The 122,500-nt window shown below is 44.2% G+C and overlaps 2 protein-coding genes and 1 long non-coding RNA gene across 6 annotated transcripts; 2 read left to right on the plus strand and 1 right to left on the minus strand.

Moving 5' to 3' along the window:
* The first annotated feature begins 30,513 nt into the window (after positions 1-30,513).
* Positions 30,514-97,470, plus strand: LOC143299955 (organic cation transporter protein-like). Of its 4 annotated transcripts, XM_076613501.1 has the most exons (13): positions 30,514-30,624; positions 50,076-50,229; positions 56,640-56,845; positions 57,363-57,541; positions 66,272-66,375; positions 68,637-68,791; positions 70,987-71,155; positions 81,126-81,344; positions 85,663-85,871; positions 86,015-86,032; positions 88,767-88,948; positions 90,499-90,650; positions 91,248-97,470. In XM_076613501.1, exons 2-13 carry the CDS (start codon positions 50,087-50,089, stop codon positions 91,369-91,371), a joined length of 1,860 nt encoding a protein of 619 aa, XP_076469616.1. In that variant the 5' UTR covers positions 30,514-30,624; positions 50,076-50,086; the 3' UTR covers positions 91,372-97,470. The 4 variants fall into 4 exon arrangements, 1 of the variants encoding a protein (XP_076469616.1); XR_013057585.1 differs by lacking the exons at positions 86,015-86,032; positions 91,248-97,470 and having other exon boundaries at positions 85,663-85,890; positions 90,499-90,639; XR_013057586.1 differs by lacking the exons at positions 86,015-86,032; positions 91,248-97,470 and having other exon boundaries at positions 30,563-30,652; positions 85,663-85,890; positions 90,499-90,639.
* A 9,393-nt stretch (positions 97,471-106,863) lies between these two features.
* Positions 106,864-119,378, plus strand: LOC143299359 (protein lifeguard 4-like). The gene is made up of 8 exons (XM_076612497.1): positions 106,864-106,942; positions 107,107-107,245; positions 109,685-109,793; positions 110,344-110,449; positions 112,725-112,758; positions 113,843-113,960; positions 114,411-114,456; positions 115,616-119,378. Exons 2-8 carry the CDS (start codon positions 107,131-107,133, stop codon positions 115,814-115,816), a joined length of 729 nt encoding a protein of 242 aa, XP_076468612.1. The 5' UTR covers positions 106,864-106,942; positions 107,107-107,130; the 3' UTR covers positions 115,817-119,378.
* Positions 116,745-120,869, minus strand: LOC143299360 (uncharacterized). The gene is made up of 2 exons (XR_013057519.1): positions 117,826-120,869; positions 116,745-117,760 (listed from the first exon to the last, which is right to left on the minus strand). It is a non-coding gene; the product is annotated as an uncharacterized LOC143299360 (long non-coding RNA).
* Between the last annotated feature and the right edge of the window lie 1,631 nt (positions 120,870-122,500).

Consider the following 122,500-nt stretch of genomic DNA (forward strand, 5'->3'; position numbering starts at 1 on the left):
CCTGGGGACACATTGCTGATTGATTCCGTGCCAATACACCGATTGATTATGTGTCAGTTCATCGATATCTGACAGTCAGGTGAACATGGTCACTGGTATTGAATACAGAGGAGGTCAGCGGCGGTGTGACTTTCACTGGCGGTCAGAACACTTCCATGTTGTCAGTGCCAGAACAGCTTCGTGTTGTTGTCAGTGCCAGAACAATGACCAGCTCCTGGCTTCCTGGGGAGAGAAGGGCTGTCACCCCACCCACCAGGTCTGTACCCCGATCAATGCCCTCTGCTGCGCTCTGCCTCTGGCCCTGCTGGCCCCTGACACAGAAAGCCTCTCTCACCAATCAGCCACAGGTGAGCAGCCACCCGTCCTCTGCTTCAAAACACGTGTTTCCAGATTTCTCGGTTCAACTTTCTTGCAAGGCAAGCCAATGCTGGGCAAGGGCAAGGCAAGGGGTGGTACGGCAAGGCGAGGCAAGGCGAGGCATGGCAAAGGAAGGCGAGGAAAGGAAAGGCATGGCAAGCCAATACGAGGCAAGGCAAGGGGTGGTACGGCACGGCAATGCAAGGCAAGGCAAAGGAAGGCGAGGAAAGGAAAGGCAAGGCGAGGGATGGAAAGGCGAGGCGAGGAAAGGAAAGGCAAGGCGAGGAAAGGAAAGGCAAGGCGAGGAAAGGAAAGGCGAGGCGAGGAAAGGAGAGGCGAGGAAAGGAAAGGCGAGGCGAGGAAAGGAAAGGCAAGGCGAGGCAAGGCAAGGGATGGCAAGGTGAAGCGAGGCATGGCAAAGGCAAGGCGAGGCAAGAAATTAAGTTTATTTTTTACACCCCTCGGAGGCAATGACAGAATATACTCGTGCATGTTCTGACAAAACCATAGACATGAAACCATCTCTCAGCACGATTTCCTTTTTTTGTCGACTACTGGTTTGTGGTATCCTGGCTCTAGTCCTTCGAATGAGACGGCAATCCGAAGTCCCGTGTGCAGCATGCCCTCAATGGAGTAAGAGAACTCACTGCAACAAAGAAGGTTTTGTCCCTTACAAAAAACTTTTTTGAAGAATCTACTTTGAGAGTGAAACAGATATACCTGCAGACAGAAAAAGATATCATACAGAGTATGGGTGATAGTAAAACATATATTCTTGCAGACAGATAATTATAATAAAATATGGGTAATAGTAAAACATATATACTTGTAGAGAAATAAGATATGCAATATGGGTGATAGTAACACATATATAAGATTAATAATAATAAAAATAATGATAATAATAATGTACATTTATATAGCGCCCTTTCTCACTAAGAGCTCAGGGCGTTTTAAATGAAAGAAAAATTTACAAATTTCATAAATCATTCATAGCCACTCTTTCTCAAACCCCTCCCCCCACCTCCCCCCCGTCCTCCCCCCTTGCCCCCTCCACCACCCTCCCCTCCTTCCCTCCCACACACACACACACACACACACACACATTCCCTTTCCCACTCCTCATACATGTATCCAAAGTGAGCTGACATGGGTGGCGTTGGAGAGCAAGGAAGCTGAGCGCATATAGATAGGTGTTAACAAGATGAGTTTTTGGTGATGAGCGAAAAGCAGAAATAGAATCAGATGCACGGATATGATGAGGAAGGTTGTTCCAGATTGTGAGGAGCAGCAAAGAAGAAAGAACGTTCACCATAGGTTCTTGTATTGACACGAGGAAGTTTCAAAAGGTAACAGTCAAAGGAAGAGCGGAGATTTCTTGCGGTCGTATAAACACCGACAAGGTCAAAGATATGTAGGTCCTGCGGAGTGGAAAGCAGAATAGCAGAGATACACAACTTTGTATTTAATTCCCCCTTCAATGGGGAGCCAATGTAGAGTGTGCAGGTGCGGAGAAATGTGATCAGTGCGTGGGACTCTGAGAGTCAGACGGGCAGCATTGTTTCGAAGTTTTTGAATTCGCTGAAGATTATGTGGACAGCCCATGAGAAGAGAATTACAATAGTCGATTCGTGATAGCACAAAAGCAGAATTAAGATTTTTAGTAGTTTCAACATAAAGGTACTGACGGATAGAGCTGATGCGACGAAGTTCACAATTGACTATGCGTATCAGATTTACAACCTAAGAATGCATGCTGAGGATTGAGTCAAGAATGACTCCAAGGTTCCTTGCTGATTTAGAAAACTGAACTGTGGCATCACCAACCACAATAGAGGCAGGAAAAGAAGTGGATGTGGACATTCTTGCAGAGGAAATGATCATAGCTTCAGTTTTGTTATCATTCAACTTTAGTTTGTTGAATGTCATCCAGGATTTAACATCAAGAATACAATCCTGCATTGACAGAATCAGACTGTGTATTTGGTTTGGTTCTGCAGACTCTTGATACTGTGTCAGACAGTGCCTTTGTTGACTCAACCCGACATCCATACTGACACTGTGTCAGTGTCTTTGTTGACTCAACCCGACATCCATACTGATACTGTGTCAGTGTCTTTGTTGACTCAACCCGACATCCATACTGACACTGTGTCAGTGTCTTTGTTGACTCAGCCCGACATCCATACTGACACTGTGTCAGTGTCTTTGTTGACTCAACCCGACATCCATACTGACACTGTGTCAGTGCCTTTGTTGACTCAACCCGACATCCATACTGATACTGTGTCAGTGTCTTTGTTGACTCAGCCCGACATCCATACTGATACTGTGTCAGTGTCTTTGTTGACTCAACCCGACATCCATACTGATACTGTGTCAGACAGTGTCTTTGTTGACTCAACCCGACATCCATACTGACACTGTGTCAGTGTCTTTGTTGACTCAACCCGACATCCATACTGATACTGTGTCAGACGGCGTCTTTGTTGACTCAGCCCGACATCCATACTGATACTGTGTCAGACAGTGTCTTTGTTGACTCAACCCGACATCCATACTGATACTGTGTCAGTGTCTTTGGTGACTCAACCCGACATCCATACTGATACTGTGTCAGTGTCTTTGTTGACTCAACCCGACATCCATACTGATACTGTGTCAGACAGTATCTTTGGTGACTCAACCCGACATCCATACTGATACTGTGTCAGTGTCTTTGTTGACTCAACCCGACATCCATACTGATACTGTGTCAGACAGTGTCTTTGGTGACTCAACCCGACATCCATACTGATACTGTGTCAGTGTCTTTGTTGACTCAGACCGACATCCATACTGATACTGTGTCAGTGTCTTTGTTGACTCAACCCGACATCCATACTGATACTGTGTCAGACAGTGTCTTTGGTGACTCAACCCGACATCCATACTGATACTGTGTCAGTGTCTTTGGTGACTCAGACCGACATCCATACTGATACTGTGTCAGACAGTGTCTTTGGTGACTCAGACCGACATCCATACTGATACTGTGTCAGACACTGTCTGTTTTAATGTTTTATGTTCAGGTAAGTGCTTGAAAGCAACATTTTCAGTCGATGATGGGATTGAACACTTTACTTTGAATAAATGATGATGGGATTGAACACTTTACTTGGAATAAATGATGATGGGATTGAACACTTTACTTGGAATAAATGATGATGGGATTGAACACTTTACTTGGAATAAATGATGATGGGATTGAACACTTGGAATAAAAGATGATGGGATTGAACACTTGGAATAAATGATGATGGGATTGAACACTTTACTTGGAATAAATGATGATGGGATTGAACACTTTACTTGGAATAAATGATGATGGGATTGAACACTTTACTTGGAATAAATGATGATGGGATTGAACACTTGGAATAAATGATGATGGGATTGAACACTTTACTTGGAATAAATGATGATGGGATTGAACACTTTACTTTGAATAAATGATGATGGGATTGAACACTTTACTTGGAATAAATGATGATGGGATTGAACACTTGGAATAAATGATGATGGGATTGAACACTTTACTTGGAATAAATGATGATGGGATTGAACACTTGGAATAAATGATGATGGGATTGAACACTTGGAATAAATGATGATGGGATTGAACACTTGGAATAAATGATGATGGGATTGTACACTTTACTTGGAATAAATGATGATGGGATTGTACACTTTACTTGGAATAAATGATGATGGGATTGTACACTTTACTTGGAATAAATGATGATGCTGGAAGTGAGAAAGGTCGATCACTGATAAACGACACTGGATCTTCAGTTGTCCAATCGTTTACGTTTTACTTTGAAATATTTTTTTCTTTATGGCAATGATGTCTTCTGTGTGTGTGTGTGTGTGTGTGTGTGTGTGTGTGTGTATTTATCGGCACAGCTAAAAAAAAAAGTCTTCATATCCAAAGCTGTTTCTGTAGAAACGTTGGGAAACATAACATTCTGAAGATGAAAGGTGGACGTATCTATCTATCTATCTATCTATCTATCAGTGTCTGTCTAGGGCCATTTACATGTCGGTCTGTCTCTGTCCGTTTATCTATCTGCCTGTCATCTTCACCACAAAAGAAATCTTAAAAACAGCTGCAACAATGCACGGCACAAGACGTCAGCAGACTAAAGACGTAAGATTCCCGTGTCCTGACCAGCAGACTGGCAACTTTGCGTCAGAACTGACGTGGACCACAGGAAGAGAGGAGATGATGGGGGTGTGGGGTGGTTGGAAGGGGGGTGGCCTGAGGCAGGGAGGAGGGAGAGAAGATGCGGGGAAAGTTTAAACAGACAGAAATATCTTTCTTCTGCAGAGAAATTAATTAGTGAAACAGCTCCAAAGGCGGCGGGGCCTTTTCACAGGGCTTCAAGCTGATTACCGTCATGGCTGACTGAGGGCGGAAGGAAGGGGATGGCGTGACGTGACCAGCCCGCGTGCGCACGTGCAGAGAGCGAATGGACATCTTTCATGGCCTTTCCTGTGCTGCCGCTAGCTCGCCAAAGTAAACGGAATCAATGGAACAACGGGCTGAGCTCAGATTAAACAAAAACATCAAAAGGAAAAGGGGGGATGGTATGAAAACGGAACACAGGAAGCCTCCCAGTTAAAAGCAACGATAACTATTACTGTCGGGGAATGGTGGTGGTCTGGAAGTTTTTCTCCCCGGTCTATTTATGGGATAGGACAAAACGGTAATCCTGGTCACGTTTTCTTTCACGAGGAAACAAAAACCATGTTTGGTTACATTTTATTACAAACAAGTAATCAAAAAAGATGTTTGAAGTTTTCCTGACTGAACCCTGTTGTACCATAATGTTGGCTGCCTCGCATGACTGAGAAATTAGTGTTGGATTCCTGGGGACTTTTTGTGCAGTCTGGTTGACAGAGGACTGGATTGTTTTGGTGATTTAGTTTTGAACTCGCCGGCAGTCCTCGCCTGCTGGGTCTCGGCAAACAACGAGAAACGGACTGGCCGACTGGGGGGGACATTTGGGTCAACTGTTAGAAACGCAAGGAGGTAGGGGTCAGTTAGTGCCAGAGGTTTCCTCCCCACCCCCTCCCTCCGCATGTGTTGCAGTTCAGCAGACTTTATCAGGAAGTGTTCTTCGTATTTATACGAGATGTCGCCAGGTTTCGGTCGGTAGATATACTTCTTGCTCTGTTGAAAGGTGGGGTCTGACCTCGCCCGGGACTTGGTCTGCTTTTGATTTGTCTTGGGCATGTCCTGAGCTGTCATTTGTTTTGTTGTATTAACTGCGCTTGATGTTTGAGTTTTGATCTCCAATTACTTGTTTGTTTGTTGTTGTTGTTGTTTTGTGTGTGTCTGTCTGTCTGTGTGTGGAGGGGATTTTTTTTTTTTTTTTTTTGAATGATGAACTGTTAGAGTGACTTTGGTGTTGAATCTGATGGCACTTTGACTTGACTTGACTTTGGTTTGTCTTGATTTTGATTTAACGTCGTTTTGACGTGACGTTCGCTTGGTTTGTCTTGGTTTTGACTTGAGGGGAGTTAACCGTGAACACTGACTTGAGGGGAGTTGAGGGGAGTTAACCGTGAATACTAACTTGATTTTGACTCGAGGGAAGTTACAACAACACTGACTACATTTTGAGTCGATGTGAAATTAACGTGAACACTCACTTGATTTTCACTTAAGGGGAGTTAAGCACGAACACTGACTACATTTTGACTCAAGGTGAAATAAACGTGAACACTGACTTGATTTTGACATGAGAGAAGTGAAACATTAACACTGCCAATCATGACTTTGACTTCAGGAGAGAAGTGAAACATTAACGCTGCCAATCATGACTTTGACTTCAGGAGAGAAGTGAAACATTAACACTGCCATCCATGACTTTGACTTAAGGAGAGAAGTGAAACATTAACACTGCCAATCATGACTCTGACTTCAGGAGAGAAGTGAAACATTAACACTGCCATCCATGACTTTGACTTCAGGAGAGAAGTGAAACATTAACACTGCCAATCATGACTTTGACTTCAGGAGGGGAGTGAAACATTAACACTGCCATCCATGACTTTGACTTCAGGAGGGGAGTGAAACATTAACACTGCCATCCATGACTTTGACTTCAGGAGGGGAGTGAAACATTAACACTGCCATCCATGACTTTGACGTAAGGAGGGGAGTGAAACATTAACACTGCCATCCATGACTTTGACGTAAGGATGGGAGTGAAACATTAACACTGCCATCCATGACTTTGACGTAAGGATGGGAGTGAAACATTAACACTGCCATCCATGACTTTGACGTAAGGATGGGAGTGAAACATTAACACTGCCATCCATGACTTTGACGTAAGGATGGGAGTGAAACATTAACACTGCCATCCATGACTTTGACGTAAGGAGGGGAGTGAAACATTAACACTGCCATCCATGACTTTGACGTAAGGAGGGAAGTGAAACATTAACACTGCCATCCATGACTTTGACGTAAGGAGGGAAGTGAAACATTAACACTGCCATCCATGACTTTGACGTAAGGAGGGGAGTGAAACATTAACACTGCCATCCATGACTTTGACGTAAGGAGGCAAGTTTAACGTGGCCACTGGCATGATTTTGGCTGGAGGTGAAACGATCGTGGCGTCATTGCCTTCCATTGACTTTGACTGAAGATGACGTTGCTGTCACGTGATGCAGGACAGGCGGAGAGAGACAGCGGCAATCATCACGGCGGGGAGCATGACGGGGCGGGGCGGGGTCTGCTGCAGCAGGGGGCTGCTGGTCGTGCTGACCGTGTGTCTGTGGGGCCGGGGTTCCAGTCTGCAAGGTAACCTGTTGTACGTGCTCTGTCTGCTTGTGGGCGTGTCTGTGTGTGGGGTGTGTGTGTGTGTGTGTGTGTGTGTGTGTGATGTTTGGTGCGTATTCATTTTTTTCTGACTGTTTGCATGTCTGTCTCTCTCGTTTATCTCTGTATCCGTATCTGTATTTTCATCTCTCTCTCCCTCACACACACACACTCACACACACACACACACACACACACACACTTAAACGATTGGAAATATGCAATGCATATCATTAGAAGTTATGCATTATTCAAGATGTAGTTGTTGGGGTTTTTATGTACTTATGTGCATTTGTATCAGTATGACTTAGATGTTTGGCATTGTTGGCATTGTTGTGTTCGCTGTATCCCCTTCATGAGGGGCCGTCATCTTTACTGAATACATTATCCCCCTTTCCCCCTCCCCCTCCCCCTCTGTCTCACTCTCTCCCATATATTCTTTTTCTTTCCTTTTCGTCGCTTGTTGTGGCATTGGTTGTATCCCCGTTCACTTTAGAACTATAAAACGCTATTTGCCAATAAAACTCTGTGTGTGTGTGTGTGTGTGTGTGTGTGTGTGTGTGTGTGTGTTAAGTGCACACAAGGCTTAGTCTACATGCAGAGTGCCGCGAGAATATATATATATAACAGGTAAGAAAAACTAGGAGGTGCGTTCAGTGTTGGTTAAAAGTACCTGTGATGAATACCCTGAATGAAGCTGCCACACAGGCTCAGTCTACAGAGTGCTGTGAAAATCAGGAAAGGGAGGTAAGAAGTGTGCATGGAGAGAGAGAATGAACTGAGTGAATCTGCTTTTGGATCTGTGTCGTGGCTGAATGTCGGCGTCGAAAGTTTCAGATTGTTTCCGCACAGTTCGTGAGAAAACGGCTGATTGTTGGTGGCAAAATATGAACTGATAATGATAATAATGAGAAGAATAAAAAATCTAAACACACGTATACCCTTGTGTTTGGCTTATCAAAAGATCACATAAATCATAGTTACATTCCCAATTTACTTTGACATATCTATGAACACTTCATGTATTATCAACACTTTGCATGAACCCAAGACACATGTACATGTTTGAGCAGATCTGAAGAGGTCACAAAAAATTGCATTGACATCACCAAAGAATCAGAATAACTTTTGTTATCTAAGCAAAAGAAATCAAGTGTGGTGTAGTATGCGATGCATACAGATTGTAAGCATGGTATGCATGAAAGATTACACAAAATAATTGATTATAGTAAATCACCACACCACACGGAACAGTTAAAGAAGTGATCCATGAATTCATTTTCGTCCGCCAAACAACGAACAGTTTCAGAAATTACGTCCCTTGGTAAAACATTCTGAAAAAATAAACACGATAATCTAAACTAGAAAAACAACAACATATTTTATTTTCCTTTCTAGAAGAAATAGGAAGACAAAAACAAACGGAACGTTAACCGTAGAACACAGACTTTTGTGACGAAAACTGTCAGTCCGCAAGAATTTATTTTTACAAATGAGTAAAATTACTGTGAGTTCATTTTTTGTGTGGATTCATTATGTGTCTGTTCCAGTCTGTGACATAAAGTTAAGGGTGACAGTTATTTAGAAATTCGAGAAATCAATTTACTAGAAATTGATTATGGATGTCAATTTCATTTCAAAGACCAGGTATTTTTTGTTTCTGTAACCTGTGGGTTAATTGTGTAATTCATCTGTACAAATAACCCCATTTGCAGTATCCATGCAAAATTCGTCATAAAATGGGCACAGTGCATGACTCTTGTAAGGAGTGATAAACGAATGAATGAACACAACTTCATAACCCCAACATCTAAATCACAAAACCCTTGTTTTTAACTTTATTTCACCTTTTTTCTGCAAACCAGGTCTCCGACAGAAACCTGCTCTGTGTTGTGAGTGCTGCCATGATGCATTGACAGCGTTCCTGAAGTAACGCTGGGGATCGTTGAGATCTGCACGGTTAGCAGATTGTAAGCATAAAATCCATGAGCGCTCAGGAGTCAGCTGCAGTGAAAGCATTCACGAGATATACTGTTGTGTAATCGGCCTCTTGTTTCCGGGACTGACACAAACTAAAAGTGCATCTGTGAGTCACTTCGGTTCCAGTTTTGACCCTGAGCCACTGACCTGTATGTAAACGTGCCTCAGTGCCCTGACCCCAGTCTGCACGAAATCCATTTTTGACTCACTTGTGTATAAAATTTGAGTCTATGTTATATAACCTGGTGTTTGGTTGTATGAGTGTGTGTGTCCGTGGTAAACTTCAACATTGCCATTTTCTCTAGAAATACTTTGTCTGCCAATACCAAATTTGCCTTAAAAATAGTAGGAAAAAATCTTCACACTCATACCAGTAATAGGTTGTAAGTCTCCCGAATTTAGCCGTCTTTCCGAATTATTAACAATTTATTTCGTTAATGTTCGTTCCGCATTCTGAAAACCGCTGTTACCCCTTTGCAGCTTCCTGACTGTCTGATGAGAATACGCCATGACCTCGTTTTTCTTGTTCGCAATTAAAAGCAAAGAAATACACATTCTGGACAGAACACATACAGTGACACTAACTACATTATTGATGTGTTTATTGCATATGAATATTCTAAAGTGGACACTGAATTAACTAGAATGAACAGAAAAGAAATTTTGAATCAACCGTTTCACTGCCTCGTCTACACGGCACTGGTCAGTGCAGATCTTGACGAAACATGTTGAAAAGCCTGACGCGATGGCAACGTCTCCTTTACCGCCGAGTTAAAAGAATTTCTTACATAATCATTGACGTGTTTACTGCATATGAATGTTTTAAAGTGAATACTGAATTAACTAGAATGACTAGAAAAAAGAAATTGAATGGAAGGTGTCTTTCAGTGAGTTGAAAGACAAAGCTTGTCGATCACGGATCTCTGCAGATCTACAAAAACGGACATATATTGCAGTGTTTTTGCGGCGATGGGAACGTCTCCTTTACCTCGGACTTGAAAGAATTTTTTTTTAATGCCCGAGATATACCAAAATAACATGATTTAAAACCGCGAAGAACGCCGCTGTCAATTCATTCCACTAAAAGAACATGCTAAATAATAATTTTTGAACGTCAACATTGAAACCGCGTTAGCGCAGTGGGTAAACCACTCGTTATTGATCCAAACATCCGTGGTTTGAATCTGCATTAAGCCCTTTTTTTTTCTTTGTTTGCTAAGCTGTATATAATTATAACGAATAGAGAACACATTTCAACAAACTTTTTTTGTTTTTAAGTGTGTATCACAAGTGAGTCTTGAAGGACTTCATTTCAGTTTCCTTTGTGAACCAGGACTCCAGCAGAACCATGCGCTGTGTTGTGAGTACAGTGTTCGAGCTAATCAGCCAGACGGTCAGAGACAGATGATCCATAGTCTTCGTCCCTGATAAACGACTGAAGCTGCCATATCCGCCGGAAAACGTCATTTGTCCCCTTATTCTCCCCCTTTTTGTGTGTATTCTCGGCGTGATTTTTGGGTGGGATTATCAGTATCGGTATCGTTACAACTAGCTGTGCTAGTTTCGTTGTTTTAGACGTTTACCGCCTTCAGACTGAGGCGTTTGGGGCGTATCTCTTTTACGTCTTTGTTTTCCAGTCGATTAATTCTTTATTGCTAAATTCTGGACTGTGTCCAGTACTATAGACAGTGTGTCTGGGAAAGGGGTTTGCGTCGGTGATGCTACTTCTGGACTGTGTCCAGTACTATAGACAGTGTGTCTGGGGAAGGGGTGTGCATCGGTGATGCTACTTTACCTGCCATCAGTGGCGGGTTTTCAGTGTGGGCCAGTGGCCATCACAGTAAATATGTACCACTTGTGCTTCCGTTGTGTATAATGCGAGGAGGAAGATGGTAGAATGGTTAGAACGCTTGTCTGCTGTACAGTGTCCCTGACGGTCTGGGTTCCATTCCCACTCTCGCCCTTTCTCCCAAGTTTGACAAGAAAACCAAACAGCATCTAGTCATTGAAATGAGGCGATAAACAGAGGTCCCTCGTGCAGCACTCACATGGCACACTGAAAAAGATCCCACGGCAACAAAAGTGTTGTCCTATGGCAAACTTATGTAAAAGAAATCCACTCCAACAGGTACAAATACATAAGCATGCACTCAAGGCCTGACAAGCGCGTTGGGTTATGCTGCTGTCAGGCATCTGCCTGTCAGATGTGGTGTAGCGTGTATGGATTTGTCCGGACGCAGTGACACCTCTTTCAGAAACCGAAATTGAAAAATAGAAATGTAATGTGCTGAGGAGAGGATTTGGCGTGGGGGTGTAGAAAGGTTAGCCCATAACGACCACTACCCTGCCTTTTCCGACAGCTTGATCAACCCGTAGGATATTCAGCAGTTAGGGGGCGGGGGGTCGATTTGGACTGGTCACAAAATTAACTCACTCAGTACGGCCAGTCCTCTCTTCTCCTCTACACAAACTCCTCGGATGTCCAGTGGGTGTCTGAATGACCCAACCTTTAGCTTCCGTCATAAGAATTGTGGTATTCTTTGTCAACATTCACCTCTTCAGTATAAGATCCTTCCTCTTGCAATATTTTGATGATGGCAATTGGAGTGAAACGCTGTTAACGTCGTCTCTTTCGCCGTTCGTATGGAGAGAGTGGGATCACTTGAGAGTAGCCCAGAATGATCCCAGGGTAAAATCCAGGAGGGAGCTAGATTCAAGTCTGTGACACCGGCACGGAATGTGGGCACACAGAGCTCAGGAACTGTGACGCCCAGCTTCTGTTCGGTTCTGTTGGTCGTGACACCGCCTGAAAATCACCACCCCCACCACCACGCCCAGTGCTGCTGACGTCATTGTCATAGACTTGTACAGAACTCCTGGACACACTCACACACACACACACACACACACACACACACACACCAATTTGTATAAACACTAACAAAATGATGAGACACATTACACTGAAAAATACACTTTAAGAAACAGGGCCGAGATCGCAACGGGTTTGTTTGTTTTTTGTTTTCTTGTTTTGTTTTGTTTTGTTTTGTTATGTTTTGTTTTTGTTTTTTAACCTTGCTCTTTCATCTAAACAAAACGCTCATGAATATAGTCCACTTCTGGTGATTATTAATGATTTTAATTCAGTTTTTGTTTGTTTGTTTTTGTTGGGGTTTTTTTTGTTGTTGTTGGTTGTTTTTTTGTTTTGTTTTTTTGTTTGTTTGGGTTTGTTGTTTGTTTGTTTTGTTTTGTTGTTTGTTTGTTTTTTTGGTTTTGTTTTTTGTTTGTTTGTTTGTTGTTGTTTGTTGTTGTTGTTTTTGTTGTTTGTTTTGTTTTTCTCGGGGTAAAGAGTCTGACGAGAAAGACCAAAGCCAGACAGATCAGCGTCCAACTTCACATTGCCCGTATTAGCATTGATTTTTTCTACTATTTATTCTTCAATAATTATATTAAATTTTGACTTAAGTGTATTGATCATATTTGTTTTGCCATCTTTTCCAGGTGGCTTCTTTTCCTTCTTTCAACAACACCCTTTCACTGTGTTTCCGATTACTGCTTCTGTGACTAGTTATCTGAGACAGGTGTGGACAGCAGAAGTACTGGACCTGAAATAAGTCCCCCGGGGTCTTTGAGGGATAAGATTTGTTTTGATTTCCCACACTAAAAAAGCGTGTTGTAAACACACAATTTTGGAAAATTAACAGAAAAAGGTTTTGGGGTTGATTAATCCGGGGCATGGGGCTGCACTGAACAAAAATGAATGCATAAATAAACCACCCTGGGTTACCTCCAAGGGGAGGGGGCGAGGTGTTTCTGGGCCGACGACTCCAGCAGAGTCCACACGGGGCTGCTGGGAGTGGTGTCCAAACGCTGCTGACACCCAGTGCAGTGTGGGTGTGTCTTGTCTGACACTGACAGCACTGTGGGTGTGTCTTGTCTGACACTGACAGCACTGTGGGTGTGTCTTGTCTGACACTGACAGCACTGTGGGTGTGTCTTGTCTGACACTGACAGCACTGTGGGTGTGTCTTGTCTGACGCTGACAGCACTGTGGGTGTGTCTTGTCTGACACTGACAGCACTGTGGGTGTGTCTTGCCTGACGCTGACAGCACTGTGGGTGTGTCTTGTCTGACACTGACAGCACTGTGGGTGTGGCTTGTTTGACACTGACAGCACTGTGGGTGTGTCTTGTCTGACGCTGACAGCACTGTGGGTGTGTCTTGTCTGATGCTGACAGCACTGTGGGTGTGGCTTGTTTGACACTGACAGCACTGTGGGTGTGTCTTGTCTGACACTGACAGCACTGTGGGTGTGTCTTGTCTGACACTGACAGCACTGTGGGTGTGTCTTGTCTGACACTGGCAGCACTGTGGGTGTGGCTTGTTTGACACTGACAGCACTGTGGGTGTGTCTTGCCTGACACTGACAGCACTGTGGGTGTGTCTTGTCTGACACTGACAGCACTGTGGGTGTGGCTTGTCTGACACTGACAGCACTGTGGGTGTGTCTTGTCTGACACTGACAGCACTGTGGGTGTGGCTTGTCTGACACTGACAGCACTGTGGGTGTGGCTTGTCTGACACTGACAGCACTGTGGGTGTGTCTTGTCTGATCCATAGTGCTGCTCATTTGTTGTGCTGTTTTAGGGGGAAATTGGCAGAATGGTTAAGACGCTCAGCAACCAATATAGAGAATCCGTGAGGGTGTGGGTTCAAATCCCGCTCTCGTCCTTTCTCCCACGTTTGACTGGAAAATCAAACTGAGTGTGTAGTCATTGGGATGAGACGTCCCGTGTGCAGCACGCACCTGGCGCAATGAAACCGAAAGAACCCATGGCAACAAGAGTGTTGTCTTCTGGCAAAATTCTCTGGAATGAATCCACTCTGGTAGGTACACAGATATATGAACATGCACTCAAGGACTAAGCACGTTGGGCTTTGCTGCTGGTCAGGCATCTGCCTAGCGAAAGTTGTGTGGCGTATATGGTTTTGTCCGAACGCAATGACGCCTCCTTGAGAAATTGACTCTGAACTGAAACTGTGCTGTTTCAGCCATGGTGGTGAAGGCGGAGGAGGGCGGTGGGAACCAGACCCAGTCCAGTGCGGACCTGGTGCAGCAGTCACGCTCCACGGCCCGCAGCCCTCACCACCCTGCTGCCCCCTCCTCCTCCTCCTCCTCCTCCCCTCCCAGCCACGCCGTCCCGGAACAGCATTTTGCCGACCTCCAGGGGCCCAGGTTGACAGAGGCCGCCGAGCAGGGTCAGACAGGTGTGTCCGAGTGGCCGGCGGGTTGGCCTCACCTGGTGATGGGGCCCGGGGAGCGGCCCGATGACCACAACATGCACCCCCTCGTGGCACCGGCCGATGAGGTAGACAGTCTGGTGGGTGACGTCATAAGGCCCACGGATTACGTCACCAAGGGCCTCACGCCGGTGGGCAGTGACGGAGAAAAACGACGACACCTGGATCATCAGAATTTTCACTTTGGGCTGGGCAAGAGGAGTTTAGATCGTCAGAACTTTCACTTCGGGTTAGGGAAACGGAGTTTAGATCGCCAGAACTTTCACTTCGGGTTAGGGAAGCGGGGTTTAGATCGTCAGAACTTTCACTTCGGGTTAGGGAAGCGGGGTTTAGATCGTCAAAACTTTCACTTCGGGTTAGGTAAACGGAGGTTAGATCGTCAGAACTTTCACTTCGGGTTAGGGAAGCGGGGTTTAGATCGTCAAAACTTTCACTTCGGGTTAGGGAAGCGGGGTTTAGATCGTCAAAACTTTCACTTCGGGTTAGGGAAGCGGGGTTTAGATCGTCAGAACTTTCACTTCGGGTTAGGGAAGCGGGGTTTAGATCGTCAAAACTTTCATTTCGGGTTGGGCAAGAGGAGGTTAGATCGTCAAAACTTTCACTTCGGGTTAGGTAAGCGGGGACTGGATTCTCAGAACTTTCACTTCGGATTGGGAAAACGGAGGTTAGATGGTCAGAACTTTCACTTCGGATTGGGAAAACGGAGGTTAGATGGTCAGAACTTTCACTTCGGATTGGGCAAGCGTGGTTTGGATCGTCAGAACTTTCACTTCGGGTTGGGTAAACGGAGGTTAGATGGTCAGAATTCCAAAGGAGGGCTTGGCAGGCGAAGTATCGACCGATACAACTTCAACTTCGGTCTGGGCAAGCGGCAGGAGGAGGACTTTGTCAAGACGAAGATGGATGACGACTTCAGATCTGGTTTTGCTAAAAGGCTAGATCGCAGTAATTTCAATTTTGGCTTGGGCAAGAGGAATATAGATCGAAGCCGTTTCAGTTTTGGCTTGGGCAAAAGGAAAATGGACAGCAACAATTTCGGCTTCGGGCTGGGCAAGAGGGACGAGGATGCCGACAGTTTCAGCCCGGGTCAAGGCAAAGAGCCGCTTGGTGACGCCACGAGGCGCAGGTTTGGGCAGGACGAAATGAGGTTGGACAACAGACAGCCCTACGTGGATCTGAGCAAGGAAGGAATGTCTTCGGAACCTGCAAGTGTCTGGTCAGGAGAGGAGGGACGTCTGCGTCCAAACCTTGTGAGGACAGCGGGGACTCCAGATCTTCAGTGGTCCTGGAGAGAGCAGCCAGAAGCCACGTACCCAGAGACCCTGCTCAGCTCAGCTGCTGCTCAGCTTGCTTTCTTTCTGCCTCCTGCACAGCTGAGCCAAACAGTTCCCTCCCTTGACCCCAGTGGGCGGAGGGCAGTGGGTGTGGAGGAGTGGGTCACCGCTGGGGGAGTCGTGGCCCTCCCAGTCCCACTATGACGACCAGAGCCCGCCATTGTTCACCCCGGGGCCCTCGCTGGACTCTGAGGAGGGGTTGTCTGACCCTGACGAGTCACGTGATCTGCAGTGAGACTCTCGTCGCCGGAAACCCCTCCACCCTGAACGTTTTTCTTTCTGTTTTGTTGTCCACAAACTGTGAACGTTGTAGTCCTGCGTTCCGCTGAGGACAGACGTGACCATAACATCCGATGCATGTTTTGAAACTGAACTATCGCAGTGTCACAGAGAGCAAGTGCTCCATCTCCAGCCAATCGGACAGCTGTTCCAGGACTGACTGGTGGGGTCTCCGCTAGATCAACACAGCGTCTTTCCCAGACCCTTGGTTGCCATGGAGACCCGGTAGGAGTCCCGCTGGCAGAGGAGGGGTAGCTGGCAGCTGCACAGCATACCAGGTCCGTCACCCCTCAGTGACTGCAGTCAGCACAGAAGGCAGACTCCCTCCAGGGTTCCTTGCTTTACATTTCTTTCCCTCCTCTGTTGTCTCACTGTGTTCTGCCTCCTTACCGTTTCAAGGACGCTTTCAGGACTTTTGATTTTTTCAGTTTCTGTTCTGGAACATTACGGCTTTCCTTTCATTTCGTCAAAATATTTGGCAATTTCCTTTCGTTGTTGAAACTTGTAATGCAGTGTTTTCTGTACAATGTTGTTCTTTTCCCTGTTATGATTATGTTTTATCTATTCTGTATGATAAAGGTCACAGCAGTTTTTGTCCTCCAGTATCATCGACCCATTATACTCTGTGTCGACATGCCAGACTGCTAGCACGTGGAACCCGAGGATAAATTCAGCTACATACTGTCATATTTTCAGAAGCGCAACCACCATATATTTCAGAGTAATGCCATGAACTCTCATAACGAAGCCTTGGAAATGTTGAAAACCAAGCCCTGCATATTCGTCTTTAAGAAATAGCATCGTGGGCGAATTGTTAAGTGAACCAACTTTTTCCCAAGACAAAACTCACGAAAATACACATACGCAAGCTCATGCCATGTCTCTTTTCATGGACAAATCCTTAAAAGGACCCAGAAACACGTCTTTGAACATTATGAATAACAAACATGTTGTTACAGAAATCAGAATGTATTCAATGCTTCAGTTCAGAAGCACCCCCACGAAGATAACGAAAGACTCTCAGGAATATATTCTGGAAAACTACAATGACTATGAACAATGGGCAAAAAAGAGAGAACAAAAGAACAGAAACGAGGGGAAAAAACACCAAAAAGAGAGAGAAACTTTCGTTTTAAATGGTTAGAGGGTGAGAGGCCTGTGACGTGAAGAATGTTCTTAACTCACTCAGTACGGCCAGTCCTCTCTTCTCCTCTACACAGACCCCTCGGATGTCCAGTGGGTGTCTCAATGACCCAACCTTTAGCTTCTGTCGTCAGAATTGTGGTATTCTTTGTCAACATTCACCTCTTCTGTATAAGAGCCTTCCGCTTGTAATAGTTTGATGGTGGTAATTGGGGTAAAACGCTGTTAACGTCGTCTCTTTCGCCGTTCGTATGGAGAGAGTTAAAATAAAGACAGACACGCACGGCAGTCTTCATGTTCTGGTAGCTGTTCCAGCTGAAACACTGAAGCTGAAAAGCCTGCACTTTGACAGCAAACCCCTCAACATGACGCCACGTTTCCTGCGGTCCGCAGCAAGTGGAGGGTTGGCCCGACCAGGAAGCGAACATCCTCAGGTTCGAGTTCCATATACTGATCGGGAGATTCACTCCCCCGTCCACTGGACCGTGTGTGGTGGTCAGGGTGCTGGCCATTCAGATGAAACGAGAAACCGACATTCCATGTGGAGAACCTATGGCAACAAATGGGTTGTCACTGGTAAAATATTGTAGAATTATCCACTTTGATAGTAAATCAAATACGCTTGCAGACAGAAGAAAGAAAAAAATGGGTGGCCCTCTCTCCCCAGGGATGCTGTCTCCCCAGGGACGCTGTCTCCCTGTCTCCCCAGGGACGCTGTCTCCCCAGGGACGCTGTCTCCCCAGGGAAAGCGGTCCGAATTTAACACAGAGAAAATTGTTGTGACATAATATAATACAATTTTTTCCAGAGGGGTGGGGGTGCATGCAGGGTATATTCTTGTTTCCATAACCCACCGAACACTGACATGGATGCGCTTCTGCATGTGTATACACACGAAGGGGGTTCAGGCAGTAGCAGGCCTGTACATCTGGTGACCTGAGAGATGGAGAAAATCTCCACCCTCTACTAACCACCAGGCGCCTTGACTGGGCTTTGAACTCGGACCCCTCAGATTGGAAGCCCAACGCTTTAACCACTCGGCTGTTGCGCCAGTCTGTGCAATACAATACAGTACAATGCAATACAGTATAGTATAATACAATACAATACAGTATAATGCAATACAATATAGTATGATATACAGTACAATACAGCACAATGCAATACAGTATAGTATGATACACAATACAATACAGCATAACACAAACAATACAGTGTAATACCATACTTGGCTTTAACCACTCGGTTGTTGCGTCCGCGTATACAATACAGTACAGTATAATACAATACAGTACAGTATAATACAATATAATACAATACAGTACAGTATAATACAATACAATACAATACAGTACAGTATAATACAATATAATACAATACAGTACAGTACAGCATAATACAATACAATACAGTACAGTATAATACAATACAATACAGTACAGTATAATACAATACAGTACAGTATAATACAATACAGTACAGTATAATACAATACAATACAGTACAGCATAATACAATACAATACAATATAGTATAATACAATACACTACAAGAAGACACGAGAGAGTGGGTGTGCAGTGGGCAATGTCAGCACAGCTCTCAGCCTCTGACACTGAACGTTGAACGTGTCGCAAAACCAGGGCGTGTCCCCTCCACTGAACGGCACCCGCCAAGCTCTGGCCCCTCCTCCCCCACCTCCCACGTGTCAGTTATTGCGAAGGCAACCTGCGAATGTCTGGTTTTCTCGAAACCATTCTCGGTTTGCGTTGCGATTCGTTTAGTTTAGTTTAGTTTAGGTTCCGTCACAGGGAGACAACCCTCATTTAGTGTTCCGAAACATGGAGACAATCGTTTTTTGCGTTCGTTGGCTAAAAAGGAGACTTTACACCCTTTATCAATATGCGTTAGTTTATGATTGTGCTTGAACTGCCGAAAATAACTCAGCTGAACTCATTCCATGTTTGAAGCGAGTCCTCTGTCGCCAGCAGGGAATTTCCTTTCTCTTCTCCACCAGGACTTCACGGGTGGCCTGATAGCTGACCCTGTTCTGCAGCAAATGGAAAGATGATAGGTGTGCTGAGTGCCGCATGCAGCCTCTGGCAAAGAGTGTAATGTAGAAGAGGAATGGGTTTTTAGTTCACTGCAGTCTTCGCGTGATTCCAAGACTGCAGAACTACACCTCCTAGAGGCTTGAGTGTCGCCCGGGGGGAAGAGTGATGGACATTTGGATCAGAAATAAACGATGTAACATTGTGATTCAGAGTATTGTGAACACAAGTGTTTGTGAACTGTTACAAGAAAATACAGCACTATACAACTTTGATATAGCATTATAATTCTTTTTTTTTTAAATCGAGATAACAGAATTTCAAATGCATCACACAAGTATTTGAAAGGGTACAGTGGAAGCTTCCCAGTGCATTCCAGGCTTATAATGGTGGTGCCTTGGGCGTCCGGGTGACTGGCCTTTTTTTTCTTCTTTTTTTTGTTTTTTGTAAAATCACTTTTGAAACCTTGGTGATCGACTTGGATGTAGCTTTGCCCGCACCCCACACAACTGACAGAAGTCAGACACACACATAGCACAAGTCTGCAGGTTTCTGTTTCGTGAAGATCGCTACCCATTCTATTCACCCCTCCGCTTTTTCTGGTCTTTTCCCATCGATAGGTTATTTCCCCGTGGGTTGGTTTTCCTCACTGAACACTTCCCCCGTATTGACATTTCTTGAAAATGATGTATTTGTTTCTTCTGAAACGATCTGTTTTTTGTCTTCAATGACCGCATTATTAGTCTTCATTATTTTGTTGATGATGGCATTTTTTTCATAATTTCCCCTCAACCTCGACTTTTTTTTCTTCTTCTTTTTTTTTTTTTTTTTAATAAATTTTTGTTGTTTTTGTTGTTGTTTTTTGTTTTGTTTTTTTGTTGTTTTTTTGGGTTTTTTGGTTTTTGTTTTTTGTTTTGGTTTGGGTGTGGTTTTTTTTTTTTTTGTTGGTTTTTTTGTTGTTTTTTGTTGTTGTTTTTTGGGTTTTTGTTGTTGTTGCTTACGATCCCTTACCTCATTGATGATTTCTATGGTACCTCTCCTTATGGATGTCAACAGAATGGTCGTCGTTTAAAAATAACACTATTGTTATTATTATTATTATCATATTATGAAAGTACACGATAATGTTATTGAAATGTTTTATTTATGAATTCATATTTTGGTTTTTGTGGGAACTGTTTAGAGCGGTTCCACAAAACCAACGCGGACCCTGGAAACATAGTCACTGACTGGGTTTCGTCAAGTGTCAGTTTGTGCCATATTGTTATTGTGCCATTGCTGCTGCTCAACTGTAAAACAAACAACTTAGCTTGCTTCAAAAAACAAATGGGGGTGGTGGAGGTGAAACAAATGCACAACAGGCGTGTGGCCTACAGGTAACGCGTCCGCCTAGGAAGTGAGAGAATCTGAGCGCGCTGGTTCGAATCACGGCTCAGCCGCCGATATTTTCTCCCCCTCCACTAGACCTTGAGTGGTGGTCTGGACGCTAGTCATTCGGATGAGACGATAAACCGAGGTCCCGTATGCAGCATGCACTTAGTGCACGAAAAAGAACCCACGGCAACAAAAGGGTTGTTCCTGGCAAAATTCTGTGGAAAAATCCACTTTGATAGGAAAAACAAATAAAACTGCACGCAGGAAGAAAAAAGAGAAAAAAATGGGTGGCGCTGTAGTGTAGCGACGCGCTCTCCCTGGGGACAGCAGCCCGAATTTCACACAGAGAAATCTGTTGTGATAAAAAGAAATACAAATACAAATCCAAAATCAGTCCTGGAGGGGACAGTTTATTAATCAACACAAACACAGAAGGGCATTCGTCCGGCTCCCTTTCCACACACGAGTAATAGATATCCTTGACATGTGTTAGCACTCGCTGAATATCAAAGAACGCTAATATTGTTCATTTTGAAAACAGACACACAGACAAAGACACATGCACGCGCGCGCGCACACACACACACAGACGGAGAGAGAGAGAGAGAGAGAGAGAGAAACAAGAAATAAGATACATTATTTTACTGGGGGAAAAAAAGAACCCCCCCCCCCACACACACACACACACCCACACACCGCTCGCCCCACTCCCCCCCGCCCTACTCCCCCCCCCCCCACACACACACACACACTGAAACAAGAAATAGAATACATTATTTTACTTGGGGGGGGGGGGGAGGAAACACACCCACCAACCCCCACTCAACCTCCCCTATCCTGAACTCCACCATACTCTACATGCCCCCCCCCCACCCCGCCCCCACTCCCCCCACACACACCTCCCCTATCCCGAACTCCACCATACTCTACATGCCCCCCCCCCCACCCCGCCCCCACTCCCCCCACACACACCTCCCCTATCCTGAACTCCACCATACTCTACATGCCCCCCCCCCACCCCGCCCCCACTCCCCCCACACACCTCCCCTATCCTGAACTTCACCATACTCTACATGCCCCCCCCCCACCCCGCCCCCACTCCCCCCACACACCTCCCCTATCCTGAACTCCACCATACTCTACATGCCCCCCCCACCCCGCCCCCACTCCCCCCACACACACCTCCCCTATCCTGAACTCCACCATACTCTACATGCCCCCCCCACCCCGCCCCCACTCCCCCCACACACACCTCCCCTATCCCGAACTCCACCATACTCTACAAGCCCCCCCCCCCCACCCCGCCCCCACTCCCCCCACACACACCTCCCCTATCCTGAACTCCACCATACTCTACATGCCCCCCCCCCCCCCCGCCCCCACTCCCCCCACACACACGCACCTCACCCCCACCCACCCCCACCCCCACACACGCACACACTGAAACAAGAAATGGAATACATTATTTTACTGGAGAGAGAGAGAGAGAAAAGGAAACACACCCACCCACCCACACGAACAACCAAGGTCATTTGTCTTTCCTTGATATAGTTTATTTTCCCCATTTCAGAAAACAAATTGTCTTGCGTGATTATGCAATTTAATTAAAACAAGATCAAGCGTACGAAGCTGGTGGTTGGAGGATCGGGGGGTGGGGGGAGAGGCTGTGGTGTTAGGGGACTGCACGCAGATGAGCACGTTTTACGTAGTTCGGGGCCAGGGAGTGAATACATGCATATGTTGTTTGGTTCCCCAGTGCTAACACCCTCTCCCTCACTCTTTCCTGGAGTCCAACGTGCTGGATGCTATAACGCATGTAGCTGTTGATCTGGGCCTGTTAAGAACGATGTCTGTATACAGTACTGCGAACGGGACGTGACTTGTTCCAGCCGGTTGTGTTGATGATGACGCATACATTAGATTGTTGACGTCACGGCTGTGATGTGCCAGGTGGCGCGACAAGCAAAGGAACCAATAAAATCGGCACACGTGACCTGTGACCTTGCCCCGTGTGTGCGTGTCCTTCAGTTGTGTTTGCGACTGGACTGAACCGGTTCTGGAAGTGCGCTGAGCGAGCGGTACTCTGGGTGTTTTTTTCTCTTCTTCTGTTTCTGTCTGTCTCTGTCTGTCTGTCTCTTTCTGTCTTCTTTTCTATACCTCTCTGCCTTTCCGTCTGTCTGTGTCTGCATCTGTCTCAGTCTCATGTCTCTCTGTGTCTGTCTGTCTGTCTGCTTGTCTCTGTCTCTCTCTGTCTCTCTGTCTCTCTCTGTCTCTCTCTCTTCTCCTTCTTCTCTCTCTCTCTCTCTCTCTCTCTCTCTCTCTCTCTGTCACTGTCTCCTTCCACTAAGTGTGTGTTTGTGTGCATGTTATTATGCGTGCCAGTGCGTGTACCAACATGTGTATTGTGTATGGTGAGAGAGAGAGTAGCCACCATACGGAACGAAAACAAACAACGTAAAAAATGAAACAGGCATTGACCTTGAGAAATGGTGTGAGCTATTGAGCGTGCGTCTTGGAAGAACGGGATAATCTTCATCTTCTTTTTCTTCTTCTCCTCAACTCGGTGAAGTCCCATGTGCGCGGCACACAGAACTGTTCACCAGATTCTTCCACGTCTGTTGGTTGTGGGTCAAAGCCAGAGTATCTGTACATGGTTTTCCTGCTGTCTGCAGTGTTGTGAGTCCATCGTTTTGTTGTTGTTTTTTCTCCTTTTTTTAACTTTTTTTCTTTTTCTCTATTTTTCTGCCTTTCCCTCAGTAGTTCCTTGGAGAATTGTTTTTCAGTTGCAACGCTGTAAGATGTTGCTACGTGGCCATAGCAGCGTAGCTTTCTTTTCTTTACTGATGTCAGCAGGTCTTCATAAAGGAAACATAGCAAAAGAAAAGAGAAATGCTTCTCAGTCCACAAGCAGTCATCCACAACTCCCGACACGTTCTGGAACAAAAACCGTGACACTCTTATCGCCATTACTTTTGCATGACCAAAAGTGTAACACTGGTCACAATAGAAGTGGACACGGTTAAGTGTAACAGTCAGGTGCAACACGACACGGTAAAGTGTAACAGGTGCAACACGACACGGTAAAGTGTAACAGTCAGGTGCAACACGACACGGTAAAGTGTAACAGTCAGGTGCAACACGACACGGTAAAGTGTAACAGTCAGGTGCAACACGACACGGTAAAGTGTAACAGTCAGGTGCAACACGACACGGTAAAGTGTAACAGGTGCAACACGACACGGTAAAGTGTAACAGTCAGGTGCAACACGACACGGTAAAGTGTAACAGTCAGGTGCAACACGACAGGGTAACGTGTAACAGTCAGGTGCAACACGACACGGTAAAGTGTAACAGGTGCAACACGACACGGTAAAGTGTAGGTGCAACACGACACGGTAAAGTGTAACAGTCAGGTGCAACACGACACGGTAAAGTGTAACAGTCAGGTGCAACACGACAGGGTAACGTGTAACAGGTGCAACACGACACGGTAAAGTGTAAGTCAGGTGCAACACGACACGGGTAAAGTGTAACAGTCAGGTGCAACACGACACGGTAAAGTGTAACAGGTGCAACACGACACGGTAACGTGTAACAGTCAGGTGCAACATGACACGGTAAAGTGTAACAGTCAGGTGCAACATGACACGGTAAAGTGTAACAGTCAGGTGCAACACTACACGGTAAAGTGTAACACCAGAGTGTAAGACTCGTCACATTTTCGGTTTCTCAAAAAGTCGTCACGGCGTTCGGACAAATCCATATACGCCACACCAAAAGCGTAACACTGGTGACAAAGCAGGGAATGAACATAAACTACGAACCTGTTCAAAGGAGATTTCAAACTTGAAAAATGCTAAGTAATTCTCCCAGAGATTTTGGCCACGTGTATCTTAAAACCAGAGAAGGATCAAAACAGTGAGAATTGAATGCTTCAGGAGACTCCTTGGCATCTCCTTTACCGGGTACATGAATGAAGAAATCAGGAAAACCATCAGACAGCACTTGGCCGATATGAAGACCTACGGACCACAGTGAAATAAAAGAAAGGAAAATGAGATGGTATGGCCACGCGACAAGATCCGACGGGCTTTCCAAGAGCATCCTTCAGGGAACAGTGCAGGGGGGACTCTCTAAGACCATCCTTCAGAGAACAGTGCAGGGGGGACTCTCCAAGACCATCTTTCAGGGAACAGTGCAGGGGGGACTCTCTAAGACCATCCTTCAGGGAACAGTGCAGGGGGGACTCTCCAAGACCACCCTCAGGGAACAGTGCAAGGGGGACTCTCCAGACCATCTTCAGGGAACAGTGCAGGGGGGACTCTCTAAGACCATCTTTCAGGGAACAGTGCAAGGGGGACTCTCTAAGACCATCTTTCAGGGAACAGTGCAGGGGGGACTCTCTAAGACCATCCTTCAGGGAACAGTGCAGGGGGGACTCTCTAAGACCATCTTTCAGGGAACAGTGCAGGGGGGACTCTCCAGGACCATCTTTCAGGGAACAGTGCAAGGGGGACTCTCCAGGACCATCTTTCAGGGAACAGTGCAGGGGGGACTCTCCAAGATCATCTTTCAGGGAACAGTGCAGGGGACAAGGATCGTCTCCATAGAAGCGGGCAGACAGCATCACGGAGTGGACAGAGAGGAGCTTTGCCGGAACTCAGGCCCTGTCCCACGACCAAACCAGGATGATGGTGATGTTCAACACCAGGATGATGGTGATGTTCAACAGCAGGATGATGGTGATGTTCAGCAGTACAGCGGCCCCACGACCAAACCAGGATGATGGTGATGTTCAACAGTACAGTGCCCCACGACCAAACCAGGATGATGGTGATGTTCAACAGTACAGTGCCCCACGACCAAACCAGGATGATGGTGATGTTCAACAGTACAGCGCCCCACGACCAAACCAAGATGATGGTGATGTTCAACAGTACAGCGCCCCACGACCAAACCAGGATGATGGTGATGTTCAACAGTACAGTGCCCCCACGACCAAACCAGGATGATGGTGATGTTCAACAGTACAGTGCCCCACGACCAAACCAAGATGATGGTGATGTTCAACAGTACAGCGCCCCACGACCAAACCAGGATGATGGTGATGTTCAACAGTACAGTGCTCCCACGACCAAACCAGGATGATGCTGATGTTCAACAGTACAGTGCCCCACGACCAAACCAAGATGATGGTGATGTTCAACAGTACAGTGCCCCACGACCAAACCAGGATGATGGTGATGTTCAGCAGTACAGTGCCCCACGACCAAACCAGGATGATGGTGATGTTCAGCAGTACAGTGCCCCACGACCAAACCAGGATGATGGTGATGTTCAGCAGTACAGTGCCCCACGACCAAACCAGGATGATGGTGATGTTCAACAGTACAGTGCCCCACGACCAAACCAGGATGATGGTGATGTTCAGCAGTACAGTGCCCCACGACCAAACCAGGATGATGGTGATGTTCAACAGTACAGTGCCCCACGACCAAACCAAGTTTCGGGACCAGTGACAGTGACATTAGAATATAGAGATCTGAATCATAGACTGCCTACACAGACAGGACGATTGTATAGTTCTGAAAGACATGAAAGATTGTGTTCGAAACAGTTGAATGATCTTGGTGACGAGTTTCATAAAAATATATTTCGATGCTCGTGTCTGTGTGTGTGTGTATGTGTGTGTGCGTGTGAGTGAGATTATATAAAGCAGTTGCTGAAGCCATACTACAACCGAAATCGAAGCACCAATAAGCTCTCTGGATTATTTATGACAAATAATGACAACTTTGTTGAAGCTAGCCAGGTTTGTGAAATTTGTCATGCAAAATGACTGAAATAATACTTCTCCCCTCGGCTGAATTCCCATACACACTGTCCCAGTTAATGTGAATGCAGTGTGTGCCTTTTTAAAACGCCTTCTCCGTTCAGATAATAACTGAAATCTGTGCGTTATTTCATGTATGTGTATGTTCATGATGTACTGCGTGATCATGTCACTTGACTGTCGCCTTCATTCATTGTCTTCTTGTTCTTTTCGGTTCGGTTTTCTTTCCATGTGCCTCCATTGTTTTGTTTTGTCAGTGTTTTTCTTGTTGTTGTTGTATTGGGAGGGGGGGGGGGTGTTGTCTTTTTTTTCTAAATCTTGATCTTTTGGCGTTGAACTGGATCTGGTTTACACCAGCCCAGAGATAAACACCATGTTTACTCTAAGACACAGCACGCCCCTCGTGGTATCATGCGGTGTGATAGTGGGCCAACGTAGCAGTCCATAACCGATGGTTACCACGTAGGTTTGCAGAGAACTAATCAACCTCGCAGATGTTTATCATGCATGACTTCAGATAACTTCTATTTTTGTTGAAGTGCGCGGTAAAACCGAAATAATGTCCTGCATTGTCCGCGCACGTGTGTGTGTGTGTGTGCGCGCGCGCGCGTCCGCCGACTGTGTGTATGTGTGTGTGTGCTTGTATGTATGTGTGTGTGTGCGCGCGCGCGCTTGCACGTGTGTGTGTGTGTGTGTGTGTGTGTGTGTGTGTTTTTTTGTTGTTTTTTTGTTTTGTTTTGTTTTGTTTTTTGTTTTTTGATTAAAGAGAAGGGACATGGTCCTTTATGAAGGGCTGGTGAGTAAGCGTATTGCAAAAAAGATTGCAAGGCATGTATTTTGTGATTCAAGAGAACAGCACAATACAACCAATAATCAGGTTCAATGAACAGCACAATACAACCAATAATCAGGTACAAGAGAACAGCACAATACAACCAATAATCAGGTACAAGAGAACAGCACAATACAACCAATAATCGGGTACAAGAGAACAGCACAATACAACCAATAATCAGGTACAAGAGAACAGCACAATACAACCAATAATCAGGTACAAGAGAACAGCACAATACAACCAATAATCAGGTACAATGAACAGCACAATACAACCAATAATCAGGTTCAATGAACAGCACAATACAACCAATAATCAGGTACAATGAACAGCACAATACAACCAATAATCAGGTACAAGAGAACAGCACAATACAACCAATAATCAGGTACAATGAACAGCACAATACAACCAATAATCAGGTACAAGAGAACAGCACAATACAACCAATAATCAGGTACAAGAGAACAGCACAATACAACCAATAATCAGATTCAATGAACAGCACAATACAACCAATAATCAGGTTCAATGAACAGCACAATACAACCAATAATCAGGTATACTACCAATAATCAGGTTCAATGAACAGCACAATACAACCAATAATCAGGTACAAGAGAACAGCACAATACAACCAATAATCAGGTACAAGAGAACAGCACAATACAACCAATAATCAGGTACAAGAGAACAGCACAATACAACCAATAATCAGGTACAAGAGAACAGCACAATACAACCAATAATCAGGTTCAGCTAACTGACAGAACGTTTAAGGCTGTGTACAAATAAACTGCAAACTGTTGGACTCGTTCATCTCGACGTGACGTCATGAGCAAGATTCAAACAGAGAAGGCTGACAGTGATATTTCTGGGGTATCAAACTGTTTCTAAGATCCCTTCACTTTGGACAACAAAACACGAAATGTAATTCATTTTCTTCTGCATTTATGCATTGTAATGGACATAGGTAAGATCGCGATCATCAGGCTGTCTGTCACGGAAATGACGAACAGCAATATATGACAGCGCAAACCTATATCTTGTCATGATATATCTTAAATGTTCGGACAAAATCGTGGAGAAGTAAGCTGGGGAACAGTGCAAGGAATTGCTCTGATAATACACATAGATCTATCACTTTCTTGCACTGAGCGTTCCAGGAAGAGAATGACGATAGTTATGGATGTTTTTGTTTCTTTCAAAAGTGTTTTTTTTTTCAAGCAGGAAAGTGTTTGTCGATTGTCACAAACAAGTGACACTGGGATAATCTTGTAAGACTTCGTCTGAGAGTTAGTGGCCTTAAAAACTGCAAGAGATGTTTTTTGGCTGATGACGCAAATGTTAATTGTCCATCGTGTGAATATGGATTGGAAGAGGACGTTCATTTTTTTGCGTCATTGTACTGCTTACAAAGACATTAGAAAGAACTGATAAAAACTGATCTCGTTCTCTGGTGTTGCTGATCAAAGCAGAAAGAACTGATAAAAACTGATCCCGTTGTCTGCTGTTGCTGATCAAAGCAGAAAGAACTGATAAAAACTGATCCTGTTGTCTGGTGTTGCTGATCAAAGCAGAAAGAACTGATAAAAACTGATCCCGTTGTCTGCTGTTGCTGATCAAAGCAGAGCAGCAAACATTCTTCCGTGTGGTGATGAAAATGTGCTGGAGTCAGCGAGATTCATTGCAAGAGCAATGCAATTAAGAAAAATGTGTGTGTGTGTGTGTGCGCGCGCGCGCGCACGCGCGCGCGCGTGTGTGTGTATGTGTGTGCGTGTATGTGTGTGTGCGTGCGTGCGTGCGTGTGTGTGTGTGGCATTGGCAGCAAAGGACAGAAGCGAACAAAGTGTAACACTGTGACAAAGGTCAGCAGTCAACAATGTGTAACAGAGAACAGAAGTGAATAGTGTCTTACAAAGGACAGAAGCGAACACAATCTGACGAACGACGGAGGGCATAAGTGAACGATGTGTGACGCATTGATTATCGTTGGTGATGTGGGGTTTTTTTTTGTTTTGTTTTTTTAGCGTGGACCGAGGGAACGTGGGTGAACAAGCGCTTGTAACGTTGTTGTAAGCAACTTTTTCACATTATTTTGTGCTGTGTTCCAACCGATGGCTTTAAACTACGTTTACACGGGATGCAACTAACTTGCAACTAAATTCAAATTTTGGTTGCAAGGCTGGTACATGCGACTAGACGGTCTCCGCAGGATGCAACCGGCGGCGACTTTCGTGCAACTAACTAGGCTCCTCCCCTGTCTCCACCGGTTGCAACACACACGAGAAACCACGCTGCGAGCGTCTGCCAAGCCAGACAGAAAAATCCGTGACACGCGTGCCGCTTGCGTCATCAATTTCCTGTTGGAAACCGGCTGAGACGAGCGGCAAGCTGTGGCAACCGGCGGCGACCGTTTTTTCGCAGTTTAGTTGCAAGGCCCTCAAAAAATTATCGGTCTTGGAGTGGAAATAAAATGAGCCTTGCGACCAAACATGCAACCAAAAATCGGGAAAATCCGTTGGTTTCTGAGACCGGCAGTGACGGACCACAACCGGGGGCAACCAGTCTCCACCAGTCTCCGCCGGTTTCAAAGAGTTAGTTGCAAATTGGTTGCAAGTCAGTTGCATCCCGTGTAAACGAAGCTTTAACAAGTGGCAGGTGATCAGCCCTGAAAGGCCATGGGTTATTCTTCAGTGCACGAAATGCATGCTGCTCACGGGACCTCGGTTTATCATCTGATCCGAATGACCAGACGCTCAGTTTGATTTTCCAGTCAAACTTGGGAGAAAGGGCGAGAGCGGATTTGAACACCAGACCCTCTCGAACTCTGTATCGGCAGATGAGCATCTTAACCATTCTGCCACCCTCCTTACTTTCTCTCCAACTGCTTTGAAATCAGAACTGAAGTGTATTCGGTCCTGGACTGGGTCGTTTTGGTTGGCTGGTCTGGAAAAAGGAAAAGTAGGACAGAGGACAAAAGCGAACAGGAGTGGAGCACTAATGACTAAGGTCGGCTGACACTGTGGGGAGGGGGGGGAGGAGGGAGGGGAAGGGTGCGGGTGGTGTGGAGGCGGGGCCAAAGGGGACAGGGGGGGGGGGTGAGGGGGGAGAGGTTCGGGACGGGGAGGAGGACAGGGGAGAGCAGCCTATGAAAGGGCGGTGACTCTTCAGCAGCACCAGAAGTGCCGTGGTTTGGGGCTCCATCACTTCACCCCGCTGTTCCTGTCAGAACACTGTTCCGCTTTATCTGTCACCACCAGGTGAACACTGTCTGTCTGTCACCACCAGGTGAACACTGTCTGTCTGTCACCACCAGGTGAACACTGTCTGTCTGTCACCACCAGGTGAACACTGTCTGGCTCTCGCTGCTTTTCTCTCCTCTGTCTGACTTTCTGTCTGTCTGTGTATGTCCCTGTCTGTCTGTCTGACTTTCTGTCTGTCTGTGTATGTCCCTGTCTGTCTGTCTGACTTTCTGTCTGTCTGTGTATGTCCCTGTCTGTCTGTCTGACTTTCTGTCTGTCTGTGTATGTCCCTGTCTGTCGGTCTGTCTGTCTGTCTGACTTCCTATCTGTCTGTGTATGTCCCTGTCTGTCTGTCTATCTGACTTTCTGTCTGTCTGTGTATGTCCCTGTCTGTCTGTCTATCTGACTTTCTGTCTGTCTGTGTATGTCCCTGTCTGTCGGTCTGTCTGTCTATCTGACTTTCTGTCTGTCTATGTCCCTGTCTGTCTGTCTGTCTGTCTGACTTTCTGTCTGTCTATGTCCCTGTCTGTCTGTCTGTCTGTCTGACTTTCTGTCTGTCTGTGTATGTCCCTGTCTGTCTGTCTGTGGTGGTTTTAAGGACAAAAATAATCTGCCTTCTTTCAAGACAGTTTACCATAGGTATTCATTTGAAAAAAAAAATTTTTTTTAATAGATCATGTTTTGGGCATATATTTTATACTCTCTCTCTCTCTCTCTCTCTCTCTCTCGTCTCTCTCGACTCGTAATGAAACACCTGATCGTTCGAAAGTATGTGTATGTGTATCTTCTTTCAAAAAAGCTGTCTACGGGTACTTATCTGAAAGAAAGTTTGAATAAATCATGGTTTTCTATGCATTTTGGCATATATGTTTAATTTTTGACTCACTTGTGTAAACAAAGTGAGTCTATGTTTTAACCCGGTGTTCGATTGTCTGTGTGTGTCTGTGTGTCCGTGGTAAACTTTAACATTGACATTTTCTCTGCAAATACTTTGTCAGTTGACACCAAACTTGGCATAAAAATAGGAAAAATTCAGTTCTTTCCAGTCATCCTGTTTAAAACAATATTGCACATCTGGGATGGGCATAAAAAATAAAAAAGAAGCCAAATTATATGCAAACTGAATTTACTGTTATAATTATATTTTTTTTATTCTCTAAACTTGGCATTTTGATCTGATATTCTGACACAACAACATGAGCAGTCATTTTTATCATTTTTTTGTTCAAACAGGAACTTCTTTTGCTAAGCATGGCAGTTATATTTATTTTGCATGTCTTTGGTGCAGATGGTAAAAAAGGGAAATTAATCTAATTAATGCTAGGGGGCTTAATTTGCATTAAACTGATCTTTCTCATCTTAAACATTACATTTTGAAATTATACTCAATACATAAAAAGCTTGTGTGTTTTACTCTCAGTGTACAGGGCTTTCACTATGTTCATTCGCCCAAGTGGTCGTTTTCGGAAAATACTAAAATCAATACGACGAGTGAACTTTATAGATCTGTTGGCTGAGCCCTGAAGGTCATGGGCAAAAATCAATTGCGTACACATATTTATACATATTCAAAGCGCGTGCCCATATTCTTCGAGAACGCGAACGACGCCATTTTGTTTCAAGTTGTTGACCTGCCCGTTCAATCCTATATTCAATCGACAATACACGATAACATGTGATGGAAAGTTGGAGAAGAAGACCGTTAAATATTTATTCAGAGAAAGATTTGTGAACGCCTCATCACTTACTGGATTATGACCCAAACTGCCATAAAAATATCCACAGAATCAGTCGGATTTCACAGTTAAAAATAATAAACCATGCGAGTTAATACCCTTGAATTGATGAAACGTAAAAATTTCCAGTCTTGACTTTTCTCAAAATGAAGTCCTTTTCACTTCATACGACGTTTAGAAGTACTTGTACTTGGCTCTACATGTTATTAGTTTAACAAAATACTCAATTTTCATATCAACTTTATAACTATAAAACTAGAATGAACATTAAAGAGAAATTGAATCGACCGTGTCAACCGGGTGTAACTAAACTTGTACATCTATCCAGATCCAGAGAAAACGGCTAAATGTTGCAGTGTGATTGCGGCGATAGCTACGTCTCCTTTACCGCGGACTTAAAAAGAATTTTCAATTGCCCTTAAAGATTTTTTGAATGCCCAAGATACACCAGAATAATATGATTTAAACAGCGTTCTCACTGCGAATACCGCAATCGATTTATCGCCCTTTAAAAAAGCATGTTTAAATGTTATGTTTTTGCACGTCAGCTAGGAGCCCCAATAGTGTAATAGGTAAGACAGTTTCTCCTCACCCGAACACGCGGGGTTCGAATCTGCCGTTAGGACTTTCTTTTTCTTTTTCTTTCAACCCGAAGCTTTATGATAACAAATACAGAACACGTTTTAACGCCGATTAGATTTTTTTAAAAGTGTATCACAAGTGAGTCTTGAAGGCCTTGCCACTCTTGTTTTTATAGAGATTATATTTAAAAAAAAAAAAAAAAAAAGATAACCTTTTCGGTTAATGTTTGAAAAGGTTTTCTATTCATTTTGGCATATATGTTTAATTTTTTTGTTTTAATATAGAGATTATGTTTTTAAAAAAAACAAAAAAACTACAACTAATCTTTTGGTTAATGTTTGAATAGGTTTTCTATGCATTTTGGCATATATGTTTATTTTTTTTTAATATAGAGATTATGTTTAAAAAAAAATTCTTTTTAAACTAATCTTCTGGTTAATGTTTGAATAAATCATGGTTTTGTATGCATTTTGGCTTCTTTCTTTTGGGGGCTGGATGTTTTAAAGAGAACATTTTCCCGGCCTGTCTATTACCGTCATTAATAGAGAATAAGTCTTTTCTTGTCTCTTTCAGAGTGAAGCCTATAATCATTTGAAACATTTCCTTTAACAGCCTTTCCTCTTTCAAGATTGCTCGCCGCGGGAATTTATTTGAAGATGTTCGGACAGATCATGTGTGTGTGTCCTTTCGGCATATATTTTGATTGAAAGGTAGTAGTGCCCCTCCGCCCCCCCTCTCTCTCTCCCTCTCTCTCTCTTTCTCTCTCTCTCTCCCTCTCTCTGTCAGTGTATGTCTGTACCTGCATCCATGCACTGCCACACTGCCCCAGTCACCCCGGCAGTGTGCGCATTTCTTCACCTCCAATCCTCTCACTGACGGAGTATGTCAACTTGAATGCGCAGTATACTTTTATACATTCAGTATAATTCATCGCTCCACTTTTTGCTGCTCTGTCTGCTTTGGTCGTTATAAAGGAACCCAGGAGGGGGCGGGGTGGGGGGGGGGTGCAGGGGGGTGACAGGAGCAATAGTGCGTGTCGGTCCGTATTTTTATTGCAATGCGGCGACTTGAAACACGAGAAAGTAGGTGGCAGATTGGTAAAGACGCTTATCTTCCAACAGTATCCGTGTCGAGGGTCCGTCTGAGTTCGAATCCCAGTCTCACCCTGTCTCCCACGCTTGACAGGAAATTCAAAATGAACGTCCTGCCGTTCGGGTGAGGCGATAAACCGAGGTCCCGTGGACAGCACGCGCCTGAGAACATACGTGGTGTCTTGTGGCAAATTTCAGTCGTGTAGAAGGCAGGAACACACACACATATATATATATATATATATATACATGCACCAAAGGCGTAGGGTTATGCTGCTGGTCAAGAATCTGTGTAGAAGATGTGGTCTCGCGTATATGGAGTTGTCCGAACGTAGTGACGCCTCCTTGAGTAAGTGATGGTGAAGGTAACGGGAAGCAGAACGGCGGCCCGGGTCGCACCCCTTGAGAAAACAGATCACTGACTGGCAGTGGCTGTGGACGCCGAATAGATGGTGTCATCACTGTTTGCCTATCACTACATGCCAAGGAATTGTGCCTATCATTACATGCACATGAATTGTGTCTATCACTAAATACACATGAATTGTACCTATCACTACGTTGGTGATGCCCATAAATTGTGCCTATCACCACATGCCTATGAATCGTGCCTATCACCACATGCCCATGAATCGCGCCTATCACCACATTGGTGATTCCCATGAATCAAATGAGATGGCTTTTTCCTCTCAAGCCATGTTCTGGGTTGATAATAGGGCTGGCGGACTTTGTTATGTGTTAATTGCCACTCACTATCCCGGACACCGGCCAGTCCAGTTGCAGTTTTTTTAAATTTTTACCTTGACTATGATCAAATAGAATAGTCAATCAAGCTGAACCTTTTTTTCTAATTTTTTTTTCGTTGAGTTGGAATGAGTGCGTGGAGTGTTTTGAGTTGTGTAGTGTTTGTAATGAGTGTGAAGACTGGTGGGGATGGTATGAGTTGTGTAGTGTTTGTAATGAGTGTGAAGACTGGTGGGGATGGTATGAGTTGTGTAGTGTTTGTAATGAGTGTGAAGAGTGGTGGGGATGGTATGAGTTGTGTAGTGTTTGTAATGAGTGTGAAGAGTGGTGGGGATGGTATGAGTTGTGTAGTGTTTGTAATGAGTGTGAAGACTGGTGGGGATGGTATGAGTTGTGTAGTGTTTGTAATGAGTGTGAAGAGTGGTGGGGATGGTATGAGTTGTGTAGTGTTTGTAATGAGTGTGAAGAGTGGTGGGGATGGTATGAGTTGTGTAGTGTTTGTAATGAGTGTGAAGAGTGGTGGGGATGGTATGAGTTGTGTAGTGTTTGTAATGAGTGTGAAGAGTGGTGGGGATGGTATGAGTTGTGTAGTGTTTGTAATGAGTGTGAAGACTGGTGGGGATGGTATGAGTTGTGTAGTGTTTGTAATGAGTGTCAAGAGTGGTGGGGATGGTATGAGTTGTGTAGTGTTTGTAATGAGTGTGAAGAGTGGTGGGGATGGTATGAGTTGTGTAGTGTTTGTAATGAGTGTGAAGACTGGTGGGGATGGTATGAGTTGTGTAGTGTTTGTAATGAGTGTCAAGAGTGGTGGGGATGGTATGAGTTGTGTAGTGTTTGTAATGAGTGTGAAGACTGGTGGGGATGGTATGAGTTGTGTAGTGTTTGTAATGAGTGTGAAGAGTGGTGGGGATGGTATGAGTTGTGTAGTGTTTGTAATGAGTGTGAAGACTGGTGGGGATGGTATGAGTTGTGTAGTGTTTGTAATGAGTGTGAAGAGTGGTGGGGATGGTATGAGTTGTGTAGTGTTTGTAATGAGTGTGAAGAGTGGTGGGGATGGTATGAGTTGTGTAGTGTTTGTAATGAGTGTGAAGACTGGTGGGGATGGTATGAGTTGTGTAGTGTTTGTAATGAGTGTCAAGAGTGGTGGGGATGGTATGAGTTGTGTAGTGTTTGTAATGAGTGTGAAGAGTGGTGGGGATGGTATGAGTTGTGTAGTGTTTGTAATGAGTGTGAAGACTGGTGGGGATGGTATGAGTTGTGTAGTGTTTGTAATGAGTGTCAAGAGTGGTGGGGATGGTATGAGTTGTGTAGTGTTTGTAATGAGTGTGAAGAGTGGTGGGGATGGTATGAGTTGTGTAGTGTTTGTAATGAGTGTGAAGACTGGTGGGGATGGTATGAGTTGTGTGGTATTTGTAATGAGTGTGAAGAGTGGTGGGGATGGTATGAGTTGTGTAGTGTTTGTAATGAGTGTGAAGAGTGGTGGGGATGGTATGAGTTGTGTAGTGTTTGTAATGAGTGTGAAGAGTGGTGGGGATGGTATGAGTTGTGTAGTGTTTGTAATGAGTGTGAAGACTGGTGGGGATGGTATGAGTTGTGTAGTGTGGGGAGTGTGGATGTTTTGAACTGTGTGGTGTTTTTGTCTGGGTTTTTGTGTTGTTAGTTTGTAATGAATGCGTCTGATATCTGTCTGCCTGTTTGTCATGAAACTTGTGAACGTGTGCAAAGAAAGTTTCTGGGACATGCTGTCATATACAGTTTTTTGATGCACCGTCATTCTTTTTATGGTATGTCGGCATTACAAAAGGGTTGCAATAAAAAGAAATATATATGCTTGGGAGTTAATGTTCGCCTTTTTGTCATCTGAATGCAATAAAAAGAGACACGTTGGAATCTGCATAACCCGCACATATTTTTTACCATCACTTTTATTACCTAATGTGAGTGTTAACACACAACAAAAGGTGTGTTGGCACACAACAAAAGGTGTATTGACACACAACAAAAGGTGTATTGACACACAACAAAAGGTGTGTTGGCACACAACAAAAGGTGTGTTGACACACAACAAAAGGTGTGGTGACACACAACAAAAGGTGTATTGACACACAACAAAAGGTGTGGTGACACACAACAAAAGGTGTATTGACACACAACAAAAGGTGTGGTGACACACAACAAAAGGTGTGGTGACACACAACAAAAGGTGTGCACAACAAAAGGTGTATTGACACACAACAAAAGGTGTGGTGACACACAACAAAAGGTGTGCACAACAAAAGGTGTATTGACACACAACAAAAGGTGTGGTGACACACAACAAAAGGTGTGGTGACACAAAACAAAAGGTGTATTGACACAACAAAAGGTGTGGTGACACAAAACAAAAGGTGTGGTGACACACAACAAAAGGTGTGCACAACAAAAGGTGTATTGACACACAACAAAAGGTGTGTTGACACACAACAAAAGGTGTATTGGCACACAACAAAAGGTGTATTGAACACAACAAAAGGTGTGGTGACACACAACAAAAGGTGTATTGACACACAACAAAAGGTGTATTGACACACAACAAAAGGTGTGGTGACACAAAACAAAAGGTGTATTGAACACAACAAAAGGTGTATTGACACACAACAAAAGGTGTATTGACACACAACAAAAGGTGTATTGACACACAACAAAAGGTGTGGTGACACAAAACAAAAGGTGTGGTGACACAAAACAAAAGGTGTATTGACACAACAAAAGGTGTGGTGACACAAAACAAAAGGTGTATTGACACACAACAAAAGGTGTGGTGACACACAACAAAAGGTGTATTGACACACAACAAAAGGTGTATTGACACACAACAAAAGGTGTGTTGACACACAACAAAAGGTGTATTGAACACAACAAAAGGTGTATTGACACAAAACAACAGGTGTGGTGACACAAAACAAAAGGTGTATTGACACACAACAAAAGGTGTATTGAACACAACAAAAGGTGTGGTGACACACAACAAAAGGTGTGGTGACACACAACAAAAGGTGTATTGACACACAACAAAAGGTGTGGTGACACAAAACAAAAGGTGTATTGACACACAACAAAAGGTGTGGTGACACACAACAAAAGGTGTGGTGACACACAACAAAAGGTGTATTGACACACAACAAAAGGTGTATTGACACACAACAAAAGGTGTGTTGACACACAACAAAAGGTGTATTGACACACAACAAAAGGTGTGGTGACACACAACAAAAGGTGTGGTGACACACAACAAAAGGTGTATTGACACACAACAAAAGGTGTGGTGACACAAAACAAAAGGTGTATTGACACACAACAAAAGGTGTGGTGACACAAAACAAAAGGTGTGGTGACACACAACAAAAGGTGTATTGAACACAACAAAAGGTGTATTGACACACAACAAAAGGTGTGGTGACACACAACAAAAGGTGTATTGACACACAACAAAAGGTGTATTGACACACAACAAAAGGTGTGGTGACACACAACAAAAGGTGTATTGACACACAACAAAAGGTGTATTGACACACAACAAAAGGTGTGGTGACACACAACAAAAGGTGTATTGACACACAACAAAAGGTGTGTTGACACACAACAAAAGGTGTATTGACACACAACAAAAGGTGTGTTGACACACAACAAAAGGTGTATTGACACACAACAAAAGGTGTGTTGACACACAACAAAAGGTGTGTTGACACACAACAAAAGGTGTATTGAACACAACAAAAGGTGTGGTGACACAAAACAAAAGGTGTATTGACACACAACAAAAGGTGTATTGACACACAACAAAAGGTGTGTTGACACACAACAAAAGGTGTGTTGACAAACAACAACAGGTGTGGTGACACACAACAAAAGGTGTGTTGACACACAACAAAAGGTGTATTGACACACAACAAAAGGTGTGTTGACACACAACAAAAGGTGTGGTGACACACAACAAAAGGTGTATTGACACACAACAAAAGGTGTGTTGACACACAACAAAAGGTGTGTTGACACACAACAAAAGGTGTGTTGACACACAACAAAAGGTGTATTGAACACAACAAAAGGTGTGTTGACACACAACAAAAGGTGTATTGAACACAACAAAAGGTGTATTGACACACAACAAAAGGTGTATTGAACACAACAAAAGGTGTATTGACACAACAAAAGGTGTGTTGACACACAACAAAAGGTGTATTGAACACAACAAAAGGTGTGTTGACACACAACAAAAGGTGTATTGACTCACAACAAAAGGTGTATTGACACACAACAAAAGGTGTGGTGACACACAACAAAAGGTGTATTGACACACAACAAAAGGTGTATTGACACACAACAAAAGGTGTGGTGACACACAACAAAAGGTGTGTTGACACACAACAAAAGGTGTATTGACACACAACAAAAGGTGTGGTGACACACAACAAAAGGTGTGCACAACAAAATGTGTGTTGACACACAACAAAAGGTGTGCACAACAAAAGGAGCCGATTAATAACCCTTTGTTTCGGTTGTTTGTGTGTCTGTGTCTCTGTATGTATGTGTGTGCGTACCCCAGTGTCTGTAATCCATTCTGTGTTGTTTGCGTGTGAGTGAGTGAGTGAGTGTCTGTGTGTCAGTGTCTGAGTGTGTTTTTCATATGAGAGAGAGAGACAGAGAGAGAAGGAGAGAGAGAGAGGGGGGGGTGAGGGGGACGGGAGGAAGAAGTCGAACAACTCCCTATTTGTCTTGTCGAGGTAAGAGGTAGAGGTGTAGGGGCGAGACGCTTCTCATTGACTTTGGCCTTACCACGTCACAGCCCGTATAGAATGGGGTAACAAACTATCATTGCAGCGTCAAATAATAGATTGAAGGATTGAATAGATTGAATGGAAGAGAAGGAGAGAGACACAGAGAGAAAAAGAAGCTTCAGACGCTTTTCATTGACTTTGGCCTTACCACGTCACAGCCCATGTAATGAAAGGCTAGCAAATTATCATTGCAGCGTCAAATGGATTGAATGGAAGAGAGGTAAAGAGACAGACAGAGAAAGAGAGAGAGAACGAAAGAACGAACGAACGAAATCATATTTTTCCAGTGTATTAAGTATAATGACAAGAATGCTTTTTTCCACCCAGCCGTGGGGTACAAAACTGAATAAAGAAAGAAAGAAAAAGAAACACACAAGCATAAATAGAGAACATTCATACCAGAAGTGAGGAAAAGAGAGGGGCGGAGAGGAGAGAGAGTGAAGAAGAAAAGATGACATGAGAGTGAGAGAGAGAGATAGACAGACAGACAGACAGACTGATAAATCGACAGAGGAGAGAGAGGGGGGTGTGGAGGCGGGAGGTCAAAAGTTACATTTACAAAGTTAAATTACAATACATATCAAATGGAACGGAAGAACAATAATACAGCAATGTACACACAAGTATGAGATTCATGAAAGAAAATGTGGGTAATATGGGAGGAGAGAGGCATATGTTATAACTGTTAATAACACCATAAACAATACAGGGAATGGATTTATATGAATTACAGTGACATGAGAGTGAGAGAGACACAGTTTTTGCCCAAGATAATGGGGATATTATTTTTGCACAGCAAAGAGAGAGAGGGGGAGGGAGAGAGAGAGGAGAGAGAGAGAGAGACGCTTCAGACGCTTTTCATTGACTTTGGCCTTACCACATCACAGCCCATATGTAATGGGGTAACAAATTAGTGGAGCTTCAAATGGATTGAATGGAAGAAGGAGAAAGAGAGACAGACAGACAGAGAGAGAGACAGACAGAGATGGGGAGAGGGGTAGTGAAGGCAACAGCAATGTGCAGTTTCAACCGAAACAGATGGTACAGTGTCCACCTCATTGATGCCTGAATTTTACACCACCCGTAGGCTACCTCGACCGAAATTTAGCTTGCAGACGAACGGCAGTGAATTTCATGTTTTTATGGACATATATCTTCATTCACCCTCTTCTGTTGTTCAAACAGAAGCGGCATGGTCATTCCACAACATGTTATTGTTACATGTTTGAGACTTCTAGCTTTTGGACATTTGTCTGTTCTGTGATAATGTGTCAGATATATCTGCATCGTCTGTCCTGTGATAATGTGTTAGATATATCTGTAAGTGAAAGTGTGTGTGTGTGTGTGTGTGTGTGTGTGTGTGTGTGTGTGTGTGTGTGTGTGTGTGTGTGAAAATTACTGATTTAAGTTTTGTTTAAAAAATAAACAAAAAACCATAACAATATAACATAATTATTTCTAATGAAAAACTAACAACTATAACAGCAAACCAACTGGACTATTAACAAGGAGTTGAAAAAGTCATACATTAGCAATGGACTGCTGAAGATCGTCAACACTGAAGATGATTTCAGTTCAGGGATTTGAGACTTTAACATAGCGCAAGTTGGTATATGATCGGCTGTTATGTGAGCACCACAGATGCAAGAAACATTACTGACATATTTTGTCCGAAAACAATTCATTTTCCATCTGCAGATTAGAGAAATGATTTGCCTCTTATGAAAATCATTATGGTAATGTTTTCCCATGAAACTATACATTTTCTTTATGTTCTTATGTAACTCCGAGTTACCGGTGTGTTTTTCTTCAAACTGAAATTTTGACCATTGGACTTTTTCTACCATGGTGTAACATTACTGTAGTGAAAGCGAAATATTTAAATCTAACTCCTTCGTGGAGCTTCTAGTAAGAGTTCGTGAATCAAATGGTTAATTTCAATAATGAGTTCATACCTAACCGTTTCTTTTATAAGTTCAATAGCGTGAAGAACTGATTTAGAATCAACACAAAATAGAATTTGAAATATAGTTTTCGGAAAGGATATCATGAAATTTAACGCCATTAGAATTGCTATGAGTTCAGCTGTGAAGATGGATTTATTCTCTCCCAGTTGAAAATAGTTTTGAAAGTTAAGGTCAGGAATAACGAAAGCAGCACCAGCTCTATCATTTACAACAGAGCCGCCTGTAAAAATCTTTAGATGATTAAGGTATTTCCCTTTCAAATGGATTCGTACATGCGATGTAAGTAAATTTATGTTGTCATCTTTGGTCAGATCAGTGTGATCGATATCAAATTGCGCTCTTTGAAGTTCCCATACAGGTGTAGGTGATACTGCAGACCTTTCAGCAAAATGTAGGGTTTTATTCACGCCGGAATTTGTTAAAATATTTGACGTGTATGTTCCCAGTGTGGTATGAGAGGATATAGATCTAGCTCTCTTTGGAAAATCGCGGTCGGATTTGAGATTTATTTCCGATTCCAAATCATTTTCGTCCGTTAAACTTCTCAAGACAAATTTGCAACACGCAAGTTCCCTTTGATCCTCTAATGGTAATACTCCCGCTGCACTGTACGTTTTCTTACTGGAAGCATGGACTGGTAAGCCAAGTGCCAGTTTATATGCTCTGCAGTCTATGCTTTGAATTTTTTTCAATAAATATTTCGGTGCACTGAAGTATACTTCTTGTGCATATATAAGTTTTGACCGAACAAGTGATGTGCAAAGGTGTAGAAGAATGAATATGTCCTGGCTCCATGGTTGTTTGCATAGTATTTTCAAGAAGTTTAATGTTTTCCTGGCCTTTGTTAAAATGTAATCGATATGATGATACCAAGTTAATTTTGATGTAAGGTGTACTCCAAGGAATTTAACTACTTTTTTATATTCCAGGGTGTTATCGTAAATCTTAAAGGAAGGCAATGTTGTTGGATTTGATCCATTATTAAAAAGCATCAAGTGTGTTTTTTCGGTTGATATTTGTAGACCATTCTCGCTCATATAATTTGCTACTGTGTTTAATTCATTTTGATATAGCTTTTTTGTGTAATTCATATATCGGGCAGGCGTATTCTTTTTGATTGTAACTTTCATCCACATGCATATATCGTCAGCGTATTGAACCATTACAACATTCTTTGTTAGTTTTTTTGGTAGATCATTCATTAGAATGTTGAACAATATTGGAGCAATTACAGAGCCCTGAGGAATACCTGTCTGCAATGTTCGTGTAGATGAATACGTATTCCCTATTTTAGCCTGAATTTTTCTGTTTTCTAGGAAGTCTTTTATAAAGTTATACATATGTCCCGATAATCCAATCGTCTTCAGTTTTAACATTAGACGTGAATGCCACACTTGGTCATAGGCTTTAGTAATGTCGAAAAAAGTTGCAAGCAAACATTTTCGTCTCGCAAATTGGTGCTTAACCTGAGTGGTTAATTTTACTAAATGATCAATTGTGGATCTTCTTTTTTTTTTAAACCAGCTTGATTTACAGGGATGACATGATTCTTTTCACAGTAGTATACGAGTCTATTTAATATTATTTTTTTTCTAGCAACTTACAGACATGAGAGGTGAGTGCTATAGGTCTGTAACTGCCAATGTGTGTTTTTGGTTTGCCTTGTTTGTGGATTGGAACTATTATTGATTCCTTCCAGATTTTAGGGAGAACATCAGTGTCCCAACATCGTTTGAATATATTAAGAAGAATATTCATCCATTTATCTGGTAGATGCTTAATCATTTCATTAGAAATTGGAAAATTCTATCCAGGATGCAATCCCAAAGTACAACTCCAAAAAAGCAGATTGGGTCACTTTCGCAAATATTTTAAATGATCTAGATCTAACAGTATCTACCGAAGATAATATTGACAATATATACAACAAATTTTGCAACAATATTCTAAATGCTGCCAATGAATCTATTCCTAAAATGAATACATGCAGTGTTAAAAACCGTAATCACTTAGGCAGTGTATGGTGGACTACAGACTGTGACGGAGCAGTCAATGAGAAAAAGCATACATTTAGAATATATAGAAGAAAAGCATCGACTCAGAACCACAAGGCTATGAACCACACCAAATTAAAAAGTAATAGAGTAATAGAACAAGCCAAGAAACATACTGGACAACATTTTGTAACACCGAAGTCCCAGACTATAAAGATACTAAAAAAAGTGTGGGATCAATTAAATATCATGAAGAATGGGATAAAACTTCCAGAATATCCTGTCACTTTAGGAAACAACAAATTCCCTTCGAGGTCAGAAAAAGCTGAAGCATTTGTCAACTTGTTTTCTAAAGTAAGCAGACTAGATGGACTACCACAGGTACATAAAAGAACTCAGAGAAAAAGAAGAAAAATCTGAAATTTATAACGATCCTGCTCCTGATAATCAACACTATGTTAATGCTCCTCTAACACACCAAGAAATGAAAGATGCAGTCTATTCCATTTCAAATAAGAAAACTTCGGTAGGAATAAGCTCGTGTGTGTGTGTGTGTGTGTGTGTGTGGAAAACTGCAACACGTGTTAACAGCAGACCAACATGTTATACTACACACGCATGTTAGCACTGAGTATAGTCGTCCGCGTTGTGTTGGTCAAGTGTGTGGTTAAGCCTGGCTTGCATGAGTGAGTGAGTTTCAGTTTCAGTAGCTCAAGGAGGCGTCACTGCGTTCGGACAAATCCATATACGCTACACCACATCTGCCAAGCAGATGCCTGACCAGCAGCGTAACCCAACGCGCTTAGTCAGGCCTTGAGTGAGTGAATTACAGGGCGTGTTCGGTGAAGGCTGGTCGGGGGGAAAGAAAGATTAAGGCGGCCTATCCAGATGTATTATTCGAGCGTGCAAAACTGGACAGACCCGTGGACATGTTCGCCTGCATTTATTTCGTTTGGTTGTTTGTGTGTTGTGGAGCGAGGGGGAAGGGGGTGCAGGGTAATCAGGTGTGTGTGTGTGTGTGTGTGTGTGTGTGTGTGTGTGTAGGGGTGGGGAGGGAGGTGGGGGTGGGGGGTTAGGGGTGGGGGCTCATGTACGTTTATGTGTATTTGATTGTGCTTTCGTATCTGTGAAACTGCATGTTTGTTGCATATCTGTTATGCATGTGTGTGTGTGTGTGTGTGTGTGTGTGTGTGTGTGTGTGTGTGTGTGTGTGTGTGTGTGTGTGTGTGTGTGTGTGTTACAATTATTTGCTTATTGATCATCATTGTTGTCCTTTTTTTTTCTTTTTTCTTTTTTTTGTACGCTTAGAGTTGACTTCATCAAGATTTTGCGCCTTATAAATATTATAGTTATTACTAGTATCTTAATTTATTTATCTGTTATTTTTATTTATTTATTTATTTTTATTTTATTTTATTATTTTATTTTGTTTCATTTTATTTATTTATCATTATTATTATTATTATTCAATTTATTTTTCTCAAGGCCTGACTAAGCGCGTTGGGTTACGCTGCTGGTCAGGCATCTGCTTGGCAGATGTGGTGTAGCGTATATGGATTTGACCGAACGCAGTGACGCCTCCTTGAGCTACTGATACTGATACTGATATGTGTCTCGCACCCAGCAGGGTAGAAAGCTCTCTGTTTCCACATCTGCTCAGCGGTGCAGTATTTAATCGTGGTGTAGAACACTGGCGATACTTGGCTGTGTTCATGTTTGGCTTCTTCTCTTCAACTGGATTCTTTAATAATATCTGCATCACTAAATGTTCAACTTTTTGCTAGCTCTCCCAATCATTGTATTGAGCATTGAATTATTACTAGTTTATTGTTCAGTGTACTATATATATATATATATATATATATATATATATATATATATATATATATATATATATATATATACACGTGGAGTGATGGCCTAGAGGAAACGCGCCCGCATAGGAAGCGAGAGAATCTGTGCGCGCTGGCTCGAATCACGGCTCAGCCGCTGATATTTTCTCCCCCTCCACTAGACCTTGTCTGGTGGTCTGGCCGCTAGTCATTCGGATGAGACGATAAGCCGAGGTCCCGTGTGCACCATGCACTTAGCGCACGTTAAAGAACCCACGGCAACAAAAAGGTTGTTCCTGGCAAAATTCTGTAGAAAAATCCACTTCGATAGGAAAAACAAATAAAACTGCACGTAGGAAAAAATACAAAAAAAAGGGTGGCACTGTAGTGTAGCGACGTGCTCTCCCTGGGGACAGCAGCCCGAATTTCATACAGAGAAATTTGTTGTGATAAAAAGAAATACAAAAAACTCTCTCTCTCTCTCTCTCTCTCTCTCTCTATATATATATATATATATATATATATATATATATATTATATTATATTATATTATATCAGAGTGGATTTTTTCTGTATAATTTTGCCAGAGAACAACATTCTCATTGCCATGGGTTCTTTTTCGGTGCGCCAAGTGCGTGCTGCACACGGGACCTCGGTTTATTGTCTGATCCGAATGACTAGACGCTCAGCTGGATTTTCCAGTCAAGCATGGGAGACAGGGCGACAGACTCAGCGTGTTGGCAGATGAGCGCCTCAACCATTCTGCCGCATTCCTTCCTTTATGTTGCCACTACCAAAACCATCTATGTAATAATAATGTATTGTTTCATATACTGATGTTATTACTGCAATAGTGCTTCCGGTATATATGAGAGTGGCATAGTGTTATAGTGTAGTAAGCCAAGCTTGGTCCTCCATAGCATGTGTGTGTGTGTGGTATTCCGTTGTGAAGACCACAAGATAATGTTGCATTAATCAGTGATGGTTAACTCTCTCCATACGAACGGCGAAAGAGACGACGTTAACAGCGTTTCACCCCAGTTACCATCATCAAAATATTGCAAGCGGAAGGCTCTTATACTGAAGAGGTGAATGTTGACAAAGAATACTACAATTCTGACGACGGAAGCTAAAGGTTGGGTCATTCAGACACCCACTGGACATCCGAGGGGTCTGTGTAGAGGAGAAGAGAGGACTGGCCGTACTGAGTGAGTTAAAATCCGCTCTGGCGCTTCGCGAGGGAGCACCCACTGTGGTGAACGCTGTGTGATACTTGTGCTGTTTTTTATGTCAATGCCCCATTTTACATGTTGTAAAGTTTCGTTGGGATTTGTCAAGGTGTAACGACAGCTGTCATGGATTTGTTTGAACTGTTGGTGCTTGTGGTTCAGTCAGGGAGCGTGTGCAATGTTTTTGTGATGTGCCATTCTTACAACAATGACGGCGAGCAAGGTGCAGGTACCGGATATTTGAAATATTCTCAGGACTGTTTACTGCATTTAGGGACTGCCGCTCACATTTTACTCGCAGCTTTAAAGTTTCCCCCTGAGATCAAGATGACAGACAATGACAAGTGAGCCCCGGGAAGGTCAGCTTCTGGCAAGGAGCCCGAGGGAACAGGAGATCCGCCTGAAGAGGACACAGGGTGGAATCTCCAATCAGCAAATGGCATGTGTGCTGGTCAACACAACACTCTGCCATTTGTGGAGGTGGAGCCTGTCATTGTGTTTGGGTTGTGCTGGTGCTGGTAGGACTGGTGCTGGTAGGGCTGGGGCTGGTAGGACTGGGGCTGGTAGGACTGGTGCTGGTAGGGCTGGGGCTGGGGCTGGTAGGACTGGGGCTGGTGCTGGTAGGACTGGGGCTGGTGCTGGTAGGACTGGTGCTGGTAGGGCTGGGGCTGGTGCTGGTAGGACTGGTGCTGGTAGGACTGGGGCTAGTAGGACTGGTCCTGGTAGGACTGGGGCTGGTGCTGGTAGGACTGGGGCTGGTAGGACTGGTAGGGCTGGGGCTGGTAGGACTGGGGCTGGTAGGACTGGGGCTGGTAGGACTGGGCTGGTAGGACTGGGGCTGGTAGGACTGGGGCTGGTAGGACTGGGGCTGGTGCTGGTAGGACTGGGGCTGGTGCTGGTAGGACTGGTGCTGGTAGGACTGGGGCTGGTAGGACTGGGGCTGGTGCTGGTAGGACTGGGGCTGGTGCTGGTAGGACTGGTGCTGGTAGGACTGGGGCTGGTAGGACTGGTGCTGGTAGGACTGGGGCTGGTGCTGGTAGGACTGGGGCTGGTGCTGGTAGGACTGGGGCTGGTAGGACTGGGGCTGGTGCTGGTAGGACTGGGGCTGGTGCTGGTAGGACTGGGGCTGGTAGGACTGGTGCTGGTAGGACTGGGGCTGGTGCTGGTAGGACTGGGGCTGGTAGGACTGGGGCTGGTAGGACTGGGGCTGGTAGGACTGGTGCTGGTAGGACTGGGGCTGGTGCTGGTAGGACTGGGGCTGGTGCTGGTAGGACTGGGGCTGGTAGGACTGGGGCTGGTGCTGGTAGGACTGGTGCTGGTAGGACTGGGGCTGGTAGGACTGGGGCTGGTAGGACTGGGGCTGGTGCTGGTAGGACTGGGGCTGGTAGGACTGGTGCTGGTAGGACTGGGGCTGGGGCTGGTAGGACTGGGGCTGGTAGGACTGGTGCTGGTAGGGCTGGTGCTGGGGCTGGTAGGACTGGGGCTGGTGCTGGTAGGGCTGGGGCTGGTAGGACTGGTGCTGGTAGGACTGGGGCTGGCTGGTTGTCAGGTGTAGTGCGGGAGACTGGAGACTGGCCACTCCCTCTGCTGCACAGGCATCGTGCATGGCGACGAACCCTCAGGAAGTGGAGATCCTCGGATCAGTGTTCTGCACCCTCTTTCGTGTGGTCGATTGGAGAGGTGGGGCGAGGAATCTCCGGACGGAACTGTCTCTCTCATTGGCTGGATATACTGGAGCACTGGCTGGGATGTTAGTGTCAGGGATGTTTTCTGCGTGTACTACAGCGAGTCCTGAATCAGTCCTAATCTTATTTATGTCAATGCCACTGTCAGTGATATCTTCGATGGTGACATCACGTAACTGCAAAGTGGTCACAGGTAAGAGTGACAGAGCGGTGTCTAACCTGTTTATGTCTTGGCTGAGTCCAGTCTTGCAGTGTCCATACAAAAGTCTTGTCACCTCTGTAATACACGGAAACTTGCACGCCACCCACTTGTTTCCCTGGATCAGAACGGTACCAGTGGTGCAGTTCAGGGTGGCTGTGATGAGTTTCCGGGGGCCGTAATTTATTTGGAGTTTGGTTCTGAAAAGATTTGATGGAATATAATTCTATTCTATTTTTTACTAAGTTGGGTGAAATGTTTGAGTTCTTCATTGTCGTTTGTCTGGTCTAACCAGTTGAAGAAAAAACCTTGCCAACTTCCTATATCAATATTTTAATTTTTTTATGAAAAACAGCACGAATAGTTGGAATGAGACGTGGTGGGGTGGTGCATGTTACTTGTTTTGGGTCTGTTTTTGTTGCATAACTGGTACCCATTCAAGACTGGCACCTGCAGCCGCTATTTATAGATGACATGGTGACTCGCACTTCCGGTTCTGTCATTGGTTCCCACGCCTCAGTGAACGAGCTTGGGCAAGTGGCACAGGTCAACGTCCTCTCCTGCTGCACGGCCGACAAAACTCCTCTTGTTTATCTGAGCCGCTAGCATCCGGGGTCGACAGCCAGACATTCCCACAGCGCACAGCACTTGCCGGCACATCAGGTTTCGCGGAACTTCTGTCCCCGCGCACTGCCTTCTTTGTTCAGTGTCAGCACAGGGCGATCATTAACTTCACTGATCACCTCCACCCCACTGTCATCGTCCTTTCACAGCCTCAACACATTTCCCACACTGCTGATGGAAGTTCAAATTATCTGAAGTAGAAATCTTGAAGAGAGAGATTCAAGTTTCAAGATGGTTTATTCAATTAAGGCCATAGCCCCATATGAATAAGGGGTAATAACAGAGTTTCACATGTGTCATTCCAGTTGGTCATATAAACAACGCAACGTCTTTCACAACAAACTTGAGAGAGAGAGATGGTTGAGTTTTGGCATGCTGCTGTGAACGTCACACATGGAGAGGTGGTGGGGGGGATGGAGGGTGGGGGGTGGGGGGAGGGAGGAACGGGGAAGAAGGGTGGAAGGGGGGTGGGGGAAACTTGGCGCCAAGGAGCGTGGAAATTTCCCGGAGTCTTTGATGCACACCAGGCGAGAAGAGCACGGGGCGGAAAACAGACAGCGGCAGAAACCGTAGTCGTCATTTATTTGGGGAGTGAGTGCAGCGAGGGACGGAAGGGGAGGGCGGGGGTCATGAGGTTAAGGTGCGTAGGGGAGCGGTCAAAGGTCAAAGCAGTGTTAAAGTTGACTGGGTCTGAGTCTGCGCGTTGGTGGGTCGGTTGGTGTTAGTGGGGCATTACATCACCTGGTAGAAACACACGCTCACGCACACTTTCTTCTTCTTCTTCTTCTTTTTTTTCTTTCTTTCTTTTTTTTTTTAGGGGTGGTGGCGTGTGCGGAGGCTGTTCGCCAAGTATAAGGCTGCATTTGTTGTTTGTAAGCTGGGCAGTACACACACACCTCCACACAGAGGTGAACCAAACGGTCTAAAAACCAGTCAGTTAGAGTGGACTGTTGGTTGTTGGTGCTGCAGGATCATCCAGCATGAAGTTTGACGAGGTCATCGCAGCGCTGGGAGACTTCGGCCCGTACCAGAAGCGGGTGTACTTCCTGTTGTCCATCACCTCGCTGTCCGGCTGTATGCAGCTGCTGATGTCCGTCTTCACCATGGCCGTGCCGGACCACAGGTAGGTGGCACTGCAACCTCTGGTGTGCTGTGCTGGGTGTGTGTGTAGTGGGGGGTGATGGTGGTGGTGTTGGGTGGTGGTGATGGGTTGGTGCGGTGGTTGTTGTTGTCTTTTTTGTGTGCGTGAGGGTGGTGTGTGGTGGTGGTGGTGTTTATGTGTGGGTGGTGTGTGGTGGCGGTGGTGTGTATGTCTGGGGGTGGTCGTTGTGGATGGTGGTGGTAGGGTGGTGGTGATGGGTTGGTGTGGTGGTTGTTGTTTTGTGTGTGTGAGGGTTGTGTGTGGTGGTGATGGTGGTGGTGTGTGTGTGTGTGTGTGTGTGTGTGGGGGGGGGGGTGATGGTGGTGGTGATGGTGGTAGGGTGGTGGTGATGGGTTGGTGTGGTGGTTGTGTGTGTGTGTGTGTGAGGGTGGTGGTGGTGGTGGTGGTGGTCTGTGTGTGTGACAGGGGGAGACAGCTGGAATGCGGTCAGCACACCTTGGCGCAGTTCCCGGACTTTCGCAGTAGATTGTTAGCCTGAGTCTGCGGCAGGATTCACAGCGCAGCCTGGTCCTTACCGCCCTGCAACGTGCTACAGGTCCGTTATGCTACAGGTCCGTTTTGCTACAGGTCCGTTATGCTACAGGGTACTCTACAGCACAGGTCCGTTATACAACGGGTCCGCTATGGCGCCAAAGGTGAACTCCGATACCATGATGCGTTAGGTCGGCTGTGCCCTGGGCCATGTACCACGCGAGTCCTGATTGCATCAGACCTGCGTCATAACGCCGGGCACCCCCCCCCCCCAGCCCCCTCCAAACCCCCGCCCCCCCGCGCCCACCCCCGCGCCCACCCCCTCCCCCCATCTGAGACCAGCGCATTCGTTTCATCCCAACACGTATATCAGAAGATAAGTAACACCCGTCTGCTTGGTTACATAGGTATACTCTTTATCCGCCACTGCACTTGTAAGCTTTAACGGACCTGTGACATAACAGGCCTGTATAACAACGGGCTTGTGGCATCATGATAACAGACATAATATAGCATCACCGTGACGGGCCTGTGACATAATAGACATGGCTTAACTGGCTAGTGGCACAACAGACATGGCTTAACGGGCCTGTGACATAACAGACATGGCTTAACTGGCTAGTGGCACAACAGACATGGCTTAACGGGCCTGTGACATAACAGACATGGCTTAACTGGCTAGTGGCACAACAGACATGGCTTAACGGGCCAGTGGCATAACAGACATGGCTTAACTGGCTAGTGGCACAACAGACATGGCTTAACTGGCTAGTGGCACAACAGACATGGCTTAAGGGGCCTGTGGCACAACAGACATGGCTTTAGGGGCCTGTGGCACAACAGACATGGCTTAACGGGCCTGTGGCACAACAGACATGGCTTAACGGGCCTGTGGCACAACAGACATGGCTTAAGGGGCCTGTGGCACAACAGACATGGCTTAACGGGCCTGTGGCACAACAGACATGGCTTAACGGGCCTGTGGCACAACAGACATGGCTTAACGGGCCTGTGGCATGTCGGCCATTTCGCGCTCAGCCAGCTTAGCGCACTTTTTGACAAGGGCGTTCTGTCTCACACAGACAAAACCGAAATTCCATGTCTGGACAATAAGCAGCCAGATGACCTGGCCGGCAGGGTTTCTCTCCCGCGTTGTCTCGTGCAAAATGTTCACGGCCTCGACGACTTCTCTTTTTTTACCGCACACAGGCCAAACCGAAAGTAAATTAAATGCCAGCTTCATCCCCAGCATCTCTGAAACGTTCCCCGACAGTCATTTCTGTCAACCCCACCCAGAAAAAACACGTCCCCCGGAGTATTTCTGTATCGTATGTAGACCCCCTGGTGATTTTTCTGGATGAAGTGTCACTGTGGGATGTTGCACCAGGAAGATTGTGCAATGCGGGGTGCGTTGAGAATACAGTTCGTTTGTCTGTTGTTGTTTTGTTTGATTTGTTCGTATTGTTTGGTGGTGGTGGTTTTTTGTTTGTTTGTTTTTGTTGTTGTTGTTGTTGTTGTTTTTGTTTGTTTGTTTTGGGGGTTTTGTTGTTGTAGTTACTGCTGCTGCTGTTGTTGTTTTTTTGTTTGTTTGTTTGTTTTGGGGGTTTTGTTGTTGTTACTGCTGCTGCTGTTGTTGCTGGGTTTTTTGTTGTTGTTTTTTTGTTGTTGTTTTAAAATGTTTTTGTTTTTGTTTTTTGGTTGTTGTTTTTTTGTTGTTGTTTTTGTTTTTTTGTTTTGTTTTTGTTGTTGTTGTTGTTGTTGTTTTGGGGGGGAGGGAGGGTGAGAGAGGCTCGTATGCGACCGTTTTTAGTCCCCGCGGGGCACAATCAAGGTCACATTCCGTCCTCGGGGATGATGCCATGTAATTTGATATCTATGTGGACGGCGTATCGTCCAGAACATCGGTCTATGGCAAGCCAAACTGGCCTTCTGTTCGGAAAGGTTACTGTGTCTGTGTTTCAACGTTTTTTTGCGGATGATGTTTTGTACGTGCGTTCGCATTTCGGCGGAATCTCGGTTTGTAGTCTCATCGCACCGCAGCAATGGAGTCAAGGTTGATGTAGATATTTTTTAGACTCAGTGGGGAAATCAGTTCAGAGGATGCTGGGAGTGAGGACAGTCAACAGTGTGGTGACAGAGCTCATCCCTTACGATCACGACGTGCCCCGCCAGCAAAGAGGCATGGAAGAAGAACGGGAATGGGTTGATGAAACTGTCACTGGAAGAACTCTGAACATAAACGGAAGCCACGCACCCCTCCATCAAATGCGTCGTCTGCTAGTCGGGGAAACCAAACTGGCGGACCATGTGGAGACACTGAATCGGCGCAGTTAATCTTCGACACTTGATAATGTATGGGAACAGTGCATCAGTGTGCTTGTTGTTAGAACTGACTGCATTTCAAGTGTTGTTCCTTTATTTCTTTTCTTTATTTGCGTTCAACTTCAAGATTGTCAGGGTCGGCCAGAAACTGAAGGCGTAGACGTTCTTGTTGGTGATGGTGGTGTTGTGATCACGTGATTTGACATGTGACAGAGTGCACGTGCGGAAAGTCGGTTAACTGCTGATGACTTGTGATATTATTTTGGCTCCGTTTCTTTATCCTTTTTTTTGGGGGGGGGGGGGGGGAGGGGGGGGACAAGGTGGGGGGGGGGGGGGGGAGAGAGAGACATCTTCTGTTGATTAATTCTCTGCATGGCGAGCAGTTGTTACTTCGAAATGGAAGTTTTAAGTAATTGTGTGTGTTGTGCAGTTTGTGAATGTCAGAGCGATCCCATGTCCAATGTTTTACTTGAACTGTGCACGTGCACACACACACACACAATGTGTATGCATTATATACAGGATCGACTGGATGTTGTAAGGATCACTGTCATCATGTCACCACATGAGAGCTGTATGATCAATAGTTTCTCCACTGCAATGGAAATTTACTTACAGCTTAGTCTTTTGTGAAAGACTATAATTCTCGAACTAGGAAGCAAGACATCGCATCTGGCTCATAGTGCTGCAGCCTTATTGGGGGCTAGTTAGCCTTTGGGGGGTCATCCCAACGTTGACTGTGTTGGCCAAGAGAGTGGGGATGCAACTTGGGCAAGACACTCTCCACTATCATCAAACTCTAGCCCACATAGTGGAGACAGCAGTTGTCTCCTCTGCTGTCATGATGTCGTGATGGTCACATAGTGGGGACAGTAGTTGTCTCCTCTGCTGTCATGATGTCGTGATGGTCACATAGTGGGGACAGTAGTTGTCTCCTCTGCTGTCATGATGTCGTGATGGTCACATAGTGGGGACAGTAGTTGTCTCCTCATGATGTCATGATGGTCATGAGTAGTGTCTCTGATGGTCACATAGTGGGGACAGTAGTTGTCTCCTCATGATGTCATGATGTCATGATGGTCACATAGTGGGGACAGTAGTTGTCTCCTCATGCTGTCATGATGTCGTGATGGTCACATAGTGGGGACAGTAGTTGTCTCCTCATGATGTCGTGATGGTCACATAGTGGGGACAGTAGTTGTCTCCTCATGATGTCATGATGTCATGATGGTCACATAGTGGGGACAGTAGTTGTCTCCTCATGATGTCGTGATGGTCACATAGTGGGGACAGTAGTTGTCTCCTCTGCTGTCATGATGTTGTGATGTTCACATAGTGGGGACAGTAGTTGTCTCCTCATGATGTCATGATGGTCACATAGTGGGGACAGTAGTTGTCTCCTCTGCTGTCATGATGTCATGATGGTCACATAGTGGGGACAGTAGTTGTCTCCTCATGATGTCATGATGGTCACATAGTGGGGACAGTAGTTGTCTCCTCTGCAGTCATGATGTCGTGATGGTCACATAGTGGGGACAGTAGTTGTCTCCTCATGATGTCATGATGGTCACATAGTGGGGACAGTAGTTGTCTCCTCATGATGTCGTGATGGTCACATAGTGGGGACAGTAGTTGTCTCCTCTGCAGTCATGATGTCGTGATGGTCACATAGTGGGGACAGTAGTTGTCTCCTCATGATGTCGTGATGGTCACATAGTGGGGACAGTAGTTGTCTCCTCATGATGTCGTGATGGTCACATAGTGGGGACAGTAGTTGTCTCCTCATGATGTCGTGATGGTCACATAGTGGGGACAGTAGTTGTCTCCTCATGATGTCGTGATGGTCACATAGTGGGGACAGTAGTTGTCTCCTCATGATGTCATGATGTCGTGATGGTCACATAGTGGGGACAGTAGTTGTCTCCTCTGCTGTCATGATGTCGTGATGGTCACATAGTGGGGACAGTAGTTGTCTCCTCTGCTGTCATGATGTCGTGATGGTCACATAGTGGGGACAGTAGTTGTCTCCTCATGATGTCATGATGGTCACATAGTGGGGACAGTAGTTGTCTCCTCATGATGTCATGATGTCGTGATGGTCACATAGTGGGGACAGTAGTTGTCTCCTCATGATGTCGTGATGGTCACATAGTGGGGACAGTAGTTGTCTCCTCATGATGTCATGATGGTCACATAGTGGGGACAGTAGTTGTCTCCTCATGATGTCGTGATGGTCACATAGTGGGGACAGTAGTTGTCTCCTCATGATGTCATGATGGTCACATAGTGGGGACAGTAGTTGTCTCCTCATGATGTCGTGATGGTCACATAGTGGGGACAGTAGTTGTCTCCTCTGCTGTCATGATGTCGTGATGGTCACATAGTGGGGACAGTAGTTGTCTCCTCATGATGTCGTGATGGTCACATAGTGGGGACAGTAGTTGTCTCCTCTGCTGTCATGATGTTGTGATGGTCACATAGTGGGGACAGTAGTTGTCTCCTCTGCTGTCATGATGTCGTGATGGTCACATAGTGGGGACAGTAGTTGTCTCCTCATGATGTCGTGATGGTCACATAGTGGGGACAGTAGTTGTCTCCTCATGATGTCATGATGGTCACATAGTGGGGACAGTAGTTGTCTCCTCATGATGTCGTGATGGTCACATAGTGGGGACAGCAGTTGTCTCCTCTGCTGTCATGATGTTGTGATGGTCACATAGTGGGGTGTTGGTCTGGTGATAACACGTCCGCCAGGGAAGCGAGAGAATGTGAGCACACTGCTCCAAGTCCCACAGTGGCCAGTATTTTCTTACCCTCCACTAGACCTTGAGTGGTGGTCTGGACACTAGTCATTCAGATGAGACAATAAACCAAGGTTCCGTGTGCAGCATGTACATAGCACATGTAAAAGAACTCGCAGCAATGAAAGGATTGTCCCTGGCAAAATTCTGTAGAAAAATCCACTTCAATAAGAAGTTGAAGTCAGAATAATGAAATTGAAGTCAGGAAAAAATACACACAAAAAATTGGTGGCGCTCTCAGTTTCAGTTTCAGTTTCACTTTCTCAAGGAGGCGTCACTGCGTTCGGACAAATCCATACACGCTACACCACATCTGTTGAGCAGATGCCTGACCAGCAGCATAACCCAACACGCTTAGTCAGGCCTTGAGTGCATGCTTACATATTTGTGTACCTATGAAAGTGGATTTCATTTTACGTAATTTCGCCAGAGGACAACACTCTCATTGCCATGGGTTCTTTTTCAGTGCGCCAAGTGCGTGCTGCACACGGGACCTCGGTTTATCGTCTCATCCGAAAGACTAGACGCTCAGTTTGATTTTCCAGTCAAACTTAGGAGAAAGGGCGAGAGCAGGGTTCGAACCCACACCCTCACGGACTCTCTGTATTGGCAGCTGAGCGTCTTAACCATTCTGCCACCTTCCTCTCAGTGTAGCGGTATGCTGTATGTGGGGAGAGCAGCCAGAATTTCACACAGAGAAATCTGTTGTGACAGAGTGATACAATACAGTCAAACATGACTGACTGATCGTATGTCATCACTCTTCCCTGTGAACAGGTGTGCCATCCCAGGTATGGACACCGACACCTGGCAGATCCAGAATGAGCAGCATGCCCTCCTCCTCAACCTCTCCATTCCCCCCGCCCCTGCTGACTTTGACAACTCCCACTCCTCCTGCTACATCTACTCCGACTTCTACCACTACATGGTGGACAGGAACTTCAGCACAGTCATGGAGGATCTCCAGGCCCAGGCCTCACACGGTGAGCAGGCAGTGAAAAGACCTCATGGTCACTGACGCTTCTGGACTTAAAAACACCTCACACCCATGCAAGAAAAAAAGGACACACACACACACACGCATGCATGCATGCATGCATACGCGCACGCACGCGCGCACACACACACACACACACACACACACACACATGTATACATTGCAGACAGATGGAAAGAAAAAAAGTAGTCTAGATAGATAGATAGAAAAGAAAAAAAGTAGTCTAGATAGATAGATAGATAAAAAGATATACTCACCTCTCCCTCTTGTACCCCCCATCTTTATTTTTCTGATTGTAAAACTTCTGATATTATTGCTGTTAGCTTTTGTACACATTGTCATGATGAAAGGATCAGTTTGTGAACAGCTTTGTACCAATACATTCAGTTTGTCCATGTGTTTACACAGTCTGTGTTGAGATAATGATGATGATTACTCAGCTGGCTGTAGATTAATCAGTACTTGAACTGTTAAAGAAGACAGTTTCCTTTCTTTACAAACAGTCAACATGACTGGCTACAACAACGGCAGTGGCCTGTCACTGTCGGAGTACCAGAAAGTGCTGGGTAACGTGGTGCCCAGTGACGTGGGGTCCGGCCAGACCGTAGGCAATAGGTCCATACAGCGGTGCAGCAGATACATTTATGACACGTCCACCTTTCAAACCACAGTGGTCACACAGGTAAGTTTTGCATGGGAGAGGGAGGGAGAGAGAGAGGGGCAGGGCTGAGGACACAGAGGGTGTGGGGAGGGGTGTGGGACATGGGGGCCAGGGGGGGGGGGAGAATAAAACACAGAAATTGACAGGGGGGAGGAGGGAGAGTGACAGAGAAGGAGACTCAAATGGTTTATTCATTTTTGGCCAAGGCCCCTGTAATTTTTATTATATCAGTTATGATGATGGAGACAAAAGACTATCCAATTATGGAAACCTCAGCTGAATTAACGAATGCAAGATGTGACAATATCCTTATCTTTCAAGGCTGTGTAAAGATAAGAGACTGATTTCTTACAATTTTAGGGTCAGTACAAGATAGCAGTTCTACAATCACCAGTATGTGTGACAAGACATTAAACAAAATTCATCATTCATCAAGATAGTAATAAAATCAGTTTGACGAGGGAAGTTTGTCAGTAATATCTGGATTGAATAAATGTTTCTGTGATGGGACATTAAACGAATAGCAATAAAATCAGCTTGAAGAAGCAAGGTTTTCAGTAATATTTGGATTGAATACATCTTTCTTTTCTTTCCTGTTTTTTTCTTCTTCATATCTAATTCAAAGAATATAATGTTGTTCATCTTCTTAGATCATTTACATATCTGACATATTAAATTGAGAGAGAAAGGGAGTGGGGGGGGGGGGTTGGAGGGGGGAGAGCTTGCCAACACTCATCCTTCTATGTCAGAAGGGAAAACACACAGTTTTAGTTTCAGTTTCAAGGAGGCATCACAGTTTGCCGACTGTTCCATGTAAAGGATAGTACATTTGCTTTTAAAGAAGAGCAGATGTCTGACCTACACATATACCCAATGAGCTGGCCAGGGCCTTTCAAAGAAGAGCAGATGTCTGACCTACACATATACCCAATGAGCTGGCCAGGGCCTTTCAAAGAAGAGCAGATGTCTGACCTACACATATACCCAATGAGCTGGCCAGGGCCTTTCAAAGAAGAGCAGATGCCTGACCTACACATATACCCAATGAGCTGGTCAGGGCCTTGAAAGCCGACCATAGATATATGAAGAAAATAAGCAGAAAAGCAAATTCCTACATTTGAATGTAACAAAAACAAAAGATACATGGAAGGCTAATGACTAGAATACGATTTTTCTGTGGAAAAAGAACGACGCAGCCTCGCTGCGGGAACTGATGTGAATTGCAGGACACATTGAACATGGACACACATTGCGGCCAAGGGCTGCCAGTCTGAGGGTTGACGAAGTTCTACCCATTGCTGGGGGATTTTTCCAGTGCAGTGAGCTCTTGCAGTGGGTTTTGGCTCGCTCCGTGGCTCCCAGTTCAGACGTGTTTGCAGCACTGTTGGCTGCGCCTGCATTGGCCGAGTTCCTGTCACTGCCAGTAGCGCCACCTACCTGCTGCCTACCGAGCTGTCCTTGAGTTCTCGGGGGAGGAGGAGGAGGAGGTGCAGTCCTGAGTGCGGGGGTGAAGGACATGGCTCGGATAGCATAGCACACGTACACACACACACACACACACACACAAGCACGCATGCACAGACACGTACACACACACACACACACATACACACAGAGGTTTTCTGTATTAACACTTTGCATCCTGAGTAATGTTTATCTGTAACACATGGTTTCTACCCATGGACTTAGTGCGGGTATTTCTTTAATACATTGGGCATGTTGAGTTTGGCTTTCTCAGTCAGTTGTATACTGGCTCAGTGGTTTTACTTTGTTGGCTTTAGCCCGTGTTGTTTGCTTGTGCTTTCAGGGGAATCTTTTTGTTGTTGTTGTTGTTGTTGTTGTTGTAATAATGGTGTGTGTGTTTAGTGCATGAGGTATGGCTTCAACAGTGCACTCAGCTGTTGTAGGGTTGTAGTACAACTGCACTGACAGGGTCTTCTTCTCTCTCAACTCTTTGAAGATTCACTGGGACGCTGCACAAAAGAACAATTCTGTCAGTTGTGTGCCAAAGACAGGGTCTCTGCGGATGATTCTCCCATCCATTGTGCAATGTTGTCAGTCCATCTCATTTTCTGTCTTCTTCTTTGTCTCCCTCCCTCAACATATCCTTCCAGGATTGTTTTCGCAAGGCCATTAGATCTTAATATTTGGCCATACCAATGTCATTTACTGCACTGAAGTGATGTCAGCAGATCTGTATAAGGTGCAACGTGCTGTTTGATGGTCTTGCTGCACTGAAGTGATGTCAGCAGATCTTTATAAGGTGCAACGTGCTGCTTGATGGTCTTACTGCACTGAAGTGATGTCAGCAGATCTGTATAAGGTCCAGTGTGCTGCTTGATGGTCTGGCACACTTGTTCATTGGTGATGTGATCTGTGTTGCTGATGTTTAGCATCTTGCAATAACGCGTCACAGTTCCTGTTTTCAGTTCCTGGATACTTTTATCAGCAGTGATGGTGATGATGTGGCTGACCATCAGCTTGGTGTGTTTGGTGCTGATAACCATGCCATATCTTGTGGCTCTTATTTCCATGTCATATCTTATCCATGTCATATGTTGTGGCTGTCATTTCCATGCCATATATTGTGGTTGTCATTACCATGTTATGTCTTGTGGCTGACGGGCGCAATAGCCGAGTGGTTAAAGCGTTGGGCTTTCAATCTGAGGGTCTCGGGTTTGAATCACGGTGACGGCGCCTGGTGGGTAAAGGGTGGAGATTTTTATGATCTCCCAGGTCAACATATGTGCAGACCTGCTAGTGCCTGAACCCCCTTCATGTGTATATGCAAGCAGAAGATCAAATACGCACGTTAAAGATCCTGTAATCCATGTCAGCGTTCGGTGGGTTATGGAAACAAGAACATACCCAGCATGCACACCCCCGAAAACGGAGTATGGCTGCCTACATGGTGGGGCAAAAACAGTCATACACGTAAAAGCCCACACGTGTGCATACGAGTGAACGCAGAAGAAGAAGAAGAAGTCTTTTGGCTGTCATTTACATGTCATATCTTGTCGCTCTCATTTCCATGTCATACCTTGTCCATGCCATATGTTGTGGCTGTCATTTCCATGCCATATGTTGTGGCTGTCATTTCCATGCCATATATTGTGGCTGTCCTTTCCATGTCATATCTTGTGGCTGTTTTATCATGGCATATCTTGTGGCTGTCATTTCCATGCCATATCTTGTGGCTGTTTTATCATGGCATATCTTGTGGCTGTCCTTTCCATGTCATATCTTGTGGCTGTTTTATCATGGCATATCTTGTGGCTGTCATTTCCATGCCATATCTTGTGGCTGTCATTACCATGTCATGTTGTGGCTGTCATTTCCATGCCATATCTTGTTCATGTATTATCCAGTCTTTTAACAAGCAAAGGGAGTTCTTGCTCATTTCTGGTTTGGCCACCATTGTCATCTGTGATGTTAGGTTCATGATGGTCCTTTCTCCAAGTCCACTGCTGACTAAACTGACATGATCTTCAGGCTTGTCAGCCATGATGCATTCCAGGAATATTTTGAACTCTGTGGGAGACAGCAGGCATCCCTGATGGACTCTAACCAAAGTATGAAACTACTGTTCAATAGAAACCTGTGAGCCCCACACTGGTCACTTTGGAGAATAGTTGTTGGACAGTATTGCCCGATGATACAGTTTTTGATTGTGGCCCATAGTGCTTCCTGCTATGCTGTTATTAAACGCTTTTCTGAAGTCTGTGAAGATGTGGTATCAATCCCTCTGGTGTTGGAGGTGTTTTTCACAAAAGGTATGCAGGTTAAACATGTGTTTGATACTTCTGCATTTGTGGAACCCAGCCAGCAATAACAGTTTCTGCTTGCAGCTGTAATCTGTTCAGAATGATTTTGAGCATTACTTAACTAGCATGGCTGATCAGACTGGTGCTGTAGTTCTGGCAGTGTTGGAGATTTCCTTTCATGGGGAGGCGATGATTAAAGATTGGATCCATGGCTTGGGCCATTCACCTGTGTGTCGGATGTTATTGCAGATGGCATTTTGGATGTCGGTTATTGCCTCTCCGCCATGTTTCAAAAGTTTTCCAGAAATGTAATCAATGCCTGCAACCTTCGCACATTTCCGCTACTTCACTGCTGCTGCAGCCTCACCACAGAGAATTTGGAAGTCATCCTCAGTAATGAAGACTGTTGGTTTTGGAGCTCTTTTGTCTCTTTTGATCTGTTTGTTGTAGAGTTCAGAGCAGCACTCAGTCAGCCATTTTATGGCGTCGTTTTCCTCTGTGAGACAGTTGCCATCTTTGCCATCAGAGCAGCACTCAGTCAGCCATTTTATGGCGTCTTTTTCCTCTGTGAGACAGTTGCCATCTTTGCCGTCAGAGCAGTACTCAGTCAGCCATTTTATGGCGTCTTTTTCCTCTGTGAGACAGTTGCCATCTTTGTCCTCCATGAGTTACAAAGTGTGAATACAGTTGTCATATTTTTCATTGTTGCTGTTGAAGTTATTATCTTTGTTTTAACGAGCATGCTTGTAGTCATAGAAGATAGCAACGTTCTGATGTCGTCTTGATTATACTTGATGCTGTTGATGCCATGATGATGGTGAAAGTGGCGTAATCGTCATTATCATCTGAGTTTTATTATTGTAATTATTGTCTACACTGCGGCATTGGCTGCCTGAGATGGAGTTAGTGTTGCGAGGGGGAAAATGAGAGAAAGAAAAATGGACAGAGAGAGGAAAGGAAGGAAATAAAGTGATTGATTCCATACTAAACAGTGACTATCACCACCACCATCATCAGCATCATGTCAGGAAATAAAGTGATTGATTCCATACTAAACAGTGACTATCACCACCATCATCATCAGCATCATGTCAGGAAATAAAGTGATTGATTCCATACCAAACAGTGACTATCACCACCACCATCATCAGCATCATGTCAGGAAATAAAGTGATTGATTCCATACCAAACAGTGACTATCACCACCACCACCATCAGCATCATGTCAGGAAATAAAGTGATTGATTCCATACCAAACAGTGACTATCACCACCACCATCATCAGCATCATGTCAGGAAATAAAGTGATTGATTCCATACCAAACAGTGACTATCACCACCACCACCATCAGCATCATGTCAGGAAATAAAGTGATTGATTCCATACCAAACAGTGACTATCACCACCATCATCAGCAGCATCATGTTAGGAAATAAAGTGATTGATTCCATACCAAACAGTGACTATCACCACCACCATCATCAGCATCATGTCAGGAAATAAAGTGATTGATTCCATACCAAACAGTGACTATCACCACCACCATCATCAGCATCATGTCAGGAAATAAAGTGATTGATTCCATACCAAACAGTGACTATCACCACCATCATCATCAGCATCATGTCAGGAAATAAAGTGATTGATTCCATACCAAACAGTGACTATCATCATCATCAGCATCAGCATCATGTCAGGAAATAAAGTGATTGATTCCATACTAAACAGTGACTATCATCAGCATCAGCATCATGTCATTTTCATTGAATTTGAATCTCCCTTTGGACTTGTGTCTGGTGTCGTAATGTACAGCTGACATGTCTTCAGGAAGGAATGAGAACAGATCATTATCAGTGCCACTCTCATTCCCTTTCGTGTTCATTCTGACAGTCACCCATATTCACAGAGTCTACCTTCATCTCTATCACCAGAATTTAAATCTACACTTCTTTTGAACAGTTCATCACCTATGATGTCATCCTAGTTACACACATTGTCCATAAATGTACATAAATCCACATGATCCCATATGACTGTCCTTGGCAAATCCATCATCACTACTCCATAAACATTGTGATGGCGGTCATTGCTGGCTGTGCTATACATAGTGTTGTTTTCATTACCTTATCATTATCATCATCACCATCATCATCACCATCATCATCACTATTGCATGTTTGTCTTTTGCTGCAGTCTCCCTTTTAGACCAACACAACATTCCTCTGATTCAGTACATCTATATGCTCTAGCAAGAACATTGCGCACTACATGTTTCAGGCCTTTGCATTCCTCAAGTTAAAGAAAATCATTTGGCAAATGTTCATTTCCCTTAACTGCCCCAGCCATATGGAATTCTCTTCCTTTCAGGCTTTGGAACGCCACCTCTTCAGACATTTTTTTTAATCCTCTCTGAAAAGTTGTGTGTTTAGTCTTTCCTCTCTGTGTGATTGTTGTCATGTTTTGGGCTGGCAGGTTGGGAAACGTGCATTTTCCCCAGTAATTTGTGGACAAAAAAAAAACATTTTTAATGGTTAGGCATAATTTGTTTGTTGGATTTTTCCATACGTTGGCGCGTTGGTAATAAAATGTGTTTGTGGTTTTCTTTCTGCGTGGGTGTGGGTGTGTTTGTGTGTGTGGGTATGTGTGTATAATTATATTTGTGTGCGAGCACACTTATATAAAACCTGTGAGCATATGTCATGGAAGACACTTGTTAAATGTTAATTGATATTGTTATTGTTTCATCATCATTATTATTATCATTATTATTATTATGATCTTTGCCTTCAAGCGGAGGATATTTATTATTGTTATATGATGTATCATCAGTGGCGACTGCTGCTGTTATTGTTTTTCAGTTGTTCTTTGTTGGATCATCAGCCTCAGTGGCAGCTGGTGGTGGTGGTGTGGCTGTTATTTCTGTTGCATATTAATCATTGTATTTGTCGTCATCATCATCATCATCATCATCATCATCATAAGTGGTGGTGGTGTGGCTGTTATTTCTGTTGCATATTAATCATTGTATTTGTCGTCGTCATCATCATCATAAGTGGTGGTGGTGTTGCTGTTATTTCTGTTGCATATTAATCATTGTATTTGTCGTCGTCATCATCATCATCATCATCATCATCATAAGTGGTGGTGGTGTTGCTGTTATTTCTGTTGCATATTAATCATTGTATTTGTCGTCATCATCATCATCATCATCATCATCAGAAGTGGTGGTGGTGTTGCTGTTATTTCTGTTGCATATTAATCATTGTATTTGTCGTCATCATCATCATCATCATCATCATCATAAGTGGTGGTGGTGTGGCTGTTATTTCTGTTGCATATTAATCATTGTATTTGTCGTCATCATCATCATCATCATCATCATCATAAGTGGTGGTGGTGTGGCTGTTATTTCTGTTGCATATTAATCATTGTATTTGTCGTCATCATCATCATCATCATCATCATCAGAAGTGGTGGTGGTGTGGCTGTTATTTCTGTTGCATATTAATCATTGTATTTGTCGTCATCATCATCATCATCATCATCATCAGAAGTGGTGGTGGTGTGGCTGTTATTTCTGTTGCATATTAATCATTGTATTTGTCGTCGTCATCATCATCATCATCATCATAAGTGGTGGTGGTGTTGCTGTTATTTCTGTTGCATATTAATCATTGTATTTGTCGTCGTCATCATCATCATCATCATCATAAGTGGTGGTGGTGTGGCTGTTATTTCTGTTGCATATTAATCATTGTATTTGTCGTCGTCATCATCATCATCATCATCATAAGTGGTGGTGGTGTTGCTGTTATTTCTGTTGCATATTAATCATTGTATTTGTCGTCATCATCATCATCATCATCATCATCAGAAGTGATGGTGGTGGTGATGTCACTGATGTTATTGTTGTTGCATATTAATGATTGTATTCATCATCATCATAATCATAATCATTATCATAAGCATCATCATCATCATCGTCATCATAAGTGGTGGTGGTGGTGATGTCATTGATGTTGTTGTTGCATATTAATCATTGTATTTGTCATCATCATCATCATCATCATCATCATAAGTGGTGGCGGTGATGATGTCATTGATGTTGTTGTTGCATATTAATCATTGTATTTGTCATCATCATCATCATCATCATCATCATAAGTGGTGGTGGTGATGATGTCATTGATGTTGTTGTTGCATATTAATCATTGTATTTGTCATCATCATCATCATCATCATCATCATCATCATAAGTGGTGGTGGTGATGATGTCATTGATGTTGTTGTTGCATATTAATCATTGTATTTGTCGTCGTCATCATCATCATCGTCATCATAAGTGGTGGCGGTTGATGATGTCATTGATGTTGTTGTTGCATATTAATCATTGTATTTGTCATCATCATCATCATCATCATCATCGTCATCATCATCATCATCATCATCATCATCATAAGTGGTGGTGGTGGTGATGTCATTGACGTTGTTGCATATTAATCATTGTATTTGTCATCATCATCAGCATCTTAAGTGGTGGTGGTGGTGATGTCATTGATGTTGTTGTTGCATATTAATCATTGTATTTGTCATCATCATCATCATCATCATCATCATAAGTGGTGGTGGTGATGATGTCATTGATGTTGGTGTTGCATATTAATCATTGTATTTGTCGTCGTCATCATCATCATCGTCATCATAAGTGGTGGCGGTGATGATGTCATTGATGTTGTTGTTGCATATTAATCATTGTATTTGTCATCATCATCATCATCATCATCGTCATCATCATCATCATCATCATCATCTTAAGTGGTGGTGGTGGTGATGTCATTGATGTTGTTGTTGCATATTAATCATTGTATTTGTCATCATCATCATCATCATCATCATCATCGGAAGTGGTGGTGGTGATGTCTTGGTTGTAGTGGTGATGATGGTGGTGGTTGTTGCTGACATGAGGGAGACGACGCGGTGTTTCAGATGGACCTGGTGTGTGAGAAGAAGATGTTCCGGTCCTACGCACAGACAGCCACCATGGTGGGCTACCTGAGTGGCAGTGCTATCTCCAGCGTGCCCTCTGACCTGTGAGTCTGACCCCACCCCCGCCACCCCCTCCCTGCCTTCTGCTATGCAACACACTGCACTGCTGTGTTGTGTTGTGTTGTGTTGTGTTGTGTTGTGTTGTGTTGTGTTGTGTTGTGTTGTGTTGTGTTGTGTTGTGTTGTGTTGTGTTGCTGTTGTGTTGTGTTGTGTTGTGTTGTGTTGTGTTGTGTTGTGTTGTGTTGTGTTGTGTTGTGTTGCTGTTGTGTTGTGTTGCTGTTGTGTTGCTGTTGTGTTGTGTTGTGTTGCTGTTGTGTTGTGTTGTGTTGTGTTGTGTTGTGTTGTGTTGTGTTGTGTTGTGTTGTGTTGTGTTGTGTTGTGTTGTGTTGTGTTGTGTTGTGTTGTGTTGTGTTGTGTTGTGTTGTGTTGTGTTGTGTTGTGTTGTGTTGTGTTGTGTTGCTGCTGTGTTGTGTTGTGTTGTGTTGTGTTGTGTTGTGTTGTGTTGTGTTGTGTTGTGTTGTGTTGTGTTGTGTTGTGTTGCTGTTGTGTTGTGTTGTGTTGTGTTGTGTTGTGTATTGAAGATATAGACATGCTGTGTTCTGTTGTGTATTGAAGATATAGATGTGTTGTGTTGTGTATTGAAGATATAGATGTGTTGTGTTGTGTATTGAAGATATAGATGTGATGTGTTGTGTTGTGTATTGAAGATATAGATGTGTTGTGTTGTGTATTGAAGATATAGATGTGCTGTGTACTGAAGATATAGATGTGCTGTGTTGTGTTGTGTATTGAAGATATAGATGTGTTGTGTTGTGTTGTGTATTGAAGATATAGATGTGCTGTGTTGTGTATTGAAGATATAGATGTGCTGTGTTGTGTATTGAAGATATAGATGTGCTGTGTTGTGTTGTGTATTGAAGATATAGATGTGCTGTGTTGTGTATTGAAGATATAGATGTGCTGTGTTGTGTTGTGTATTGAAGATATAGATGTGCTGTGTTGTGTATTGAAGATATAGACATGCTGTGCTGTGCTGTGTATTGAAGATATAGATGTGTTGTGTTGTGTATTGAAGATATAGATGTGCTGTGTTGTGTATTGAAGATATAGATGTGTTGTGTATTGAAGATATAGATGTGCTGTGTTGTGTTGTGTATTGAAGATATAGATGTGCTGTGTTGTGTATTGAAGATATAGATGTGCTGTGTTGTGTATTGAAGATATAGATGTGCTGTGTTGTGTTGTGTATTGAAGATATAGATGTGCTGTGTTGTGTATTGAAGATATAGATGTGTTGTGCTGTGTTGTGTATTGAAGATATAGATGTGTTGTGTTGTGTATTGAAGATATAGATGTGTTGTGTTGTGTTGTGTATTGAAGATATAGATGTGTTGTGTTGTGTATTGAAGATATAGATGTGTTGTGTTGTGTATTGAAGATATAGATGTGCTGTGTTGTGTTGTGTATTGAAGATATAGATGTGTTGTGTTGTGTTGTGTATTGAAGATATAGATGTGCTGTGTTGTGTATTGAAGATATAGATGTGTTGTGTTGTGTATTGAAGATATAGATGTGTTGTGTTGTGTTGTGTATTGAAGATATAGATGTGTTGTGTTGTGTTGTGTATTGAAGATATAGATGTGCTGTGTTGTGTTGTGTATTGAAGATATAGATGTGCTGTGTTGTGTATTGAAGATATAGATGTGTTGTGTTGTGTATTGAAGATATAGATGTGTTGTGTTGTGTATTGAAGATATAGATGTGCTGTGTTGTGTATTGAAGATATAGATGTGCTGTGTTGTGTATTGCTACTGTGTGGTATTGTGTATTGTGATTTTTTGTGTGTTGCTGCTGTGTTGTGCAGTGTATTGCAGATGTGCTGTGTTGTGTATGGTAAATGTGCTGTGCTGTGTTGTGTTGTGTATTCCTGTTGTCCTGTGTATTGCTGCTCTGTTGTGCTGTGTTGTATATGGCTACAGTGCTGTCTTGTTGATTGTGTTGCAGAACTGTGTGGTATGATGTTGTGCTGTGTTGTACAGTGCTGTCTTGTTGATTGTGTTGCAGAACTGTGTAGTATGATGTTGTGCTGTGTTGTACAGTGCTGTCTTGTTGATTGTGTTGCAGAACTGTGTAGTATGATGTGCTGCACTGTGAAGTGTGCAGCATGGCTCACATCACTGAATACAACAAAGAAAATGAGGTTTAAAGCGATCAGACTGAAAACAGATTCACTTACAGCTAGCAAACTATATGTGTGTGTGTGTGTGTGTGTGTGTGTGTGTGTGTGTGTGTGTGTGTGTGTCAGGTTTGGGCGGAAAAAGGTGATGCTGTTTGCGGTGGGGCTGCACGCCTTGACAGCGCTGTCGCTGGCCTGGGTTCCAACCCTGCCCCTGCTGGCCTTCATGTGCTGGCTCAACGGGATGTCTGTCATGGGCCTCTACACCAATGCCTACGTCATCAGTAAGTCACACCCCATAGAAACCAGAGGCAGCATGAACCATGTCCTCTTGAGTAGCCATGAGATGTCTTGAAAGACAGCCATGAGCTCAGAAGAAAAGGGTTGTCTTCTTCTTCTTCTCATTCATCAGACAGACACCCCAGTCTCCGTGATGAAGGCATTTGTATGCTGCAGGTCCTCCACACAGCTGTGGAGCTTCCGGGTCTGTGGAGTTGGGTCGGGCCAGTACCACTTGAGGAAAGGGTTGTGAGGGTTCACATTTCTGTGATCCATCTGTGATGCAGTAGTCCCCTCCTGGTCTGTGGAGTTGGGTCGGGCCAGTACCACTTGAGGAAAGGGTTGTGAGGGTTCACATTTCAGTGATCCATCTGTGATGCAGTAGTCCCCTCCTGTGTAAAGGTCAGCATCTGTAACAACAGCAAGAGACAGCTGTGTGGCTGTGTGAAGAGCTCTCCAGGCTTGTCAGGACTGGTGGCTGCCACTTGAAGAGAACCATTCCCCTGCAGGTGAAAACCGGCTCCACCACGATGGGGCAAGGACACCTTGCACTTCCCACTATCCCCTGTCGGAAAGCGGCTTGTAACAAAGGCCTCAAAGTTTACAGCAATCGGGTTTTTAAGTTTTTGTGCGAATCAAGTGGGATTGTGGATACATTCGTGGGAGAGTCATTCAGCCTGTGGCCGGCTCCTACACACAAGTGAGTGTGCTGGTTCAAATGGGAGATTGGGGCCACACGGCTGACATATCCATGTCACTGCACAGGCTTTTTCCCCACTGTCCCCTTTTTTTTCTTCTTTTTTATGTCTTTGGGAGCGTTGTACAAACTTGTCACCAACGTTACACATGTGATGAAAGGGAGTGCAGAATAGACTTGTATTTGTAGCAACTCTTGAAAGATATAGAGACATTATCACAATGATTTTTTTTTTTTTTTTCGTCATTATGGCTACAAGATTTTTCAGTTAATAGTTAAGACTTTTTAATGAAGAGATTTAGTATCTGTCTTCAAAAATATTAAAAAAAATAATCAGAATGATTAGTTTTGTCACTGATTTCAACCACATACAGGGCATATAAAAGGGCAACTTTGATTCAGATAGTTTTGGACTGCAACTATGTGTTCCTAGGACATGAGCAACTATGTGTTCCTAGGACATGAGTAACTATGTGTTCCTAGGACATGAGTAACTATGTGTTCCTAGGACATGAGTAACTATGTGTTCCTAGGTTCCTAGGACATGAGTAACTATGTGTTCCTAGGACATGAGTAACTATCCTAGGACATGAGCAACTATGTGTTCCTAGGACATGAGTAACTATGTGTTCCTAGGACATGAGTAACTATGTGTTCCTAGGTTCCTAGGACATGAGTAACTATGTGTTCCTAGGACATGAGTAACTATGTGTTCCTAGGACATGAGCAACTGTGTGTTCCTAGGACATGAGCAACTATGTGTTCCTAGGACATGAGTAACTATCCTAGGACATGAGTAACTGTGTGTTCCTAGGACACGAGTAACTATGTGTTCCTAGGACATGAGTAACTATGTGTTCCTAGGACATGAGTAACTATGTGTTCCTAGGTTCCTAGGACATGAGTAACTATGTGTTCCTAGGTTCCTAGGACATGAGTAACTATCCTAGGACATCAGCAACTATGTGTTCCTAGGACATGAGTAAGTATGTGTTCCTAGGACATGAGTAACTATGTGTTCCTAGGACATGAGCAACTATGTGTTCCTAGGACATGAGTAACTATGTGTTCCTAGGTTCCTAGGACATGAGTAAGTATGTGTTCCTAGGACATGAGTAACTATGTGTTCCTAGGACATGACAAATAAAGTGAAGAACAAATGGACAGTAACATCTCATTAAACTTATGTGAAAGAATTCTGCAAATGATGATCTAAGGGGAGAGAGCAGTTTAAGTACGTATGCTGCACCACATCTGCCAAGCAGATGCCTGACCAGCAGCATAACCCAACATGGTTAGTCAAGCCTTTACAGCATGCATATATATTTGTGTATCTATCAGAGTAGATTTCTGTAGTTCTGCAACAGAAGAGAGCCCTTTGTTGCCAGGAGTTCTTTTTCAGTCAGGCATATGCCTTACAGATGGTGCTGCGTGTATGGCTTAGCCCGAACAGAGTGACGCCTTGTTGAAAAGTGAAACTGAAAGAGAAAGTTGTGACAACAGGTGTGGAGATGGTGGGTCCATCGAAGCGAGTGTTGACGGGGATCGGCATTGTGGTGCTCTGGGCCCTGGGAATGGTGGTGCTGACGCCCCTCGCTTACCTCATCCGTGACTGGCAGACCCTGCAGATGGCTGCCTCCGCCTTCCCCGTTGTCTTCTTCTCCTACTACTGGTACGTGGGCCTTGCTTTGTCTCTGTCACTGTGTATCTCTCTCTCTCTCTCTCTGTGGTCTTCTTCTCCCCCTACTACTGGTACGTGGGCCTTGCTTTGTCTCTGTCACTGTGTATCTCTCTCTCTCTCTCTCTGTGGTCTTCTTCTCCCCCTACTACTGGTACGTGGGCCTTGTTTTGTCTCTGTCACTGTGTATCTCTCTCTCTCTCTCTCTCTGTGGTCTTCTTCTCCTCCTACTACTGGTACGTGGGCCTTGTTTTGTCTCTGTCACTGTGTATCTCTCTCTCTCTCTCTCTCTGTGGTCTTCTTCTCCCCCTACTACTGGTACGTGGGCCTTGCTTTGTCTCTGTCACTGTGTATCTCTCTCTCTCTCTCTCTGTGGTCTTCTTCTTCTCCTACTACTGGTACGTGGGCCTTGCTTTGTCTCTGTCACTGTGTATCTCTCTCTCTCTCTCTCTCTCTCTCTCTGTGGTCTTCTTCTCCCCCTACTACTGGTACGTGGGCCTTGTTTTGTCTCTGTCACTGTGTATCTCTCTCTCTCTCTCTCTCTCTCTCTCTCTGGTCTTCTTCTCCCCCTACTACTGGTACGTGGGCCTTGTTTTGTCTCTGTCACTGTGTATCTCTCTCTCTCTCTCTCTCTCTCTCTCTCTCTCGTCTTCTTCTCCTCCTACTACTGGTACGTGGGCCTTGCTTTGTCTCTGTCACTGTGTATCTCTCTCTCTCTCTCTCTGTGGTCTTCTTCTCCCCCTACTACTGGTACGTGGGCCTTGCTTTGTCTCTGTCACTGTGTATCTCTCTCTCTCTGTGGTCTTCTTCTCCCCCTACTACTGGTACGTGGGCCTTGTTTTGTCTCTGTCACTGTGTATCTCTCTCTCTCTCTCTCTCTCTCTCTCTCTGGTCTTCTTCTCCCCCTACTACTGGTACGTGGGCCTTGTTTTGTCTCTGTCACTGTGTATCTCTCTCTCTCTCTCTCTCTCTCTCTCTCTCTCGTCTTCTTCTCCTCCTACTACTGGTACGTGGGCCTTGTTTTTCACTTGCTGAAGAATGGTTCATTTTACAGTATTCGTAAACTCTTGTATTTATATATTTAATGCCCTGAAGATACGACAGGAATTTGTTGACAGCAATGAAGAAATTTAGAATTAATTTACAATGCACAAGAAGCACTTTTGTTCTACAGGTTTGAGTTTGTATGTATTTTACATTGTGTTGTCGCTACATGGTCACCATATTGTGTACTTTTGACCTCTTTCAAGGGTCGGAGGTCTGGAGATTAAAGTTTTTGTTCTTGTTCTTTCTCTGTGTCTCTCTGTCTCTGTCTGTCTGTCTGTCTCTCTTGTATTGCATGTTTGTTATATTTTCCCTTTGTATGAGGACAGGATAAAAACCAGCCTAATACGTTTATTCCTGTTTTCCCTTGATCAAGAATAATTCATTCATTGATCATTTCCTTCCCTCTCATCATGGGTCTAATATTCAAACTGTCAGATCATGGTTTGTTGACTTTGTAACCTCTTGATTTGTGTGTTGTTTTCATAAATCTTTTACCTGTGTTTGATTTGATTTCAGCATTCACTTCAAAGACTTTGTGATGTTTCATTCTGCAGCGAGGAAATTGTTCAGAAGAGACTGAGAATGTCATGTGCATACTTATCCAAGTATTTGTTTGAGACTGGTAAAAACATAGTTTTTTATTTGAATGTACAGTGTCAGTTTACAGTGTTTATCACAGGGACAGTGAATACAGTTGTACTCTGGTAATATTAGAACAGTTTATTGTGTCGTTTTCGAAAATGAAGATGTGCATTTCATTATTGCCAGTGATTTTAATGCACACATTGGAGACTGGACTTTGAATACTAATGACTTGAATGACTTTTTCATTCCTGTGATGAAAGCATTTATGCTAGGGACTGCAAAGATAATGTTGTTGTGTGAAAAAAAAGAAGTGAATAATTTGTTGGGGGAATGTTTGATCAAACTTTGAGGCACTTCTCAGTTAACTGCTTTGAACTGTTTTGTTTATGGAGTGTTTTCTTTTTTTGTCTGAAAATGGAAATAGAACTATTGACTATATTTTGTGTTCTGCTGACTTGGTTACTGAAGTTTTATGGTAACTGACAGAGTGGAAGTGCTGCATATGCCCATTGAAACAAGTATTGATAGCAACTGTGATTAATCTAATTCCAGTCAGTCACAGCAAAAGATGGGGAGTGTACAGAACGTGACAGGATGCTGCCAGAGTTGATGTATTTAGAAGAGAAATGTCTTCTGCTGCTACACAGACAGGTCTGGATAATGTCTGAAATGATACTGATGTTGATGCTGAGGCTGCTATTTCAGAGCTGGTTAACATCTTACTCCGTGCAGCTGACTGCTTTCACAGAACGCTACACTGCGGTGCTAGCCAGCGAACCCCAAGTGGCAACAAATGGTTTGACACTAGGTATTTTTTGGAAAAAAAAAAAATATTGTGTATATTTTTTCCATAGTCATGTAGAACTCTTTTTTTTTTTTTTTTTTTTTTTTTTTTTTTTTTTTTTTTTTTTTTACAGTGATAGTTAACCTGTTGCCTGCCCTTGGGCGTATGACTTACGTCCCTTTGTTGCCGTCCAGTGCATTGAAGACGTAACTCACACGTCCAGTTTTCATCAACAATTCATGGTTGATATTAAAGGGAAACGACTTACGCTGTTTCCCCCTTTCTTCTGGAATGTTTGAAACATTGTTTGTGTTATGTCTGCACTGTATGATTGACAGGCAGTGGAAAATTCCAAAGTTCATTACTGACACAGCTGGGCAAACTGGCATTGTCAACCACAGCTTGATCTCATCTCATTTTGTGAAGGTTGACAGCCTTTGAAGTGTCACAGGAAATAACAATACATGGACAGTGGGGAAGAAAGTGTGTGCAGTGATAGGGTCATGAAACAGGTGCCGCTTTTGATTGTGATGATGAGTCACCGCCCACTTCGTGACACGTAGCCCCCTCTGAAGACAGACATTTGGTCTGAAACTTTGGTCTGAAAGTGAGTCTTATTTTACAAACCACAGTTTTTATAAACTTTCTCCATTCGGTGTTTCCATAGAAACAGCAGTCATTTTTTACTCACTTGTCTAAACAAAGTGAGTATGTTTTAACCCAGTGTTCAGTTGTCTGTGTGTGCCTGTGTCTGTGTGGCCGTGGTAAACTTTAACATTGCCATTTTCTCTGAAAATACTTTGTCTGCCAATACCAGCTTTGGCTTAAACATAGTATGGAAAAAAATCTTCACAGTGATACCAATAACAGGTTGTAAGTCTCCCGAATAATGCCATATTTCTGAATCATTAACATTTTATTTCATCGAGATTCATTCCGAAATCCGAAAATTCTAAAAACCGCTTCCCACTGAGTTTGGCCGACTAGAAGGTAGGTTGTGTTCGAAGACGACATGACCTTGTTTTTCTTGTTCACAATTAAAAGGAAAAAAACACAAATTCTGGACAGAACATATACAGCGATACCGTGTTTGCTGCATATAAATATTCTAAAATGGACACTGACTTAACTGGAATAAACATAAAAGAAAAATTGAGTCGATCATTTCTTTCAGCCTGCTGTAGACTCGTTCGTGCAGATCTAGAGATCTACCATGTGTTGTGGTGTGCTTGAAGCAATGGCAACGTCTCCTTTACCGCCAAAATAAAAGAATGATCGAGATATAATAAAACACACAAAAAACATAATTTAAACAGCGTTATTAAGTCCACTACAATCACATCTGTTCATCGCAGGAAGAAGAAAACATCTACATTGCTTTAAGTATTAAATTTAGTCAGATGAAGTGAGATGCGCCACAGCAGTGGGGATTAGTCTGCTTGCTTTGGAACTGAACATGCCTGGTTCGATCCCGCTTGGAGACTTCAACCATTGAAACACTGCGTTGCTTGTCCCGGGCATGAAGAAAACCCTCGACATCCAAATGTTCCACACTTCAAGTATATCTAATTCATAAAGACTTATTTCTTAGTGGAACAGTATATAGTACTTGAGCTTACTTTTTTTTCAGAATTGAGTTATGCAAAACAGTTCTGTTATCCTGTGTCAAAAACAGCTAAATTGCACATTTTTTACATAGGTAAAAACTTACTGAAATCCCACTTCTTCGACATCTATTCAGCAAGAACTTTGTGACCTTTTCCAGCTACAAGGATATGTATCAAAATTATCAGCAGAAGGCACACAGCTATTTACAAATAGAATATTGTATGTAAAACAATATTTTTTCTTTTAGAATATGTGCTAAAACACAATGGTATCTGCGTTCAACACAATAGTACCATCAAAACTATATTTTAAACTGAAAGATCTCTTGCTGCCTGAATCAGTTTGTGCATGGATCCTAGATTTTCTAAGATGCAGACCGCAAGTTGTTAAAGTTGGTGACCTCACCTCCTCCACATGCATTCTCAACATATAGGCGCCCCACAGGGATGTGTTCTATCCCCACTGTTGTACTCACTATCCACACATGACTATGCAACTCAAAATGAATGTAACACCATGGTCAAGTTTGCCAACGATACTACTCTAAAAGGGCTGATTACGAACAGTGATGAGTCAAAATATAGTGAAGAAGTACTAGAACTTGCCAGCTGGTGTGATCAAAACAACTTAGAACTCAACGTATCAAAAACAAAAGAATTGATTTTAGTTTTCAGGAAGACCAGATCTAACCCCTTACCACTTGTCATTAAAGACAAGCAAGCAGAGATCATCAGCAGCTTTAAATTTCTCGGACTGATCATTTCCAACGATTTGAAATGGGAGAAAAATGTGGAAAAAATTGTTAAGAAAGCACAACAGCGCTTGTACTTTCTTTGGCGCCTCAGAAAGTTCGGAATTAGATAAGAGATCATGGTTGATTTCTACCGAGCAGTCATTGAAAGCGTGTTAACCTTCGCTATTACTGTTTGGTATGGAAACATTTCCAAGACAGAAGTCGCAGCCCTGAACAGAATGGTAAAAACTGCCACCAAGATCACCGGGGCTGATCTACCTTCTCTAGAAGACATATAATTATTATAAGCGGCTACTCAAAAAAGCAACATCAATCAGCCAGGATGAATCACGTCCAGCTTTTGGGATTTTCGAGATGCTCCCCTCTGGTCAACGGTACAGAAGTATTAGGACGAAAACCAATCGCTTCACCAATAGCTTTTTCCCCGAAAGCAGTCAATGCCCTGTCTCTCGAACAAATCCAGTCTGATAACTAGAATTGTGCAACCAACAACCAACTACCTGAAGATCTAGCCATCAGCCCCATCCACATGTAATATGCAGCTTCTGTTCAAACGTGTGTGTGTGAGAGAGAGACAGAGACAGAGAGAGTGTTTGTGTGTGTGCGTGTGTGTGTGTGTGTGTGTGTGCACGCGCATGTGTGTGTGTGTGTGTGTGTGTGTGCAGTGCGTACATGTGTGAGTATGCACAAGTTTTTGTATTGATATGCACTTGTATGTATCCTAATTATCTGTGTTTGTGCGTGATTTTCGATTTGTGTTTGTACATTGTTATGTACTATCCCCCCCAATATTCCTTGTGACCCCGGTACACTTGGTAATAAAGACATATTCTATTCTATTCTATTCTATTCTGTTCTATTCTATTCCATTCTAAAAATGCAGCTTTTCTATATAAAAAAGGCATATTCTTAAAATTAAAAAAAAATGGTACTGAGAATGTTTATTGGTTATTTCAGTTGCAGACTTACAACCAGTCTCTAAAAGCTCAGAAATATAAATTCTGTTTGATGCGATTAAACTTAACAATGGACATTACTTCATTTCCCTACACTATGTCCCAGTTTTTATAACTGCAATGCAGCATGTCCCTCAAATGAGCATCAGAACCTGAAAGGGCGCTGTAAAAAGAAACAGCTGAAAAAGTGTGATCCAGTGGTGAAGACAGCCTGCAGATTGCCTTACACCCTTGTCCCTCTGGATGTTCCTTGCCTGTGTGAGTGGGCGTGGCATTTTGTGCTGCATGTAATGGCTGTGTTCTTCCCTTGGCATGGAGTGTTTTGCTTTGGGTGTGTCATGTGTTGCCACTTCGTCGTTTACAGTGGTGTGGAAGGATGGGTGAATGAACATAACATAACTACAATTCCCTGAGTTGTTAACTTTGACAAATTAACATATCTATAACTCCTTTTCTTTTAGACATTCGGGGGGGAGTCCTGCTCTGGAAAAGAGTCAAAGAAACTACCTGTGCCTGAAATGACCACCACAAAGTGTTATTCTGCTGGAAATGTTATGTTTCTAGATCAAATATGATCAAGTTTACATGTGAATATGCATCCCATAAATATCTAGACAGTTTGTTTCTTTTGATTTTACAGGGTCAACCCTGTGTGTGTGTGTGTGTGTGTGCGCGCGCGCATGTGTGTGTGTCTGCATGCACATGTGTATGTACATGTGCATGAGTATGAGCAAAAGAATGCAGGTGTGTATAATGAGTCAAGATGTATATGTGTACATTCATATCATCAATCCCATCTTCATTTTCTTTTTTTAAGTTAAAGCATCTTACATTCACGCATGTGGGAGAGAGAGGGGCATGTATGTGTGTGTGTGTGTGTCTGTGAGTGTGTGTGTGTGTGTGTGCTTCCTTACTTGATATTTAGAAATACATACATATTTGTTACATACAAACACACACACACATATTATAATAAGAAAGTGTAAAAATATCTTGTCACCCTTACACCCCCCACCCACCCCCAAACCCTCACACACCCCCTCCCCCACACCCCCACACCCCCACCTCACCCCACACCCCCACCTCACCCCACACGCGCACACATACTTCTACAACACTGAAGTGAAGCTGTGTCAACCTCACTCACAGCACTGTAAGACTCTTATGCTTTTGTTTTTCCTGTTGGATTGAGTGAAGCTTGTTGTCTTCTGCTTAAATGTCAGAACTGTGTCCAATATCAAGCCTGTTACATCTTACTCTGCTTAAATGTCAGAACTGTGTCCAATATCAAGCCTGTTACATCTTACTCTGCTTAAATGTCAGAACTGTGTCCAATATCAAGCCTGTTACATCTTAGTCTGCTTAAATGTCAGAACTGTGTCCAGTATCAAGCCTGTTACATCTTACTCTGCTTAAATGTCAGAACTGTGTCCCAATATCAAGCCTGTTACATCTTACTCTGCTTAAATGTCAGAACTGTGTCCAATATCAAGCCTGTTACATCTTACTCTGCTTAAATGTCAGAACTGTGTCCAATATCAAGCCTGTTACATCTTACTCTGCTTAAATGTCAGAACTGTGTCCAGTATCAAGCCTGTTACATCTTACTCTGCTTAAATGTCAGAACTGTGTCCAGTATCAAGCCTGTTACATCTTACTCTGCTTAAATGTCAGAACTGTGTCCAGTATCAAGCCTGTTACATCTTACTCTGCTTAAATGTCAGAACTGTGTCCAATATCAAGCCTGTTACATCTTACTCTGCTTAAATGTCAGAACTGTGTCCAATATCAAGCCTGTTACATCTTACTCTGCTTAAATGTCAGAACTGTGTCCAATATCAAGCCTGTTACATCTTAGTCTGCTTAAATGTCAGAACTGTGTCCAGTATCAAGCCTGTTACATCTTACTCTGCTTAAATGTCAGAACTGTGTCCAATATCAAGCCTGTTACATCTTAGTCTGCTTAAATGTCAGAACTGTGTCCAGTATCAAGCCTGTTACATCTTACTCTGCTTAAATGTCAGAACTGTGTCCAGTATCAAGCCTGTTACATCTTAGTCTGCTTAAATGTCAGAACTGTGTCCAGTATCAAGCCTGTTACATCTTACTCTGCTTAAATGTCAGAACTGTGTCCAATATCAAGCCTGTTACATCTTACTCTGCTTAAATGTCAGAACTGTGTCCAGTATCAAGCCTGTTACATCTTACTCTGCTTAAATGTCAGAACTGTGTCCAGTATCAAGCCTGTTACATCTTACTCTGCTTAAATGTCAGAACTGTGTCCAGTAACAAGCCTGTTACATCTTACTCTGCTTAAATGTCAGAACTGTGTCCAATATCAAGCCTGTTACATCTTAGTCTGCTTAAATGTCAGAACTGTGTCCAATATCAAGCCTGTTACATCTTACTCTGCTTAAATGTCAGAACTGTGTCCAATATCAAGCCTGTTACATGTTAGTCTGCTTAAATGTCAGAACTGTGTCCAGTATCAAGCCTGTTACATGTTAGTCTGCTGCATTTTTTGGTTTTGATTTTTTTAAGTTGTTAGTTTTGTTGTTTTTTCTTCTTCACATTTGCTCCTTTATCTCTTGACAAGTAGTGTGAGCACTGCTGGGTGTGTCGCTGCTGACATTTCATTGACTGCATGCATCTGTGTTCTCTGTACCTGTTTGTTGGTGTTGTTGTGTTGTTGGTTTTGATTATATTTTATTTAGATTTGTGATGAGTCAAAAGCCATCATGGGACATAACTCCTTATGCATGCATTACAGGTAACGAAAAAAATTGCTTCAAACACTATGGTAGAAGAACTTTTAATGTATACATCTGGCTGCATGTGTTGTACACACACACACACACACATATACAAGACCTTGAGCATAGTAAATAGGATTGATTGATAAGGACATAGTATACTGATGATCTGACTAAATGAAAATAATGAGTTAAGGATTGTTTAGAAATGTCTTTTATTCAAGGCTGGGAACTCTCAGCTCTCTATGTCTCTGTCTCTCTGTCTCTGACTCTGTATCTCTCTCTGTGTCTCTGTCTCTCTGTGTCTCTGTCTCTCTGACTTTGTATCTCTCTCTCTGTGTCTCTTTCTGTCTCTCAGTCACTCGTTCATGTGCAAGGTGCTTCACCACTGTGACGTAAAGCATATCTGGACCCCCTCCCCTTGAACGGAAGTGACAAAGAAGACAGCTGAAGCCAGTTGTCAGGAAGACTGTCCAGAAACCCCTGACCCAAAAGCTGAACGTACAGCTGTGATGACCCCGGGGACACACACACACACACACACACACACACACACACAACACACACACACACACAACACAACACAGAGTTTCCCTCCTTCCCCACCCCAACACACATTTTGATATGGATACTTATATAGCGCTTATCCTCGGTTGGAAACCAAGCTCTTAATGCTTTACAAACACAGGGTCATTAGCACAGCAGGCTGCCTACCTGGGTAGAATAGACTAACAGCTGCCATTGGGTGCTCATCAGTCATTTCCTGTGTCATTCAGTCAGATTTCAGGCACGTTCACGTACACACTCAGACATGTAACATTTTACGTGTATGATCGTTTTGTCCGTTTACCCCACCATGTAAGCAGCCATACTCCGCTTTGGGGGGTGTCCATGCTGAGTATGTTCTTGTTTCCATAACCCACCGAACGCAAACATGGATTACAGGATCTTTTAACATGTGTATTTCATCTTGTGCTTGCGTATGCACACAACGAGGGTTCAGGCACTAGCAGGTCTGCACATATGTTGACCTGGGAGATTGGAAAAATCTCCGCCCTTTATCCATCAGGTGCCGTTATCGAGATTTGAACTTGGGACCCTCAGATTGAAAGTCCAACACTTTAACCACTCGGCCTTTCCGCATACAAGCATACATACATACATAACATGCATGGACGTCACTGTTTGTCTTGTAGACCTTGTTAAGGTTTGATACATTACATCTCGATTCTCTTTCTGCATGCTCCTATAACACACACACACACAGGCAGGCTTGCAAAAACATGCACTTGCATGCACACACGCAAAAACACGCATACTCGCACACACACGCAAGCTCACTCACACACACCCCCGACCCCACACACCTGTATGGTGTGTGGACCCCCCACACCCCCACCCCCCTTGCCCCCGTCCCCTCCCCCTCTCCATCCCTCCTACGTACCCCCTGTGTGACTCACTGAAGGTACTGTTTCAGGCTGGTCCCAGAGTCTGCCCGCTGGCTGCTGAGGAAGGGGCACGTGCAGCAGGCCGAGGCCATCATCCGCAATGCCGCCAGGGTCAACAAGGTGGAGTTACCCCCCCTGATGTTCCACAAGGAGACGGAGGAGTGCGAGGAGACCAAGGGGGAGTCTGTGCTGGGCCTGCGTCACCACCCCCGCCTCATGGTCAAGTACCTGTTCGTCGTCTACAACTGGTGAGGGACCCCTCCTCACCTGGCTGCAGGTCTCAGTTTCAGGAAGGTGTCAGAAATGTCCACACTGATTCAAACTAGTGGAGCGTTGGCCTGGAGGTAATGTGTCCGCCTTGGAAACGAGAAGATCTGAGTGCAGTGCTTTCAAATCCCATAGTCACCAGTATTTTCTCCCTCTCTACTAGACCTTGAGTGGTGGTCTGGGCGCTAGTCATTCGGATGAGACGATAAACCGAGGTCCTGTGTGCAGCATGCACTTAACGCACATAAAAGAACCCACGGCAACAAAAGGGTTGTTCCTGGCAAAATTCTGAAGAAAAATCTACTTCAATAGGAAAAACAAATAAAACTGCACGCAGGAAAAAACACAAAAAAACGGGTGGCGCTATAGTATAGCAACGCGCTCTCCCTGGGGAGATCAGCCCGAATTTCACACAGAGTAATCTGCTGTGATAAAAAAGAAATACAAATACAAATACTAGTGGAGTGTTGGCCTAGAGGTAATGCGTCCGCCTTGGAAGCGAGAGGATCTGAGCGCAGTGCTTTCGAATCCCATAGTCACCAGTATTTTCTCCCTCTCTACTAGACCTTGAGTGGTGGTCTGGACGCTAGTCATTCAGATGAAACAATAAACCGAGGTCCAGTGTACAGCATGCACATAGTGCACGTTAAAGAAGCCATGGCAACAAGAGGGTTATCCCTGGCAAAATTCTGTAGAAAAATTCACTTCGATGGGAAAACAGATAAGAAATTGCAAGCAGAAAAAAATCCCCCAAAAATGGGTGGCGTTCTCAGTGTAACGACGTGCTGTCCCTGAGGAGAGCAGCCCAAATATATATACAAAAATATCTGCTGTGACAAAAAAGAGTAATACACTACAATACACTATACTACAATACAATACAATACAATGCAATACAGTACAATGCAATGCAGTGCAATACAATACAATACAATACAATACATGCTACACCAAATTTGCGGTTAAAAGAAACAATTATATATACCAAATTTGACAGGAAAAAAGGCAGATGTCTAATCTTCGCACAAAGCCGATACGCTGATGAAGCCTCAGTGCCTGGTACTCACAGAGCAGAGTGTCTGGACTGCTGTCAGAATGTTGTCAGTGCCTGGTACTCACAGAGCAGTGTGTCTGGACTGCTGTCAGAATGTTGTCAGTGCCTGGTACTCACAGAGCAGTGTGTCTGGACTGCTGTCAGAATGTTGTCAGTGCCTGGTACTCACAGAGCAGTGTGTCTGGACTGCTGTCAGAATGTTGTCAGTGCCTGGTACTCACAGAGCAGAGTGTCTGGACTGCTGTCAGAATGTTGTCAGTGCCTGGTACTCACAGAGCAGTGTGTCTGGACTGCTGTCAGAATGTTGTCAGTGCCTGGTACTCACAGAGCAGTGTGTCTGGACTGCTGTCAGAATGTTGTCAGTGCCTGGTACTCACAGAGCAGTGTGTCTGGACTGCTGTCAGAATGTTGTCAGTGCCTGGTACTCACAGAGCAGTGTGTCTGGACTGCTGTCAGAATGTTGTCAGTGCCTGGTACTCACAGAGCAGTGTGTCTGGACTGCTGTCAGAATGTTGTCAGTGCCTGGTACTCACAGAGCAGAGTGTCTGGACTGCTGTCAGAATGTTGTCAGTGCCTGGTACTCACAGAGCAGTGTGTCTGGACTGCTGTCAGAATGTTGTCAGTGCCTGGTACTCACAGAGCAGAGTGTCTGGACTGCTGTCAGAATGTTGTCAGTGCCTGGTACTCACAGAGCAGAGTGTCTGGACTGCTGTCAGAATGTTGTCAGTGCCTGGTACTCACAGAGCAGTGTGTCTGGACTGCTGTCAGAATGTTGTCAGTGCCTGGTACTCACAGAGCAGAGTGTCTGGACTGCTGTCAGAATGTTGTCAGTGCCTGGTACTCACAGAGCAGTGTGTCTGGACTGCTGTCAGAATGTTGTCAGTGCCTGGTACTCACAGAGCAGAGTGTCTGGACTGCTGTCAGAATGTTGTCAGTGCCTGGTACTCACAGAGCAGTGTGTCTGGACTGCTGTCAGAATGTTGTCAGTGCCTGGTACTCACAGAGCAGAGTGTCTGGACTGCTGTCAGAATGTTGTGCCTGGTACTCACAGAGCAGTGTGTCTGGACTGCTGTCAGAATGTTGTCAGTGCCTGGTACTCGCAGAGCAGAGTGTCTGGACTGCTGTCAGAATGTTGTCAGTGCCTGGTACTCACAGAGCAGTGTGTCTGGACTGCTGTCAGAATGTTGTCAGTGCCTGGTACTCACAGAGCAGTGTGTCTGGACTGCTGTCAGAATGTTGTCAGTGCCTGGTACTCACAGAGCAGTGTGTCTGGACTGCTGTCAGAATGTTGTCAGTGCCTGGTACTCACAGAGCAGTGTGTCTGGACTGCTGTCAGAATGTTGTCAGTGCCTGGTACTCACAGAGCAGAGTGTCTGGACTGCTGTCAGAATGTTGTGCCTGGTACTCACAGAGCAGAGTGTCTGGACTGCTGTCAGAATGTTGTCAGTGCCTGGTACTCACAGAGCAGTGTGTCTGGACTGCTGTCAGAATGTTGTCAGTGCCTGGTACTCACAGAGCAGTGTGTCTGGACTGCTGTCAGAATGTTGTCAGTGCCTGGTACTCACAGAGCAGTGTGTCTGGACTGCTGTCAGAATGTTGTCAGTGCCTGGTACTCACAGAGCAGTGTGTCTGGACTGCTGTCAGAATGTTGTCAGTGCCTGGTACTCACAGAGCAGAGTGTCTGGACTGCTGTCAGAATGTTGTCAGTGCCTGGTACTCACAGAGCAGTGTGTCTGGACTGCTGTCAGAATGTTGTCAATGGGAACCACAGGCACCCAACATTAACATATTGGTGGTGTGTGTCTGTTGTGATGTTTTACATTTATTTGCTTATTTATCATCATTGTTGTCTTTTTTTATTTATTTGTTATTATCATTATTTTTTTTTATTATTATTATATTGTAATCATTATTTATTTATTTATTTGTTTGTTTATTTATGTACGCTTATAGTTGACTTCATCACGTTTTTGCACCTTATACATATTATTAGTAGTGGTAGTAGTTATTTTTTTTTATGCATTTATCTATTATTTATTCACCCTTTTTTCTTTTTTTTCTCAAAACCTAAGCGCATTGGGTTATGCTGCTGGTCAGGCATCTGCTTGGCAGATGTGGTGTAACGTATATAGATTTGTCCGAACGCAGTGACGCCTCCTTGAGCTACTGAAACTGAAACTGAAACTGTTGTGATGTGGAATTGAAAGACAGAAAAGAAATTAATTGTGAACAATAAACCTAATTGAAAGTATTGAAACATATCAAGGGGAAATGTAGTGTACATATTCCTTCATTCTTGCGCTCAGTTAATGTTGTGCAATAATAGGCTGTGGTGTGAGGATTGCCTGCAGCCATACAGAAAACATCTTTTCCATGTAATGAGGTGTTGCAACACGTTGTATTGTTGTTCTGTTTTCTTCCATGTCTGTTCCCTCCATTTTTCCATCAGGTGTTTGGAAAACAGTTTGATGTTTAACCCTTTCACCACCAAGTTCCTGGGTGAAAAACACTCCCCAGCGCCAAATATTTTAGAAACGATGCGCTCAGTCACAGGGTTCGGTTCTTCACATGGAGTGATGGCCTAGAGGTAACGCGTCCGCCTAGGAAGCAAGAGAATCTGAGCGCGCTGGTTCGAATCACGGCTCAGCCGCCGATATTTTCTCCCCCTCCACTAGACCTGGAGTGGTGGTCTGGATGCTAGTCATTCGGATGAGACGATAAACCGAGGTCCCGTGTGCAGCATGCACTTAGCACATGTAAAAGAACCCACGGCAACAAGTGTTGTTCCTGGCAAAATTCTGTAGAAAAATCCACTTCGATAGCAAAAACAAATAAAACTGCAGGCAGGAAGAAATACAAAAAATGGGTGGCGCTGTAGTGTAGCGACGTGCTCTCCCAGGGGAGAGCAGCCCGAATTTCACACAGAGAAATCTGTTGTGATAAAAAGAAATACAAATACAAATACAAATTTATTAAACAACACAATGGACGTGTTCACTTCAAACTCAATCAGGGAGCAAAAGTTAGTGATTGTTGTGTTGGCAGAAAACTGGCTGCAGCTGTGGAGCTTTGTTACAGTGTGAAAAATGGTCTGGTCAACATGACCCCTCCATGTCAGCAAAAGTCACCAATGGTGGTGCAACAGTCTAGTCAACTAAAGCCACTTATGGCAGTGAAAGAGTTAAAGTGGGACCAGTCTGACCGGTTTGTGAGCAGCTGATTTTTAGGACTGATCCATCTTGCAGGTTTGTGAGCAGCCTGACGTTCTACGGACTCAACATGAACATCGGCACCCTGAGCGGCAGTGTTTACCTGAACTTCCTACTGTCGGGGGTGGTGGAGTTGGTCTCCTACGTCCTGTGCATCGCACTGCTGGACCGCGTGGGCCGCCGGCCCCTCAACGCAGGCCTCATGCTGCTGGCCGGGGTCACGTGTTCAGCCACCTGTCATCCCTGTGCTCTACGCCCCGCCTTGTGAGTTGGCAGCCTGGAGGGAAGATGGGGGTTGGGAGGGAGGTGATGGTTGTCAGCTTCTTCTGGGTTAACGTCTCTTCTCTTGTGATGAGTGACATAAGATGAGGGTTGTGGATAATGGTAGTGGTTGGTGGTGATGAGTGTGTGTGTGTGTGTGTGTGTGTGTGTGTGTGTGTGTGTACACCGCACCTTGCGAGTTAGCAGCTGGGAGGGGAGAAGGGGTTTCAGGGGAGGGGAGATGTTGGCTCCTTCTCCTGGTTTAACGTCTCTTCTCTACTAGTGATGAGTAAGATAGGACGAGGTTAGTGGGTAATGGTAGTGGGTGCTGATGGTGATTGTGTGTGTGTGTGTGTGTGTGTGTGTGGCACATACATGTCACAGGGAGTGGGTTGGGAATGATAGGGAGAAGATGGAGCGTCACACAGAGTGGGTGTACAGTGATGGGAACACGGGGGGTGGGTGTGCAGTGACGGGGGGTGGGTGTGGAGTGATGGGAACACGGGGGGTGGGTGTGCAGTGACGGGGGGTGGGTGTGGAGTGATGGGAACACGGGGGGTGGGTGTGCAGTGACGGGGGGTGGGTGTGGAGTGATGGGAACACGGGGGGTGGGTGTGCAGTGACGGGGGGTGGGTGTGGAGTGATGGGAACACGGGGGGTGGGTGTGCAGTGATGGGAACACGGGGGGTGGGTGTGCAGTGATGGGAACACGGGGGGTGGGTGTGCAGTGACGGGGGGTGGGTGTGCAGTGACGGGAACACGGGGGGTGGGTGTGCAGTGATGGGAACACGGGGGGTGGGTGTGCAGTGACGGGGGGTGGGTGTACAGTGATGGGAACACGGGGGGTGGCTGTGCAGTGACGGGAACACGGGGGGTGGGTGTGCAGTGATGGGAACACGGGGGGTGGGTGTGCAGTGACGGGGGGTGGGTGTACAGTGATGGGAACACGGGGGGTGGGTGTGCAGTGATGGGAACACGGGGGGTGGGTGTGCAGTGACGGGGGGTGGGTGTGGAGTGATGGGGAGTGGGTGTGCAGTGACGGGGGATGGGTGTGTAGTGACGGGGAGTGGGTGTGGAGTGACGGGGAGTGACGGGGAGTGGGTGTGCAGTGACGGGGAGTGACGGGGAGTGGGTGTGCAGTGACGGGGAGTGACGGGGAGTGGGTGTGCAGTGACGGGGAGTGGGTGTGGAGTGATGGGAAGTGGGTGTGCAGTGACGGGGGGTGGGTGTGGAGTGATGGGGAGTGGGTGTGCAGTGACGGGGAGTGGGTGTGCAGTGACGGGGAGTGGGTGTGCAGTGACGGGGAGTGGGTGTGGAGTGACAGGGAGTGACGGGGAGTGGGTGTGCAGTGATGGGGGGGAGTGGGTGTGGAGTGATGGGGAGTGGGTGTGCAGTGACGGGGAGTGGGTGTGGAGTGATGGGGAGTGGGTGTGGAGTGACAGGGAGTGGGTGTGCAGTGACGGGGAGTGATGGGGAGTGGGTGTGGAGTGACGGGGGGTGGGTGTGCAGTGACGGGGGGTGGGTGTGCAGTGATGGGGAGTGACGGGGAGTGGGTGTGGAGTGACAGGGGGTGGGTGTGCAGTGACGGGGAGTGGGTGTGCAGTGATGGGGAGTGACGGGGAGTGGGTGTGGAGTGACAGGGAGTGGGTGTGCAGTGACGGGGAGTGGGTGTGCAGTGATGGGGAGTGGGTGTGGAGTGATGGGGAGTGGGTGTGGAGTGACGGGGAGTGGGTGTAGAGTGATGGGGAGTGGGTGTGCAGTGACGGGGAGTGGGTGTGGAGTGATGGGAGTGATGGGGAGTGGGTGTGCAGTGACGGGGAGTGGGTGTGCAGTGACGGGGAGTGATGGGGAGTGGGTGTGCAGTGATGGGGAGTGGGTGTGCAGTGACAGGGAGTGGGTGTGCAGTGACAGGGAGTGACGGGGAGTGGGTGTGGAGTGACGGGGAGTGGGTGTGCAGTGATGGGGAGTGGGTGTGCAGTGATGGGGAGTGGGTGTGCAGTGACGGGGAGTGACGGGGAGTGGTTGTGCAGTGACGGGGAGTGGGTGTGCAGTGACGTTCAGTGACGGGGAGTGGGTGTGCAGTGACGGGGAGTGGGTGTGCAGTGATGGGGAGTGACGGGGAGTGGGTGTGCAGTGACGGGGAGTGGGTGTGCAGTGACGGGGAGTGGGTGTGCAGTGATGGGGAGTGACGGGGAGTGGGTGTGCAGTGACGGGGAGTGGGTGTGCAGTGACGGGGAGTGGGTGTGCAGTGACGGGGAGTGGGTGTGCAGTGACGGGGAGTGACGGGGAGTGGGTGTGCAGTGACGTGCAGTGACGGGGAGTGGGTGTGCAGTGACGGGGAGTGGGTGTGCAGTGACGGGGAGTGGGTGTGCAGTGACGGGGAGTGGGTGTGGAGTGATGGGGAGTGGGTGTGCAGTGACGGGGAGTGGGTGTGCAGTGACGGGGAGTGGGTGTGCAGTGACGGGGAGTGGGTGTGCAGTGACGGGGAGTGGAATATGACATGACGAGCAGTGTACATGCCATGCCGGAGGGTGCGGAGGTGAGCTGTGTACTGTGTGTGTGGTCAGCCCTACAGTAGAATGTTGAATGATGGGGAGTGGATGTGGAACATGACAGGGGGTGAACGTGACATGACAAGCAGTGTAACTGCCGTGACACGGCAGGGGTGCAGTGGAGATGAGCTGCATGCTGTGTGTGCTGTCAGCTCATGCAGTGAGTGACATTGATGGGGAGTGGATGTGGAGCATGACGGGGAGTGGATGTGGAGCATGACGGGGAGTGGAACGCAGCATGACGGGGAGTGGAACGCAGCATGACAAAAAGTGTTAATGCTGTGCCAAGGGGAGTGGTGTTGACCTGCGTGCTGTGTATGTCATCAGCTCTGCAGTGGGTGACGGTGACGATGGCCATGCTGGGCAAACTGGGGGTGGCGGGGGCCTTCGCCATCATCTGGGTGTACTCCTCTGAGCTCTTCCCAACCGTCATCAGGAACTCCGGCATGGGCTTCTGCTCTGTCTGTGCTGGCATCGGCGCCATCCTCGCTCCATACATTGCCGGATTGGTCAGTGTGTGTGTGTGTATTGAGGGGATGGGGAGGTGGGTGGGAGGGTCGGGTTGGGGGGGGGGGGGGGGGGGGTCTGAGTATGTGTGAGTGTCAGTGTTAGTGTGTGTGGTGTCATTCAGTTGGAGATTTTTTATAATATTGTATCTGTACATGAAGCTTTATATTTGCTCTGGAGTACCTGTTCAATGAAAAATGCGAAAATGTGTCTCATGTCCACACTTTACATAATATTGCAAATGTATTCATCGATAAACATATAAAAACTGTTGATATATTTATAATAACATCAGCCAAGGTGTAAGATGTAAATGTAAGATGGGAATACTTCCTCCGAACATATCTGTTTTCCGAAAACTACTGAACAGTCGCTTCAAAATTTAGTCATACAATGTGAAATTAAACAACCATGTGTCCAAATTCAGTATATAGTGGAAGACCATAAATCAGTGCTTTTTGACATAGAATAGACACAACAGTTTTCTTGTTGACTCACTTGTGTAAACAAAGGGAGTCTATGTTTTATAATGTGAAGCAGTGCTATTCACATATATCAAGGTGGGTTTTTTGTATTGATACCAAATTTGCTTTTTGTACAATGCCAAAATTTTGTTACTTCTGTGGGGGTTTTTTGGGTTTTTTTCTGTCCTTGAGGTTGGGTTATTGTTTAGTTTTTTTCTGTCCTTGAGGTTGGGTTATTGTTTAGTTTTTTTTCTGTCCTTGAGGTTGGGTTATTGTTTAGTTTTTTTCTGTCCTTGAGGTTGGGTTATTGTTTAGTTTTTTTCTGTCCTTGAGGTTGGGTTATTGTTTAGTTGTTTTTTTCTGTCCTTCAGGTTGGGTTATTGTTTAGTTTTTTTCTGTCCTTCAGGTTGGGTTATTGTTTAGTTTTTTTCTGTCCTTGAGGTTGGGTTATTGTTTAGTTTTTTTCTGTCCTTCAGGTTGGGTTATTGTTTAGTTTTTTTCTGTCCTTCAGGTTGGGTTATTGTTCAGTTTTTTTCTGTCCTTGAGGTTGGGTTATTGTTTAGTTTTTTTCTGTCCTTGAGGTTGGGTTATTGTTTAGTTTTTTTCTGTCCTTCAGGTTGGGTTATTGTTCAGTTTTTTTCTGTCCTTGAGGTTGGGTTATTGTTTAGTTTTTTTCTGTCCTTGAGGTTGGGTTATTGTTTAGTTTTTTTCTGTCCTTGAGGTTGGGTTCTTGTTTAGTTTTTTTCTGTCCTTGAGGTTGGGTTATTGTTTAGTTTTTTTCTGTCCTTGAGGTTGGGTTATTGTTTAGTTTTTTTCTGTCCTTGAGGTTGGGTTATTGTTTAGGTTTTTTTTCTGTTGTTATTGTTGTTCTTATTTCTGTCTGTCTTTTTTTTTCTTTTTCTATTTTGACTGCATTTTTTGTTTATTTTTGAATGAATTTATGATAATAATAATAATAATAATAATAATAAATACTCCCTTAAAGGGAGCTCAAAGCGCTTTACAAGAAACATTGAACACCCATACACACGTATCAACTTACCCCAGAAACTTTTTTTTTTAAATGATGACAACAAAATGGTGTGCAGACGCAGGCGAGTGGTGGGAAGACAGCCCTGATGGTGCCCATGGTGATGTTTGGCCTGGCTTCCATTGTCGCCGGGCTGCTGCTGCTGTTGCTGCCCGAGACCTTGAACAAGCATCTCCCTGAAACCATTGAGGAAGCCCTGGTGCTCTTTGGGTAAGTCACGTGATCGCTCAGGGAAGGGGCGGGTTTCCTCAGGTAGGTCAAGGTCAGATCATGGGTCAGGGCAGAGATGGGTCTTCTCTGGTTAGAGTGCTCCATTCTCACACAGGAGTCTGGGATGTTGGGTCTCCTGTGGCAGGCCAGGGTCAGTTGGTAGGTCAGGGGGTTGGGTCTCCTGTGGTAGGTCATAGGAGTCAGGTCTCCTGTGGCAGGTCAAGGTCAGTTGGTAGGTCAGGAGGTCGGGTCTCTTATGGTAGGTCATAGGGGTCATGTCTCCTGTGGCAGGTCAAGGTCAGTTGGTAGGTCAGAGGGTCAGGTCTCCTGTGGTAGGTTAAGGTCAGTCGGTAGGTCAGGGAGGTCAGGTCTCTTGTGGTAGGTCAAGGTCACTTGGTAAGACAGGAGGGAGATATCTGATTATAGCGCTGAATTCTCACACAAGGGTCCTGAGTTTGATCCACGGTTGTGGTGAGCCGGGAGGGAAGACTCTGGAGGGGAGTTGGGAGGGTGGACATTTTTTTCTGGTCTCCCTCATCACCAGATGTGGAGACTTGCCTAAACCCTATGTCTCTGTGTTTTGTGTCACTTGTGCAGAATCGAGAAGCCAGAGGACAAGGAAAGCAAGCTGGAGGACGGGGAAGGGGGGCAGAACGGACATGCAGTGCCTTTGGTGCAGGTGGATGGAGAGCAGGACCAGGGGGACCACCCACACTTGTGAGGAGTGTCTGGGTCACGTTGGGGGTGTGGGGAGGGGGGTTCACCTGCTTCCTCACAGCTCTGTGGATGCTCTTGCAACTGTGGCAAAATGACAACAACTTAGGCTTTTCTTTCTGACAACTTTTTTTTTTTTTTTTAACCCTTTCGCTGCCAGGAAAATCAGATTTAAATGAAATCTATTTGCCAGGGGTTTTTTTCACAAAAAACGGGTATAAAATTTCAAAAAATTCTGGTGCTCTTTGTTATTGGAGAAAGACCCATAAAAGTATATATTTTCTGAAAGGTAAATGAATAAAGAATACAAAACACATGATGTCTTCCCATTTTATGTATTTTTAATGACATGCTGTTGTTTTGAAATCAGTGTTTTGTTTTTTGTCACATTTTCAACTTGTTCATTACAAACATTAGTCAGGTAATTTACACTAAAATGTCATATTTTCTGGACAAATGGATATCTACACACACAAAATCATACGAGAACAACAACATTTTTTTTTTTTTTTTTAAAGATAGATACACAATGCATTGTGACTTCTCCAAGTGATAATATGGATGTGAGGCCACGCCCCCTCAGTCTCCACCCCCCCCTCCTCTTCACCCCTCTCACACGGTCACTTTATCCAGTTCTCATCAGACTGCGTTGGCTGAGTGCTCACACTGTCCTGCTAAAAATTCAGTCACTTCTGTTGTCATCTACTACACCAGAACAGCCGGCATCACTCACTGATAGTCGTATCTTGGCCACTCACTTGATTGCTCCCTTTATTTTCTATCAAATCGTCCTATAAATGTTAACCACTGTCTTCTCCTTCGAAATTACGCTTCAATTCTTTCTGAGCATCAGCTAAAGAAATCAATAAAGGATGTAGATGGTGTTTCTAGTTATGAATAATAGAATCTAGAAAGATTCCCCGAGCTAAATTTACCAGTATTTTTGTCAATGAACTGAATGCAAACAAGGGAAAAGTCAGAATATTTTGATGACGAGTTATCTCGTCATTGTGGCAGCAAAGCATACATGCTTTCGATGACGAGTTATCTCGTCATATAGGCAGCCTAGGGGTTAAAGAAGCAGTTTCAGTTTCAGTTCAGACTTGTGTATAACCAAAAGGTTGCAAGTGCATAAACAGAAGAAATACTTGAATGTCTGTCAATACCAAAGTGGGCTTCGGAATGAAATGACATTCAGGGAAAGTATTCATGGCTATGTGTAAGTCATACTGATTGAAAATAATCTATGTATTAAAAAAATTTCAAGAGAATGGATAACACACTCATTACAGATGATGCTGGAAGCACAAATCCTTTCCAAAGTTCACTTGGCAAAAACAAGCCCATACCTTTAGTGTTGGAACATCCAGCAATAGTTTGTTTCTTTTGTCCTGTGGTTTTACAACTTACTTGACATGTGTGCACATGTCATGATGGTAGCAAAACATAGGGGTGTACAGACGTTTCACTTTCAGCTTCTCAAGGAAGTGTCGCTGCCTTCAGACAAATCCTTATGCACTACACTACATCTGCCAGGTAGATGCCTGACCAGCAGCATACATAACCCAACGTGAGAGACGTACAAGAGACGTACAGAGAAATACTCCTGCTGAATGTTCGATAGAATCCATGCGTGGATTCAGTGTGTGCTTCAGCACAGACACAAACTTCTAACAGCGTCAGGTTGCTGTCGCTGAGTAACAGTTTAAAAATAAGATTGTGAGAGGGGTAGTTTTTTTGTTTATTTATTGTTTTTTGTCTTTTTAGATCAGTAAGAATCACATTGTACTGCAATGAAGGCTTTGCATCACTCAATGATCGTATGGTACGGACAGAATGATTGTACTGTTATGGATGGAACCTTAGGATATTAAGTAGTAACCCATATAATCTCAGGTTGGGCATTTCCTGTTCAGGTCGTTTTGAAATATGGTCTTGTCTGGTCCACTCCTTTCTATAAAGCTGTTAGCTTGTATGGCAAAGTGTGTGTGTTGGGTGCCTGAGGGTGTGTGCCAAAGTGTGTGTTTTGGTGTCTTAGTGTGTATGGCAAAGTGTGTGTTTTGGGTGCCTCAGTGTGTGTGGCAAAGTGTGTGTTTTGGGTGCCTGAGTGTGTGTGCCAAAGTGTGTGTTTTGGTGTCCTTAGTGTGTGTGGCAAAGTGTGTGTTTTGGGTGCCTCAGTGTGTGTGCCAAAGTGTGTGTTTTGGGTGCCTCAGTGTGTGTAGCAAAGTGTGTGTTTTGGGTGCCTCAGTGTGTGTGGCAAAGTGTGTGTTTTGGGTGCCTGAGTGTGTGTGCCAAAGTGTGTGTTTTGGGTGCCTCAGTGTGTGTGGCAAAGTGTGTGTTTTGGGTGCCTCAGTGTGTGTAGCAAAGTGTGTGTTTTGGGTGCCTCAGTGTGTGTGGCAAAGTGTGTGTTTTGGGTGCCTCAGTGTGTGTAGCAAAGTGTGTGTTTTGGGTGCCTGAGTGTGTGTAGCAGTGTGTGTTTTGGGTGCCTGAGTGTGTGTAGCAAAGTGTGTGTTTTGGGTGCCTGAGTGTGTGTAGCAGTGTGTGTTTTGGGTGCCTGAGTGTGTGTGGCAAAGTGTGTGTTTTGGGTGCCTGAGTGTGTGTAGCAAAGTGTGTGTTTTGGGTGCCTCAGTGTGTGTGGCAAAGTGTGTGTTTTTGGGTGCCTCCGTGTGTATGGCAAAGTGTGTGTTTTGGGTGCCTCAGTGTGTGTAGCAAAGTGTGTGTTTTGGGTGCCTCAGTGTGTGTGGCAAAGTGTGTGTTTTTGGGTGCCTCCGTGTGTATGGCAAAGTGTGTGTTTTGGGTGCCTCAGTGTGTGTAGCAGTGTGTGTTTTGGGTGCCTGAGTGTGTGTGTGCCAAAGTGTGTGTTTTGGTGTCTTAGTGTGTATGGCAAAGTGTGTGTTTTGGGTGCCTGAGTGTGTGTGTGCCAAAGTGTGTGTTTTGGGGTGACTGAGTGTGTATGGCAAAGTGTGTGTTTTGGGTGCCTCAGTGTGTGTGTGCCAAAGTGTGTGTTTTGGTGTCTTAGTGTGTATGGCAAAGTGTGTGTTTTGGGTGCCTGAGGGTGTGTGGCAAAGTGTGTGTTTTGGGTGCCTGAGTATGTGTGTGCCAAAGTGTGTGTTTTGGGTGCCTGAGTGTGTGTGGCAAAGTGTGTGTTTTGGGTGCCTCAGTGTGTGTGCCAAAGTGTGTGTTTTGGTGTCTTAGTGTGTATGGCAAAGTGTGTTTTGGGTGCCTGAGGGTGTGTGTGGCAAAGTGTGTGTTTTGGGTGCCTGAGTGTGTTCCAAAGTGTGTGTTTTGGGTGCCTCAGTGTGTGTGGCAAAGTGTGTGTTTTGGGTGCCTGAGTGTGTGTGGCAAAGTGTGTGTTTTGGGTGCCTGAGTGTGTGTGCCAAAGTGTGTGTTTTGATGTCTTAGTTTCAGTGGCAAAGTGTGTGTTTTGATGTCTTAGTTTCTGTGGCAAAGTGTGTGTTTTGGTGCTTCAGTGTGTGTGGCAAAGTGTGTGTTTTGATGTCTTAGTTTCAGTGGCAAAGTGTGTGTTTTGATGTCTTAGTTTCAGTGGCAAAGTGTGTGTTTTGGTGCTTCAGTGTGTGTGGCAAAGTGTGTGTTTTGGTGCCTCAGTGTGTGTGGCAAAGTGTGTGTTTTGGTGCTTCAGTGTGTGTGGCAAAGTGTGTGTTTTGATGTCTTAGTTTCAGTGGCAAAGTGTGTGTTTTGATGTCTTAGTTTCAGTGGCAAAGTGTGTTTTGGTGCCTCAGTGTGTGTGGCAAAGTGTGTGTTTTGATGTCTTAGTTTCAGTGGCAAAGTGTGTGTTTTGGTGCCTCAGTGTGTGTGGCAAAGTGTGTGTTTTGGTGCTTCAGTGTGTGTGGCAAAGTGTGTGTTTTGGTGCCTCAGTGTGTGTGGCAAAGTGTGTGTTTTGGTGCCTCAGTGTGTGTGGCAAAGTGTGTGTTTTGGTGCTTCAGTGTGTGTGGCAAAGTGTGTGTTTTGGTGCCTCAGTGTGTGTGGCAAAGTGTGTGTTTTGGTGCCTCAGTGTGTGTGGCAAAGTGTGTTTGTTTCCCTGGGGACTGCCGTTGCTTGGACTGAGACAGACGAACCTGGGTGTGGCAATATGGGGGACCCAGAAGGAGTGGCATGGGAGTAATTCCACTGAAACAGTGCAGTTGATGAGGCAGCAAAAAAAAAGAAAAAGAAAAACGAGAAAAAAGTGTGTGTTTTGGGTGCCTGGAGAAAGGACTGGTGACTGTATATGGTTGTGTGGTAACGTACTCTGGCACAAGGACCCGTTAAACATGTTTGTGGGCAAATGTTAATTGCAGTGACATGCAGGACGGACAAAGTTAAGGATTGTGAAAGAGTGCAGAGCTGCCTCAGTGAGATGTGTGGTTTCTGGCAGTCTGGACATGCTCACAGGACTGTATTCCTGTATGAGCTGGCCTGGTTTCATTGCTCGTAAATAAGTATTTTTGTCAAATTTTACCGTAGAAATCTGTTTAATTTCTTTGTGTAGTTCATTTACCCAAGAAACAATATTCATCTCCTGTTTTTCGATATTGTAGGCATTCTCTTAAGACATCTGCTTTTTTGTTGTTGTTTTTCTCTTTTTTTTTTCTTTTTTTTTTTAAATCTTAACAGGTATGTGAACTTTGCACATTGATTATATGTTATTATGATTAAGACATTCTTCAAGTGAATAAGGTTTAGTTTCAGTAATAATATTGTAAAGTTGTAATTGTGCTTGGTCTTGCAGGTGTTTTTTTCTTCCAAAATAAAACATATTCATATTGTTTATTCGTGGTGATATGATTAAGATTTTTGATATTAAAGGTGGACTGATTATCCCAAACATGTCCTGGGGCAAGCTGTTGTGCTGTCATTCTAACAAAATCAACCCGTTCCATGGAGGTTGTTTATTGCCACTGTATTCATGCCGTTAAACAAATGAGATTTTTTTCATGACTGTATTACTTGAAACCTGAACTGTATTAGTTGGCTTAACACTTCTAAACTGAAGTGAAATAATATTTGCATTTTTCAACCAGTACTGGTTAATTGTGTTTGTTTGTTTGTTTGTTTTATGTGTATGAACTACCGGTATTTGCTCAGATGAACTTTTTCATGTGAAAATTTGTTTGTGAGTGCATGTTTCTCCAAATTTAAAGTAAGCATTGTCTTGTTACAAGCACAGAACTATACTTCTGCCCCACAAATTGGAGTAATAAAATGATAATGATAATTATTATTATTATTATTATTATTACGACAGCAGTAATAAACAGTGCATTTTTGAATGGTAGGAAGGGGATAGGACTTGAAGTAATGGGTAAATAGATGTTTTCAGGCCTGACCTGAAAGACTCTAGGGATTGACTGTGTCGGAGAGAGTATGGTAGAGAGTTCCAGAAGTTAGCTGCTGTGAAAGAAAAAGCTGGTTGGCCACGCTGTTTGCATGTGAAAGTAGGAAGCTGAGGACGGAAGGGTTCTGGACAGAATGTAAGCATGGAAAGTTCAGATAGTTTGGAGGAGCAGAGTCTGTGATAGCTTTAAAGCAGAGACAGAAGCACTTTTAATTGTAGGTGGAGTATCAAATGGTTTGGAATTACATGTGTACATACATTTTTATGCTTAACAGTTATTTTAAGAATGGGGGATGCTGTATTCCCACATTTTTTTTTTTTTTTTCAGGTTTTCTACAGCCTTATGATTTTTCTTCTTTTTTTCTTTTTTTTCTTTTTTTTAAAGAAATAGTATAATGAGACATTTGTACCATTTGATTGTTGCTTATGTTCCACATGATAAAATGTTTGAGTTCCTGGTTCTGTCTTTGAAAGTATGACTTTTTTTTTTTTCTTCTTTTTTTTTTTTATTGTCTTGGCTGATGTTATTCATATTTGGGAGACATGTCACTGATTGACAGGTTTTCTTGTTTGTTTGTTTTTTGGTGTGTGGGGAGAGGTTTTTGTTGTTTTTCGACATCTTTTTGAAAACGTGTGCCTTAAATGTTTTCTAAATGTGGATTGTCTTCTGTTCTGTTGCTTTAATTCTGTTTTGTTAGATTTCAGTTGGAGTGAATCATACCATATATTCATAATTATTGTTGAATGCTTGATTAAAATCAACAAACAGCATCTGAGAGGTGTTATGTTTATGTGAGTGTATGTGTGCACATCCACGTGTGTGTGTGTGTGTGTGTGTGTGTGCAAATACAAATAAAAAATACAAAAAAGCTTTATTCAGTTTCTTCAGACCATTTGACCCATACGAAACAAAAAAGATACCAAGATTAAAAGGACAATAATTATGGAGTTGAGACCTAACAGTAGAAAAAAATGTACTAAATATTGACAGGCATTGTATAGAACGGGTAAAGGGAATGAACTGTTCAAGGTTGCATTCTGAATAATTGTGTTTGCTTTGAAGTACAAAATTGTGTGTGTGTGTGTGTGTGTGTGCGCGCGCGCGCGCACTGAATGGTCAAAAAGATTGATAAAATATGGCCTGAATATCTCACTGCTGTGTTTATTATTCTCCACACACATAACATGTGCACACATGCATGCACCAACATGCGCAATAAATATTCAGTTCATCATCAGTAAGTAAATCACACCCATATGCATGATTACAGATGAAAAATTGATGCCTTCAAAACAAAATATACCAGGAATATTGCATGCCTATGTGGACAAGAGAGCAACAAATGTGCATGTTCTTTCTTGCATCGAGAGTGAATTCATTCCTCGATCTCTATTCCAACAACTCAGTTACAAATATTCAACTCCTCATCATTATCTTAAAATTCTTTCCAAGTTTATCAAAATGTCCAGCAGCTTACTACCTGCAAGTATTCTGACATTTGAGTCTTTATTGGTCTGTTGATTTTATGGTTTATTAATTTGATTCTGTTACATTGTTTCCATCCTCCAAATTTCCTTGTCCATTATGTCTCTCTTCCACCCATAATAATTTTATTATGGTTTGTAATTGTTTGAAGTTCGAGCACGCTCGCACACACACACGGGCGACTGACGGTTCTCCGCAGGCAGTGTGTGTGTGTATGTGTGTGTGTGGGTGTGTGTGTGCGCGCGCGCGCGCGCGCGCGAACGTGCTCAGTCTGTGTGTGTGTGAGGATGTTTGTTTGTGTAACGGTAAGTACTAAGTACGTGGTGGTGTAGGATGGAGGTATGAGAGAGAGCATGCGTGAGCCGTCATTGTTTTTGGATGTGGAGTTCCAAGTTCTGTTTTAAGGCACCAGTCTTTTAGTCTGTATTGGCGAAAGTTTGCGTTTCTATTGACTAAGACTTGCAAAACAACAATGTGTAAATCAAAAACTGAAATTGATACTGATCTCCCTTCTTTCAAAACCACCGTCTGTGTTATGAAAGATTTAGCTAAATCTTTTCTCTTTTTTTAGCCATTTAAATCAACCGACACAAGTAAAAATTCAAGGTCGAATGCTTGTGTGAATTTGATCGCGAAACGTCATTTGTTAATTGTGTCACCTAATGACGACATGTGTTTTAATGACGTTCATCTTTTCGCCACATTTTGACGTCAAAGTCTAACAGTGTCCAGTCTGGGTGAAAACTGCTCAAAACTGGAGAACATCCAAGTTCTCCTGGGAGGCTATCTCAATGGACTGGGATGCCATAGAATCAAGTTCATGGCGTAAAAAAAGGCGTGGAGAAGGTTTCCGGTGGCTAAAATGAGCCGCCCCGAAAAGGAGGGACACCCTTTCCAGCCAGACGGAAGTATTCTGTCTCTGGTGGGGGATCTGCTCTTCGCGGGCGCCATTCTGGTCATGATATACCCCTGCCTGCGGAAAACTGTCAGTCGCCTGAACGGCCAGTTCTTCCGCCAGTTTTTCCACATCTCGGAAATTCTTCTAGCAGTGGTGGCATTGTGCTTCGTGCTGATGCTATTGATCGGACAACAGATGCGGATGGCATACTGCTCCTTCATTCGACCGTTCGTGGGATCCAAGGACGAGGACAAAGCATACATCAGCATGGTCTTGAAAATTATGTTATGTGGTATCGTGCTGTTCAACTACTTCTGTGCCGACGGACTCCAGAAGATTATGAGTCTTATCACTGAAAGTATTCAGCCAGCAACTGCGGCCCAAGAGAGAATGCAAAATGCTGGAACTCAAAATGCACAATTCGACCCATACCGTGACGCTCTGACCAACAACAGCAACACCAACAGCCAGACTCCCGTGACCCAGACACAGTCTGTGATGCAGTCCGACATTCTTACCTCCATGTCTTTTCCGGAACTGTCCTCAGAGGCCTGTCAGGTGAGACCACTCTGCCACGTGTGTCCGTGGGACTGCAGGTTATACCAGTCCACTCTTCATGATGTATCGATATTTGTATGACTGCCTGTCTAGCTACCTGTTTGTCTGTGTGATGATTTTTCAGACCTTTCTTCATCTCCTTCATCTGTCTGTCTACTAGTCAGTCTATATGCCAGACCTTCCGTCGTGATAATGCACATCCTTCCATGTTCCTTTTCCCACGCCATGCACTGTCGTAACACTGATCAGCGACACATGTGTGCCCAGGGCCTGTGTGACAGAGGAATTCAACCTCCATCATTTGACTGCTCTCTACCATCACTGTACGTCTGTGTGCTGTCTACCATCACTCTGTGTGCTGTCTACCATCACTCTGTGTGCTACCATCACTGTCTGTGTGCTGTCTACCATCACTCTATGTGCTGTCTACCATCACTGTCTGTGTGCTGTCTACCTTCACTGTCTGTGTGCTGTCTACCATCACTCTGTGTGCTGTCTACCATCACTGTCTGTGTGCTGTCTACCTTCACTGTCTGTGTGCTGTCTACCATCACTCTGTGTGCTGTCTACCATCACTGTCTGTGTGCTGTCTACCATCACTGTCTGTGTGCTGTCTACCATCACTCTGTGTGCTGTCTACCTTCACTGTCTGTGTGCTGTCTACCATCACTGTCTGTGTGCTGTCTACCTTCACTGTCTGTGTGCTGTCTACCATCACTGTCTGTGTGCTGTCTACCTTCACTGTCTGTGTGCTGTCTACCTTCACTGTCTGTGTGCTGTCTACCTTCACTGTCTGTGTGCTGTCTACCATCACTGTCTGTGTGCTGTCTACCTTCACTGTCTGTGTGCTGTCTACCATCACTGTCTGTGTGCTGTCTACCATCACTCTGTGTGCTGTCTACCATCACTGTCTGTGTGCTGTCTACCATCACTCTGTGTGCTGTCTACCATCACTGTCTGTGTGCTGTCTACCTTCACTGTCTGTCTACCATCACTGTCTGTGTGCTGTCTACCATCACTGTCTGTGTGCTGTCTACCTTCACTGTCTGTGTGCTGTCTACCATCACTCTGTGTGCTGTCTACCTTCACTGTCTGTGTGCTGTCTACCATCACTGTCTGTGTGCTGTCTACCATCACTCTGTGTGCTGTCTACCATCACTGACTGCTGTCTACCATCACTGTCTGCTGTCTACCATCACTGTCTGCTGTCTACCTTCACTGTCTGTGTGCTGTCTACCATCACTCTGTGTGCTGTCTACCATCACTGTCTGCTGTCTACCATCACTGTCTGCTGTCTACCATCACTGACTGCTGTCTACCATCACTGTCTGCTGTCTACCATCACTGTCTGTGTGCTGTCTACCATCACTGTCTGTGTGCTGTCTACCTTCACTGTCTGTGTGCTGTCTACCATCACTGTCTGTGTGCTGTCTACCATCACTGTCTGTGTGCTGTCTACCATCACTGTCTGCTGTCTACCATCACTGTCTGCTGTCTACCATCACTGTCTGCTGTCTACCTTCACTGTCTGTGTGCTGTCTACCATCACTGACTGTCTGCTGTCTACCATCACTGACTGCCTGCTGTCTACCATCACTGTCTGCTGTCTACCATCACTGACTGCTCTCTACCTTCACTGACTGTCTGCTGTCTACCATCACTGACTGCCTGCTGTCTACCATCACTGTCTGCTGTCTACCATCACTGACTGCTCTCTACCTTCACTGACTGTCTGCTGTCTACCTTCACTGTCTGCTGTCTACCATCACTGACTGTGTGCTGTCTACCTTCACTGACTGCCTGCTGTCTACCATCACTGTCTGCTGTCTACCATCACTGACTGTGTGCTGTCTACCATCACTGCCTGCTGTCTACCATCACTGTCTGTGTGCTGTCTACCATCACTGTCTGCTGTCTACCTTCACTGTGTGCTGTCTACCATCACTGACTGTGTGCTGTCTACCATCACTGTCTGCTGTCTACCTTCACTGTGTGCTGTCTACCATCACTGACTGTGTGCTGTCTACCATCACTGTCTGTGTGCTGTCTACCATCACTGTCTGCTGTCTACCTTCACTGTGTGCTGTCTACCATCACTGACTGTGTGCTGTCTACCATCACTGACTGTGTGCTGTCTACCATCACTGTCTGTGTGCTGTCTACCATCACTGTCTGTGTGCTGTCTACCATCACTGACTGTGTGCTGTCTACCATCACTGTCTGTGTGCTGTCTACCATCACTGTCTACCATCACTGTCTGTGTGCTGTCTACCATCACTGTCTACCATCACTGTCTGTGTGCTGTCTACCATCACTGTCTACCATCACTGTCTGTGTGCTGTCTACCATCACTGTCTACCATCACTGTCTGTGTGCTATCTACCATCACTGTCTGTGTGCTGTCTACCATCACTGTCTACCATCACTGTCTGTGTGCTGTCTACCATCACTGTCTACCATCACTGTCTGTCTGCTGTCTACCATCACTGTCTACCATCACTGTCTGTGTGCTGTCTACCATCACTGTCTGTGTGCTTTCTACCATCACTGTCTGTGTGCTGTCTACCATCACTGTCTACCATCACTGACTGTGTGCTATCTACCATCACTGTCTGTGTGCTGTCTACCATCACTGTCTACCATCACTGACTGTGTGCTATCTACCATCACTGTCTGTGTGCTGTCTACCATCACTGTCTACCTTCACTGTCTGTGTGCTTTCTACCATCACTGTCTGTGTGCTGTCTACCATCACTGTCTGTGTGCTTTCTACCATCACTGACTGTGTGCTGTCTACCATCACTGTCTACCATCACTGTCTGTGTTCTGTCTACCATCACTGTCTACCTTCACTGTCTGTGTGCTGTCTACCTTCACTGTCCTTGTGATGTCTACCATCACTGTCTGTGTTCTGTCTACCATCACTGTCTACCTTCACTGTCTGTGTGCTGTCAACCTTCACTGTCTTTGTGATGTCTACCATCACTGTCTGTGTGCTGTCTACCATCACTGTCTGTGTGCTGTCAACCTTCACTGTCTTTGTGATGTCTACCATCACTGTCTGTGTGCTGTCTACCATCACTGTCAACCTTCACTGTCTTTGTGCTGTCTACCATCACTGTCAACCTTCACTGTCTTTGTGATGTCTACCATCACTGTCTGTGTGCTGTCTACCATCACTGTCTACCTTCACTGTCTTTGTGATGTCTACCACCCCAACAGGGCCCAGTCTCCCCTGTGTACGATGTGGGCCGGAAGTACCGTGACGTGGGCACCATGGTCCGCTTCCCCGTCAGCACGGAGGAGCAGCCGCTCACCAGTAGCTGCACCTTCAACTTCTGCTCCGCCCCCTCACCCTACCCTCGCCCCTCCACTGCGCCCCCCAACATCATCTTCACCTCCCTCCCTTCCGCCACCACCTGCAGCCCTCACAGCAACTCGGTAACGTTCCGAGACACGGGGACGGGCAGGGTCCCCTACTGGCACCCCCATTCCGGCCACCAACACCACCACCACTACCAACCTGCACAGTTCGCTGAGGGTGGTGCCAGACGGGTCGTTGGCTCTGGTTCTGGAACGGTGTACGCTGACAACAGCTGTCCCCCTCTCTTGAGCAATGGCTGGGGCCCCGGTCAGCAAGCCTCAGGCAGCGGCCCAGGGCTGTGGAGCACTTTCCACAGCGCAGGCAGGACTGGGGGCAGCTACACCAGCTGTGTGAACTACCAGCAGAGGAGGGGCGATGAGGGCGGGGGTGGGGTGCACAGCGACCCTTCCAGCAGCATCTTCAGCAGTGACTACACGAGCAGCGGCAGCAGCAGCAGTACAGGTGTGAGCGATCAGGAAAGCTTCCTCAGCCGCCTGGGGCTGACCAGTGTCCGAGGGGATGGCTCCAATAGGCCTCAGCTGGCTGTCAACGTGGAGAGTAGTTTCCACAGGGACCTGGGATCTCCTTGTGGCCAGCCCCGCAACACCAGTGTCACCCATGGCACCACCACCACCACCACCACCAGCGGTCATATTGAGGGTCCTCCGGGTGGTCCGGGCTATACGTGGTCTTACAGCAGCAGCAGCAGCAGCGGTTACCGCCCGTTGTCCGCCCAGAGCAGCTTCCACATCAACCGGAAGCGGCTGAGCCCCACCCCCCACAGCCCCACCACGTGCACCGTGCCCAGCCACAGTAGCCTCACAGCGGGCACTGTGCACACCAACCAGCCCACACCGGGCACTCCGAGGCCCAGCACCAGCTCCTGGGCCGTGCCCACCCATGTCCTCAGCAGCTCGCACACCCAGTGCTGCGTCATGTCCGCGGGCCCGCACAGCAGCCACCACTCCAGTCTGACGGTGATGCAGTGCACCAAGCGGCCCCCAACTCCCAGTGTCTCTCGCGGTACCAATACCACCCCCCGTGTTGTCAGGAGGCATCGCTTGCCTCCCATGCCTAGAATGACGAGAAGCGGGAAAATTTATGGCTACGGCTGAGGACGTCAGCAGGCCTTGGAAGAAAAAAACACTGAGAAAGTAGATTTAACAGCTTGGGGACAATTCGACTTTGGGATGCCTCAATCCAGTGCATCTCGTACTGAGACCGACTCTATTTGTTATTCTTTGCGAGATGGCCAGACTACAGACTGCAGGGATTTCTTTTGTAGCACCATGACATGACGGCAGACATGAGGACACACATTTATGGTTTAATAAACATGTGGACCAAATGTGTATTTATACTATTTTATTCCTTTACCAGTTTTATTCAAGACGCGACATTTGGATATCAGTCAAGTTGGATATATTTACAAAAATTGTGACACACAGTTATGTGTGTGTATATGTTTTGATATCACAGTTTTCATATGTTTTAGTTAGGGAGATTACAACGATAGATTTTGATTTTTTTTTTTTTTTTTTAATCGCCTTTTTGACTTTACGATCTTTACAACAGACTGGCAGATACATATGTACCTTTATCATTTGACCTATTTCATTCATTTATTTGCCAATAACATTTCTTTAATGCAGTTAATGAATTTTCATTGTACATGCGATTAAACGGTTCAGTGAAAACATCGATTTTTCCCTCACGTGTTTTTTTTTCTGTTTGTTTTTGTGGATCTTTTTTGTCACTTGCTTCCTTGCCCCCTCCCCCCGCCCTCACACACACACACACACACACACACACACACACAGACCACGTTGCTCATAGTCATCAATTGAAAAAAAATCTTCTGATAGTTCACTGTGTCAAGCACGCCATACAGATGGAGTCATTCTGGAACCGATGATGATAAGACCATTTCCTACACCTCACACCTCTGCATCCCTTCTGTTTCCAAGTTGTCTGCCCTTGGTTTCGTCTGCTTGAACTTCCTGTCCCATTTTTCCATCAAGCCGTCCAAATTCAGGAGAAATGATATAATCCTTGGGAAGAACAGAATAATCAATTTATATGATTGTGGGCCCGCAACAACGAAGAAGAAGGACGTTTTGTATTCACTTTGGAAATGATGTGTACTGCCGATTACTACAGATTAATGAAGAACGTGTTTCCATGAAGGCTGACCACTGCTCGTTCAGTAAGCATGCAGTGAGGATCAACGGTTTACATCTTCTGCAGCTAGGAGGGACCTTTAACATGTCCATATATACTTTCATTCCGTTCCAAAACACACATACACACGCACGCAAGCAAGCGCGCACGCACACACACACACACACACACACACACACATCGCACTACCTATACACGTCTTACATCATTCATTACGTGACTTCGGAAAACATGTCAGAGAAAAAAAACAACAAAAACTCTTCGATCCGTTCCGCTGTGCTTCGTTGTACAGAATCAGAACCAAATTTAATGTCAATTAAACTTTAACAAGGTTTGTTAAACACGCGTACACAGTCACATATGGCACACACAAAAAGTAATTCAACAATAAAATAATATGATAAAATATGGTATAGACTGTACATGTACACTGCGATCAGTGACTCGACTTGAAAAGAGAATTGCTCTGAAATTTCAATCAATCGCAGAACTGCACAGGACCGGCTGAAACTCAACTTGAACCACCGACTAACTCAGAAGGCTTTATGGCCCAGAATGCTGGAGGATAACTGAGAGTGACCTAACGAGGTTATCTACCTTCCACACGAAAAACAAACAACAAAACCGAAGAATCCTATATCTGGCTCAACACCCTCTGCAACTCTTCCAGTGCAATCAAGAGAACATGGAGACCATTATCATGAGAAGGGGGTGGAAATTAATGTATCAGACAGGTCATACGAAGAGAAAAAGATCTCATCACCCGGAGAGGCCTCCGCTGGCCACAACAGCAGCAGGTAGACTACGCAAGAGAAGAGGGCCAAAGAACACCTGGCGCAGAACTGTCGAAGGAGAACTCAAGACCCTTATGTACACCTGGGGTATTACCATTCAGAGACTTTGTACTCGTGGTTCAAAACGTGACATGCAGACAAGAGTGGCAGTTCTTCGTTGCCGCCAAAGGGCATAGTGGACAGCAAGTATATACAGTGATATCATGGGCTAGGACCGGAATTGAGGAAAGCCCGCCCAAAGAGACCCAAACTGACGTGCTGTGAGTGTACGTGCCTCAGTGCGTGCGGTGGGCGGGCGGGTACATAAAATCAATTATGTGTCGTATTATGTACGTGTGTGTGCGTCAGCGTGTGCATATGTGTCGTATTTTGTACGTGTGTGTGCGTGGGTGTATGCATGCGCGTGCGGCCGGGGAGACTGCAGGTTGCCACATTCTGGTAGGGGCATAAGATATAATTATTTTCGCAACTGAAAAGCCGGCGTGTGTTCGTCACTGAGGGACAAGGCTACACGTGGTTGTGCGTATGATGGAGACAAAACAAAAGAGACATTGCGTATAAACTTATTTTTCTTCACCTTCAAGTATATGTAATCTTCCAAGAACTCTTGTGGGAAGAAAAAGATGGAGAAAAAGTAAAAACAAAGTGAAGAAAAAAAAAAAAGACCGACAACATTTCAGAATGGACGGTTCAGTTCAGCACGCCGGTGACTCTTCATAGTCTTAACTGAGAGGAAGAAGATACTTAGTGTTTACGTTGTCAAGTATTTAAAAGATGTAAAACAATTCCCTTAAATGGTAGATTTTCACAGTGTGCCAAACAGCGACGATGAAACCGAAAGCAGACACGAGACCTGTCATATTCACGTGATAATGTAAAGAAAGGTAACTCTCAATGCAACGTGTCGTCAAAAGGAAGTGGAAAACGTAGTGTTTAACAGCTGCTGTTATTTCCACAGAAAGGTGAGTTCTGAAGTTAGGCTGCATTTGATTGTGTTATTTTCCATTTGTTAACAAAATGGCGTATAATAAGAGAGCTGTATAAAGAGAGCTTTAGAAGTGCATGTTTGTTATTTATTCTTTCAACGTAAGTGGTAAAGAGCGTTATGTCTGTTTTTTTGTCAAAGGTGACACAAACAGCGACAAGAATCATGACGACGCCACACACAAACCCGGACACGACAAAAACTGCCAAGAGCAGTGGCATTGTGGATGATTTCATGTATGGCACAAATGTGGCCTCAGCGCATGTTTACATTCGTCTGGGTGAGTATTTAGTAGTTTCGTGTTTAAATCGTAGCCATTCCTGATCACTTTTTCATGTGTGTAACTTATACATTAGTAGTGCAGTTAACCCTCAAAGTGCTGGATATAATAAAACATACTTACAGAAATCATGCTTAAAACAAAGGGATAGTTTGCCTCCGCTACCTGTGCTCTGATTTGGGGCATTTGTATGCTTATCAGTAAGAATAAATAGGTAAACCTATACATTTTTGGAAAGTAGAGTGAATGAAGAATCAGATAAAAGTAAGAAAAAGGCTGTACCTTGTAAGTAGTTGGAGATATTCCACAGGATATAAACAACAAATTTTGCAAACTTGTTTTCCAAAAACGTCAACCACAATGTTTATAGGTATTTTCACATCTTTTACAGAGTCAAAATCTCAAAATTGGCATTAAACTGTGCAGAAAATGTTCTGGCTGCAGAATCATGAAATGAATATAACTGAAACAATGAAATTATAAGCACTGTATTATTTGTTTGAGACACACCCACCGACGCCACGCACGCGCACATCTACAATACTTTATGCAATCACAGGCAAAAACAGAAATAAATGTTTTCTTTTAGCTCATGTTGCTTTCAAAAGCAGCAAGAATGCTTTAAATCAAAATAATTTCCAGTTTTCTAGCTTGATTTGGTCAAGAAATCGCAATAGACCCATGCCTAACCCACTTTACCACCCCTCCCCACCCCCATCACCCACCCCCCAGTTTTTGTGGCTGGAGACACAAAACTGAATGAACAACAAGCAAGCCAGCATGCCCAAGTGTCAAAATAACAAAGCCGTTTTCACCAGAATCCCTGTCAGCAAATGAATCATCACTAGTGACAAGGTCACTCATTTCCTGAGCTTTGTCAACTTCAGTGTCACTCATTGTTTACAAAAAATACGAAGATCTGGACTTATAAACTCGGTCAAAGTTTGTGCAAACACAAGCAGGGAGGCAGTAACACCAGAACGAGGCAGTTTTACGAAGGCTGCCGAGCATAGCCGTACGATGTCGGACCTTATGTAAACAGAGCCACGATCGTGGCCCATCGCACTTTACCGGGAAAGCCACGATCGTGGCTCATCGCGCTCTCCGGGTTAAAGCGAGGGCACTGGCAGAAGCCTAAGATTATATATCACAAAATTGTTTTGTTTACTTGGTTAACAAATTGCATGTGCACACATTCTGTTTATTGCAAATCAATCACCAAAGCAGAGCCCTTATATTGTTTATATACCCAATGGGTTTTCATCAAACACAAAAAAAATATTTTGCTAAAAATTCTGGACACACACACACACACACACACACACACACACACACACACACACACCATCCCCAACAGAGAACTGACTGGATCAAAATCATCAGCTCAATGTCATACCCACTGATCTGAAAATAGGCACACCACCACGCCCACCCCACTGTCCCTCCCTCTTCCCCACTTGACCTTGTGTCTTGCTTGGTTTTTCACACTGTAGAGTGTAATTTGACACCTCCCCATCCCTATTGCCATTTGTGGGCCTGTCTGTCACACATAGTATGTTCTGTTCTCAAATCATTAGGTGCTGGTGCTCCTTTCCAAAGATTGAAAGAATCATCAGATTGCAGTTTACTTTCATCTTCTTCAAGTATTCATTTTAATTTTCATTGAGCAGTGGCTAAATCCTGTGTCATGCTGCTTACTTTTGCTGACACTCGGCTTTGACAAGGCATCGCCATTTTGCTTGTCTGCAGTGGTGCATAGATGATGAGTTGTTGACATGCTCCAGTCAGCCAGTAAAATCACTTGAAAAAACACATTCATGTAGAGTATTTCCATGATATAAGAGTCAAGGGAACCTTGGCAAAGCTACTAATGTGGTAATTCCAAAACATTGTAAAAAGCTTTCATAAGATGCAGATATATATTTAGCTGTTATTTAGGTATGGCTCTCTTGGCAGAGGCACGGGAGAGAATTATCCGCTATTTGAGAACGGCTTACATGAGACTATAAAGGTTAAAGGAATTAGGAAAGCTCATCATTTACACTTGTTTGTATTGGAACACTGAATATGTACTTTCCCCTCTTTGAGTGGATAGCTGTGTAGGTTTCATTGCTGTATCAGTGTAACTGTATGTGTCAGTAGGTAGCTGCATCATGACAACAGAAGAGAATGCCCATGTCTATCATGTACGGCGCATGTCTTTCTAGGAGTGGGATGGAGTAGGTCCCTGACTGGTGTGTGTAAAATAAAGATAAACATTATTGACCAATCAAAGTTTGACACTTTTCAAGTCCTGATGGACTTCCCATGTTTACAGTAAGGGCTTCTGGGAAATGGTTGTCTTGGAGACTGAAAAACAGTATAGTTGCATGAAGATTGGATCTAGCTGATGTAAAAGTGTTGAGCATAACTAGCATGACAGTGTGTGTGTGATTGCAGGCTTCCTGCGCAAGGTGTATGGCATCCTGTCTGTACAGCTGCTGGTCACCACGCTGATGGCGACCGTCTTCCTTCTCAATGAGTCCATCCAGGGCTTTGTCCAGAGCAAGTCAGTACCCACCTGTCCAGGACAACTTCTCCTTCTGGCTCACAAGTGGAAATGCTCTGTCCACTTGTCAGCAGGACAGCCAAGTTTGGACTGTGTCAGATAAAGGGTGGAAAAGTGGTCAGCTGCAGTGCAGAGTGATCACTCGTCTTCTTTTCATTTTAACTCCACTTTTAAATACAGTATGCTGGCTTGTCGTTGCATTACTGGTGGTTACTTTTATTAACTGTCTTTTTAATTTTACTTTGGGAGGGCAACTCGAAAATTGTGGGGGACACGTCAAGTAAATATGAATGGCATGCTGTTGTTGCAAAAATCAACCATTGGTTTGAAATCACAAATATACATAGTGGAAATAAAGATTGATATTCAGAGCAAACTAGCGTGACATTGGTGATCAGCCTTTGGCTTGTATTTATTATATTAACCGTCAGAGTTTAGTTAATTTCTCAGCCTGTGGATGTTTTTCTCCTCTTCAGTTCCAGCTCATACCATCATGAAGTTGCTGACTGTTGTGGATAAAACCTGAATGAATCATGTTGTGTTGTTGTAGTTCCTGGATGATGCTGCTGTCATTTATTGGGGCACTGGCATCCCTCTTTGCTCTGATGTGGAAACGTCAGGAAACCCCCACCAACTACATCCTGTTGGCTGTCTTTGTAAGTTTGTGGATGTGTCGCTGGGTGTTCATGTGTGTTTGTGTGTGTGTGTGTGTGTTTTATATTACATGTGTGGTGTATGTATGTGTGTCTGTGAAGTGTATGTTTGATACTTTGTATGTGTATGTTTTTTGCGTGTATGTGTGCGCTTTGTGTGTGTGTGTGTGTGTGTGTGTGTGTGTTTGGTATGTTTATGTGTGTGTGTGTGTGTGATATTATGTGTGTTTCTGTCTGTGAGTGTGTTTCATTTTTTGTGACGCTGTATCACTGTCAAGTTACGTCAAGTCAACATTTTTATTTCAAGATGGTAATTGAATAAGCAACAACTGCTTTTTTTACATCAAGCCATCTAGATAATAGAAAATAAACAAAATAAATATAAATATAGATAGGAAAGAAAAGAAAAAAGAGGAGAAACATAGAAAAAAGAACAACATACATACTAGAATTGCACAATAATGAAATGCACAGTAGCATTCACATACCCCCTCATATAATACAAGTAAACTGCCAGCCAAAACATACACAAAACATTTCACAAATAATAATTTAGGTGGTAACTAATATATACATTTGTATTATTTTTCATCATTTGAACAGTTAATAAGATGATTTTTCATATTTTTCTTAAACACATTCTTATTCTTTATATTTTTAAAATGAGTGGAAGGTTATTCCATAAGTTTCCACCAGAGTATAGGAAGCTGGATTTATAAAGGTTATTTCTAGGTCTAGTTATACATAACATACTGTTATGTCTGTGGTCATTAGTTTTAAAAGTTTCTGTTATCTTTTTGGGAGCATTTTCATATATTATGCATGCAAACAGCCCTGTTGGGGAAAGATAATACATTAAGTAATACACATGGGTCAGGAGCTTGACTTCAACAATACTAATTTTAATGCTCTTTTATACATATAATAAATAAATTTTAAGTTGGTATTGCAGCAGTTGTCCCATAGAGTTCAGGCATAATCGATAATTGGCAGAACATGTGCACAGAAAAAAAGCTTTCATGAATGAACATCAAGGATATTTTTTATTTTTGCTAACTGACGTATTTTGTTGGGGAGACGTTTTACTAAGTAAGTCATATGGTCAGTCCAAGAGAGATTTTTGTCAATAAAGACATCCAAAATCTTACGTGATTCTACCTCTTCAGTTCTGTTTGCGCCTAGGAAAAGTGGTTTGAATATGTGTTTCATCCTTTGTTGTTGTTTTTTGTCTTGCAGCTACGTACATGCATTTACTTTTCTGTGTATTTAAGGACATATGATTTAATTGTGTCCAGTCACTAAGTCTCAGAATGTTGTCTTGAAGATCATCTGTGAGTTTGCTTGCATCTGCATTGCTTGAATGAAATGATGTGTCATCTGCAAACATTTCACATTTACATGTCATGGAACAAGGCAAGTCATTAACATAAATAGAAAACAATATTGGCCCTAAGATGGGTCCCTGCGGTACTCCATGTTTGATTGATTGGTTTAAATTTTGAGGTTTGATTATTTACTGCTACTGACTGTTTCCTGTCGGAGAGAAAAGATTTTATAAGATGAGTAAAAATCTGGTGTTGAAGTATAAACTTCCAATGTACGTATTAACAATGAATGACTGATTATATCAAGGCTTTTTCAAAATCTATTTTCATTAATGTTGTGCAAAATACTGTCAGTAAGTTGTATTAAAGCAGTGTGGCAAGAGTGGTTTTCACAAAAACCAGACTGATCTTCGTGGATTAGATTGTTATTTACAAGATATGTATTCAATGCTTTTTGCAAGTGTCTTTTGATAGGTTTTGATAGAACAGACAAGACAGAAATTGGTGTGTAGTTTGATGGATCAGAAGAATCACCTGATTTGTGGAGAGGAATGACTCTGGCTTGCTTGAATTTTAAAGGAGAATATTTCTTATCGATACACAAATTGTTTACATATTTCATTGTATCAACAATAACAGGGGAAGAAAACTTTAATCAGTGTATGTGTATGTGTGCATGTGAATGATAATGTGTGTATGTGTGTGTGAGGCAAGGTTGGATACATGATTAAAAGACATATTTTTTCAGTATCACTGTCCAATTATTTTGTTCAAATTTGAAATGATTGCAGGAGTGAGTGGATGAGATATCACATAGCACACACTTGTTGACCGGCTGCTTCTCACTGGTGTGTGTATGGTGTGTGTTTGTGGTGCGTGTGTGTGTGTGTGTGTGTGTGTGCCTGTGTCTGTGTGTGTGTATTGTGTGTGTGTGTGTTTGTGTGTGTTTACAGACGCTTATGGAGTCCTATGCCGTGGGTGTTGTAGGTAAGTTGGTTTGGGTTTGGTGTTGTTGTTTTTTCTTATTCTTTTTCTCATCTCTCTGCACTCAGTCTGTCAGACATGGCACAAAGGACGAATAGTTTTTGAAATCTCAGTGTCATATTTTGAAAGATATTTATTGGGAAAAAAAAAGGACAGAAACTTCCTGAAAATGCTACAGAAAAAAAACACAGGAAAGGAAATGATATTCGAGCCAGCATTGTAAACATCAGTTTCTTCTGCTGAAGGCATTCTCAGTGAAGATGTTGTCAGCCTATTAAGATACCAGCACCAGCTGATAACACTTAACTGTGTACTGTATTGAAGCAGTTGAAAAACTTCTGAATTCCTTCATTATTATTATTAATTCTACTGGTTTTCCTTGGGACCAGTTTGCCCTATATACTGTTTAAGTGTATACAAATAGTGAAATACATAGAGTAGTGGTTTCCATTGTAGTGGAAGGGAAAGGGGGGAATTGTGTGTGTCAGGAGGAATTGTGTACTTGTATGAGTGGATTGTTGGAGCTATGTGCAAGTGTAGATGCACAAATGCATGCATGTGCTCTCGGAATCAGTGCAATATGTATGTCTATATACAGTACATGTGTGTGTGCACATGTGTGTTTTTATGTTGATGTACGCTATCCCACCAAGTGATGGTTTATGTACTTGTGAACAGCACATACAGCATTTATGTTGTGTGTTTGTGTGTCTTGCAAGTCTGCAAAATTGTTGCATGCAAGTTGTGTTTCCGTGTGTATGTGTCTTGTGTTTGTGCGTACATATGCATTTGCACAGTGGTGTCAGTGTCACATGGGTAATTACTTTTTTGGGTGTGTTGATGCGTTCTTTTTCAAGTTTTTGGTGGTTTTCTTTGGGGGGTTTTTCATTGCATTATATATGTTAATGTTTTACATAAACCTGTCTCTCAAAGCCTGACAATCTCATTGGGTTTCTTGTTGGGTTGATTTGAAGATCAGGCATCTGCTCTTTTTTTTATCTTCAGCAAATGGGATGTACTGATATGGATCAGGCTTGACCACAACCTTGAAACTGAAACTGTTGTGTGTACTCTGTGTGTTGCTCAGTGACTCTGTACAACGTGTCGTCGGTCATTGAAGCCTTTGTGCTGACTCTGGCCGTGACAGCCGGTCTGACTGCCTACACCTTCCAGACCAAGAGGGACTTCACTGTGCACTACGGCTGGTGAGTGGCCTCCACACACCACCACTCCGACCCACACATACTCACCCATACACACACAAACTCTGTACAAGCAAACAGACAGACAGACAGACAGACACACACACACACATTCACATGGACATGCACATGCACGCACCACTGCGTCCCCTCCCAGCCCCCAACCCCAACACACCCACCAGATTTGTGTTCAATTACAAATAGATAAGCAGGATCAAGATACAATCTGTCTCTTTTTTTTTTCTTTCTTTTGGGAAACTGTCAACTGGATGCATGCATGCATATTTTTATGCAGAATATATGTACATGCAGGCATAAATGCATGCACATCCTCTTGCAAATCTTTCATGCATGCATCTGTAAAACATACTTACAAACACATACAGGTATGTACACTCACGCAGAGTGATGTCAGTGACAGTGACTAAGACAACAGGCCCTGGTGTGTTGCAGCCTCTTCTCTCTGCTGTGGATCCTGATTCTAGCCGGCTTCATGCAGGTGAGTCTGGTTGTCACCAGCCCCACGCCCCCTCCCCGCAGCCTAGAGCTCAGCCTGTCCCTCCACCCCATCTGCACCCTTCCTTCATCCTCCAGCTGGGTGTTTTCTCCCCTCCACTACACCTTGAGTGGTGGTCCGGATGCTAGTCATTCAGATGAGACAATAAACTGAGGTCGTGTGTGAAGCGTGCACTTTGTGCAGAACCCACAGCAACAAGTTGGTTGTCCCTGGCAAAATTCTGTAGAAAAATCCACTTTAATTGGAAAACAAATAACTCGCAGGCAGACAACAAAAAAAAAAGAAAAAAAAAAAGTGTGGTGCTGCTGTGTAGCTTAGCTATGTGCTCTCCCTAAGTAGAGCAGCCCAAAATTCACACAGAGAAACCTCTTGTAATAAGACAATACAATATACAGGTTTGTATGAGAGTCGTGTCCGACTAGGACCATCAGAACAGCGGAGGAGGCACTGCTGTCCTCGCTATCTTGACTTGAATTTTAGTACAGTGGAGAATGTCTTGCCCAAGTTACATCCCCATTCTCTCAGCCAAGAGGGCTTTAGGACAGTCGGCTTTGGGATGTTTCTCAAAGGCAAGCTGGCCCTTAGGCTGCAGCAGAGCCAGTACAGTATTGTCTCCCAGTTTGAGTCATAGTCCTTCACAAGACTAAGCTGTAAGTGATTTCCCATTGCAAACCATTGAGCATACAGCTCTCAGTACAATGTATGTATGTGTGTATTATACATTTTATAAACATCTTTTTATGTGTGTGTTTTTAGAGGGATTTGTGTGTATGTGTGTGTGTGAGAGAGTGCGTGAGTGTGTGTGTTTGTGTGTGTGTGTGTGAGTGAATGGGTGTGTTTGTATGTATGTGTAATAGAGAGTAATTGAGTGTGTTAATGCATGTGTTTTTGTGTTTTCTGTAGTGCTGTGGACAGTTTGATTATTCACATTATTTGTTTGTGTGGAGGTGTTAAAAGGTATGTGTGAGTTTTCTCCTTTGATTGTTTGAAATATTAGTTTGGATTTGTCTGAATATTTTTGTGTGTGTGGAGTTGTTTAAAGGTGTGCATGTGTTTTCTCGGGTATTCAGGAGACATAGTCTGATTATTTGTGTGTGTGGAGGCGGAGTGTTAAGAGGTGTGAGTTGTGTGCCCCTGGCAGGTATTTTTCCCCGGGGACCTGATGGAGCGGGGGCTGGCCCTGGGGGGTGCGGTGCTCTTCTCCTTCTTCATCATCATTGACACCCAGATGATGCTGCACAAGCTGTCCCCTGAGGAGTACATGCTGGCCTCCATCAACCTGTACCTGGACATCCTCAACCTCTTCCTCCACATCCTCCGCCTCCTGGGAGAGCGCAAGTAACCCACCATCCCCCAAGCTCACCCATCCCCTAAAAATTTTTTTGGAAAAACACCCCCCCCCCCCCCCTCCAACTCCACCATAACTCTGATCCTACATATCTTCATCTGTAGTTCTTTCCTCCCCTCCCCCCACCCCCGCCCCCACACCACCTCTCCCCAGGCAGGTAAAAGAAGGTTTATTAGAAAGTAACCCTCCAAACCCCCACCTCTCCCCCAGATTCCCTCCCACCCCCTTCACAGCTCTCCACCTGCATATTTTCCACCATTCTTTCCTCCCCCACCTCCCAATTTTTTTTTTTTTTTTTTTAATAATGATAATGATAATAAAAAGTGGCAGTTACAGGAAAGTATATGAGGAATAAATCCCCTCACTGCCCCTCCCCCCACTTCTGCAGCAGATTAATCTGTATATTTTTATAAGTTCTCTCCCCCTTCCCTATTACGCTTCAAATAAATTTCCAAAAGTGGCAGTTAAACAAAGTAGAAATAAATCCCCCTCCCCACTCCTGCCATGGCTTAACCTGCATTTTCTCATCTTTAATTCTCATCTCCTGCCCCACTTTCAGTTTCAGTAGCTCAAGGAGGCGTCACTGCATTTGGACAAAACCATATACGCTACACCACATCTGCCAAGCAGATGCCTGACCAGCAGCGTAACCCAACGCGCTTAGCGTAACCCAACTGCCCCAATATACTCTGAATAGATAGTTTAAGATAAAAATAAGAGAACTGGCAGTTAAAGGAAAGTACATTAGAAATAGCAGCCACCTCCAACCCCTCAGCTTGTGCCACAGCTTAACCTGTATATCATCTTCCCCCCTCTCCTCCCCAACCCCACAATGAAAGAAGATAGTAGTTTGAGGAAAGGGATATCAATTCCCCCGCCCCCCCACCACCTCCACCCCTTATGGCTCTACCTGCATATCCTCATCTTAAATAATTGTTAACACCCCAAATCCTCCAAAACCCTAAATTATGGTTGTCAAAGACAATTATTAACTCACTCCGGACAATGGAACGCAATAGCGTTCCTGATGTAAGGTAGCGTTCCGGATGACGGAACGCTATAGCGGTTTCGACATCTAAAAATTTGTTCCATGTTTTCCTCATGGGGTAGCATAACAATCACAGCTACACCGGGCATTGCGAACATGTCAAGGGTCAAATGGAAAGTTTCTTCGTGTGCTTCCATAACGACACACTCCACAGAGAACCAGCGAGTTCAGGACCCCAGACGACAAGCTAATCTGCATATGTATTGAAAACGGCGTCGCAGGCGATACAGGTGGAAATTTTTGGAGCAAACTAGATCACGACAGTGGCTTTTACCGCTGCTGAAGTGATTGAAATGCTTCAGACTGAAGGTTTCGACATCGAGAATGATGAAGACGTTGAATAAAGTATCTACAGTGAAGAAAGCTACCAGCAAGAAGTTACTGATAGTGACTCAGCTTCTGAGAGCAGTGAAGAGGGAGGGGGTTGGGCGCTCACACGACATGAGGAGAGGGGTCAGTGGGTCAAGTGAAGTGAGTTTCATTCAGTTACTTTATGTTTTGTATTTTTTGTGATTTAACAAATGGGTTGTCTGGAGGGAAAAGCAAGGGAGAGAACTATTCGTCCGGAGTGAGTTAAGTTTTAGGCTTGAAAAGGAAAGTGAAAAAAACAACAAGAATGTGTTGGCTGTTTGTCCACTTGTGTGTGTGTGAGATGCCAGTGGACCACTTGTCAGAGGTCATGACGGGATGGACGGATCTCAAGGTTGGACCAGTGCATTAGGTTAGGAATCTGTGCTTCCCACCCCAACCCCACACCCCCTTCTAAAGCAGATGTGTTGAACATAGCATGGATCAGTGTGCATGCTTTAACACCTCCTGGATACTGACACTGTGATGGACGGACCCCCAACACTGCACACGCTGTCTGTCACTGACTGCTGATGTCCAACCTTCAGCTGGATTCCTGGACCCCAACACTGCACACACTGTCTGTCACTGACTGCTGATGTCCAACCTTCAGCTGGATTCCTGGACCCCAACACTGCACACACTGTCTGTCACTGACTGCTGATGTCCAACCTTCAGCTGGATTCCTGGCTGTGTCTGGATTCCTCCTGAGAAGCACCTCCTCGAGAAATTGAAACTGGATTACTGCTGGCAGCCCTTGTGTTGGCACTGACAGTGCTGCATTATTTATAGATATTATAGGAAGAGGGTAATACTTTCCTTCTTGGATGACCTGGGTATTTTTTTCAGAATTTTTTTCTTCTGTCCTTCTGATGTTATTTATTCAGTGCTGCTGTATTTGCTTAGAAATATTGATGGTAATGTTAACAAGAATGAAAAAGTGTGAATACTAGTAGTTTTCACTGTACAATCAGAGAGAAGCAAAATTAGAATGCGAAACTATCATGTGGTGATTTTTATTTTCATTTCTTTGTTTGTGGGAAATAATTTGCAGTCTTTGTTATGATTTTCATCTGCAGTCTTTGTTATGATTTTCCTCTGCAGTTGATACAGATGGCAGTGGAGACTGGCTGTGTGTCCTTGTGAGAGTAATGAAGTTTATGCGTTATAATGATAACTGTGTGCATCAGTTGCTGTTGTGGTGGTGTGCTGCACTGCTACAGAACTGTGTGGGGAGACGGTTTGGGCTGTGGAGAAAAGACAACAGTCAGTCGCTTTTCCTCATTTTGTTTATTTTTTTTAACTGAAGTATTGTCTTCTTTCCTCCATCTCTCTTCATCTCTATCCCTCTCTTTCTTCCTCTCTCACACACACACACATATATACATGCATACCCGTGTATACATACATACATACATACATACATGTGAATGAGGAAGACAGTGGAAACGTGCGTAAATCATGCATAATGAAGCATTTATAGCTGATTTCTTGGTTCTTAAACACAATTGTGCTTCTTCTTTTGATGTAAACTTTGTGATCTTACTCAGAAAGAGAAAATAATAACAGATGTGACAGAAAACTTTGATGACAATATTTTTGGAAAGAAAATGTAACAAGAGATTGGACAAAAAACTATGGCAACAGCACTGGAAATGAGAATGTAATAATTAAAGAGTTTTGATTTCAACGATGACAATAGTTGGAAAGAGTATATAATGATTAATGTATTTTATTTTAAACTTATCGATGAAAGTACTAAGAAAGAGAATGTTATAATCAGTAGAAGCTATGCTTTGACATGCTCTGTGTCAACTGGTGAGATCAGCTCCAAGCTCTGTGAAGTTTTCAAACTTTAGTTGAAGGTGGCGTTACACAGCTCACTCACAGGTATGCATCCTTGTTACATGCACATAGAACCACATTCTTCTTCTCCGGTAATTATTATGCTTGTATAATTAACTTCTACTCATCATCTGATACAGTTCTCATTGTGATATGATCAGCTGTCATTGTTGACCAATGATGTAAATAAGATGTAATGATGTGAAGATTTGTACACTTACATGGAGTTTCTCTGTTTGGTTGTGGGATTCCATGGTCATGGTCACGGTGTATTCCAGACTGGGATAAAGGAGAAAATAAAGTATCTGAGGTCTTTGTGAATCTTTGTTTGATCATTTTCCTTATTGGCTTCCAAAGTGTGTATTGATTACATATTTATAAAATATCCAACTTTTGGTTAAACCTATTGTCTGGGCTTAAAATGACTGAGTGGTGGAGTTTTTTTTGCCATTTTTGGTGACAGTTCATCATATTATCATCCATGGACCGATCCACAATTAATCAGAGGTCAATCAGAAACAAAATCACCATTTTCCTTCACTGCAAGTTGCAAAAAAACCGTACCTGCACCTTTACCCACTCCTGACCCAAAGCTACCTTTGATTTATGTCACAATAAATTTTAAAACTTACCTGGGTTTGTGTTACAGTTAATTCAAAAAGTTGCCTCAAAGCTTCATCAGTGTTAGAGCCAAAACTGAAGTAAGCACCAGCATGCTACATACAGCCAGTCACCAGAAGTTGTGATTAGTTGACAGTCAGTAGTGGATTGAAAGCACCGGCATGCTACATACAGCCAGTCACCAGAAGTTGTGATTAGTTGACAGTCAGTAGTGGATTGAAAGCACCGGCATGCTACATACAGCCAGTCACCAGAAGTTGTGATTAGTTGACAGTCAGTAGTGGATTGAAAGCACCGGCATGCTACATACAGCCAGTCACCAGAAGTTGTGATTAGTTGACAGTCAGTAGTGGATTGAAAGCACCGGCATGCTACATACAGCCAGTCACCAGAAGTTGTGATTAGTTGACAGTCAGTAGTGGATTGAAAGCACCGGCATGCTACATACAGCCAGTCACCAGAAGTTGTGATTAGTTGACAGTCAGTAGTGGATTGATGATCAGAAAAGAACTCAGAAGGAAAACAGGTGAAAATGCAAATGAAACAAATAGATGTTATTGATTTTGTTTCCAGTTGACCTCTGATTGTGTAATGTTTCTTGGATGATAAGGTGATGAAACTTCACATAAAAAACACACTGGGATTTTACGCCCAGACATTGGAATTAATTCCAGTTTTCACCTTTCTGTCACGCCTTCTTTCGCTGACAGCACATCCCTCTGTTTCTCATACCATCTCTGTGTTTTGACACCAATAAAGTAACTCTGTTTATGAGCCTGAAATACTCAAAACAGACCTGCCTGCAACTGCTGTGGGTGGAGACATTCTTCCCATTCAGCTTCGGTCTGGCGCAACAACCCATCCCATGTGTATGATTTCAACTTTGTGATGTTGATTGCTTGTCATGTTGTTTGTGTGTGTGTTGTTCTGTTGTGTGCCAATAGCAGGTATGTTTTGCTCATCGAATTTGATAGTTATCTGATTATGCTTGTGTTTGAAAGCCCATCAGTACATCTGCCAAATAATACATACATGATACAAGAATACTTTATTATCTCTTAAATAAGGAGAAACTGTTTACATGTATACTGATAAAAAGTTGACATGTGCATCAGCTCCACAGAACTACACAAAGTTTGACCATGCTCTTACATTCCAAGAGAACGCTTATTCATAATAAACATAGGCATAACAGTAAACTCACATAAGTCTGCAACGCCCAGTGATCTACATTGTATAGATACCCAATTGAAATAAATAAATGAATAAATTTTTTTAATCATAAGTCTGCAACGCCCAGTGATCTACATTGTATAGATACCCAATTGAAATAAATAAATGAATAAATAGATAAAATGTTAAAAACCTAGCAAAAAAAGGGAAGTAAACATAATATAAAAATAAATCTCAATAATAAAACTCTGTTTTCTCTTTGCTATTAAATGAATGAAAAAATAAATAAAATGTTAAAAACCTAACACTAAAAGGAAGTAAACAGAATATAAAAGAATAAATCTCAGCGTTTTCTCTTTACTAACAGAAAAAAAGGAAAGAATAGAGATTATGAATGAATAAATCTCAGTGATTTGTCTTGGCTGATTCGGGGGCCCAAGTCTGGTTGCCTTTCAGTGTGGCGGCTTGCTGTGTGCCTTGGTGGTCATCCTTCAGGACAACAGTGCAGTGCTGTCTTGACCCCCCCTTGGGCAGGGTCCATGCATGGTCATCCTTCAGGACAACAGTGCAGTGCTGTCTTGACACCCCCTTGGGCAGGATCCATGCATGGTCATCCTTCAGGACAACAGTGCAGTGCTGTCTTGACACCCCCTTGGGCAGGATCCATGCATGGTCATCCTTCAGGACAACAGTGCAGTGCTGTCTTGACCCCCCCTTGGGCAGGGTCCATGCATGGTCATCCTTCAGGACAACAGTGCAGTGCTGTCTTGACCCCCCCTTGGGCAGGGTCCATGCATGGTCATCCTTCAGGACAACAGTGCAGTGCTGTCTTGACACCCCCTTGGGCAGGGTCCATGCATGGTCATCCTTCAGGACAACAGTGCAGTGCTGTCTTGACCCCCCCTTGGGCAGGGTCCATGCATGGTCATCCTTCAGGACAACAGTGCAGTGCTGTCTTGACACCCCCTTGGGCAGGGTCCATGCATGGTCATCCTTCAGGACAACAGTGCAGTGCTGTCTTGACACCCCCTTGGGCAGGGTCCATGCATGGTCATCGGTGCATGGGGGTTGGGGACCGTCCTGTCTGTGGGCTCGTCACAAGCAGCAAACCCAGCAAGCATACAGCAGATCCACCAAGCAAGCAGCAAACCCAGCAAGCATACAGCAGATCCACCAAGCAAGCAGCAAACCCAGCAAGCAAGCGGCAAACCAAGAGAGCAAGCTGCTACCCCAGAAAGCAGCAAACCCAGCAAGCATACAGCAGATCCACCAAGCAAGCAGCAAACCCAGCAAGCATACAGCAGATCCACCAAGCAAGCAGCAAACCAAGCGAGCAAGCTGCTACCCAAGAAAGCAGCAAACACAGCAAGCAAGCAGCAAACCAAGCGAGCAAGCTGCTACCCAAGAAAGCAGCAAACACAGCAAGCAAGCAGCAAACCCAGCAACAACAACAACAACAAAAAATCCAGAAAGCACAATATCCAGCAAGCAAGCCACAAACTCCGCAAACGTCAAACCCAGCAAGCAAGCAGCAAACCCAGCAGAAAATTGGGCAAGCTTAAACGCAGCAAGCAAGCACAAGCATGAAGCAGTAAGGCTGGCCAGCAAGCAAGTGGGAAACCCAGCAAATCCTGCAAGCAAGT

Source organism: Babylonia areolata, chromosome 25 (assembly GCF_041734735.1).
Source record: "Babylonia areolata isolate BAREFJ2019XMU chromosome 25, ASM4173473v1, whole genome shotgun sequence".
NCBI classification, from domain to species: Eukaryota; Metazoa; Mollusca; class Gastropoda; order Neogastropoda; family Buccinidae; genus Babylonia; species Babylonia areolata.

What these genes read in the sequence shown, in the direction of transcription:
- LOC143299955 (XM_076613501.1), top strand. Translation starts at nt 50,087, where the DNA reads ATGAAGTTTGACGAGGTCATCGCAGCGCTGGGAGACTTCGGCCCGTAC. An exon ending in CCAGGCCCAGGCCTCACACG is followed by an intron (nt 56,846 to 57,362) that starts GTGAGCAGGCAG and finishes CTTTACAAACAG; the next exon opens with TCAACATGACTGGCTACAAC. An exon ending in GAAGCCCTGGTGCTCTTTGG is followed by an intron (nt 90,651 to 91,247) that starts GTAAGTCACGTG and finishes TCACTTGTGCAG; the next exon opens with AATCGAGAAGCCAGAGGACA.
- LOC143299359 (XM_076612497.1), top strand. Translation starts at nt 107,131, where the DNA reads ATGACGACGCCACACACAAACCCGGACACGACAAAAACTGCCAAGAGC. An exon ending in GCATGTTTACATTCGTCTGG is followed by an intron (nt 107,246 to 109,684) that starts GTGAGTATTTAG and finishes GTGTGATTGCAG; the next exon opens with GCTTCCTGCGCAAGGTGTAT. An exon ending in TTCACTGTGCACTACGGCTG is followed by an intron (nt 113,961 to 114,410) that starts GTGAGTGGCCTC and finishes GGTGTGTTGCAG; the next exon opens with CCTCTTCTCTCTGCTGTGGA.